At 48.5% G+C, this 115,226-nt stretch overlaps 2 protein-coding genes across 4 annotated transcripts; one reads left to right on the forward strand and one right to left on the reverse strand.

The window, feature by feature from the left end:
* The first annotated feature begins 19,849 nt into the window (after positions 1-19,849).
* IMPDH2 (inosine monophosphate dehydrogenase 2) lies at positions 19,850-84,304 on the forward strand. Of its 2 annotated transcripts, XM_075321482.1 has the most exons (15): positions 19,850-20,011; positions 25,865-25,913; positions 27,462-27,563; positions 27,649-27,723; positions 27,809-28,015; positions 42,083-42,170; positions 42,352-42,551; positions 43,478-43,568; positions 45,063-45,158; positions 48,657-48,728; positions 61,315-61,458; positions 61,555-61,699; positions 61,773-61,916; positions 62,432-62,515; positions 84,083-84,304. In XM_075321482.1, the coding sequence occupies exons 1-15, from the start codon at positions 19,914-19,916 to the stop codon at positions 84,102-84,104; spliced, it is 1,617 nt and encodes a 538-aa protein (XP_075177597.1). In that variant the 5' UTR covers positions 19,850-19,913; the 3' UTR covers positions 84,105-84,304. The 2 variants fall into 2 exon arrangements, with proteins under 2 accessions (XP_075177597.1, XP_075177598.1); XM_075321483.1 differs by lacking the exon at positions 48,657-48,728.
* NDUFAF3 (NADH:ubiquinone oxidoreductase complex assembly factor 3) lies at positions 83,682-96,587 on the reverse strand. Of its 2 annotated transcripts, none has more exons than XM_075321485.1 (6): positions 96,517-96,587; positions 95,548-95,659; positions 93,533-93,725; positions 91,839-91,905; positions 89,830-89,930; positions 83,682-84,563 (listed from the first exon to the last, which is right to left on the reverse strand). In XM_075321485.1, exons 2-6 carry the CDS (start codon positions 95,637-95,639, stop codon positions 84,483-84,485), a joined length of 534 nt encoding a protein of 177 aa, XP_075177600.1. In that variant the 5' UTR covers positions 95,640-95,659; positions 96,517-96,587; the 3' UTR covers positions 83,682-84,482. The 2 variants fall into 2 exon arrangements, with proteins under 2 accessions (XP_075177600.1, XP_075177599.1); XM_075321484.1 differs by having other exon boundaries at positions 96,464-96,576.
* Between the last annotated feature and the right edge of the window lie 18,639 nt (positions 96,588-115,226).

Here is a 115,226-nt window from a genome sequence, read left to right on the forward strand (position 1 = left end):
ACAGGTTCTGGGCATCAGAACTGGCATCAAAGTGGGCACACAGCCAATTTTCACAGATTTGAATAAGTAACCAGTGTTTTTGAGGGGTTAAATGGCTTTGGGCCACTGATCTCACACCACATTTACATACCTAGGGATGCCCCACATAAACTCAGATCACTCCAGCCTGGCCCAAACAGGTTCTGGGCATCAGAACTGGCATCAAAGTGGGCAAATGGCCAGTTTTCACAGATTTGAATAAGTAACCAGTGTTTTTGAGGGGTTAAATGGCTTTGGGCCACTGATCTCACACCACATTTACATACCTAGTGATGCCACACATCAAATTCAGATCACTCCAGCCTGGCCCAAACAGGTTCTGGGCATCAGAACTGGCATCAAAGTGGGCAAAACCCACTTTTCACAGATTTGAATAAGTAACCAGTGTTTTTGAGGGGTTAAATGGCTTTGGGCCACTGATCTGACACCACATTTACATACCTAGTGATGCCACACATCAAATTCAGATCACTCCAGCCTGGCCCAAACAGGTTCTGGGCATCAGAACTGGCATCAAAGTGGGCAAAACCCCAGTTTTCACAGATTTGAATAAGTAACCAGTGTTTTAGAGGGGTTAAATGGCTTTGGGCCACTGATTTCACACCACATTTACATACCTAGGGATGTCCCACATCAAAATCAGATCACTCCAGCCTGGCCCAAACAGGTTCTGGGCATCAGAACTAGCATCAAAGTGGGCAAATGGCCAGTTTTCACAGATTTGAATAAGTAACCAGTGTTTTTGAGGGGTTAAATGGCTTTGGGCCACTGATCTCACACCACATTTACATACCTAGTGATGCCACACATCAAATTCAGATCACTCCAGCCTGGCCCAAACAGGTTCTGGGCATCAGAACTGGCATCAACGTGGTAAAAATCCCAGTTTTCACAGATTTGAATAAGTAACTGGTGTTTTTGAAGGGTTAAATGGCTTTGGGCCACTGATCTGACACCACATTTACATACCTAGTGATGACACACATAAAATTCAGATCACTTTAGCCTGGCCCAAACAGGTTCTGGGCATCAGAACTGGCATCAAAGTGGGCAAAACCCACTTTTCACAGATTTGAATAAGTAACCAGTGTTTTTGAGGGGTTAAATGGCTTTGGGCCACTGATCTCACACCACATTTACATACCTAGTGATGCCACACATCAAATTCAGATCACTCCAGCCTGGCTCAAACAGGTTCTGGGCATCAGAACTGGCATCAAAGTGGGCAAAACCCCAGTTTTCACAGATTTGAAAAAGTAACCAGTGTTTTTGAGGGGTTAAATGGCTTTGGGCCACTGATCTCACACCACATTTACATACCTAGTGATGCCACACATCAAATTCAGATCACTCCAGCCTGGCCCAAACAGGTTCTGGGCAGTAGAACTGGCATCAAAGTGGGCAAAACCCACTTTTCACAGATTTGAATAAGTAACCAGTGTTTTTGAGGGGTTAAATGGCTTTGGGCCACTGATCTCATACCACATTTACATACCTAGTGATGCCACACATCAAATTCAGATCACTCCAGCCTGGCTCAAACAGGTTCTGGGCATCAGAACTGGCATCAAAGTGGGCAAAACCCCAGTTTTCACAGATTTGAAAAAGTAACCAGTGTTTTTGAGGGGTTAAATGGCTTTGGGCCACTGATCTCACACCACATTTACATACCTAGTGATGCCACACATCAAATTCAGATCACTCCAGCCTGGCCCAAACAGGTTCTGGGCAGTAGAACTGGCATCAAAGTGGGCAAAACCCACTTTTCACAGATTTGAATAAGTAACCAGTGTTTTTGAGGGGTTAAATGGCTTTGGGCCACTGATCTGACACCACATTTACATACCTAGTGATGCCACACATCAAATTCAGATCACTCCAGCCTAGCCCAAACAGGTTCTGGGCATCAGAACTGGCATCAAAATGGGCAAAACCCACTTTTCACAGATTTGAATAAGTAACCAGTGTTTTTGAGGGGTTAAATGGCTTTGGGCCACTGACCTCACACCACATTTACATACCTAGTGATGCCACACATCAAATTCAGATCACTTTAGCCTGGCCCAAACAGGCTGGAGTGATCTGAATTTGATGTGTGGCATCACTAGGTATGTAAATGTGGTGTGAGGTCAGTGGCACAAAGCCATTTAACCCCTCAAAAACACTGGTTACTTATTCAAATCTGTGAAAAGTGGGTTTTGCCCATTTTGATGCCAGTTCTGATGCCCAGAACCTGTTTGGGCTAGGCTGGAGTGATCTGAATTTGATGTGTGGCATCACTAGGTATGTAAATGTGGTGTCAGATCAGTGGCCCAAAGCCATTTAACCCCTCAAAAACACTGGTTACTTATTCAAATCTGTGAAAAGTGGGTTTTGCCCACTTTGATGCCAGTTCTGATGCCCAGAACCTGTTTGGGCCAGGCTGGAGTGATCTGAATTTTATGTGTGTCATCACTAGGTATGTAAATGTGGTGTGAGATCAGTGGCCCAAAGCCATTTAACCCTTCAAAAACACCAGTTACTTATTCAAATCTGTGAAAACTGGGATTTTTACCACTTTGATGCCAGTTCTGATGCCCAGAACCTGTTTGGGCCAGGCTAAAGTGATCTGAATTTGATGTGTGGCATCACTAGGTATGTAAATGTGGTGTGAGATCAGTGGCCCAAAGCCATTTAACCCCTCAAAAACACCAGTTACTTATTCAAATCTGTGAAAAGTGGGTTTTGCCCACTTTGATGCCAGTTCTGATGCCCAGAACCTGTTTGGGCCAGGCTAAAGTGATCTGAATTTTATGTGTGTCATCACTAGGTATGTAAATGTGGTGTGAGGTCAGTGGCCCAAAGCCATTTAACCCCTCAAAAACACTGGTTACTTATTCAAATCTGTGAAAAGTGGGTTTTGCCCATTTTGATGCCAGTTCTGATGCCCAGAACCTGTTTGGGCCAGGCTGGAGTGATCTGAATTTGATGTGTGGCATCACTAGGTATGTAAATGTGGTATGAGATCAGTGGCCCAAAGCCATTTAACCCCTCAAAAACACTGGTTACTTATTCAAATCTGTGAAAAGTGGGTTTTGCCCACTTTGATGCCAGTTCTGATGCCCAGAACCTGTTTGGGCCAGGCTGGAGTGATCTGAATTTTATGTGTGTCATCACTAGGTATGTAAATGTGGTGTGAGATCAGTGGCCCAAAGCCATTTAACCCCTCAAAAACACTGGTTACTTATTCAAATCTGTGAAAAGTGGGTTTTGCCCACTTTGATGCCAGTTCTGATGCCCAGAACCTGTTTGGGCCAGGCTGGAGTGATCTGAATTTTATGTGTGTCATCACTAGGTATGTAAATGTGGTGTGAGATCAGTGGCCCAAAGCCATTTAACCCTTCAAAAACACCAGTTACTTATTCAAATCTGTGAAAACTGGGATTTTTACCACTTTGATGCCAGTTCTGATGCCCAGAACCTGTTTGGGCCAGGCTAAAGTGATCTGAATTTGATGTGTGGCATCACTAGGTATGTAAATGTGGTGTGAGATCAGTGGCCCAAAGCCATTTAACCCCTCAAAAACACCAGTTACTTATTCAAATCTGTGAAAAGTGGGTTTTGCCCACTTTGATGCCAGTTCTGATGCCCAGAACCTGTTTGGGCCAGGCTAAAGTGATCTGAATTTTATGTGTGTCATCACTAGGTATGTAAATGTGGTGTGAGGTCAGTGGCCCAAAGCCATTTAACCCCTCAAAAACACTGGTTACTTATTCAAATCTGTGAAAAGTGGGTTTTGCCCACTTTGATGCCAGTTCTGATGCCCAGAACCTGTTTGGGCCAGGCTGGAGTGATCTGAATTTTATGTGTGTCATCACTAGGTATGTAAATGTGGTGTGAGATCAGTGGCCCAAAGCCATTTAACCCTTCAAAAACACCAGTTACTTATTCAAATCTGTGAAAACTGGGATTTTTACCACTTTGATGCCAGTTCTGATGCCCAGAACCTGTTTGGGCCAGGCTAAAGTGATCTGAATTTGATGTGTGGCATCACTAGGTATGTAAATGTGGTGTGAGATCAGTGGCCCAAAGCCATTTAACCCCTCAAAAACACCAGTTACTTATTCAAATCTGTGAAAAGTGGGTTTTGCCCACTTTGATGCCAGTTCTGATGCCCAGAACCTGTTTGGGCCAGGCTAAAGTGATCTGAATTTTATGTGTGTCATCACTAGGTATGTAAATGTGGTGTGAGGTCAGTGGCCCAAAGCCATTTAACCCCTCAAAAACACTGGTTACTTATTCAAATCTGTGAAAAGTGGGTTTTGCCCATTTTGATGCCAGTTCTGATGCCCAGAACCTGTTTGGGCCAGGCTGGAGTGATCTGAATTTGATGTGTGGCATCACTAGGTATGTAAATGTGGTATGAGATCAGTGGCCCAAAGCCATTTAACCCCTCAAAAACACTGGTTACTTATTCAAATCTGTGAAAAGTGGGTTTTGCCCACTTTGATGCCAGTTCTGATGCCCAGAACCTGTTTGGGCCAGGCTGGAGTGATCTGAATTTTATGTGTGTCATCACTAGGTATGTAAATGTGGTGTGAGATCAGTGGCCCAAAGCCATTTAACCCCTCAAAAACACTGGTTACTTATTCAAATCTGTGAAAAGTGGGTTTTGCCCACTTTGATGCCAGTTCTGATGCCCAGAACCTGTTTGGGCCAGGCTGGAGTGATCTGAATTTTATGTGTGTCATCACTAGGTATGTAAATGTGGTGTGAGATCAGTGGCCCAAAGCCATTTAACCCTTCAAAAACACCAGTTACTTATTCAAATCTGTGAAAACTGGGATTTTTACCACTTTGATGCCAGTTCTGATGCCCAGAACCTGTTTGGGCCAGGCTAAAGTGATCTGAATTTGATGTGTGGCATCACTAGGTATGTAAATGTGGTGTGAGATCAGTGGCCCAAAGCCATTTAACCCCTCAAAAACACCAGTTACTTATTCAAATCTGTGAAAAGTGGGTTTTGCCCACTTTGATGCCAGTTCTGATGCCCAGAACCTGTTTGGGCCAGGCTAAAGTGATCTGAATTTTATGTGTGTCATCACTAGGTATGTAAATGTGGTGTGAGGTCAGTGGCCCAAAGCCATTTAACCCCTCAAAAACACTGGTTACTTATTCAAATCTGTGAAAAGTGGGTTTTGCCCATTTTGATGCCAGTTCTGATGCCCAGAACCTGTTTGGGCCAGGCTGGAGTGATCTGAATTTGATGTGTGGCATCACTAGGTATGTAAATGTGGTATGAGATCAGTGGCCCAAAGCCATTTAACCCCTCAAAAACACTGGTTACTTATTCAAATCTGTGAAAAGTGGGTTTTGCCCACTTTGATGCCAGTTCTGATGCCCAGAACCTGTTTGGGCCAGGCTGGAGTGATCTGAATTTTATGTGTGTCATCACTAGGTATGTAAATGTGGTGTGAGATCAGTGGCCCAAAGCCATTTAACCCCTCAAAAACACTGGTTACTTATTCAAATCTGTGAAAAGTGGGTTTTGCCCACTTTGATGCCAGTTCTGATGCCCAGAACCTGTTTGGGCCAGGCTGGAGTGATCTGAATTTTATGTGTGTCATCACTAGGTATGTAAATGTGGTGTGAGATCAGTGGCCCAAAGCCATTTAACCCTTCAAAAACACCAGTTACTTATTCAAATCTGTGAAAACTGGGATTTTTACCACTTTGATGCCAGTTCTGATGCCCAGAACCTGTTTGGGCCAGGCTAAAGTGATCTGAATTTGATGTGTGGCATCACTAGGTATGTAAATGTGGTGTGAGATCAGTGGCCCAAAGCCATTTAACCCCTCAAAAACACCAGTTACTTATTCAAATCTGTGAAAAGTGGGTTTTGCCCACTTTGATGCCAGTTCTGATGCCCAGAACCTGTTTGGGCCAGGCTAAAGTGATCTGAATTTTATGTGTGTCATCACTAGGTATGTAAATGTGGTGTGAGGTCAGTGGCCCAAAGCCATTTAACCCCTCAAAAACACTGGTTACTTATTCAAATCTGTGAAAAGTGGGTTTTGCCCACTTTGATGCCAGTTCTGATGCCCAGAACCTGTTTGGGCCAGGCTGGAGTGATCTGAATTTTATGTGTGTCATCACTAGGTATGTAAATGTGGTGTGAGATCAGTGGCCCAAAGCCATTTAACCCTTCAAAAACACCAGTTACTTATTCAAATCTGTGAAAACTGGGATTTTTACCACTTTGATGCCAGTTCTGATGCCCAGAACCTGTTTGGGCCAGGCTAAAGTGATCTGAATTTGATGTGTGGCATCACTAGGTATGTAAATGTGGTGTGAGATCAGTGGCCCAAAGCCATTTAACCCCTCAAAAACACCAGTTACTTATTCAAATCTGTGAAAAGTGGGTTTTGCCCACTTTGATGCCAGTTCTGATGCCCAGAACCTGTTTGGGCCAGGCTAAAGTGATCTGAATTTTATGTGTGTCATCACTAGGTATGTAAATGTGGTGTGAGGTCAGTGGCCCAAAGCCATTTAACCCCTCAAAAACACTGGTTACTTTTTCAAATCTGTGAAAAGTGGGTTTTGCCCACTTTGATGCCAGTTCTGATGCCCAGAACCTGTTTGGGCCAGGCTGGAGTGATCTGAATTTTATGTGTGTCATCACTAGGTATGTAAATGTGGTGTGAGGTCAGTGGCCCAAAGCCATTTAACCCCTCAAAAACACTGGTTACTTTTTCAAATCTGTGAAAAGTGGGTTTTGCCCACTTTGATGCCAGTTCTGATGCCCAGAACCTGTTTGGGCCAGGCTGGAGTGATCTGAATTTTATGTGTGTCATCACTAGGTATGTAAATGTGGTGTGAGATCAGTGGCCCAAAGCCATTTAACCCTTCAAAAACACCAGTTACTTATTCAAATCTGTGAAAACTGGGATTTTTACCACTTTGATGCCAGTTCTGATGCCCAGAACCTGTTTGGGCCAGGCTAAAGTGATCTGAATTTGATGTGTGGCATCACTAGGTATGTAAATGTGGTGTGAGATCAGTGGCCCAAAGCCATTTAACCCCTCAAAAACACCAGTTACTTATTCAAATCTGTGAAAAGTGGGTTTTGCCCACTTTGATGCCAGTTCTGATGCCCAGAACCTGTTTGGGCCAGGCTAAAGTGATCTGAATTTGATGTGTGGCATCACTAGGTATGTAAATGTGGTGTGAGGTCAGTGGCCCAAAGCCATTTAACCCCTCAAAAACACCGGTTACTTATTCAAATCTGTGAAAAGTGGGTTTTGCCCACTTTGATGCCAGTTCTGATGCCCAGAACCTGTTTGGGCAAGGCTGGAGTGATCTGAATTTGATGTGTGGCATCACTAGGTATGTAAATGTGGTGTGAGGTCAGTGGCCCAAAGCCATTTAACCCCTCAAAAACACTGGTTACTTATTCAAATCTGTGAAAAGTGGGTTTTGCCCACTTTGATGCCAGTTCTGATGCCCAGAACCTGTTTGGGCCAGGATGGAGTGATCTGAATTTGATGTGTGTCATCACTAGGTATGTAAATGTGGTGTGAGATCAGTGGCTTAAAGCCATTTAACCCCTCAAAAACACTGGTTACTTATTCAAATCTGTGAAAAGTGGGTTTTGCCCACTTTGATGCCAGTTCTGATGCCCAGAACCTGTTTGGGCCAGGCTGGAGTGATCTGAATTTTATGTGTGGCATCACTAGGTATGTAAATGTGGTGTGAGATCAGTGGCCCAAAGCCATTTAACCCTTCAAAAACACCAGTTACTTATTCAAATCTGTGAAAACTGGGATTTTTACCACTTTGATGCCAGTTCTGATGCCCAGAACCTGTTTGGGCCAGGCTAAAGTGATCTGAATTTGATGTGTGGCATCACTAGGTATGTAAATGTGGTGTGAGATCAGTGGCCCAAAGCCATTTAACCCCTCAAAAACACCAGTTACTTATTCAAATCTGTGAAAAGTGGGTTTTGCCCACTTTGATGCCAGTTCTGATGCCCAGAACCTGTTTGGGCCAGGCTAAAGTGATCTGAATTTGATGTGTGGCATCACTAGGTATGTAAATGGGGTGTGAGATCAGTGGCCCAAAGCCATTTAACCCTTCAAAAACACCAGTTACTTATTCAAATCTGTGAAAACTGGGATTTTTACCACTTTGATGCCAGTTCTGATGCCCAGAACCTGTTTGGGCCAGGCTAAAGTGATCTGAATTTGATGTGTGGCATCACTAGGTATGTAAATGTGGTGTGAGATCAGTGGCCCAAAGCCATTTAACCCCTCAAAAACACCAGTTACTTATTCAAATCTGTGAAAAGTGGGTTTTGCCCACTTTGATGCCAGTTCTGATGCCCAGAACCTGTTTGGGCCAGGCTAAAGTGATCTGAATTTTATGTGTGTCATCACTAGGTATGTAAATATGGTGTGAGATCAGTGGCCCAAAGCCATTTAACCCCTCAAAAACACCAGTTACTTATTCAAATCTGTGAAAAGTGGGTTTTGCCCACTTTGATGCCAGTTCTGATGCCCAGAACCTGTTTGGGCCAGGCTAAAGTGATCTGAATTTTATGTGTGTCATCACTAGGTATGTAAATGTGGTGTGAGGTCAGTGGCCCAAAGCCATTTAACCCCTCAAAAACACTGGTTACTTATTCAAATCTGTGAAAAGTGGGTTTTGCCCACTTTGATGCCAGTTCTGATGCCCAGAACCTGTTTGGGCCAGGCTGGAGTGATCTGAATTTTATGTGTGTCATCACTAGGTATGTAAATGTGGTGTGAGATCAGTGGCCCAAAGCCATTTAACCCTTCAAAAACACCAGTTACTTATTCAAATCTGTGAAAACTGGGATTTTTACCACTTTGATGCCAGTTCTGATGCCCAGAACCTGTTTGGGCCAGGCTAAAGTGATCTGAATTTGATGTGTGGCATCACTAGGTATGTAAATGTGGTGTGAGATCAGTGGCCCAAAGCCATTTAACCCCTCAAAAACACCAGTTACTTATTCAAATCTGTGAAAAGTGGGTTTTGCCCACTTTGATGCCAGTTCTGATGCCCAGAACCTGTTTGGGCCAGGCTAAAGTGATCTGAATTTGATGTGTGGCATCACTAGGTATGTAAATGTGGTGTGAGGTCAGTGGCCCAAAGCCATTTAACCCCTCAAAAACACTGGTTACTTATTCAAATCTGTGAAAAGTGGGTTTTGCCCACTTTGATGCCAGTTCTGATGCCCAGAACCTGTTTGGGCAAGGCTGGAGTGATCTGAATTTGATGTGTGGCATCACTAGGTATGTAAATGTGGTGTGAGGTCAGTGGCCCAAAGCCATTTAACCCCTCAAAAACACTGGTTACTTATTCAAATCTGTGAAAAGTGGGTTTTGCCCACTTTGATGCCAGTTCTGATGCCCAGAACCTGTTTGAGCCAGGCTAAAGTGATCTGAATTTGATGTGTGGCATCACTAGGTATGTAAATGTGGTGTGAGATCAGTGGCCCAAAGCCATTTAACCCCTCAAAAACACCAGTTACTTATTCAAATCTGTGAAAAGTGGGTTTTGCCCACTTTGATGCCAGTTCTGATGCCCAGAACCTGTTTGGGCCAGGCTGGAGTGATCTGAATTTTATGTGTGTCATCACTAGGTATGTAAATGTGGTGTGAGATCAGTGGCCCAAAGCCATTTAACCCTTCAAAAACACCAGTTACTTATTCAAATCTGTGAAAACTGGGATTTTTACCACTTTGATGCCAGTTCTGATGCCCAGAACCTGTTTGGGCCAGGCTAAAGTGATCTGAATTTGATGTGTGGCATCACTAGGTATGTAAATGTGGTGTGAGATCAGTGGCCCAAAGCCATTTAACCCCTCAAAAACACCAGTTACTTATTCAAATCTGTGAAAAGTGGGTTTTGCCCACTTTGATGCCAGTTCTGATGCCCAGAACCTGTTTGGGCCAGGCTAAAGTGATCTGAATTTTATGTGTGTCATCACTAGGTATGTAAATGTGGTGTGAGGTCAGTGGCCCAAAGCCATTTAACCCCTCAAAAACACTGGTTACTTATTCAAATCTGTGAAAAGTGGGTTTTGCCCACTTTGATGCCAGTTCTGATGCCCAGAACCTGTTTGGGCAAGGCTGGAGTGATCTGAATTTGATGTGTGGCATCACTAGGTATGTAAATGTGGTGTGAGGTCAGTGGCCCAAAGCCATTTAACCCCTCAAAAACACTGGTTACTTATTCAAATCTGTGAAAAGTGGGTTTTGCCCACTTTGATGCCAGTTCTGATGCCCAGAACCTGTTTGGGCCAGGCTGGAGTGATCTGAATTTGATGTGTGGCATCACTAGGTATGTAAATGTGGTGTCAGATCAGTGGCCCAAAGCCATTTAACCCCTCAAAAACACTGGTTACTTTTTCAAATCTGTGAAAACTGGGGTTTTGCCCATCTTGATACCAGTTCTGATGCCCAGAACCTGTTTGGGCCAGGCTGGAGTGATCTGAATTTTATGTGTGTCATCACTAGGTATGTAAATGTGGTATGAGATCAGTGGCCCAAAGCCATTTAACCCTTCAAAAACACCAGTTACTTATTCAAATCTGTGAAAACTGGGATTTTTACCAATTTGATGCCAGTTCTGATGCCCAGAACCTGTTTGGGCCAGGCTAAAGTGATCTGAATTTGATGTGTGGCATCACTAGGTATGTAAATGTGGTGTGAGATCAGTGGCCCAAAGCCATTTAACCCCTCAAAAACACCAGTTACTTATTCAAATCTGTGAAAAGTGGGTTTTGCCCACTTTGATGCCAGTTCTGATGCCCAGAACCTGTTTGGGCCAGGCTGGAGTGATCTGAATTTTATGTGTGTCATCACTAGGTATGTAAATGTGGTGTGAGATCAGTGGCCCAAAGCCATTTAACCCTTCAAAAACACCAGTTACTTATTCAAATCTGTGAAAACTGGGATTTTTACCACTTTGATGCCAGTTCTGATGCCCAGAACCTGTTTGGGCCAGGCTAAAGTGATCTGAATTTGATGTGTGGCATCACTAGGTATGTAAATGTGGTGTGAGATCAGTGGCCCAAAGCCATTTAACCCCTCAAAAACACCAGTTACTTATTCAAATCTGTGAAAAGTGGGTTTTGCCCACTTTGATGCCAGTTCTGATGCCCAGAACCTGTTTGGGCCAGGCTGGAGTGATCTGAATTTTATGTGTGTCATCACTAGGTATGTAAATGTGGTGTGAGATCAGTGGCCCAAAGCCATTTAACCCTTCAAAAACACCAGTTACTTATTCAAATCTGTGAAAACTGGGATTTTTACCACTTTGATGCCAGTTCTGATGCCCAGAACCTGTTTGGGCCAGGCTAAAGTGATCTGAATTTGATGTGTGGCATCACTAGGTATGTAAATGTGGTGTGAGATCAGTGGCCCAAAGCCATTTAACCCCTCAAAAACACTGGTTACTTATTCAAATCTGTGAAAAGTGGGTTTTGCCCACTTTGATGCCAGTTCTGATGCCCAGAACCTGTTTGGGCCAGGATGAAGTGATCTGAATTTTATGTGTGTCATCACTAGGTATGTAAATGTGGTGTGAGGTCAGTGGCCCAAAGCCATTTAACCCCTCAAAAACACTGGTTACTTATTCAAATCTGTGAAAAGTGGGTTTTGCCCACTTTGATGCCAGTTCTGATGCCCAGAACCTGTTTGGGCCAGGCTAAAGTGATCTGAATTTTATGTGTGTCATCACTAGGTATGTAAATGTGGTGTGAGGTCAGTGGCCCAAAGCCATTTAACCCCTCAAAAACACTGGTTACTTATTCAAATCTGTGAAAAGTGGGTTTTGCCCACTTTGATGCCAGTTCTGATGCCCAGAACCTGTTTGGGCCAGGATGGAGTGATCTGAATTTGATGTGTGTCATCACTAGGTATGTAAATGTGGTGTGAGATCAGTGGCTTAAAGCCATTTAACCCCTCAAAAACACTGGTTACTTATTCAAATCTGTGAAAAGTGGGTTTTGCCCACTTTGATGCCAGTTCTGATGCCCAGAACCTGTTTGGGCCAGGCTGGAGTGATCTGAATTTGATGTGTGGCATCACTAGGTATGTAAATGTGGTGTCAGATCAGTGGCCCAAAGCCATTTAACCCCTCAAAAACACTGGTTACTTATTCAAATCTGTGAAAACTGGGGTTTTGCCCATCTTGATACCAGTTCTGATGCCCAGAACCTGTTTGGGCCAGGCTGGAGTGATCTGAATTTTATGTGTGTCATCACTAGGTATGTAAATGTGGTATGAGATCAGTGGCCCAAAGCCATTTAACCCTTCAAAAACACCAGTTACTTATTCAAATCTGTGAAAACTGGGATTTTTACCACTTTGATGCCAGTTCTGATGCCCAGAACCTGTTTGGGCCAGGCTAAAGTGATCTGAATTTGATGTGTGGCATCACTAGGTATGTAAATGTGGTGTGAGATCAGTGGCCCAAAGCCATTTAACCCCTCAAAAACACTGGTTACTTATTCAAATCTGTGAAAATTGGGGTTTTGCCCATTTTGATGCCAGTTCTGATGCCCAGAACCTGTTTGGGCCAGGCTAAAGTGATCTGAATTTTATGTGTGTCATCACTAGGTATGTAAATGTGGTGTGAGGTCAGTGGCCCAAAGCCATTTAACCCCTCAAAAACACTGGTTACTTATTCAAATCTGTGAAAAGTGGGTTTTGCCCACTTTGATGCCAGTTCTGATGCCCAGAACCTGTTTGGGCCAGGATGGAGTGATCTGAATTTGATGTGTGTCATCACTAGGTATGTAAATGTGGTGTGAGATCAGTGGCTTAAAGCCATTTAACCCCTCAAAAACACTGGTTACTTATTCAAATCTGTGAAAAGTGGGTTTTGCCCACTTTGATGCCAGTTCTGATGCCCAGAACCTGTTTGGGCCAGGCTGGAGTGATCTGAATTTGATGTGTGGCATCACTAGGTATGTAAATGTGGTGTCAGATCAGTGGCCCAAAGCCATTTAACCCCTCAAAAACACTGGTTACTTATTCAAATCTGTGAAAACTGGGGTTTTGCCCATCTTGATACCAGTTCTGATGCCCAGAACCTGTTTGGGCCAGGCTGGAGTGATCTGAATTTGATGTGTGGCATCACTAGATATGTAAATGTGGTGTGAGATTAGTGGCCCAAAGCCATTTAACCCTTCAAAAACACCAGTTACTTATTCAAATCTGTGAAAACTGGGATTTTTACCACTTTGATGCCAGTTCTGATGCCCAGAACCTGTTTGGGCCAGGCTAAAGTGATCTGAATTTGATGTGTGGCATCACTAAGTATGTAAATGTGGTGTGAGATCAGTGGCCCAAAGCCATTTAACCCCTCAAAAACACCAGTTACTTATTCAAATCTGTGAAAAGTGGGTTTTGCCCACTTTGATGCCAGTTCTGATGCCCAGAACCTGTTTGGGCCAGGCTAAAGTGATCTGAATTTTATGTGTGTCATCACTAGGTATGTAAATGTGGTGTGAGGTCAGTGGCCCAAAGCCATTTAACCCCTCAAAAACACTGGTTACTTATTCAAATCTGTGAAAAGTGGGTTTTGCCCACTTTGATGCCAGTTCTGATGCCCAGAACCTGTTTGGGCCAGGATGAAGTGATCTGAATTTGATGTGTGGCATCACTAGGTATGTAAATGTGGTGTGAGATCAGTGGCCCAAAGCCATTTAACCCCTCAAAAACACTGGTTACTTATTCAAATCTGTGAAAATTGGGGTTTTGCCCATTTTGATGCCAGTTCTGATGCCCAGAACCTGTTTGGGCCAGGCTAAAGTGATCTGAATTTTATGTGTGTCATCACTAGGTATGTAAATGTGGTGTGAGATCAGTGGTGCAAAGCCATTTAACCCCTCAAAAACACCAGTTACTTATTCAAATCTGTGAAAACTGGGGTTTTGCCCACTTTGATGCCAGTTCTGATGCCCAGAACCTGTTTGGGCCAGGCTAAAGTGATCTGAATTTGATGTGTGGCATCACTAGGTATGTAAATGTGGTGTGAGATTAGTGGCCCAAAGCCATTTAACCCCTCAAAAACACTGGTTACTTCTTCAAATCTGTGAAAATTGGGGTTTTGCCCACTTTGATGCCAGTTCTGATGCCCAGAACCTGTTTGGGCCAGGCTGTAGTGATCTGAATTTTATGTGTGTCATCACTAGGTATGTAAATGTGGTGTCAGATCAGTGGCCCAAAGCCATTTAACCCCTCAAAAACACTGGTTACTTATTCAAATCTGTGAAAACTGGGGTTTTGCCCATCTTGATACCAGTTCTGATGCCCAGAACCTGTTTGGGCCAGGCTGGAGTGATCTGAATTTTATGTGTGTCATCACTAGGTATGTAAATGTGGTGTGAGATCAGTGGCCCAAAGCCATTTAACCCTTCAAAAACACCAGTTACTTATTCAAATCTGTGAAAACTGGGATTTTTACCACTTTGATGCCAGTTCTGATGCCCAGATCCTGTTTGGGCCAGGCTGGAGTGATCTGAATTTTATGTGTGGCATCACTAGGTATGTAAATGTGGTGTGAGGTCAGTGGCCCAAAGCCATTTAACCCCTCAAAAACACTGGTTACTTATTCAAATCTGTGAAAACTGGGGTTTTGCCCATTTTGATGCCAGTTCTGATGCCCAGAACCTGTTTGGGCCAGGCTGGAGTGATCTGAATTTGATGTGTGGCATCACTAGGTATGTAAATGGGGTGTCAGATCAGTGGCCCAAAGCCAAAGCCATTTAACCCCTCAAAAACACTGGTTACTTATTCAAATCTGTGAAAAGTGGGTTTTGCCCACTTTGATGCCAGTTCTGATGCCCAGAACCTGTTTGGGCCAGGCTGGAGTGATCTGAATTTGATGTGTGGCATCACTAGGTATGTAAATGTGGTGTGAGGTCAGTGGCCCAAAGCCTCTTAACCCCTCAAAAACACTGGTTACTTATTCAAATCTGTGAAAACTGGGGTTTTGCCCACTTTGATGCCAGTTCTGATGCCCAGAACCTGTTTGGGCCAGGCTAAAGTGATCTGAATTTGATGTGTGGCATCACTAGGTATGTAAATGTGGTGTGAGATCAGTGGCACAAAGCCATTTAACCCCTCAAAAACACTGGTTACTTATTTAAATCTGTGAAAACTGGGTTTTTGCCCACTTTGATGCCAGTTCTGATGCCCAGAACCTGTTTGGGCCAGGCTAAAGTGATCTGAATGTGATGTGTGGCATCACTAGGTATGTAAATGTGGTGTGAGATTAGTGGCCCAAAGCCATTTAACCCCTCAAAAACACTGGTTACTTCTTCAAATCTGTGAAAATTGGGGTTTTGCCCACTTTGATGCCAGTTCTGATGCCCAGAACCTGTTTGGGCCAGGCTGTAGTGATCTGAATTTTATGTGTGTCATCACTAGGTATGTAAATGTGGTGTCAGATCAGTGGCCCAAAGCCATTTAACCCCTCAAAAACACTGGTTACTTATTCAAATCTGTGAAAACTGGGGTTTTGCCCATCTTGATACCAGTTCTGATGCCCAGAACCTGTTTGGGCCAGGCTGGAGTGATCTGAATTTTATGTGTGTCATCACTAGGTATGTAAATGTGGTGTGAGATCAGTGGCCCAAAGCCATTTAACCCCTCAAAAACACTGGTTACTTATTCAAATCTGTGAAAATTGGGGTTTTCCCACTTTGATGCCAGTTCTGATGCCCAGAACCTGTTTGGGCCAGGCTAAAGTGATCTGAATTTTATGTGTGTCATCACTAGGTATGTAAATGTGGTGTGAGATCAGTGGTGCAAAGCCATTTAACCCCTCAAAAACACCAGTTACTTATTCAAATCTGTGAAAACTGGGGTTTTGCCCACTTTGATGCCAGTTCTGATGCCCAGAACCTGTTTGGGCCAGGCTGGAGTGATCTGAATTTGATGTGTGGCATCACTAGGTATGTAAATGTGGTGTGAGATCAGTGGCCCAAAGCCATTTAACCCCTCAAAAACACCAGTTACTTATTCAAATCTGTGAAAAGTGGGGTTTTGCCCACTTTGATGCCAGTTCTGATGCCCAGAACCTGTTTGGGCCAGGCTGGAGTGATCTGAATTTGATGTGTGGCATCACTAGGTATGTAAATGTGGTGTGAGATCAGTGGCCCAAAGCCATTTAACCCTTCAAAAACACCAGTTACTTATTCAAATCTGTGAAAACTGGGATTTTTACCACTTTGATGCCAGTTCTGATGCCCAGATCCTGTTTGGGCCAGGCTGGAGTGATCTGAATTTGATGTGTGGCATCACTAGGTATGTAAATGTGGTGTGAGGTCAGTGGCCCAAAGCCATTTAACCCCTCAAAAACACTGGTTACTTATTCAAATCTGTGAAAACTGGGGTTTTGCCCATTTTGATGCCAGTTCTGATGCCCAGAACCTGTTTGGGCCAGGCTGGAGTGATCTGAATTTGATGTGTGGCATCACTAGGTATGTAAATGTGGTGTCAGATCAGTGGCCCAAAGCCATTTAACCCCTCAAAAACACTGGTTACTTATTCAAATCTGTGAAAAGTGGGTTTTGCCCACTTTGATGCCAGTTCTGATGCCCAGAACCTGTTTGGGCCAGGCTGGAGTGATCTGAATTTGATGTGTGGCATCACTAGGTATGTAAATGTGGTGTGAGGTCAGTGGCCCAAAGCCATTTAACCCCTCAAAAACACTGGTTACTTATTCAAATCTGTGAAAAGTGGGTTTTGCCCACTTTGATGCCAGTTCTGATGCCCAGAACCTGTTTGGGCAAGGCTGGAGTGATCTGAATTTGATGTGTGGCATCACTAGGTATGTAAATGTGGTGTGAGGTCAGTGGCCCAAAGCCATTTAACTCCTCAAAAACACTGGTTACTTATTCAAATCTGTGAAAACTGGGGTTTTGCCCACTTTGATGCCAGTTCTGATGCCCAGAACCTGTTTGGGCCAGGCTAAAGTGATCTGAATTTGATGTGTGGCATCACTAGGTATGTAAATGTGGTGTGAGATTAGTGGCCCAAAGCCATTTAACCCCTCAAAAACACTGGTTACTTATTCAAATCTGTGAAAACTGGGTTTTTGCCCACTTTGATGCCAGTTCTGTTGCCCAGAACCTGTTTGGGCCAGGCTGAAGTGATCTGAATTTGATGTGTGGCATCACTAGGTATGTAAATGTGGTGTGAGATCAGTGGCCCAAAGCCATTTAACCCCTCAAAAACACTGGTTACTTATTCAAATCTGTGAAAATTGGGGTTTTGCCCACTTTGATGCCAGTTCTGATGCCCAGAACCTGTTTGGGCCAGGCTAAAGTGATCTGAATTTTATGTGTGTCATCACTAGGTATGTAAATGTGGTGTGAGATCAGTGGCCCAAAGCCATTTAACCCCTCAAAAACACCAGTTACTTATTCAAATCTGTGAAAAGTGGGGTTTTGCCCATTTTGATGCCAGTTCTGATGCCCAGATCCTGTTTGGGCCAGGCTGGAGTGATCTGAATTTTATGTGTGTCATCACTAGGTATGTAAATGTGGTGTGAGATCAGTGGTGCAAAGCCATTTAACCCCTCAAAAACACCAGTTACTTATTCAAATCTGTGAAAACTGGGGTTTTGCCCACTTTGATGCCAGTTCTGATGCCCAGAACCTGTTTGGGCCAGGCTGAAGTGATCTGAATTTGATGTGTGGCATCACTAGGTATGTAAATGTGGTGTGAGATCAGTGGCCCAAAGCCATTTAACCCTTCAAAAACACCAGTTACTTATTCAAATCTGTGAAAACTGGGATTTTTACCACTTTGATGCCAGTTCTGATGCCCAGATCCTGTTTGGGCCAGGCTGGAGTGATCTGAATTTGATGTGTGGCATCACTAGGTATGTAAATGTGGTGTCAGATCAGTGGCCCAAAGCCATTTAACCCCTCAAAAACACTGGTTACTTATTCAAATCTGTGAAAAGTGGGTTTTGCCCACTTTGATGCCAGTTCTGATGCCCAGAACCTGTTTGGGCCAGGCTGGAGTGATCTGAATTTGATGTGTGGCATCACTAGGTATGTAAATGTGGTGTGAGGTCAGTGGCCCAAAGCCATTTAACCCCTCAAAAACACTGGTTACTTATTCAAATCTGTGAAAAGTGGGTTTTGCCCACTTTGATGCCAGTTCTGATGCCCAGAACCTGTTTGGGCCAGGCTGGAGAGATCTGAATTTGATGTGTGGCATCACTAGGTATGTAAATGTGGTGTGAGGTCAGTGGCCCAAAGCCATTTAACCCCTCAAAAACACTGGTTACTTATTCAAATCTGTGAAAACTGGGATTTTTACCACTTTGATGCCAGTTCTGATGCCCAGAACCTGTTTGGGCCAGGCTGGAGTGATCTGAATTTGATGTGTGGCATCACTAGGTATGTAAATGTGGTGTGAGATCAGTGGCCCAAAGCCATTTAACCCCTCAAAAACACTGGTTACTTATTCAAATCTGTGAAAACTGGGATTTTTACCACTTTGATGCCAGTTCTGATGCCCAGAACCTGTTTGGGCCAGGCTGGAGTGATCTGAATTTGATGTGTGGCATCACTAGGTATGTAAATGTGGTGTCAGATCAGTGGCCCAAAGCCATTTAACCCCTCAAAAACACTGGTTACTTATTCAAATCTGTGAAAACTGGGGTTTTGCCCACTTTGATGCCAGTTCTGATACCCAGAACCTGTTTGGGCCAGGCTAAAGTGATCTGAATTTGATGTGTGGCATCACTAGGTATGTAAATATGGTGTGAGATTAGTGGCCCAAAGCCATTTAACCCCTCAAAAACACCAGTTACTTATTCAAATCTGTGAAAACTGGGGTTTTGCCCACTTTGATGCCAGTTCTGATGCCCAGAACCTGTTTGGGCCAGGCTAAAGTGATCTGAATTTGATGTGTGGCATCACTAGGTATGTAAATGTGGTGTGAGATCAGTGGCCCAAAGCCATTTAACCCCTCAAAAACACTGGTTACTTATTCAAATCTGTGAAAACTGGGGTTTTGCCCACTTTGATGCCAGTTCTGATGCCCAGAACCTGTTTGGGCCAGGCTGTAGTGATCTGAATTTGATGTGTGGCATCACTAGGTATGTAAATGTGGTGTGAGATCAGTGGCCCAAAGCCATTTAACCCCTCAAAAACACCAGTCACTTATTCAAATCTGTGAAAATTGGCTGTGTGCCCACTTTGATGCCAGTTTTGATGCCCAGAACCCCTTTGGGCCAGGCTGGAGACACTTGAGTTTGATTAGAGGCATCACTAGATATGCAATTTTGGTGTTAGATCAGTGGCCCAAAGCCATTTAACCCTTTCACTAACATACTTCGGTGCCCACTTTGATGCCCATTTTTTTGCCAGTTTTTTAATTTTCACAGCTGGTTTTGAGTGTATGTATATTAGGGCTCATCAGTGCATTGTATTTTATTATTGTCATGTGTCATTTTTGTTGATAAATGCATAAAAAAATGAAAAAATTAAATTGCCGAATAAGAAACTGGACGAATAAGAAACCAACTTCAGCATCGTCCTATAGAGACGTTATAGAGAACAGATACTGAACATTCAGGATTTGTATCCATGGGGATTTTGGGGCCTTTCCTAGCTCCTCTGTGCAGCGGGGCCTGGATGAAGGGAATATGAAGCTGGCCCGGTGCCCTCGCAGGGCAGTGCAGACACCGGTTTGGTACATTGTCCGTGCACACGTGCTGGCGCAGGGAGATGAAGTCACCAGTGGGTGGCGCTCAGGAGCTCGCTATATATTGGCGGCTCCGTTTTCGTTTGGCCTCTCGTGTGGAAGGCGCAGGGCGCGCAGGAGGACGACCGCAGCATGGCGGACTACCTGATCAGCGGGGGCACCTCCTATGTCCCGGACGACGGCCTCACTGCCCAGCAGCTCTTCGGGGCAGGGGACGGGCTCACCTATAAGTGAGTATGGGGGGCAGTGTCCTGGGGTGACCCCGCCAATGTCGGCGGATGATTAGGGCGGGTCTAAGTCCTGCCAGCCTCTGTGGTGGTACTACAAGACCCAGCATGTCCTGTCAGCCTCTGTGGTGGTACTACAAGACCCAGCATGTCCTGTCAGCCTCTGTGGTGCTACTATGAGACCCAGCATGTCCTGTCCGCCTCTGTGGTGGTACTACAAGACCCAGCACGTCCTGCCAGCCTCTGTGGTGCTACTATGAGACCCAGCATGTCCTGTCCGCCTCTGTGGTGGTACTACAAGACCCAGCACGTCCTGCCAGCCTCTGTGGTGGTACTACAAGACCCAGCATGTCCTGTCAGCCTCTGTGGTGGTACTACAAGACCCAGCACGTCCTGTCAGCCTCTGTGGTAGCACTATATGACCCAGCACGTCCTGCCAGCCTCTGTGGTAGCACTATATGACCCAGCACGTCCTGCCAGCCTCTGTGGTAGCACTATATGACCCAGCATGTCCTGCCAGCCTCTGTGGTGGTACTATAAGACCCAGCACGTCCTGCCAGCCTCTGTGGTGGCACTAGAAGACCCAGCACGTCCTGCCAGCCTCTGTGGTGGCACTATAAGACCCAGCACGTCCTGCCAGCCTCTGTGGTAGCACTATATGACCCAGCATGTCCTGCCAGCCTCTGTGGTAGCACTATATGACCCAGCATGTCCTGCCAGCCTCTGTGGTAGCACTATATGACCCAGCATGTCCTGCCAGCCTCTGTGGTGGCACTAGAAGACCCAGCATGTCCTGCCAGCCTCTGTGGTGGCACTATAAGACCCAGCACGTCCTGCCAGCCTCTGTGGTGGCACTATAAGACCCAGCACGTCCTGCCAGCCTCTGTGGTGGCACTATAAGACCCAGCACGTCCTGCCAGCCTCTGTGGTGGCACTATAAGACCCAGCACGGCCTGCCAGCCTCTGTGGTGGTACTATATGACCCAGCGCGTCCTGCCAGCCTCTGTGGTGGTACTATATGACCCAGCACGGCCTGTCAGCCTCTGTGGTGGTACTATAAGACCCAGCACGGCCTGCCAGCCTCTGTGGTGGTACTATAAGACCCAGCACGGCCTGCCAGCCTCTGTGGTGGTACTATAAGACCCAGCGCGGCCTGCCAGCCTCTGTGGTGGTACTATAAGACCCAGCGCGGCCTGCCAGCCTCTGTGGTGGTACTATAAGACCCAGCACGGCCTGCCAGCCTCTGTGGTGGTACTATAAGACCCAGCGCGGCCTGTCAGCCTCTGTGGTGGTACTATAAGACCCAGCGCGGCCTGCCAGCCTCTGTGGTGGTACTATAAGACCCAGCGCGGCCTGCCAGCCTCTGTGGTGGTACTATAAGACCCAGCGCGGCCTGCCAGCCTCTGTGGTGGTACTATAAGACCCAGCGCGGCCTGTCAGCCTCTGTGGTGGTACTATATGACCCAGCACGGCCTGCCAGCCTCTGTGGTGGCACTATATGACCCAGCACGGCCTGCCAGCCTCTGTGGTGGCACTATATGACCCAGCACGGCCTGCCAGCCTCTGTGGTGGCACTATATGACCCAGCACGGCCTGCCAGCCTCTGTGGTAGCACTATATGACCCAGCACGGCCTGCCAGCCTCTGTGGTGGCACTATATGACCCAGCACGGCCTGCCAGCCTCTGTGGTGGCACTATATGACCCAGCACGGCCTGCCAGCCTCTGTGGTGGCACTATATGACCCAGCACGGCCTGCCAGCCTCTGTGGTGGCACTATATGACCCAGCACGGCCTGCCAGCCTCTGTGGTGGTACTATAAGACCCAGCACGGCCTGCCAGCCTCTGTAGTGGTACTATAAGACCCAGCACGTTCTGCCAGCGACTATGGTGGTATTCTAATGCCCAGCACGTCCTGGCAGCCACTATGGTAGTACTACAAAACCCAGCATGTCCTGCCAGACTTGCTGATCTAGTGCCCGCAAAACCTTCTATGTAACACTACTACACCCAGCATGCCCTCTCAGCCTCTGTGGTAATATAATGCTGAGATTACCCTCACAACATCCTGGTAGCACTAAAAGTCCCATCACATGCTGCTATCTGCCCTGATAATGTTTTGGTGCCCAGAATGCCCTTACCTCTTTCCTAGCTGTAGTACAGGTCTCTCCAGGCTCCGTCGGCCTCTGCTAAGGCCCTGTGCGCACTTACCGGATTTTGCCGCGGATTTATACAGAGGTGCCCTCAAAGCCCTCCGCTAGATGTGCACCACTATCACCACCATCCTCGGCCAGGCTCATTCAGAAAGCTGGAGTGCTCTGCATTACCAGTTCAGGTGGCTCTGCAAAAGGTGTGCCAGGTCCTGTGCAAGGTGCCCAGCATGCATGCCATGTGCTGGCACTACTGTAAAGCTCAATATGCCGCAGTAGATGTGGGGGAACTACAAGAGCCAGCATACTTCCTTCTAAACGTATGAGAGACGTTTTTAGAAGCTTCCACAAGTATAGCCATTTCTTGAAAACTGGAAGAGCACCCCAGTGCCAAGGGTAGCCCAGATATGTATGCGCACAGGTTGGAGGGCGCTGTAGGAAAGCTGCATTTTGGAGATTATTTGGGGACAACTGACCATTCAGCCATTTCTCCAGCTTTTCTTCCCCGGTCTTGGATTTCGTGGAGGGGTGTGGGTGAGACCAGTCTCTGACCATGGATGGCTCATTCAGTGTGACCAATACTTCTGCAGACAGTAGAGGACGATGTGAGGACTTGTATCTACTGCAACTCACAAGGGATGGTCAACCAGTTTTCCCTGGGAATTGCTATCTGTTTGAGCAGCACAGAGTATTTCAGAGAGGAGTGTGTGACTCTGTGAGGCAGTAACTTGTCTTCTGATCAGATCAAAGACACATGTGGCCTGATTTATGGAAGAATTGGGGTCCCCAGCAGCACAGAGTATTTCAGGAGTGGTGGCCTGCGATTGTTGTCCGTATGACTCAGAATTGGAACACCATGTATTCACGTGTACACTTGCATTGTTACTTCGGATGTTTTGGCTTTTTCTATGGGGCGGTCCCATGCCCGGGCCCCTCCTGTCTGTCGTCCTCCATCCTGTGTTTATCTCTAGAACGTGAGGCCTCGTGTGTTTCATGTTATCGTCCTCTCACACATTAGTGACTGTTGTCTTCGTCCTTTTGTTTTTTTTTTGTTTGTTTTTTTTCTCTTACTCCTTCTTTTTTTTTTTTTTTTTTTCTCTTACTCCTTTTTTTTTTGTCTTCCTTTTTTTTTTTTTTACTGTCTTCCTCCCTTTTTTTTTTACTGTCTTCCTCCCTTTTTTTTTTACTGTCTTCCTCCCTTTTTTTTTTCCTGTCTTCCTCCCTTTTTTTTTTCCTGTCTTCCTCCCTTTTTTTTTTCCTGTCTTCCTCCCTTTTTTTTTCCTGTCTTCCTCCCTTTTTTTTTTCCTGTCTTCCTCCCTTTTTTTTTTCCTGTCTTCCTCCCTTTTTTTTTCCCTGTCTTCCTCCCTTTTTTTTTCCCTGTCTTCCTCCCTTTTTTTTTCCCTGTCTTCCTCCCTTTTTTTTTCCCTGTCTTCCTCCCTTTTTTTTTCCCTGTCTTCCTCCCTTTTTTTTTCCCTGTCTTCCTCCCTTTTTTTTTCCCTGTCTTCCTCCCTTTTTTTTTCCCTGTCTTCCTCCATAAAAGGGGCAGTAATATATCAGTGACGTGCTACACTTCTAAACGTGTGGCACAGTGTGGTCACCGTGGTGTTGTATTTTCTATACAGGGCTTATATGATATGTCACCAGGATCCTCATTAATAATGGCTGCGATGTTGTATGGTAACACACAAAGATGGAGACTCATACAAGGGCACCCAATCAAATTTAGTGTTCATTTCTTTAAAGTATTCTGGAAAAATATAAGCTGAGCTGTGATTGGTTGTTATGAACATCACAGTGGTAAGGCCCATAGTGACCAATCAGAACGCTGCTTTCATTTTCCATAGCGACCAATCGGAACGTTGGTTTCATTTTTTTTTAATTGCTCTTAAAATATGAAAGCTGCGATTGGTTGCTATAAGCAACAAGAGCCGTAAACAAAAACGCTGATCAGTATAAATAATCATGCACCAATATGGCCACCATTACTTATCCCTAAGAGATTAATCATCACACTAGATTCCAAAAAAGAAAACTTTCTGCATGAAGTTTTGATATGAGAAGCGCTCTGTTGTAGAGTTAAGTGAATTGTTCTGCAGGTCCCTGGTCCAGCGGCCATGTCTGTAATCGGCTGACCCCATACATGAGCCTTGTGAGCTGCCCCCTACCTGCTGAGCCTCTTCTGGTTAATAGGCCCGGCACAATGTCATGGCTCCGCACAAAAGCAACAATGGCGTCATGCCAGGGATTCCAACAAGTAGGTCAAAATTCACAGGGTTCGCGTCAGCTGCTTTTGCACTGGGGGCTGTTTTCTTTCCATTACATTTGCTGCAGTACCACATACATCCTGTACATCCGAGTGGCGCTATTTCTATTAGAAAACAGCCATGTTTTCAATCTTATACATTAATCCGGTCTAACCATTGTATTGGAAGAATCTCAACGTATAGAATGTACAACTCTTGGATGAGCTGCAACAACGGCCGTATTAGGCTAAGTTCACATTTCCGCTAAAATGTATCAGTCACAATCCGCTGCTTGTGACTGATGATGCTGCGTTGCACCCTCCGCCCGACTGATCAGTCGTGGAACGACTGACCGCCGGGCGGGAGGAACGCAGCATGTAACGTTTTTTGAGCAGCGCGATCCGTCGGATTTCGCTGCGCATGCTCTCTGGCTCCCTGCACACGTCACCAGCTTTGGTTGGTTACCCGATATTTACCCTGGTAACGGTGCAAGGAGCCAGCGCTAAGCGGTGTAGGCCCGTAACCAAGGTAAATATCGGGTAACCAAGGTAAACATCGGGTGCTTTGCTGTTACCCGATATTTAGACTGGTTACGTGTGCAGGGAGGCCGACACTTCCCAGTTCGGCCCCACACACACACACACACACACACACACACACACACACACACACACACACACACACACACACCAGTCCCCAGCCATGCAGACCGCAGCACTGCCACTGACATCCCCAGCACCTGGCTCCGCCCCCTGCTCGGCTCCGCCCCCCTCCGCACATGTGTGTGTACACACACACACACACACACACACACACACTCTCTCACCTGTCCCCAGCCATGCAGACCGCAGCACTGCCACTGACATCCTCAGCGCCTGGCCCCGCCCCTCGCTCGGCTCCGCCCCCTCCCGCACTCCGCACATATGTGTACACACTCACACACTCTCACACACACACACACTCACCTGTCCTGCAGTCCCTGCGGCACTGACGTCCTCAGTGCCACGGCCCCGCTCGGCTACCCCCCCCCCCCCCCCCCGAACTCCGCCCCCCGCACACAACGGAATCCGACAAAGAATTCTGTTCTTTGTCATCCGTTGTACAGCGTTGAACAGCGCATCAGTCACATTCGTCAAGCGACGCATGTGACTGATACAAAACAACGGAAATGTGAACTTAGCCTTAATTATCCAGACTGATAGATTTAAAGGGTAGTCCAGGTTTGGGAAATATTGCTCTTTTCCAAAAACAGCACCATTCCTGTCCACAGGTTGTGTCTGGTATTACAGCTCGGTCCAATCCCTTGCATACAACAGAGCTGCAGTATCTGACATGTCCTGTACACAGGCGTGCTGCTGTAATGCTGTTCTAACCCTGTACATCAAGGTCAGGACTAGCTCCTAGGTATTTGGTCGCTGACTAAGGAATAGCAATTTTATATTTATTTATTTATTTTTCTTAACAGTGACTTCCTTATTCTTCCCGGGTACATAGACTTTACATCAGATCAAGTGGTGAGTTATGGTCCTAAAACTTTACTGGACATTTTTACACTTTATTCCCCAGGGCTGCATGCGTTAATTTTTTGGTTAATTTTTTTGGAAAATGGGTGCTAAATCCCACTGCACGTGTAGTGCTCCAAACACCTAATGATTTGGTCCCTAAGTAAATTATATCTTCCTATAGCTGCCACTAGGGGGAGCACAAAGCACACAGGGTTATTACAAGGTTTCATGAAAGCTGTATAAGACTAGGGCTACACGGTGACTTTGGCTGCAACAGTCATTGCGTGACCAAGTTCGCTTGATGGTGCTATATAAGTGAATGGGGTCGCATTGTGACATCTATACTACCAAGAAAGTAGCTAAAATGCAACAGATTTTTTGCAACCTGTTTGTTGCGGTAGTATAGGTGTTGTGATGTGGCTCATGATGTATCAGCAGTATGGAGCGAACTTCACTCATGCATCAGCTTTCACACACTAAGTCGCCATGTAACACTAGCCTAAATCTGTATGTGATGAGCTCTCCCTAGTGGTGGCTGTATAAATCTGTATGTAGTGAGCTCCCTCTAGTGGTGGCTGTATAAATCTGCATGTAGTGAGCTCTCCCTAGTGGTGACTGTATACATCTGTATGTAGTGAGCTCCTTCTAGTGGTGACTGTATAAATCTGCATGTAGTGAGCTCCTTCTAGTGATGGTTGTATAAATCTGTATGTAGTGAGCTCTCCCTAGTGGTGGCTGTATACATCTGTATGTAGTGAGCTCCCCCTAGTGGTGGCTGTATAGATCTAAGCAGTTAGCTCCTCCAAGTGGTAGCTGTATACATCTGTATGTAGTGAGCTCCCCCTAGTGGTAGCTGTATAAATCTGTATGTAGTGAGCTCCCCCTAGTGGTAGCTATATAAATCTGTATGTAGTGAGCTCCCCCTAGTGGTGGCTGTATAAATCTGTATGTAGTGAGCTCTCCCTAGTGGTAGCTGTATAAATCTGTATGTAGTGAGCTCCCCCTAGTGGTAGCTATATAAATCTGTATGTAGTGAGCTCCCCCTAGTGGTGGCTGTATAAATCTGTATGTAGTGAGCTCCCCCTAGTGGTGGCTGTATAAATCTGTATGTAGTGAGCTCCCCCTAGTGGTGGCTGTATAAATCTGTATGTAGTGAGCTCCCCCTAGTGGTGGCTGTATAAATCTGTATGTAGTGAGGTCCCCCTAGTGGTGGCTGTATAAATCTGTATGTAGTGAGCTCCCCCTAGTGGTGGCTGTATAAATCTGTATGTAGTGAGCTCCCCCTAGTGGTGGCTGTATAGATCTAAGCAGTGCGCTCCTCCGAGTGGTGGCTGTATAAATCTGCATGTAGTGAGCTCCCCCTAGTGGTGGCTGTATAGATCTAAGTAGTGCGCTCCTCCGAGTGGTGGCTGTACAAATTTGTATCTATTGAGTTACCCCTTGTGGTGGCTGTAAAAATCCTAATAATTTATCATTGGACTGTATGTAAAGAGAAGCAGGGAATGTGTTATTAAAATATCACTATGTAGTTTTATTTATTTATTTTTTTTTTTCCAGGACCTCACCTCTGCCCTTACGAAGAAAATAACCCTAAAAACCCCACTAGTTTCATCCCCAATGGATACTGTAACAGAAGCAAATATGGCGATTGCTATGGCGGTAAGAAAAATGTCCAGTTTTACTGATTTTAAGATAGATTGTATTCATGATTTACCTTTTGAATGTAATATTTTTCGGTGTTTAGCTGACGGGTGGCATCGGGGTCATACATCACAACTGCACGCCCGAATTCCAAGCTAATGAAGTCCGCAAAGTAAAAGTGAGAGCTCCTTCTTGTATTTACTCCCCCGAGAGATAAGGAATGACTCCATTAGCTGATGATGTGTCGCTTCTCCCTCTGCCAGAAATACGAGCAAGGATTCATCACAGACCCAGTGGTGCTCAGCCCCTCGCACAGGGTCCGAGATGTGTTTGAGGCAAAGGCCCGTCATGGTTTCTGTGGGATTCCCATTACAGACAATGGGAAGATGGGGAGTAAACTGGTGGGAATTATATCATCCAGAGATATCGACTTTCTGAAATCTGAAGAGCATGACGTGCCCCTGAGTGAGGTGAGTGCTGGATGTGGTATGGGGTGTTTTTTGTTTTTTTTTTTTTTGTTTTTTTTTTTGTCTGTTTTTTGTTTTTTTGGGGGGGCATTATACAAGACCCACGCATAAATAAATAAATTAAAAATATTTATATATATTAGTACAGACCAAAAGTTGGTCTCATTGAAAGAGTTTTCCTTATTTTCATGACTCTGAAAATTGTAGATTCACATTGAAGGCATCAAAACTATGAATTAACACATGTGGAATGACTTAATTAACAGAAGTGTGAAACAACTGAAAATATGTCTTGTATTCTAGGTTCTTCAAAGTAGCCACCTTTTGCTTTGATTACACTCTTGGCATTCTCTTGAAAAACGAGTGGCCATCATTACTTTAAAAAATGAAGGTCAGTCAGTCCAAAAAATTGGGAAAACTTTGAAAGTGTCCCCAAGTGCAGTGGCAAAAACCATCAAACGCTACAAAGAAACTGGCTTTCTTTTTCGCTCCTAATTGGGAGACCCAGACAGTGGGTGTATAGCTACTGCCTCTGGAGGCCGCACAAAGAACTACACTTAAAAGTGTAAGGCCCCTCCCCTTCTGGCTATACACCCTCCCGTAGGAGTACGGATTCCTCAGTTTTAGCTTTGTGCGAAGGAGGTCAGACACGCACGCATAGCTCCATTGTTTTTAGTCAGCAGCAGCTGCTGACTATGTCGGATGGAAGAAAAGAGGGCCCATACAGGGCTCCCAGCATGCTCCCTTCTCACCCCACTGTATGTCGGAGGTGTTTGTAAGGTTGAGGTACCCATTGCGGGTACGGTGGCTGGCGCCCACATGCTGATTCCTTCCCCATCCCTTTTTACAGGGCTCTGGGTGAAGTGGGATTTACTGGTCTCCAGGCACTGAGACCGTGCTCCATCTACAGCCCCTGGAGAAGATGCTGGATGGAGCGGAGTACATCAGGGACATGGCCCTGCTTCCTCAAGGTACTCTGTGTCCCCGTGCATTTGGCGCTCACACCGCAGCATGCTGGGTGTTGTAGTGCGCCGGGGACATCAGCGCTGCGGCGCTTGTGCCATGGCCTCATTCAGCTCGCTGAAGCGGGCACACTTTTGGGGAACGGTCGCGCCGGCCGCTGGGACTGCGGCGCGGCTGGCACTTGTGGTGCGCCGGGGACTTCAGCGCGGGCCGCGCTTTTACGGCGGCCGCGCTGATAACTCGAGTCCCCGGCTTTTGCGGCCTGGTTCCGTTCGTTCCCGCCCCCAGACCTGCCAGTCAGGAGAGGGGCGGGACGCTGGTCAGTGCATCAGCGCTGAGGGCTGGAGTCGTTTTTACATACTCCAGCCCTCACAATAGGCACAGAGGGGACACTGTTTCCCGCACTTTTGTTTGGGAACTCCCACGGGCCGCCCCTCTCCACAGACGCCGGCAGCCATTCCTGCTGACACGCTGAACTACAGAGGGGAGCCGGGGAGACCCAGACAAGGAATTCTGCGCCTCTTACCCGCTATTCAGCGGGCGGTAAGCAGCCCTCTGGGCTCACCCCCTCTTGTGCCAGTAGTAATCTTAGTATTTTGTTCCTGCAAATACTTTGTACTGCATAGCGCTGGTCGCCCTTTGGCTATAGACTCTCTCACATTGCAGAGAGCCAACAGCATGTCGTCCACAAAACGCAAGGGTGCCAAGGCACAGACATTATATGCTTCCTGCACCGCATGTGGGACTTTTCTACCGGCAGGCTCCACTGACCCCCATTGTGTGCAGTGCTCGGCCCCTGCGGCACTTGCACAGTCGGGACCTCTGCTGGACGTGACCCAGGGTGTACCACCTGTGAATGCTGTCCAGGTGACAGGAACTGAGTTTACGGCTTTTGCTGACAGAATGTCTCTCACTATGTCACAAATTCTTGACACATTGCGAGCTAGGCCTGTACTTCAGGCCACGGACACTGTGCAATCATTGCCCCCTGGTCCCCCTCAGCTGAATTACTTCCAAGCTCCGGGACGGGCACATACACCTCAGGGTGAAGACTCTGACTCGGACGATGGCCCCAGGCAACCTAAGCGGGCTCGCTATGAGGGGCCTTCACATTCATCTCAATGGTCAGGATCCCAGCGAGATGAATCTATGGGTGATGAGGCGGACGTAACTGATCAGGATTCTGATCCTGGGACCGCTCTCAATCTAGATACACCAGATGGTGACGCCATAGTTAATGATCTTATAGCGTCCATCAATAAGATGTTAAATATTTCCCCACCAGCTCCTCTTGTAGAGGAGTCAGCTTCGCAGCACGAGAGAATCCATTTCAGATATCCTAAGCGTACATTAAGCACTTTTCTGGACCACGCTGACTTTAGAGACGCAATCCAGAAACCCCACGCTTATCCGGAAAGGCGTTTTTCTAAACGGCTTAAAGATACACGCTACCCTTTTCCCCCTGAGGTGGTCAAGGGTTGGACCCAGTGTCCAAAAGTGGATCCTCCAATTTCCAGGCTTGCAGCTAGATCCTTGGTTGCAGTTGAAGATGGAGCGGCACTTAAAGATGCCACTGACAGGCAGATGGAGCTCTGGCTGAAATCCATCTATGAAGCTATTGGAGCGTCGTTAGCGCCATCTTTTGCTGCCGTATGGGCACTCCAAGCTATCTCAGCCGGGCTTGTGCAAGTCGACTCAGTCACACGTGCATTTGCCCCGCAGGTAGCACCATTGACCTCGCAAATGGCGGCATTCGCGTCATACGCGATTAATGCTGTTCTTGACGCTACAAGCCGCACGGCAGTGGCGTCAGCCAACTCCGTTGTTTTGCGTAGGGCCCTGTGGTTGAGACACTGGAAGGCAGATTCTCATTCCAAGAAGTGCTTAACCAATTTGCCTTTTTCTCGTGACCGATTGTTTGGAGAGCGTTTGGATGAAATCATCAAACACTCCAAGGGTAAGGACTCATCCTTACCGCAACACAGACAAAACAAACCCCAACAGAGGAGGGGTCAGTCTGGTTATCGGTCCTTTCGAGGACCGGGCAGGTCCCAATTCTCCTCGTCAAAAAAGACTCAAAAAGATCAGAGACGCTCAGATTCTTGGAGGTCTCAGTCACGCCCAAAAAAGACAGCCGGAGGAACCGTTGCCAAGACGGCGTCCTCATGACTTGCAGTCTCCGATTCCCACACCCTCGGTCGGTGGGAGGCTTTCCCACTTTGGCGACATTTGGCTGTCACGCGTCAAAGACCGTTGGGTGAGGGATATTCTGTCTCACGGGTACAGGATAGAGTTCAGTTCTCGTCCGCCAACTCGTTTCTTCAGAACTTCTCCACCACCAGACCGAGCCGATGCTCTGTTGCAGGCGGTGGCCGCTCTAAAGGCGGAAGGAGTGGTGACCTCCGTCCCTCTTCAGGAACAAGGTCACGGTTTTTACTCCAATCTGTTTGTGGTCCCAAAAAAGGACGGATCGTATCGACCCGTCCTGGATCTAAAGTTGCTCAACAGACACGTAAAAGTCAGGAGGTTCCGGATGGAATCCCTACGCTCCGTCATAGCCTCAATGTCTCAAGGAGATTTTCTAGCATCAATAGATATCAAAGATGCGTATCTCCACGTGCCGATTGCGCCAGAGCATCAGCGTTTCCTACGCTTCGTCATACACGACGAACACCTGCAGTTCGTAGCGTTACCTTTCGGTCTGGCAACAGCCCCCCGGGTCTTCACCAAGGTCATGGCAGCAGTAGTAGCTGTTCTGCACTCGCAAGGTCACTCGGTCATCCCGTATCTAGACGACCTGCTTATAAAGGCACCCTCTCAAGAGGCATGCCAACACAGTCTGAAGGTGGCACTAGACACTCTCCAGAGTTTCGGGTGGATTATCAACTTTCCAAAGTCTCATCTAACCCCGACCCAATCTCTGACTTATCTTGGCATGGAGTTTCATACTCTCTCAGCGATAGTGAAGCTTCCACTGGACAAGCAGTGTTCGCTGCGGACAGGAGTGCAATCTCTCCTTCAGAGTCAGTCGCACTCACTGAGGCGCCTCATGCATTTCCTAGGAAAGATGGTAGCAGCGATGGAGGCGGTCCCGTTCGCGCAGTTTCATCTGCGCCCTCTACAATGGGACATTCTACGCCAATGGGATGGGAAATCGACGTCCCTCGACAGGACTGTCTCCCTCTCTCAGACTGCCAAGGACTCTCTGCGTTGGTGGCTTCTCCCCACCTCATTGTCACAGGGAAAGTCGTTCCTACCCCCATCCTGGGCAGTGGTCACGACGGATGCGAGCCTATCAGGGTGGGGAGCGGTGTTTCTCCACCACAGGGCTCAGGGGACGTGGACTCAGGAAGAGTCCACCCTGCAGATCAATGTTCTGGAAATCAGAGCAGTCTATCTTGCTCTGCGAGCCTTCCAACAATGGCTGGAAGGCAAGCAGATTCGGATTCAGTCGGACAATTCCACGGCGGTGGCGTACATCAACCACCAAGGGGGAACACGCAGTCGCCAAGCCTTTCAAGAAGTCCGGCGGATTTTGACGTGGGTGGAAAGCAAAGCGTCCACCATATCCGCAGTTCACATTCCAGGCGTGGAAAACTGGGAAGCAGACTTTCTCAGTCGCCAGGGCATGGACGCAGGAGAATGGTCCCTTCACCCGGACGTGTTTCAGCAGATCTGTTGCCGCTGGGGGACGCCGGACGTCGATCTGATGGCGTCACGGCACAACAACAAGGTCCCAGTTTTCATGGCACGGTCTCACGATCACCGAGCGCTGGCGGCAGACGCCTTGGTTCAGGATTGGTCGCAATTCCGACTACCCTATGTGTTCCCACCTCTAGCATTGTTACCCAGAGTTCTCAGGAAAATCAGGTCCGACTGCCATCGAGCCATTCTCGTCGCTCCAGACTGGCCAAGAAGGTCGTGGTACCCGGATCTGTGGCATCTCACGGTAGGCCAACCGTGGGCACTGCCAGACCGTCCAGATTTACTGTCTCAAGGGCCGTTTTTCCATCTGAATTCTGCGGCCCTGAACCTGACTGTGTGGCCATTGAGTCCTGGATCCTAGCGGCCTCAGGTTTATCTCATGAAGTTGTTGCCACAATGAGACAGGCTAGGAAACCATCCTCAGCTAAGATCTATCACAGGACGTGGAAGATATTCTTAGCTTGGTGCTTGGCTCAGGGAGTTTCTCCCTGGCCATTTGCATTGCCAATTTTTCTTTCCTTCCTGCAGTCTGGGTTGGAAAAAGGTTTGTCGCTTAGCTCTCTTAAGGGTCAAGTCTCCGCGCTATCCGTATTCTTTCAGAAGCGCTTGGCACGGCTTTCTAAAGTACGCACGTTTCTCCAAGGAGTTTGTCATATCGTTCCTCCTTACAGACGGCCATTGGAACCCTGGGATCTAAACAAGGTTCTCATTGCTCTCCAGAAGCCGCCTTTCGAGCCTTTGAAAGAGGTTTCCCTTTCTCGGCTTTCACAAAAAGTAGTTTTTCTTGTGGCGGTCACGTCTCTTCGAAGAGTGTCCGAGCTAGCGGCGTTATCTTGCAAATCTCCCTTCCTGGTGTTTCACCAAGACAAGGTAGTACTGCGTCCAATTCCAGAGTTTTCTCCCAAGGTGGTTTCTTCCTTTCATCTCAATCAGGATATCACTTTGCCATCTTTGTGTCCGCATCCAGTTCACCAATTTGAAAAAGGTTTACATCTGTTGGACCTGGTGAGAGCACTCAGGATTTACATTTCTCGCACGGCGTCTCTGCGCCGTTCTGATGCGCTCTTTGTCCTAGTCGCTGGTCAGCATAAGGGATCGCAAGCTTCCAAATCCACCCTGGCGCGGTGGATCAAGGAACCAATTCTTCACACATACCGTTCTGCTGGGCTTCCGATTCCATCTGGACTGAAGGCCCATTCTACCAGAGCCGTGGGTGCGTCCTGGGCATTGCGGCATCAGGCTACGGCTCAGCAGGTGTGCCAGGCGGCTACCTGGTCGAGTCTGCACACGTTTACCAAACACTATCAAGTGCATACCTACGCTTCGGCAGATGCCAGCCTAGGTAGACAGGTCCTTCAGGCGGCGGTGGCCCACCTGTAGGAAAGGGCTGTCTGACAGCCCGTTCATGTGGTATCTTTTTACCCACCCAGGGACTGCTTTTGGACGTCCCACTGTCTGGGTCTCCCAATTAGGAGCGAAAAAGAAGAAGGGAATTTTGTTTACTTACCGTAAATTCCTTTTCTTCTAGCTCCAATTGGGAGACCCAGCACCCGCCCTATTTGTTCTTAGGGTTTCGTTTTTCGGGTGCACATGTTGTTCATGTTGTTTCTTAAGTTCTCCGATCTTGTTATCGGATTGAATTTGTTTTTGAAACTGTTATTGGCTTTCCTCCTTCTTGCTTTGGTACTAAAACTGAGGAATCCGTACTCCTACGGGAGGGTGTATAGCCAGAAGGGGAGGGGCCTTACACTTTTAAGTGTAGTTCTTTGTGCGGCCTCCAGAGGCAGTAGCTATACACCCACTGTCTGGGTCTCCCAATTGGAGCTAGAAGAAAAGGAATTTACGGTAAGTAAACAAAATTCCGTTCTTCATGAGGACCGCCCCAGGAAAGGAAGACAAAGAGTCACCTCTGCTGCAGAGGATAAGTTTATCTGAGTTACCAGCCTCAGAAATCGCAGGTTAACAGCAGCTCAGATTAGAGACCAGGTAAATGCCACACAGAGTTCCAGCAGCAGAAACCTCTCTAGAACAACTGTTAAGAGGAGACTTTGTGCAGCAGGCCTTCATGGTAAAATAGCTGCTAGGAAACCACTGCTAAGGACAGGCAACAAGCAGAAGAGACTTGTTTGGGCTAAAGAACACAAGGAATGTACATTAGACCAGTGGAAATTTGTGCTTTGGTCTGATGAGTCCAAATTTGAGATCTTTGGATCCAACCACCGTGTCTTTGTGCGACGCAGAGAAGGTGAATGGATGGACTCTACATGGCTGGTTCCCACCGTGAAGCATGCAGGAGGAGGTGTGATGGTGTGGGGGGGGGCTTTGCTGGTGACACTGTTGGGGATTTATTCAAAATTGAAGAGATACTGAACCAGCATGCCCACCACAGCATCTTGCAGCGGCGTGCTATTCCATCCGGTTGGCGTTTAATTGGACCATCATTTTATTTTTTCAACAGGACAATGACCCCAAACACCTCCAGGCTGTGTAAGGGCTATTTGACCAAGAAGGAGAGTGATGGGGTGCTACGCCAGATGACCTGGCCTCCAGTCACCAGACCTGAACCCAATCGAGATGGTTTGGGGTGAGCTAGACCGCAGAGTGAAGGCAAAAGGGCCAACAAGTGCTAAGCATCTCTGGGAACTCCTTCAAGACTGTTGGAAAACCATTTCCGGTGACTACCTCTTGAAGCTCATCCAGATAATGCCAAGAGTGTGCAAAGCAGTAATCAAAGCAAAAGGTGGCTACTCTGAAGAACCTAGAATATAAGACATATTTTCAGTTGTTTCACACTTTTCTTTTTCGCTCCTAATTGGGAGACCCAGACAGTGGGTGTATAGCTACTGCCCTCTGGAGGCCGCACAAAGAACTACACTTAAAAGTGTAAGGCCCCTCCCCTTCTGGCTATACACCCTCCCGTAGGAGTACAGATTCCTCAGTTTTAGCTTTGTGCGCAAGGAGGTCAGACACGCACGCATAGCTCCATTGTTTTTAGTCAGCAGCAGCTGCTGACTATGTCGGATGGAAGAAAAGAGGACACATATAGTGTCCCCAGCATGCTCCCTTCTCACCCCACTTATGTCGGAGGTGTTTGTAAGGTTGAGGTACCCATTGCGGGTACGGCGGCAGGAGCCCACATGCTGATTCCTTCCCCATCCCTTTTTACAGGGCTCTGGGTGAAGTGGGATTTACCGGTCTCCAGGCACAGAGACCGTGCTCCATCTACAGCCCCTGGAGAAGATGCTGGATGGAGCGGAGTACATCAGGGACATGGCCCTGCATCCTCAAGGTACTCTGTGTCCCCGTGTATCTGGCGCTCACACCGCAGCATGCTGGGTGTTGTAGTGCGCCGGGGGACATCAGCGCTGCGGCGCCTGTGCCATGGCCTCATTCAGCTTTGCTGAAGCAGGCACATTTATGGGAATAGGACGCGCCGGCCGCTGGGACTGCGGCGCGGCTGGCACTTGTAGTGCGCCGGGGACTTCAGCGCGGCCTGCGCTTTTACGGCGGCCGCGCTGATAACTACAGTCCCCGGCTTTTGCGGCCTGCTTCCTTTCGTTCCCGCCCCCACACCTGCCAGTCAGGAGAGGGGCGGGACGCTGCCCACGTCCAGAACTCGGTCGCGCCGGCCGCTCGAACAGCGGCGCGGCTGGCACTTGCGGTGCGCCGGGGACTTCAGCGCGGCCCGCGCTTTTACGGCGGCCGCGCTGATAACTCGAGTCCCCGGCTTTTGCGGCCTGCTTGCGTTCGTTCCCGCCCACAGACCTGCCAGTCAGGAGAGGGGCGGGACGCTGGCCAGGGCATCAGCGCTGAGGGCTGGAGTCGTTTTTACATACTCCAGCCCTCACAGTCAGCACAGAGGGGACACTGTTCCCGCACTTTTGTTTGGGAACTCCCACGGACCGCCCCTCTCCACAGTAGCCGGCAGCCATTCTTGCAGACACGCTGAGCTGCAGAGGGGAGCCGGGGAGACCCAGACAAGGCATTCAGCAGCCTCTTACCCGCTGTTCAGCGGGCGGTAAGCAGCCCTCAGGGCTCACCCCCTCTTGTGCTCGTAGTATTCTTAGTATTTTGTTGCTACAAATACTTGGTATTACATAGCGCTGGTCGCCCTTTGGCTATAGACTCTCTCACATGCAGAGAGCCAGCAGCATGTCGCCCGTAAAACGCAAGGGTGCCAAGGCACAGACATTGTATGCTTCCTGCACCGCATGTGGGACTTTTCTACCGGCAGGCTCCACGGACCCCCATTGTGTGCAGTGCTCGGCCCCTGCGGCGCTTGCACAGTCGGGACCTCTGCTGGACGTGTCCCAGGGTGTACCACCTGTGAATGCTGTCCAGGTGACAGGAACTGAGTTTGCAGCTTTTGCTGACAGAATGTCTCTCACTATGTCACAAATTCTTGACACATTGCGAGCTAGGCCTGTACTTCAGACCACGGACACTGTGCATGTATTGCCCCCTGGTCCCCCTCAGCTCCTAGCTCCGGGACGGGCATCTACACCTCAGGGTGAAGACTCTGACTCGGACGATGGCCCCGGGCAGCCTAAGCGGGCTCGTTATGACGGGCCTTCACATTCATCTCAATGGTCTGGATCCCAGCGGGATGAATCTATGGGTGATGAGGCGGACTTAACTGACCAGGATTCTGATCCTGGGACCGCTCTCAATCTAGATACACCAGATGGTGACGCAATAGTTAATGATCTTATATTTAACATCAATAAGATGTTGAATATTTCCCCACCAGCTCCTCCTGTGGAGGAGTCAGCTTCGCAGCACGAGAGAATCCATTTCAGATACCCTAAGCGTACATTAAGCACTTTTCTGGACCACGCTGACTTCAGAGACGCAATCCAGAAACCCCACTCTTATCCTGAAAGGCGTTTTCCTAAACGACTTAAAGATACACGCTACCCTTTTCCCTCTGAAGTGGTCAAGGGTTGGACCCAGTGTCCAAAAGTGGATCCTCCAATTTCCAGGCTTGCAGCCAGATCCTTGGTTGCTGTTGAAGATGGAGCGGCACTTAAAGATGCCACTGACAGGCAGATGGAGCTCTGGCTGAAATCCATCTATGAAGCGATTGGAGCGTCATTAGCGCCTTCTTTTGCGGCCGTATGGGCACTCCAAGCTATCACGGCCGGGCTTGCGCGAGTCGACTCTGTCACACGTGCATTTGCCCCGCAGGTAGCACCATTGACCTCGCAAATGGCGGCATTCGCGTCGTACGCGATTAATGCTGTTCTTGACGCTACAAGCCGCACGGCAGTGGCGTCAGCCAACTCAGTTGTTTTGCGTAGGGCTCTGTGGTTGAGACATTGGAAAGCAGATTCTCATTCCAAGAAGTGCTTAACCAATTTGCCTTTTTCTCGTGACCGATTGTTTGGAGAGCGTTTGGATGAAATCATCAAACACTCCAAGGGTAAGGACTCTTCCTTACCGCAACACAGACAAAACAAGCCCCAACAGAGGAGGGGTCAGTCTGGTTATCGGTCCTTTCGAGGACAGGGCAGGTCCCAATTCGCCTCGTCAAAAAAGACTCAAAAGGACCAGAGACGTTCAAATTCTTGGAGGTCTCAGTCACGCCCAAAAAGACCAGCCGGAGGAACCGTTGCCAAAACGACGTCCTCCTGACTTGCGGTCTCCGATGCCCACACCCGCGGTCGGTGGGAGGCTGTCCCACTTTGGCGACATTTGGCTAGCAAATGTCAAAGACCGTTGGGTGAGAGATATTCTATCTCACGGGTACAGGATAGAGTTCGGTTCTCGTCCGCCAACTCGTTTCTTCAGAACTTCTCCACCACCAGACCGAGCCGATGCTCTGTTGCAGGCGGTGGCCGCTCTAAAGGCGGAAGGAGTGGTGACCTCCGTCCCTCTTCAGGAACAGGGTCACGGTTTTTACTCCAATCTGTTTGTGGTCCCAAAAAAGGACGGATCGTATCGTCCCGTCCTGGATCTGAAGTTGCTCAACAGACACGTAAAAGTCAGGAGGTTCCGGATGGAATCCCTACGCTCCGTCATAGCCTCAATGTCTCAGGGAGATTTTCTAGCATCAATAGACATCAAAGATGCGTATCTCCACGTGCCGATTGCACCAGAGCATCAGCGTTTCCTACGTTTCGTCATACACGACGAGCACCTACAGTTCGTAGCGTTACCCTTCGGTCTGGCAACAGCCCCCCGGGTCTTCACCAAAGTCATGGCAGCAGTAGTAGCTGTTCTGCACTCGCAGGGTCACTCGGTCATCCCGTACCTAGACGACCTGCTTATAAAGGCATCCTCTCAAGAAGCATGCCAACACAGTCTGAAGGTGGCGCTAGACACTCTCCAGACTTTCGGGTGGATTATCAACTTTCCAAAGTCTCATCTAACCCCGACCCAATCTCTGACTTATCTTGGCATGGAGTTTCATACTCTATCAGCGATAGTGAGGCTTCCACTGGACAAGCAGTGCTCGCTACGGACCGGAGTGCAATCTCTCCTTCAGAGCCAGTCGCACTCACTGAGGCGCCTCATGCATTTCCTAGGAAAGATGGTAGCAGCAATGGAGGCAGTCCCGTTCGCGCAGTTTCATCTGCGCCCTCTACAATGGGACATTCTACGCCAATGGGATGGGAAATCGACGTCCCTCGACAGGACTGTCTCCCTCTCTCAGACTGCCAAGGATTCTCTACGTTGGTGGCTTCTCCCCAACTCATTGTCACAGGGAAAGTCGTTCCTTCCCCCGTCCTGGGCAGTGGTCACGACAGATGCGAGCCTATCAGGGTGGGGAGCGGTGTTTCTCCACCACAGGGCTCAGGGGACGTGGACTCAGGAAGAGTCCACCTTGCAGATCAATGTTCTGGAAATCAGAGCAATCTACCTTGCCCTGCGAGCCTTCCAACAATGGCTGGAAGGCAAGCAGATTCGGATTCAGTCGGACAATTCCACGGCGGTGGCGTACATCAACCACCAAGGGGGAACACGCAGTCGCCAAGCTTTTCAAGAAGTCCAGCGGATTTTGACGTGGGTGGAAAGCAGAGCGTCCACCATATCTGCAGTTCACATCCCAGGCGTGGAAAACTGGGAAGCAGACTTTCTCAGTCGCCAGGGCATGGACGCAGGAGAATGGTCCCTTCACCCGGACGTGTTTCAACAGATCTGTTGCCGCTGGGGGTCGCCGGACGTCGATCTGAGGGCGTCACGGCACAACAACAAGGTCCCAGTTTTCATGGCACGGTCTCACGATCACCGAGCGCTGGCGGCAGACGCCTTGGTTCAGGATTGGTCGCAATTCCGACTCCCCTATGTGTTCCCACCTCTAGCATTGTTACCCAGAGTTCTCCGGAAAATCAAGTCCGACTGCCAGCGAGCCATACTCGTCGCTCCAAATTGGCCAAGAAGGTCGTGGTACCCGGATCTGTGGCATCTCACGGTAGGCCAACCGTGGGCACTACCAGACCGTCCAGATCTGCTGTCTCAAGGGCCGTTTTTCCATCTGAATTCTGCGGCCCTGAACCTGACTGTGTGGCCATTGAGTCCTGGATCCTAGCGGCCTCAGGTTTATCTCAGGGAGTTGTTGCCACAATGAGACAGGCTAGAAAACCATCCTCAGCTAAGATCTATCACAGGACGTGGAAGATATTCTTAGCGTGGTGCTTGGCTCAAGGGTTTTCTCCCTGGCCATTTGCATTGCCAATTTTTCTTTCCTTCCTGCAGTCTGGGTTGGAAAAAGGTTTGTCCCTTAGCTCGCTTAAGGGTCAAGTCTCCGCGTTATCCGTATTCTTTCAGAAGCGCTTGGCACAGCTTTCTAAAGTACGCACGTTTCTCCAAGGAGTTTGTCATATCGTTCCTCCTTACAGACGGCCATTGGAACCCTGGGATCTGAACAAGGTTCTCCTTGCTCTTCAAAAGCCGCCTTTCGAGCCTTTGAAAGAGGTTCCCCTTTCTCGGCTTTCACAAAAGGTAGTTTTTCTTGTAGCGGTCACGTCTCTTCGAAGAGTGTCCGAGCTGGAGGCGTTATCTTGCAAATCTCCCTTCCTGGTATTTCACCAAGACAAGGTGGTACTGCGTCCAATTCCAGAGTTTTCTCCCAAGGTGGTTTCTTCCTTTCATCTCAATCAGGATATCACTTTGCCATCTTTGTGTCCGCATCCAGTTCACCAATTTGAAAAGGGTTTACATCTGTTGGACCTGGTGAGAGCACTCAGGATTTACATTTCTCGCACGGCGCCTCTACGCCGTTCGGATGCGCTCTTTGTCCTAGTCGCTGGTCAGCATAAGGGATCGCAAGCTTCCAAATCCACCCTGGCGCGGTGGATCAAGGAACCAATTCTTCACACATACCGTTCTGCTGGGCTTCAGATTCCATCTGGACTGAAGGCCCATTCTACCAGAGCCGTTGGTGCGTCCTGGGCGTTGAGGCATCAGGCTACGGCTCAGCAAGTGTGCCAGGCGGCTACCTGGTCGAGTCTGCACACGTTTACCAAACACTATCAAGTGCATACCTACGCTTCGGCAGACGCCAGCCTAGGTAGACAGGTCCTTCAGGCGGCGGTGGCCCACCTGTAGGAAGAGGCTGTATGACAGCCCGTTCATGTGGTATCTTTTTACCCACCCAGGGACTGCTTTTGGACGTCCCACTGTCTGGGTCTCCCAATTAGGAGCGAAAAAGAAGAAGGGAATTTTGTTTACTTACCGTAAATTCCTTTTCTTCTAGCTCCAATTGGGAGACCCAGCACCCGCCCTATCTGTTTTTAGGGTTTCGTTTTTTCGGGTGCACATGTTGTTCACGTTGTTTCTTAAGTTCTCCGATCTAGTTATCGGATTGAATTTGTTTTTGAAACTGTTATTGGCTTTCCTCCTTCTTGCTTTGGTACTAAAACTGAGGAATCTGTACTCCTACGGGAGGGTGTATAGCCAGAAGGGGAGGGGCCTTACACTTTTAAGTGTAGTTCTTTGTGCGGCCTCCAGAGGCAGTAGCTATACACCCACTGTCTGGGTCTCCCAATTGGAGCTAGAAGAAAAGGAATTTACGGTAAGTAAACAAAATTCCCTTCTTTTTTAAGTATTTCATTCCACATGTGGTAATTCATAGTTTTGATGCCTTCAATGTGAATCTACAATTTTCAGAGTCATGAAAAGAAAGAAAACCCTTTGAATGAGAAGGTGTGTCCAAAATTTTGGTCTGTACTGTACATACTGTATATATACACATATACATACTGCTCAAAAAAATAAAGAGAACACTAAATTACCATTGTATTGTTCAAGTCTTATATATATATATATATATATATATATATATGTGTATATATATATATGTGTATATATATGTGTGTGTATACAGTATATATTATATTATATTATGTGTATATTATATGAATAAGAAAATATATATCTTTCACTTTATTTTTGTATTAGATCATGACCAGGCGAGAAGATCTCGTCATTGCTCCGGCTGGTGTTACATTAAAAGAAGCAAATGAAATTCTTCAGAGAAGTAAAAAAGGTATGCAGGCTACAAGGGGTTAAATTTTCAGGAAAATCCTGACTGTTTTGTTACATAAACCATTTCTAGATTGTGTGGGTATTTTCTGCACTGAACCTGCATCTACCAGTGATAACCAGCCATGTTTTTTGAATCCTTTTATGTATGAGTCTCCTGTAAAGTCATTGATGCTTCATTTCAGGCAAACTGCCGATTGTTAATCAGGATGACGAGCTGGTGGCCATCATCGCACGGACAGACTTGAAAAAGAATAGGGATTACCCGCTAGCTTCCAAGGATTCCAAAAAACAGCTGCTCTGTGGCGCTGCCATAGGGACCCACGAGGATGATAAATATCGGCTGGATCTTCTTGTGCAATCCGGAGTAGATGCTGTGGTCCTGGTGCGTTAGTTTGTTGTGCGTGGTGTTTTTGTTTTTTTTTTTTTTATGTCTCCTGCTTGCCATTTTGGAGGCCGCATTGGTCACTTAGTCAGTGGTTGAGTAGAAGATGTGGGGCAAAATGTTAAAACCAAACCTATGAGGATACAGAGTAGAATAGCGCGTTTGTAGCTGACACTGTGTCCTAGCCATTGCTGGGGTCTCTCTAATTAAAGGGAACCCGTCACCTTCTCCTCTGCGGGGCGGTCCGATACGGTCCAGTCTGATGGGTGTCGCTGCTCCCGAGTCCGGCGCCTTTTCCATCTTGTGCAATCGCCGTCCTCCTTGCTTCATGTGAATAACTCCTCCTACGTCATTCACACACTGCGCTCCTTCACAAGTGCACTTCGCTGTGCCCTGCTGAGGAAAGAGCAAAGTACTGCAATGTGCGAGCGGTGTTTGACCTTTCCACGCGCCTGCGCATTCTGCGCATCTTTCAGCAGGGCAGAGAAAAGAGCGCAAGAGCACAATGGAGGGCACTGTGGGGATGACATAGGATGTGTCCTCCATACGAAGCAAGGATAGAGGAGGCGCCGGACCCGAGAGCATTGACGTCCATTGGACCGGAAGGAATCGGACCGCCCCGCAGGTGAGTAGATGACAGGTTCCCTTTAAACCTTGCGACATAGACATTGGCGGCTGATGCTACTTTGTACCTCCCCATTTTTATTTATAATATCGATCATGTGACTACAGCAGTCGCGTGGGTTGAGCCATTATGCCAGTCATGTGATACCCGTCCGGTCACATGCTGGTTATATGTAAATAAAGGCTGGAGGGGTCTGCCTGAGAGTCTCCATTAGAAAAAAGATATATTTACATACAGAAATACAAAATATGTTTGTTTGGTTCTTTGTGTTTACTAATAGAATTTTCCTTCTGAATTCTAGGATTCCTCTCAGGGAAATTCCATATTCCAGATCAATATGATCAAATACATAAAAGAAAAGTTTCCAGAAATCCAGGTGATCGCTGGAAATGGTAACTTTATTTTTATTTATTAATTTTTTACTTTTCCTCTATGTAGATATGTGAAGTGTCATCTGATAAATGTAAAGGAACAGGTAACCTTTAAAATGATCCGAGATGCCCAATAAATGAGTGCCCCAGCTTTATACTATATAGCAGAGCCATCAGTATTTGTATATCTGTATGCTGTTTTTGCGCCTATTCCTGGTTCTTGCTGCTTGTTTTGCGCCTATTCCTGGTTCTTGCTGCTTTTTTTGCGCCTATTCCTGGTTCTTGCTGCTTGTTTTGCGCCTATTCCTGGTTCTTGCTGCTTTTTTGCGCATATTCCTGGTTCTTGCTGCTTTTTTTGCGCCTATTCCTGGTTCTTGCTGCTTTTTTGCGCCTATTCCTGGTTCTTGCTGCTTTTCTTGCGCCTATTCCTGGTTCTTGAGGCTTTTTTTGCGCCTATTCCTGGTTCTTGCTGCTTTTTTGCGCCTATTCCTGGTTCTTGCTGCTTTTTTTTGCGCCTATTCCTGGTTCTTGCTGCTTGTTTTGCGCCTATTCCTGGTTCTTGCTGCTTGTTTTGCGCCTATTCCTGGTTCTTGCTGCTTGTTTTGCGCCTATTCCTGGTTCTTGCTGCTTGTTTTGCGCCTATTCCTGGTTCTTGCTGCTTGTTTTGCGCCTATTCCTGGTTCTTGCTGCTTGTTTTGCGCCTATTCCTGGTTCTTGCTGCTTGTTTTGCGCCTATTCCTGGTTCTTGCTGCTTGTTTTGCGCCTATTCCTGGTTCTTGCTGCTTGTTTTGCGCCTATTCCTGGTTCTTGCTGCTTGTTTTGCGCCTATTCCTGGTTCTTGCTGCTTGTTTTGCGCCTATTCCTGGTTCTTGCTGCTTGTTTTGCGCCTATTCCTGGTTCTTGCTGTATAGTTCCCTCACTTGTTGGGTTCCAACCAGTACTTTGAATATGCCAGGCGGTATTTGCCCACAAGGCAACCAATAAATTGTGCTGTAAAATAGGCACATGAGCACTGGTAGAGAAATCGGTGCCCATATCCAGTGCAACAGAGTTGCTGCGTCTCTGCTAAATCCTCCCATGTGATATATTAAACTTTGGAAGTGCCCCTTGAGAAATTCACTACCCCCTTTCCACTCTAAATAAACGTGGACGTTGGACTTTCCTGGGTCACAGGGATGTGTCTGCATCTTATATAAATAGTCAGTGACACGTCCAGTAACCCGACACACGGAATTTGGCTCTAAGGTAGTTTGACAGTCAGTGACAAGTGTGTGCCCCATAGTGCCAGCTCAGAGCTATCTTTATAACCCACTTTCCTAATATTTGCCTTTTAAGTCACATGCCAGGAAGAAAACAAAAAGCCATCACTGCAGTAACTGAAACGCCAACCAGTATTGTGCCATAGATCTCTGCCCCCTTGTGGCAGAACATGGAATGACTGTCCAGTACGGTAGCAATGTTCAGGGCCTAATGGAATGTATATAATTGTACGGTGCCCTCTTTTTCTTTTTCCAGTGGTCACCGCCGCACAGGCCAAGAACTTGATTGATGCTGGTGCTGATGCATTGAGGGTGGGGATGGGAAGTGGATCGATTTGCATTACACAGGAAGGTAAACTTTTTTTTTTTTTTTTTTTATATCACTAAAATGGGTGTCTCTGGTAACTTAAATCCCACTATTAGTGCACTTGTTTTATGCCCTGAGGGGAGAGGGGTCTGATGGGCTTGAAATAAAAAGGTAGCGTTGTAACAGTACAAGTGCAGATCCGTTCCACCCCTCGTGTTTAGATGCACTCATGTAAAGTCTCTTATACGATCCCTAAATGTTCAGGTGGCTTCATACTGCACCTAAGAAAATAAATTATGAATAATGGTGTGTTATTCTTATTTTGTTCCCCCAACCCCTTCGCATGTACGGACATTAAGTGGCAAAGGCGCTTCACAGGAAAAACCTAAATGAGAGCATCTCCATCTCACAAGTAGCCATATAAAATGCAACAGAGTGTAGAGCATAGATGCCGAGTGAGGTGGGCTTGTATGGGGAGGGCTAGTGATGTCAGGGAGGAGGTGGGCTTGTATGGGGAGGGCTAGTGATGTCAGGGAGGAGGTGGGCTTTTATGGGGATGGCTAGTGATGTCAGGGAGGAGGTGGGCTTTTATGGGGAGGGCTAGTGATGTCAGGGAGGAGGTGGGCTTATATGGGGAGGGCTAGTGATGTCAGGGAGGAGGTGGGCTTATATGGAGAGGGCTAGTGGTCAGGGAGGAGGTGGGCTTGTATGGAGAGGGCTAGTGATGTCAGGGAGGAGGTGGGCTTATATGGAGAGGGCTAGTGATGTCAGGGAGGAGGTGGGCTTATATGGAGAGGGCTAGTGATGTCTGTGAGGAGGTGGGCTTATATGGGGACGGCTAGTGATGTCTGGGAGGAGGTGGGATTATATGGAAAGGGCTAGTGATGTCAGGGAGGTGGTGGGCTTATATGGGGACAGCTAGTGATGTCCGGGAGGAGGTGGGCTTATATGGGGAGGGCTTGTGATGTCAGGGAGGAGGTGGGACTATATGGGGAGGGCTAGTGATGTCAGGGAGGTGGTGGGCTTATATGGGGACAGCTAGTGATGTCCGGGAGGAGGTGGGCTTATATGGGGAGGGCTTGTGATGTCAGGGAGGAGGTGGGATTATATGGGGAGGGCTAGTGATGTCCGGGAGGAGGTGGGCTTATATGGGGAGGGCTTGTGATGTCAGGGAGGAGGTGGGATTATATGGGGAGGGCTAGTGATGTCCGGGAGGAGGTGGGCTTATATGGGGAGGGCTAGTGATGTCAGGGAGGAGATGGGCTTATATGGAGAGGGCTAGTGATGTCAGGGAGGAGGTGGGCTTATATGGGCAGGGCTAGTGATGTCAGGGAGGAGGTGGGATTATATGGGGAGGGCTAGTGATGTCCGGGAGGAGGTGGGCTTATATGGGGAGGGCTTGTGATGTCAGGGAGGAGGTGGGATTATATGGGGAGGGCTAGTGATGTCAGGGAGGAGGTGGGCTTTTATGGGGATGGCTAGTGATGTCAGGGAGGAGGTGGGCTTTTATGGGGAGGGCTAGTGATGTCAGGGAGGAGGTGGGCTTATATGGGGAGGGCTAGTGATGTCAGGGAGGAGGTGGGCTTATATGGAGAGGGCTAGTGGTCAGGGAGGAGGTGGGCTTGTATGGAGAGGGCTAGTGATGTCAGGGAGGAGGTGGGCTTATATGGAGAGGGCTAGTGATGTCAGGGAGGAGGTGGGCTTATATGGAGAGGGCTAGTGATGTCTGTGAGGAGGTGGGCTTATATGGGGACGGCTAGTGATGTCTGGGAGGAGGTGGGATTATATGGAAAGGGCTAGTGATGTCAGGGAGGTGGTGGGCTTATATGGGGACAGCTAGTGATGTCCGGGAGGAGGTGGGCTTATATGGGGAGGGCTTGTGATGTCAGGGAGGAGGTGGGACTATATGGGGAGGGCTAGTGATGTCAGGGAGGTGGTGGGCTTATATGGGGAGGGCTAGTGATGTCCGGGAGGAGGTGGGCTTATATGGGGAGGGCTTGTGATGTCAGGGAGAAGGTGGGATTATATGGGGAGGGCTAGTGATGTCCGGGAGGAGGTGGGCTTATATGGGGAGGGCTAGTGATGTCAGGGAGGAGATGGGCTTATATGGAGAGGGCTAGTGATGTCAGGGAGGAGGTGGGCTTATATGGGGAGGGCTAGTGATGTCAGGGAGGAGGTGGGATTATATGGGGAGGGCTAGTGATGTCCGGGAGGAGGTGGGCTTATATGGGGAGGGCTTGTGATGTCAGGGAGGAGGTGGGATTATATGGGGAGGGCTAGTGATGTCATGGAGGAGGTGGGATTATATGGGGAGGGCTAGTGATGTCCGGGAGGAGGTGGGCTTATATGGGGAGGGCTAGTGATGTCCGGGAGGAGGTGGGCTTATATGGGGAGGGCTAGTGATGTCAGGGAGGAGATGGGCTTATATGGAGAGGGCTAGTGATGTCAGGGAGGAGGTGGGCTTATATGGGGAGGGCTAGTGATGTCAGGGAGGAGGTGGGATTATATGGGGAGGGCTAGTGATGTCTGGGAGGAGGTGGGCTTATATGGGGAGGGCTAGTGATGTCAGGGAGGAGGTGGGCTTATATGGGGAGGGCTAGTGATGTCAGGGAGGAGGTGGGCTTATATGGGGAGGGCTAGTGATGTCCGGGAGGAGGTGGGCTTATATGGGGAGGGCTAGTGATGTCAGGGAGGAGATGGGCTTATATGGAGAGGGCTAGTGATGTCAGGGAGGAGGTGGGCTTATATGGGGAGGGCTAGTGATGTCAGGGAGGAGGTGGGATTATATGGGGAGGGCTAGTGATGTCAGGGAGGAGGTGGGCTTATATGGGGAGGGCTAGTGATGTCAGGGAGGAGGTGGGCTTATATGGTCAGGGCTAGTGATGTCAGGGAGGAGGTGGGCTTATATGGAGAGGGCTAGTGATGTCCGGGAGGAGGTGGGATTATATGGGGAGGGCTAGTGATGTCAGGGAGGAGGTGGGCTTATATGGGGAGGGCTAGTGATGTCAGGGAGGAGGTGGGCTTATATGGTCAGGGCTAGTGATGTCAGGGAGGAGGTGGGCTTATATGGAGAGGGCTAGTGATGTCCGGGAGGAGGTGGGCTTATATGGAGAGGGCCAGTGATGTCAGGGAGGCAGAAGTTGTATCTGGGGAGGCTAATGATACCACAGTGAGGAAGTGCATTTATATATGGTGAGGGCTAGTGATGTCAAAGTAGGACGTCACTAGCCCTCCCCAAACATCCCTCCTCCTTATCAATATCTGGGGAGGAATAGTGATGTCACAGTGAAGGAGGAACTATGTAAGTGAGGCAGTGACATCACACCAGCCCATCTCTGCTTTCAGCCTTGGCTGTAATGCTTCCCTGTGACTCGAGGGGCAGGTGGGGTGGGAGGGACTGTATATTGTTTACATCTTGGAAACTCAATAAGAGCATAATACAGAAAAATATATAAAGGATCGATTGGTGAATGGACTCGTGTAATAAATTATGTTGGGCCTCTGCTGCTGAATGAATTCACTTTATTTATCTTCTCTGTTTAGCTGCTCCATCGATTCCTCCAGACATAAAGTCTCACAGCCCCAAATGCCCCTCTAGTGTGACAGGCTCCTATAGTAAGTCACAGCTCGTCTGGCCTGAGCCCCGAGGAGCGCCCTGCTTGACTGATTAGTAGTTGTAGATGCACTTGGGGTTTTGTGGCTTTGGAGGGATTAGATGAATGTTTTGAGGGTGGGCGGCTTTATTTATTTTTTTGTAAAGCAGGGTTCCGAAAACTTTATTGGTGATTTTTATACCTCAATATCTGAAGACGAAAAAATAAATAAATTCTGTTTCCATAAATATTTTATGTTGCTTACTGATCTCTGCCATGAAGGGATTCTCAATATTAATGGTGTGACCACTTCCAAGCTGCTCTTCTGTCATTATGCCCCAAAGTGAAAGAACTTGTTTCCTTAAAGGGACGGTGTCAGCACAGGATGATTGTGCAAACCAAGTACAGGCGCTCGGTGCATCATGGAGCAGCTAATGATTTATATGCACCTTTCCGTCTGATAGAGGGAAATCAATCCTCACCCTCTTCTTCTCTTTGATTGACAGCTCTGGCTTCATGGAGATAGAGAATGGGGGAGATAAAAGGAAAACCAACAGGTAGGAAGGTGAATTTAAACGATTGGCGTCGCCATGATGCTCCGAGCGCCTGTACTTGGGTTGAACAGTCATTCTGTACTGACAAAGGACCTTTTTAGGATGACTTGTCAACTAGGTTACAATGCCTGTCCCTAGTAGCCAATTTCTCACAACTCACAATGCTCAAGTACTTGGTTTCAAGGTGAACATACCTTTTAAGCTATTTGTGTAAACAGATGAGTAACTTTGGAAATGCATAACAGTATTACACTGCAGAGCGGCACTCACAATTCTAGAAATTGTTTACGAAGAACTAAACTGAAAGAGACATATATACATATATATATCTCATTCTGGTAAGTGGCAATTGTACAATGTATGTACACAGTGACTGCATCAGCAGAATAGTGAGTGCAGCTCTGTAGAATAATACAGGATGTAAGTCTGGGTCAGTGTACACAGTGATTGCACCAGCAGAATAGTGAGTGCAGCTCTGTAGAATAATACAGGATGTAAGTCTGGGTCAGTGTACACAGTGACTGCTCCAGCAGAATAGTGAGTGCAGCTCTGGAGAATAATACAGGATGTAAGTCTGGGTCAGTGTACACAGTGACTGCTCCAGCAGAATAGTGAGTGCAGCTCTGGAGAATAATACAGGATGTAAGTCTGGGTCAGTGTACACAGTGACTGCTCCAGCAGAATAGTGAGTGCAGCTCTGGAGAATAATACAGGATGTAAGTCTGGGTCAGTGTACACAGTGACTGCACCAGCAGAATAGTGAGTGCAGCTCTGGAGAATAATACAGGATGTAAGTCTGGGTCAGTGTACACAGTGACTGCACCAGCAGAATAGTGAGTGCAGCTCTGTAGAATAATACAGGATGTAAGTCTGGGTCAGTGTACACAGTGACTGCACCAGCAGAATAGTGAGTGCAGCTCTGGAGAATAATACAGGATGTAAGTCTGGGTCAGTTTACACAGTGACTGTACAAGCAGAATAGTGAGTATAATACAGGGGGGATGCAGAAACTGTGCAAGTGTTTGTATTATACATTTTCACTCCTGATTTTAGCTTACAAATATGAAGGTAAAAAAAAACCTCACCAAATAGCCAACGTGTGCATGCGGTCTAATACAGGATGTAACTCAGGATCAGTACAGTATAAGTAATGTAATGTATGTACACAGTGACTGCACCAGCAGAATAATGAGTGCAGCTCTGGAGCATAATACAGGATGTAACATACGATAAGTAATGTACAGTGGGGAAAAAAGTATTTAGTCAGCCACAAATTGTGCAAGTTCTCCCACTTAAAAAGATGAGAGGCCTGTAATTGACATCATAGGTGACCACAACTATGAGAGACAAAATGAGAAAACAAATCCAGACAATCACCTCTGATTTGGCAAGATTTTTTTTTTTTTGCTAATTATGGTGGAAAATAAGTATTTAGTCACTTAAAAGCATGCAAGATTTCTGGCTCTCACAGACCTGTAACTTCTTTTAAGAGGCTCCTCTGTCCTCCACTCATTACCTGTAGTAATGGCCCCTGTTTGAACTTGTTATCAGTATAAAAGACAGCAGTCCACAATCTCAAACAGTCACACTCCAAGCTCCACTATGGTGAAGACCAAAGAGCTGTTAAAGGACACCAGAAATAAAATTGCAGCCCTGCTCAAGACTGAGAAGACTGAATCTGCAATAGGCAAGCAGCTTGGTGTGATGAAATCAACTGTGGAAGCAATAATAAGAAAATGGAAGACATACAAGATCATTGATGATCTTCCTCGATCTGTGGCTCCATGCAAGATCTCAATCCTTGGGGTAAAAATGATCACAAGAATGGTGATCAGAAATCCCAGAACCACACGGGGGGACCTAGTGATTGACCTGCATAGAGCGGGGACCACCGTAACAAAGGCTACCATCAGTAACACTCTACGCCACCAGTGACTCAGATCCTGCAGTGCCAGACGTGTGCCCCTGCTTAAGCCAGTACATGTCCAGGCCCATCTGAAGATTGCTAGAGAGCATTTGGATTATCCAGAAGAGTATTGGGAGAATGTCATATGGTCTGATGAAACCAAAGTAGAACTGTTTGGTAGAAACACAACTCGTCGTGTTTGGAGGAGACAGAATACGGTGTTGCATCCAAAGAACACCATACCTACTGTGAAGCATGAGGGTGGGAACATCATGCTTTGGGGCTGTTTCTCTGTAAAGGGACCAGGATGACTGATCTGTATACATGAAAGAATGAATGGGGCCATGTATTGTGAGATTTTGAGTGCAAACCTCCTTCCATCAGCAAGGCCATTGAAGATGAAACGTGGCTGGGTATTTCAGAATGATAATGATTCTTAAGCACACCGCCAGGGCAATGAAGGAATGGCTTCATAAGAAGCATATGAAGGTCCTGGAGTGGCCTAGCCAGTCTCCAGATCTCAATCCCATAGAAAACCTTTGGAGCAAGTTGAAAGTCTGTGTTGCCCATCAACAGGTCATAAACATCACTGCTCTAGAGGAGGTCTGCATGCAGGAATGGGCCAACATACCACCAACAGTGTGTCAACCTTGTGAAGACTTACAAAAAATGTCTGACCTCTATCCTTGCCAACAAAAGATATATAACAAAATATTGAGATGAACTTTTGTTATTGACCAAATACTTATTTTCCATCATAATTTGCAAAAAAGAATTTGGGAAAATCAGACTCTGTGATTTTCTGGATTTTTTCTCATTTTGTCTCTTAGTTGTGGTCATCTATGATGTCAATTACAGGCCGACCTCATCTTTATAATGGGAGAACTTGCACAATTGGTGGCTGAATAAATACCACACACACACACACTGTATGTACACAGTGACTCCACAAGCAGAATAGTGAGTGCAGCTCTGGAGTATAATACAGGATGTAACTCAGGATCAGTACAGGATAAGTAATGTATGTACACAGTGACTGCACCAGCAGAATAGTGAGTGCAGCTCTGGAATATAATACAGGATGTAACTCAGGATCAGTACAGGATAAGTAATGTATGTACACAGTGACTGCACCAGCAGAACAGTGAGTGCAGCTCAGGAATATAATACAGGATGTAACTCAGGATTAATAAGTCATTTTGCAAATAAATTAAATTTAACTTTTACATTTATACTGGGTACTGCGCTATCCATACATGTTAATTGGGGCAGTGAGGCTTGGCAGTGATCAATCCATTGCTTTCTTTAATTCAGACCCTTCTCTGCGGTGTTTATATTCCTCCCTTCTTTGATAAAATCAGGAGGAAGTTTCCGTGTATGGAGAAATCTATTCCATTTACCACAACTCTGAACCCTGCTTTTTGGGAAGTTGTTTGCACCCTTTTAATTTCTTGGTACTAGGACACCGGACTTCTTAGATGTGACACATAATACCCACACAGCAGCTGCGGTCAGTGCGATGGGACGGGGGAATATTCCAGCGATGCCCTTAAGACCTCATGGACTTTTACAAAATGAGACCATCCCTAAACCAGCTGCCTAATAGAACATGTATCACTGCCTTGTGTTATGAGGGTTTGCATTTACAGGAGCACGAAAATCCCGGAATATTGACATTTATTTATGTATTTATTTATTTTTCTCCCCAATCGGTGTTTCTGCACCCGGGTTACTAATCCTGCATGTCTTCATGTCTCTTCATTCTAATGCAGCGGTGGCCACACGTTTTGTCCTGGATTACAACCCCGCAAGGATGCCAACAATCCCACTTATTAAAAACACAAGTGGCTGTATTCCCATCTTGTACCACTTTGATTGCTGGGGGGTGAACATAAGGGGCACCATTGTTCGTGAGAATAAGGCTGGATTCAAACATCATAGTCTAATTATGGTTGACTTCACTCCCCACAAGTACGGGCTGGTTAACTTGTCTTATAGGCATACACCAGGCTGTGACGCTTGTAGTGGCCAGTCCTTCGTGGCACTCGAATGCCAATGTCGTGGACTCTTCCTTGGCCCACATGGTGTTGCAGCATGCAATGACAGAGCGTGGGACCGATGGTTGTCGTATTTGAGTACTGTCTCAGGATACCATGCTGGACCAGCGTGGTGTAAATCCTTTTTATCTCCCATATATAACTCCCATTGACCATAGCGGTGGCAAATTCTAGCGATTTATGCTATCTCTTTGAGAATACCTCTGTAATAGACGATTAGCCCAAACTGACAGTATGGACTAAATACAGCCTGGTAGGGGGATATCGCAACTTCATTGTTCACCTTCTGCAACACAGGTAGTTATAAGAAGTGTGAACAGACTTGCTAACTAAGGGGCATGTGCACCCGGGATGTGGCCAAGAGGCTTAAGGGTATGTGCGCACGTTGCTTTTTACCTGCTTTTTACCTGCTTTTTTGCTGCTTTTTCTTCTGCGCTGTTTAATGCCAAAATGGATGTGTTCTTCTATTCAAGCAAAGTCTATGGGAATTTGGGTTTCTTGTTCACACTATGTTGTTCAAAATGCTGCCTTTTTGTGGCAGAACTTTGGTCAAAAACTCAGCTTTGCAGTGCAAAACCCAAATGGCAAAAACAATTGACATGTTGCTTCTTTGAAAAGCTGAGTTTTTGACCAAAGTTCTGCCACAAAAAGGCAGCATTTTGAACAACATAGTGTGAACAAGAAACCCAAATTCCCATAGACTTTGCTTGAATAGAAGAACACATCCATTTTGGCATTAAACAGCGCAGAAGAAAAAGCAGCAAAAAAGCAGGTAAAAAGCAGGTAAAAAGCAACGTGCGCACATACCCTTAGGCTATGTGCAGATTTGCTGCAGAAAATGTGTCTAATATTTCTGCAGTCAATCCCCAGCAACACCTATGGGTATAATTAAAAAAAAATGCTGTGCGCACACTGCGGTTTTTGTTTTTTCTTTTTCGCTCCTAATTGGGAGACCCAGACAATTGGGTGTATAGCTATTGCCTCTGGAGGCCACACAAAGTATTACACTTAAAAGTGTAAGGCCCCTCCCCTTCTGGCTATACACCCCCAGTGGGATCACTGGCTCACCAGTTTTGTGCTTTGTGCGAAGGAGGCAACACATCCACGCATAGCTCCACTTTTTGGTCAGCAGCAGCTGCTGACTATGTCGGATGGAAGAAAAGAGGACACATATAGTGTCCCCAGCATGCTCCCTTCTCACCCCACTGTATGTCGGAGGTGTTTGTAAGGTTGAGGTACCCATTGCGGGTACGGCGGCAGGAGCCCACATGCTGATTCCTTCCCCATCCCTTTTTACAGGGCTCTGGGTGAAGTGGGATTTACCGGTCTCCAGGCACTGAGACCGTGCTCCATCTACAGCCCCTGGAGAAGATGCTGGATGGAGCGGAGTACATCAGGGACATGGCCCTGCTTCCTCAAGGTACTCTGTGTCCCCGTGCATTTGGCGCTCACACCGCAGCATGCTGGGTGTTGTAGTGCGCCGGGGGACATCAGCGCTGCGGCGCCTGTGCCATGGCCTCATTCAGCTTCGCTGAAGCAGGCTCACTTATGGGAATTGGTCGCGCCGGCCGCTGGGACTGCGGCGCGGCTGGCACTTGTAGTGCGCCGGGGACTTCAGCGCGGCCTGCGCTTTTACGGCGGCCGCGCTGATAACTAGAGTCCCCGGCTTTTGCGGCCTGCTTCCGTTCGTTCCCGCCCCCAGACCTGCCAGTCAGGAGAGGGGCGGGACGCTGGCCACTTCTAGGCATCGGTCGCGCCGGCCGCTGGGACTGCGGCGCGGCTGGCACTTGTGGTGCGCCGGGGACTTCAGCGCGGCCCGCGCTTTTACGGCGGCCGCGCTGATAACTAGAGTCCCCGGCTTTTGCGGCCTGCTTCCGTTCGTTCCCGCCCCCAGACCTGCCAGTCAGGAGAGGGGCGGGACGCTGGCCACTTCTAGGCATCGGTCGCGCCGGCCGCTGGGACTGCGGCGCGGCTGGCACTTGTGGTGCGCCGGGGACTTCAGCGCGGCCCGCGCTTTTACGGCGGCCGCGCTGATAACTAGAGTCCCCGGCTTTTGCGGCCTGCTTCCGTTCGTTCCCGCCCCCAGACCTGCCAGTCAGGAGAGGGGCGGGACGCTGGCCACTTCTAGGAATCGGTCGCGCCGGCCGCTGGGACTGCGGCGCGGCTGGCACTTGTGGTGCGCCGGGGACTTCAGCGCGGCCCGCGCTTTTACGGCGGCCGCGCTGTTAACTCGAGTCCCCGGCTTCTGGGCCTAGTCTCCCTTCGTTACCGCCCACAGCCCTGACAGTCAGGGTAGGGGCGTGACGCTGCATAGCACAGCAGCGCTGAGAGCTGGAGTATGTTTTGCATACTCCACCCCTCTCACTGTGTGCACTGTGAATCCGGATTCCCGCACTTTCTCAGGCACGCCCACGGCTTCCTTCTCTACAAGGACGCCGGCAGCCATTAGTGTCAGTTTCTGTACGAACAGAGACAAGTGTGGAAGACCCTGGCATTCTGATAGTCACACAATCGCTGCAACAGGCGTTAAGCAGCACCTGTGGTGCTAACCCCACTAGTGCAGAGTGCACTTATAGATATGCTTCTACTATATACATTGCACTGTTTGGTCGCACGTTGTATATACCCTCCTGGATTATGCGGAGGAGTTATCAGCATATTCTCTGTGTAAAACAAAGGTGCAGAACCACATGTTTTTCTATACAGCTGGTACAGCATGTACGGCTATACGGCCGGCAGGTTACATAGACTCCCATTGTATGCACTAATGGCCAGGGGATGAGGACGGTGTCTGCAGTATTTACTGACAGTTTTTCTGAGACTATGGCTATGATACTAGAAGCCTAGCAGTCCGGACATGTCTCTCACAATATGGGCACTGTTGAATCATTGATCCATGGCCCCCCTCAGTGTGAACAACTAACAGCTCCGGGAATGTCACACGCATCCCAGAGTCACGGCTCTGCACGGACGTCAGTCCCAGACAGCCTAAGCGGGCTCACTATGAGCGGCCTCGGTTTCATCAGGGTCCTAGCAGAAGGACTCGCTGTGTAATGAGGCGGAAGTAGCGGCTCAGGATTCTGATCCTGAGACCGCTCTCAATCTGGATACACCTGATCGTGACGCCATAGTAAATAATCTTATATTGTCCATCTATAGAATGTGGGTTATTTCTCACAGCTCCTCCAGTGGAGGAGTCAGCTTCACGTATTTTTCTGGACCACTCTGCCTTCAGAGAGGCAGTCCAGGAACACCACGCTTATCCAGATATGCGCTTCTCCAAACGGCTTAGGATACACGTTATCCCTGTCCCCTGACTTGGTCAGGGACTGGACCCAGTGTCTCAAGCGGCATCCTCCAATCTCCAGGCTTGTAGCTAGATCCATAGTTGCAGTGGGAGATGGAACTGCTGTTGGCTCCGGCATTCTCTCCCTTGGGGCACTCCAAGCTATTTCAGCTTGTCTTACACAGATTGACACGGTTACACGTACATCTGTGCCGCAGGTGGCATCCTTAACCTCTCAAATGTCTGCATTTGCTTCTTACGCGATTCAGATTGTCCTGGACTCTGCGAACCGTGCGGCGGTAGCCTCCGCTACTCCGTGTTTTTAAGCAGAGCCTGGTCTGCTCGTTAAGTGAATGGAAGGCAGATTCTGCTTCCAAAAAAAGGTTGCCTACCAGTTGCCTTTTTCTGCTAACCGACTGTTTGGTGAATGTAACCATTAAACAGTCCAGGGGTAAGGATTCATCCTTTCCTCAGCCCGGACACAACAAACCCCAACAGAGCAAGAGGCAGTCGGGGTTTTCGGCCTTTTCGAGGCTCGGGCAGGTCCCATTTTTCCTCGTCCAATGTGGACTCAAAAGGATCAGAGGAGCTCAGATTCTTAGCGGGCTCAGTCACGCCCAAAAAATCGACAGTCTGAAAACCCGCTTCCAAGGCGGCTTCCTCATGACTTGCGGCCTCGGTCGGTAGCAGGCTCTCCCGCCTTGGCGATATTTAGCTGCCATAGGTCAATGACCATTGAGTGTGAGACATTCTGTCTCACGGGTACAGGATAGAGCTCACTTCTCGTCCTCCAACTCGATTCTTCAGAATTTCTCACCTCCCGGCCGAGCCGCTGCTCTTCTGCAAACAGGGTGCACTCTATAGGCAGAAAGAGTGATGACCCCCGTTCCTCTTCAGGAACAAGGTCACGGTTTTTACCCCAAATTCTTTGCGGTACCTATAACAACGGGCCGTTCCATCCCGTTCTGGATCTAAAAATGCTCAGCAAGCTCGTGGACACCAGGCGGTTCCGGATGGAATCACTCCGCCTCAAGGTCCCAAGGATATTTCCTAGCATCATTAGGCATCAAGGATGCTTATCCACACGTGCCGATTGATCCAGAGCACTAGCGTGTCTACGCTTCGTTATAGGAGACGAACACCTTCTGTTCGTAGCTCTACCTTCCGGCTAGCGACAGTCCCACTGGTCTTCGCCAAGGTCAGGGCAGCAGTAGTCACAGTCCTGCACTCTCAGAGTCACTCTGTGATCCCGTATTTAGACGATCTACTTGTCAAGGCACTCTCTTAGGAAACATGCCAACACTGCCCGAACGTTGCGCTGGAGACTCTCTAAAGTTTTGGGTGGATCATCAACTTTTCAAAGTCAGATCCGACCCCGACCCTATCGATAACATATCTAGGCATAGAGTTTCTTACTCTCTCAGCGATAGTGAAGCTTCCGCTAGACAAACAGCATTCACTACGGGCTGCAAGCTCTTCTTTAAGAACCAGTCGCACACATTGAGACGCCTCATGCACTTCCTACGTAAGATGGTAGCAATGGAGGCAGTTCCTTTCGCGCAGTTTTACTGCGTCCACTACAATGGGACATTCTCCGCCAATGGGACGAGGAGTCGACGTCCCTCAACAGAGTCGTCGTTCTTTCTCAGGCGGCCAAGGAATCTCTACGGTGGTGGCTTCTTCCCACCGCTTGGTTAAAAAAGAAGGTCCTTCCTATCCCCATCCTGGGCGATAGTTACGACAGACGCGAGTCTATCAGGGTGGGGAGCAGTTTCTCTCCACTACAGCGCTCAGGGTACGTGGACTCAGCAAGAGTCCACCCTTCAGATCAATGTTCTTGAACACAGAGCAGTGTATCTTGCCCTACAAACCTTCCAACAGCGGCTGGAAAGCAAGCATATCCGACTTCAGTCGGACAGCTCCACAGCGGTGGCATACATCAACCACCAAGGAAGAACGCGCAACCGGCAAGCCTTCCATGAAGTCCGGCAGGTTCTGATGTGGGTGGAAGACACGGCATCCACCATATCCACAATTCACATCCCAAGTGTAGAAACTAGGAAGCTGACTTCCTAAGTCGCTGAGGTGTGGCCGAAAGAGGATGGTCTCCTCACCCGGACGGGTTTCAGGAGATCTGGCGCCGCTGACAGAGGCCGGACGTCGATCTAATGGCGTCACGGCACAACAACAATGTGCCAGCTTCATGGCACGGTTTCACAATCATCGAGCTCTGGCGGCAAACGCCTTAGTTCAGCATTGGTCGCAGTTCCAGCTACCTTAGGTGCCACCTCTGGCATTGTTGCCCAGAGTACTGCGCTAGATCAAGACCGACTGCGGCCGCGCCATCCTCGTCGCTACAGATTGGCCGAGGATGTTGTGGTACTCGGTTCTGTGGTGCCTCACGGTAGGCTAACCGGGGGCACTACCAGACCAATCAGACTGGCTGTCTCAAGGGCCATTCTTCCATTTGAACAGGACGTGGAAGATATTCTTATCTCGGTGCTCGGCGCAGGGTGTTTCTCCCTGGCCGGTTGCATCGTCTATGTTTCCTTCCTTCCTGCAATCTAGGTAGGAAAATGGGTTGTCGCTCAGTTCCCTTTAGGGACAAGTCTCAGCGCTATCTGTATTTTTCAGAAACGACGACTTCCTCAGGTACGCACGTTCCTACGGGGAGTTTGTCTTCTCAGCACTCCGTACAAGCGGCCGTTAGAGCCCTGAGATCTGAACAAGGTTCTAATTGCTCTCCAGATGCCGCCTTTCGAGCCTTTGAACGATGTCTCCCTTCCCGCTTTTCACGGGAAGTGGCCTTCTAGTAACGGTCTCGTCTCTTAGGACAGTGTCCGAGCTAGCAACGCTCTCATACAAACTCCCTTCCTGGTCCTTCACCAGGACAGGGTAGTTCTGCGTCCGGTTCCGGAATTTCTCCCTAAGGTGGTATCCCACTTTCATATCAATCAGGATATCACCTCACCTTCTTTGTGTCCTCGTCCAGTCCACCAATTTCAGAAAGATTTGCATCTGTTGGTTCTGGTGAGAGCACTCAGGTTCTACTTCCCGCATGGCGCTCCTGCGCCACCCGGATGCACTCTTTGTCCTTGTCGCTGGTCGGCGTAAACAGTCGCAAGCTTCCAAATCCACCCTTGCTCGGGGGATCGAGGAACCAATTCTTGAAACCTACAGTTCTACTGGGCTTCTGGTTCTCTCAAGGCCGAAGGCCCATTCTATCAGAGCCGTGGGTGCATCCTGGACATTACGGCACCAGGCTACGGCTCAGCAGGTGTGTCAGGCACCTACCTGATTGGGTCTGCATACTTTTACCAAGCATTTTCAGGTGCATACCTACGCTTCGGCAGACGCCAGCCTAGGTAGATAAGTCCTTCAGGCGGCAATTGCCCACCTGTAGGAAAGGGCTGTTTGACGGCCCTATCACGAGGTATTCTTTTACCCACCCAGGGACTGCTTTTGGACGTCCCAATTGTCTGGGTCTCCCAATTAGGAGCGAAAAAGAAGAAGGGAATTTTGTTTACTTACCGTAAATTCCTTTTCTTCTAGCTCCAATTGGGAGACCCAGCACCCGCCCTGTTTTCTCTGGGTTTTTCTGTTTTTTCGGGTACACATGTTGTTCATGTGGTATGGTTCAGTTCTCCGATGTTTCCTCGGATTAAATTGGTCTTTAAACCAGTTATTGGCTTTCCTCCTTCTTGCTTTGGCACTAAAACTGGTGAGCCAGTGATCCCACTGGGGGTGTATAGCCAGAAGGGGAGGGGCCTTACACTTTTAAGTGTAATACTTTGTGTGGCCTCCAGAGGCAATAGCTATACACCCAATTGTCTGGGTCTCCCAATTGGAGCTAGAAGAAAAGGAATTTACGGTAAGTAAACAAAATTCCCTTCTTTTTTTGTTATACCTGAGGATTTACCCGCGGAATTAATGTGCATGTCACTTCTTTTCCACAGGTACCTTTGCCATAGATAATGGTAAAAATCAGCAGGGACCAACTTGTGGAAAAACCGTGGCAAAACCACATGCGGGTTTTGGTGCGTTTTTTTTTTTTTTTTTACCGCGGGTGCGGGTTTCTTTAAGAGAATCCGGATTTTCCTTGAGAAAAAAAAAGTCACTTTCTAGTGCGCACATGGCTTGATACTGTGTTTCCCACTAGTTTAGCATGTCCCTACCTCCCTCGCTAGTGATTTCTTGCACTGTTTTGCTTACAGCCATGACTTTAGAGAAAGCTCAGGCAAGCCAGTGCTGTCAATCACCGAATTGGGAGGTAGGGAAATGCAAAACCAGTGGGAGGAGCGGTGCATTGAGCCTCTTGGTCACACCCTGGAAGCACTCAGCTGCTTAATTAGCATATCTGCTGCTGCAGTGGGAGTGATATTTATGGAGGCTATATCCTCTATACGGGTGCGCTCACACGAGTGTATGACCCGCACGATTATCGGATCACATCACTCGGCACGGTTGCACCCTCTTCGGACAGGAGCATGTCAGCTGCATAGAAATACATGGTGCTTCTGTCTGAAGAGTGTGCGCCCACTCTGGGTGGTATAATCCGATAATCGTGCGGGTCATACGCTTATGTGAGCACACCCTAAGGACATGTGTTTTTAGTTTTTACTGCTAGTGTGGGTTGACAATCAATTTAACCACAAGGATGATCTGTGGTTGGGGGTGTTGCACCAACCCTTCAGTCCTGGAGGATATTCCCCACACAGCAGTTAGATACATGCTTGGATAAGTGTCTGTGACTGTAAAGAATCCTTTCCTGTTCTGCTGCTGATGGTGATGTGTTGTTACTGCAGTTCTGGCATGTGGGAGGCCTCAGGCCACAGCCGTGTACAAAGTTTCAGAATACGCCAGGAGGTTTGGGGTTCCGGTCATTGCCGACGGTGGGATTCAGACGGTTGGACACATTGCAAAGGCTCTTGCCCTTGGGGCCTCCACAGGTAGGTGCCGTATCCTGAGGCTTGCTGGTGAGTGGATCATGTTGGTTGTCAGTGCATTTCCGAGATATTAGCAACTCCTGTTTGAATGTTTTTCAGTGATGATGGGATCGCTCTTAGCAGCAACTACAGAAGCCCCCGGGGAATACTTCTTCTCGGATGGCATACGGCTAAAGAAATACCGTGGTATGGGGTCACTGGACGCCATGGATAAGAACGTGAGCAGCCAGAAGAGATATTTCAGGTGACTTTTGGGTCGGAACACTTTGTGATTGTGTTTATACTGTTCTGGATCTCACTGATTCTTCTTATTTCAGTGAGGCGGATAAGATTAAGGTGGCCCAGGGTGTGTCCGGCGCTGTACAGGACAAAGGATCCATTCACAAGTTTATCCCATATTTGATTGCTGGAATCCAGCACTCCTGCCAGGATATAGGAGCCAAGAGCGTAATGCTAGTCAGGTAGGTGGACATCATATACATATTACAGCTAAGGTTAGTCTCACACATCCGGCTTTTCGCCGGTTTGCTGGATTCGGCGCACACCAGTACAATGGCAGCACCACAAGCGCCGTTCACATGCTGTCCGGACCGGAGCATGTGACCCAGATGTTGCAGAGAGCGCTGCCATTGTACTGTATACACTGTACTGGCGTGCGCCGAATCCGGCAAACCCGCGAAAAGCCGGATGTGTGAAACTAGCCTAAGGGAATGTGCACGCAGCATATTTTTCAAGTGGGAGAACCTACTGAGATTTTGTAGGAGGAAGACTTTTTTTTTTTTTTTTTTTTTTTAGGAAACACTGGCATTTTTTCTAAGCGCTTTCTCTAGGTAAAACATTTTCAAACCTGATGGGTGGGGTGGGAGGAAAATGTGCTGCAAGTACACAACATGTACCAATGGCCTAAACGCCTGGTGAGGACAGGGATGCATTGTGTAGGGTGTCCTATAAATGATCCTCTTCTGCTTTGTTATAGGGCGATGATGTATTCTGGTGAGCTGAAATTTGAGAAGAGAACCATGTCTGCACAGGTGGAGGGAGGCGTCCATGGTCTTCACTCGTAAGTCACGTGTTGTGTGCACTGCTATGGAGCTCCTGTTTTGTATACAGCTCCCCCCGTTACACAATATATACTCATACCTGGTTATGCAGGTTTTAAAATATTCCGGTCTGGTGTATTTGCTAATCAGGAGAGACACTGTGGATGCTCGCCGGTATGAGGCCGTTTCCCAGGTCTTGTCCAACCAAAAACTACGGCTGTGGCTGCTGGATCAGGGTTTTGCAAGGCAATTCACTCATATCTACTGATGACCTATACTAAGGGGTACTTTGCACACTACAACATCACAGCTGCGACGTCGGTGGGATCAAATCGAAAGTGACGCACATCCGGCATCGTTGTCGACATCGGAGTATGTGAATCGTTTTTAATACGATTACTGAGCGCAAAAGTGTCGAAATTGTATGGTCGGTGTAGTGTCGTGCATTTCCATAATGTCGCTGCAGCGACAGGTACGATGTTGTGCCTCGTTCCTGCGGCAGCACACATCGCTGTGTGTGACACCGCAGGAGCGAGGAACATCTCCTTACCTATGTCCATTAAATAAATAAGGAGGACAAGCGCACTATGAGCAGCATCCATGAATAACTTTTGGTATTTGAATATTAAGAACTGCTCACCTTTTGCAGGTTGTGCGCCCCCGCACAACTCCAGTGAAAGCTTATCAGTCTAGATTTACCCTCCGATCTGATTCCAGTGTCCAGGCTTAATGAATCCAGACTTGGGGTATCATTGTCGGCTCCTGAACTCCACCGGTACCTTGGATGTCAGGTTTTCCTCCACGATCCTCCAGCTACCCAGCTGGATTCTATAATGGGTTAGCAGGTCCTTTGCAGCTACTACCGATTCCCAATAGGGAGAGGGTACATGGATAAGATTTCTATCGGTCTAATTGTAGCGCAAAAAGGACACTTGCTGGTATTATTTGTTGTTAAGTTAAAAACCAACTTAACTTATATAAGACGTTTTCTTTATCGTTCCTTTGGGAGACCCAGACCATGGGTGTTTAGCTTCTGCCTCCGGAGGACACACAAAGTACTACACTTAAAAGTGTAGCTCCTCCCTCTGAGCTTATACACCCCCTGGTAGCCAGTCCTAGCCAGTTTATCGCTTTGTGTCAGGAGGCATACATCCACACATGCATTCTCATCTGATTTGTTTGACTTTTGGAAAGAGTTTGAAGAAAAGCGGGTCCATGTCTGGACTCCCGGCATGTCCCTTCTCACCCCACTGTGTCGGCGGTGTTGTTAAGGTTGATTTACAGGGCTGCAGCCTTACATGCCGTGCTCCTTCACCATCCCTTCTGGGCTCTGGCTTGAAGTGGGAGCCAGCACGGTCTCCATGCCTGGCAGGAGTCCGGTCTCCATCCACAGCCCCTTGAGGATTCTGTTGGACCGGAGCACTCATCCCCAGGGACATGGCCCTGCGTCTCAGCAGCTAAGTACCTGAGACGTTTATGTTGGGGGTCCCGGTTCTTTATTGTAAGGGGAGAGTATGCTGTATGTGATTGTTTTAACTTTTCTGGTGGGTTCTCTAGCTTTTGCCTGAGAACCGCGCCGATGGTGCCTGCTTGTCGGCCTCGCCGCTTAAATTTAGGCCCTGGCTTCGCCGGAGGCCTGGTTTCATTTTCCTGCCCTCGCATGTCACTCATGCAGAGGGACAGGTTTGGCTCCTCCCGGCGGCCGTTCTACACAGGGGAGGGACACGCCCCACTGCTGGGGCGTCCCTCCTTCCCTGCAGGTCTCTATAGCCCTCCAGTTCCCGCTCTTTTATAGGAACGCCCTCTTCTCAGGCAGAGTTCACTCTGCTCTGGGACATCCTGCATTCTGCATCTCTGCTGAGGTGCTGCGACTGGGGGACCGGGCTTCGGGATCTGGAGGGCACACAACACAGCGGTCTGGTAAGCCACAGCCGGTCTCCGGTTGTGGACCTCTGTATATTCTCCCTGGGGTTCATTCTCTGCAAAGCCCCCACTCCAGCAGCATGTCTCACACGAGGAGCAAGGCTCCAAAGCTTGATTCTGCATGCACTGCATGTAAGCTCCTGCTGCCTGAGCCGAGCACCTATCCACATTGTGATGTCTGCTCTAACTTGGCGGTGCCACAGCCTGGAGTCTCACCCCCAGTGGTCTCTCAGGCTGTTGCTGCACCTGTGATTGAACCCCCGGCCTGGGTAGAGTCCTTTTCTAGGTCCATATCCCAGTCATTTGCGGAGTCCATGGGGCTTTTGTCCAGGACTTTGAATATGCATCAGCCCCCCTCACAGGGTGCCTCTAATACTCTTGACAGAGGACTCCTATCCTCTGACCTCCGTCCATCGGAGCTCACGGAGGATTAATCATCTGATCCCAGACCCCGTCCTTCTAAGAGAAGGCGCAGGGTTTCCTCCCCCTCCCCATCCCACGGCTCTGCCTCAAGAGCTGACTCTCAAGATGAGGAGGATGCCCTCACCGGGGGCTCGGAGGCTATGTATCCCATCGATTTCTCTGAGGGTGACTCAGATCTTAGTGATTTGATTGCTTCTATTAATTCTGTGCTGGATCTCAATCCGCCAGTATCAGAGGAGCAACCCTCTCTGGCAGAAAAGCACCAGTTTACCTCGCCTAAGAGAGTGAAGAGTGTGTTCTTTAACCACTCCAGTTTTCAGACCGCTGTGACCAAGGCCAAGGCCTGCCCTGACAAACGCTTTCCAAAGCGTGGTTCTGATGACCGGTTTCCATTTCCACCTGAGGTGGTCAAGGAGTGGTCTCACTCCCCAAAAGTAGACCCTCCGGTGTCTAGGCTATCAGCCCGGACCGTTGTGTCGGTGGCTGACGGCACCTCACTTAAGGATTCCACTGACCGTCAGATTGACCTTCTGGCCAAATCTGTGTATGAAGCTGCGGGGGCCGCGTTTTCCCCGACTTTTGCAGCAGTGTGGGCTCTCAAAGCCATCTCTGCTTCTCTAGAGGAGATGCATTCCCTCACCAAGGAATCTATGCCTGAGATGGTTACCTTAACTGCTCAGACTTCAGCTTTTTCATCTTATGCCATGTCTGCCATGCTAGAGGCTTCTCACCGCACTGCGGTGGCTTCAGCTAATTCTCTTGTTATCCGCAGGATTTTGTGGCTTCGAGAGTGGAAGGCAGATGCTTCTTCCAAGAAGTTTCTTGCTGGGCTCCCTTTTGCTGGTTCACGGCTGTTTGGTGAACAGCTGGATGAAATCATTAAAGAAGCTACTGGCGGGAAGAATACTTCCATGCCAAAAACCAAGACCAGGAAACCCGCCCAGGGTAGGAATCAATCGAGGTTTCGTTCCTCCAACTGGTCATCCTCTAAGCCTTCCGCCTCGTCCGCTAACTCAGCCAAGGATCAGAAATCCAACTGGCGCCCAAAAGCGTGTCCGCAGAAGACCACAGGAGGTTCTGCCACTAAGGCATCTTCCTCATGACTCTCGGCCCGCTCCAGCCACGTCCTTAGTCGGTGGCAGGCTCTCCCACTTTTTGCGACGCTTGGTTAAAGCAAGTCTCCGATCAGTGGGTGAGAGATATCATATCTCACGGCTACAGGATAGAATTCTCTTCCAGCCCTCCAAACAGATTTTTTTCTCTCAACTCCCCCCTGCTCCAAGGCCGCCGCCTTCTCGCAGGGCGTGGCTTCCTTGTAAGCAAACGGAGTGATTGTCCCAGTTCCCGCTCAGGAACGGTTCAGAGGTTTTTACTCAAATCTCTTCCTAGTTCCAAAAAAGGACGGTACCTTCCGGCCCATCCTGGATCTCAAGCTTCTCAACAAGCATGTCCGGGTGCGGCATTTTCGCATGGAGTCTCTGCGATCAGTCATTGCCTCTATGACCCAAGGGGAGTTCCTGGCGTCCATCGACATCAGAGATGCCTATCTACATGTGCCAATCGCAGTGTCACATCAGCGTTGGTTACGTTTTGCGATAGGAGAGGATCATTTCCAATTCGTGGCTCTCCCCTTCGGGTTAGCCACGGCCCCTCGGGTATTCACCAAGGTCATGGCGGCAGTGATTGCGGTCCTGCACCTCCAGGGGTTAGCAGTGCTTCCTTATCTGGACGACCTTCTGGTCAAGGGTACATCCAGCGCAGACTGTCAGCGGAGTGTTTCGCTCACTCTCGCCACCCTAGCCCAATTCGGGTGGATTGTCAATCTTCCCAAATCCACTCTGACTCCGACCCAGAGTCTCACGTACCTAGGGATGCAGTTCGAGACTTTGTCTAAGGGCAACTTCACAAGTGCCGGCAAACAGCTGTCACTCCGGTTGGCGGTGCGCTCTCTCCTGAGGCCCCGCCGTTATACCCTCAGGCGTCTGATGCAGGTGCTGGGTCAAATGGTGGCCTCCATGGAGGCGGTTCCCTTTGCCCAGTTCCATCTGCGTCCTCTGCAGCTGGACATTCTATGCTGTTGGGACAAGCGGCCTTCCTCCTTACACAGGTTAGTGGCTCTGTCGCCACGGACCAGGAGCTCTCTTCAGTGGTGGCTTCGACCCCTCTCCCTGTCCCAGGGGCGCTCCTTCCTGGCCCCGTCCTGGGTGATCCTCACCACGGATGCCAGTCTATCCGGCTGGGGAGCGGTACATCTCCACCACAGAGCACAGGGCACTTGGACTCCGTCCGAGTCAGCCCTTTCAATCAATGTGCTGGAAACCAGAGTTGTGCTTCTAGCTCTCCTAGCCTTTCACCACCTGTTGGCGGGCAGGCACATTCGAGTCTAGTCAGACACCGCGACAGCGGTTGCCTACATCAATCACCAAGGCGGGACACGCAGCCGCCTGGCAATGTTGGAGGTCCAACGCATTCTTCAATGGGCGGAGGACTCCAAGTCCACCATATCCGCAGTCCACATCCCTGGCGTAGAAAACTAGGAGGCAGATTCTCAGCCATCAATCCGTGGACGGTGGCGAGTGGTCCCTGCACCCGGCAGTGTTTCAGTCAATTTGCCACAAGTGGGGCACTCCGGACGTGGACCTAATGGCATCCCGTCACAACAACAAGGTTCCGGTTTACGTGGCTCGCTCTCACGATCCTCAGGCCTTCGCCGCGGACGCTCTGGTTCAAGACTGGTCCCAGTTTCGTCTGTCCTACGTGTTTCCCCCTCTAGCTCTCTTGCCCAGAGTCCTGCGCAAGATCAGAATGGAGGGCCGTCGAGTCATCCTCATTGCTCCAGACTGGCCCAGGCGAGCTTGGTATCCGGACCTGCTCCAACTGTCCGTGGAGATGCCGTGGCATCTTTCGGACCGTCCAGACCTGCTCTCGCAAGGTCCGTTTTCCCGCCCGAATTCTGCGGCACTCAAATTGACGGCGTGGCTCTTGAGTCCTGGATTTTGACGGCTTCTGGTATTCCTCCTGAAGTCATCTCCACTATGACTCGGGCCCGTAAGTCTTCCTCCATCAAGATCTATCACAGGACTTAGAAAATTTTCCTGTCCTGGTGTCGCTCTTCCGGCCATTCTCCTTGGCCATTCTCGTTGCCGACCCTTCTGTCCTTTCTACAGTCCGGTCTGCAGCTGGGACTGTCTCTCAAGGGACAAGTCTCAGCTCTATCAGTGCTGTTCCAGCGGCGTCTCGCCCGGCTGGCTCAGGTCCGCACCTTCATGCAAGGTGCGTCTCACATCATTCCGCCTTATCGGCGGCCCTTGGATCCCTGGGACCTTAACTTGGTCCTCACGGTATTGCAGAAACCCCCTTTCGAGCCCCTTAGGGAGCTTTCTTTGGATCGTCTTTCTCAAAAGGTGGCCTTTCTTGTTGCCATAACTTCTCTCAGGAGAGTCTCTGATTTGGCTGCGCTCTCCTCGGAGTCACCTTTTTTGGTTTCTCACCAAGACAAGGTAGTTCTCTGTCCGACCCCGGACTTTCTTCCTAAGGTGGTCTCTCCCTTCCACCTTAACCAGGATATTTCCTTGCCTTCCTTCTGTCCGGCCCCTGTTCATCGCTTTGAGAAAGCGCTGCATACTCTAGATCTGGTGCGTGCTCTCCGGATCTATGTGTCTCGCACCGCTGCGCTTGGGCGGTGCACCTCTCTTTTTGTGCTAACCACAGGTCGGCGCAAGGGTCTCTCTGCTTCTAAGTCGACCTTGGCCCGTTTGATTAGATCGACCATTTCGGACGCCTACCAGAGTACTCAGGTGCCTCCCCCGCCGGGGATCAAGGCACACTCGACCAGAGCTGTCGGTGCCTCTTGGGCTTTTAGGCACCAGGCTACGGCTCAACAAGTCTGTCAGGCTGCCACTTGGACTAGCCTGCATACCTTTTCGAAGCACTACCAAGTGCATGCTCATGCTTCGGCAGATGCGAGCTTGGGCAGACACATCCTTCAGGCGGCTGTCGCCCACTTGTAAAGTTAGGCTCCGCCTACTTCTTAGTTTTTTCTATTTATTCCCACCCAGGGACAGCTTTGGAACGTCCCATGGTCTGGGTCTCCCAAAGGAACGATAAAGAAAAAGAGAATTTTGTTACTTACCGTAAATTCTTTTTCTTATAGTTCCGTATTGGGAGACCCAGCACCCTCCCTGTTGGCAATTTCTTGTTCCGCGTGTTATCACCGGCTGTTGTCGTGGACAGAGTCTCCGGTTGTTCCGGCTCTTGCTCTGTTCTACTTGTGGGTGGCTATTCTCCTTCAGCTTTTGCACTAAACTGGCTAGGACTGGCTACCAGGGGGTGTATAAGCTCAGAGGGTGGAGCTACACTTTTAAGTGTAGTACTTTGTGTGTCCTCCGGAGGCAGATGCTAAACACCCATGGTCTGGGTCTCCCAATACGGAACTATAAGAAAAAGAATTTACGGTAAGTAACAAAAATCTCTTTCTTTGTCGCTCCATTGGGAGACCCAGACAATTGGGTGTATAGCTTCTGCCTCCGGAGGCCACACAAAGTATTACACTTAAAAGTGTAAAGCCCCTCCCCTTCTGCCTATACACCCCCCGTGCATCACGGGCTCCTCAGTTTTTATGCTTTGTGCGAAGGAGGCTGACATCCACGCATAGCTCCACATCTTAGTCAGCAGCAGCTGCTGACTATGTCGGATGGAAGAAAAGAGGGCCCATATAGGGCCCCCAGCATGCTCCCTTCTCATCCCACTCTGGTCGGCGGTGCTGTTAAGGTTGAGGTACCCATTGCGGGTACATAGGCAGGAGCCACATGCTGTTTTCCTTCCCCATCCCTTAATGGGCTCTGGGTGAAGTGGGATCCTATTCGGTCTCCAGGCACTGAGGCCGTGCTCCCTCCGCAGCCCCTGGGGAATCTGCTGGACAGGAGCCGAGTATCGTCAGGGACAAGGCCCTGCTACTGTGAGGTACTCTGTGTCCCCGTGGGGACCGCGCATGGAGCGCTGGTGCCATATACACTGCAGCACTGCTGGGTGTGTTAGTGCGCCGGGGACTACCGCGCAGGCCGCGCTATGAGGTACTTTGTGTCCCCCTGGGGGACCGCGCATGGAGCGCTGATACCCTATACACTGCAGCACTGCTGGGTGTGTTAGTGCGCCGGGGACTACCGCGCCGGCCGCGCTTATAACTTTAGTCCCCGGCTTTTGCGGCCTAGTAGCGCATACTCCCGCCCCCAGGCCTGTCAGTCAGGGGAAGGGCGGGACGCTGCACAGAACGTCAGCGCTGAGGGCTGGAGCATACTCTGTATCCTCCTCCCCCCTCATTCAGCTCAGTGGGGCTCCAGATTCCCGCACTTTCTAGGGCACGCCCTCGGCCCCCTCCTCCCCACAGAACGCCGGCAGCCATTCCTGTCAGCTCTTCTGACGCTGGAGAGGAGAGAAAGCTCTGGGAGGCCCATGCAGGGAAGCTGGTGATCACACAGCCGCTTTCAGCGGTCGGTAAGCAGCACCTGTGGTGCTGGCCCCACTGAGTGCGTAGTGTACATATATATATATATGCTTATATGCTATACATCTACACTGTACGGTCGCACTGTTGATTTTTGGCTATATACCCTCCTGGATTGTACTCAGAGGAGACAACAGCATGTCGTCCGCAAATAGCAAGGGTGCCAAAGCACAGGCTTACTTTGCAACCTGTACCTCATGTGCGGCTATACTACCGGCAGGTTCCACTGACCCTCATTGTGTGCAATGCTCGGCCCCTGTGGCACTTACTCAGCCGGAGCCTCTGCTACTGGTAGCCCAGGTGGAACCACCTGCTACCTCTGTCCAGGTGACAGGGACGGAGTTTGCAGTATTTACTGACAAACTGTCTGAGACTATGGATAAATGGTCTGCTAGGATACTAGAAGCCTTACAGTCCAGACCGGTAACTCAGGCCCCGGGCACTGTTCAATCATTGACCCCAGGCCCCCCTCATTTGGAGCTGCATAGTGCTCCTGGGGTGAACCATGGGTCCCAGGGTGAGGTCTCTGACATGGACCACAGTCCCAGGCCCCCTAAGCGGGGTCGCTGGGAAGTTCCCTCGACTTCATCACATTGTTCAGGGTCTCAGCAGGAGGACTCTCTGGATGATGATGCGGAGGTAGCAGATCAGGATTCTGAACCTGAGACCGCGCTCAACCTGGATACACCTGATGGTGACGCCATAGTGAATGACCTTATAGCAACCATCAATCAGGTGTTGGATATTTCTCCACCAGCTCCTACAATTGAGGAGTCAGCTTCTCAGCAGGAGAAATTCCGTTTCAGATCTCCCAAGCATCCATTGAGTATGTTTCTGGATCACTCTGACTTCAGAGAGGCAGTCCAGAAACACCGGGCTTGTCCAGATAAGCGTTTTTCCAAGCGCCTTAAGGATACACGTTATCCCTTCCCCCCCTGACGTTGTCAAGGGCTGGACTCAGTGTCCCAAGGTGGATCCTCCAGTCTCCAGACTGGCGGCTAGATCCATAGTTGCAGTGGAAGATGGGGCTTCACTCAAAGATGCCACTGACAAACAGATGGAGCTCTGGTTGAAATCCATCTATGAAGCTATCGGCGCGTCTTTTGCTCCAGCATTCGCAGCCGTATGGGCACTCCAAGCTATCTCAGCTTGTCATGCGCAGATTAATGCAGTCACACGTACATCTGCTCCGCAGGTGGTGTCCTTAACCTCTCAGGCGTCGGCGTTTGCGTCCTACGCCATTAATGCTGTCCTGGACTCTACGAGCCGTACGGCGGTAGCATCCGCCAATTCGGTGGCAGTCCGCAGGGCCATGTGGTTACGTGAATGGAAGGCAGACTCCGCTTCCAAAAAGTTCTTAACCGGTTTGCCATTTTCTGGCGACCGCCTGTTTGGTGAACGATTGGACGAAATCATTAAACAATCCAAGGGAAAGGACTCATCCTTACCCCAGTCCAAACCAAACAGACCTCAACCACGGAAGGTACAATCGAGGTTTCGGTCCTTTCGGCCCGCGGGAAGGTCTCAGTTCTCCTCGTCCAAAAGGATCAGAGGAACTCCGATGCATGGCGGTCTAAGTCACGTCCTAAAAAGACCGCCGGAGGAACCGCTCCCAAGGCGGCCTCCTCATGACTCTCGGACTCCTCACACCGCATCCTCGGTCGGTGGCAGGCTTTCCCGCTTTTGCGACACCTGGCTGCCACAGGTCAAAGACCGATGGGTGAGAGACATTCTATCCCACGGTTACAGGATAGAGTTCAGCTCTCGTCCTCCGACTCGGTTCTTCAGAACATCTCCGCCCCCCGAGAGAGCCGATGCTCTTCTTCAGGCGGTGTGCACTCTGAAGGCGGAAGGAGTGGTGATCCCTGTTCCTCTTCAGCAACAGGGTCACGGTTTTTACTCCAACTTGTTTGTGGTACCGAAAAAGGACGGATCCTTCCGTCCTGTTCTGGACCTAAAACTGCTCAACAAACATGTAAAAACCAGGCGGTTCCGGATGGAATCGCTCCGCTCCGTCATCGCCTCAATGTCCCAAGGAGACTTCCTGGCATCAATCGACATCAAAGATGCTTATCTCCACGTACCGATTGCACCAGAGCATCAGCGCTTCCTGCGTTTCGCCATAGGGGACGAACACCTTCAGTTCGTGGCACTGCCTTTCGGCCTGGCGACAGCACCACGGGTCTTCACCAAGGTCATGGCAGCAGTGGTAGCAGTCCTACACTCTCAGGGACATTCGGTGATCCCTTACTTAGACGATCTGCTGGTCAAGGCACCCTCTCAAGTGGCATGCCAACGCAGCCTGGACGTCGCTCTGGAGACTCTCCAGAGTTTCGGGTGGATCATCAATTTTCCAAAGTCAAATCTGACACCGGCCCAATCACTGACATATCTTGGCATGGAGTTTCATACTCTCTCAGCGATAGTGAAGCTTCCGCTGGACAAACAGCGTTCACTACAGACAGGGGTGCAATCTCTCCTTCAAGGCTAGTCACACCCCCTGAGGCGCCTCATGCACTTCCTAGGGAAGATGGTAGCAGCAATGGAGGCAGTTCCTTTTGCGCAGTTTCATCTGCGTCCACTTCAATGGGACATTCTCCGCAAATGGGACAGGAAGTCGACGTCCCTCGACAGGAACGTCTCCCTTTCTCGGGCAGCCAAAGCTTCCCTTCAGTGGTGGCTTCTCCCCACTTCTCTGTCGAAGGGGAAATCCTTCCTTCCCCCATCATGGGCTGTGGTCACGACGGACGCAAGCCTGTCAGGGTGGGGAGCGGTTTTTCTCCACCACAGGGCTCAGGGAACCTGGACTCCGACAGAGTCCTCCCTTCAGATCAATGTTCTGGAAATAAGGGCAGTGTATCTGGCCCTAAAGGCGTTCCAGCCGTGGCTGGAAGGCAAGCAGATCCGAATTCAGTCGGACAACTCCACAGCGGTGGCATACATCAACCACCAAGGGGGAACACGCAGTCGGCAAGCCTTCCAGGAAGTCCGGCGGATTCTGATGTGGGTGGAAGCCACGGCCTCCACCATATCCGCAGTTCACATCCCGGGCGTAGAAAACTGGGAAGCAGACTTTCTCAGTCGCCAGGGCATGGACGCAGGGGAATGGTCCCTTCACCCGGACGTGTTTCAGGAGATCTGTTGCCGCTGGGGGATGCCGGACGTCGACCTAATGGCGTCCCGGCACAACAACAAGGTCCCAACATTCATGGCACGGTCTCAAGATCACAGAGCTCTGGCGGCAGACGCCTTAGTTCAGGATTGGTCGCAGTTTCAACTTCCTTATGTGTTTCCTCCTCTGGCACTGTTGCCCAGAGTGTTACGCAAGATCAGGTCCGACTGCCGCCACGCCATCCTCGTCGCGCCAGACTGGCCGAGGAGGTCGTGGTACCCGGATCTGTGGCATCTCACGGTGGGCCAACCGTGGGCACTACCAGACCGACCAGACTTGCTGTCTCAAGGGCCGTTTTTCCATCTGAATTCTGCGGCCCTCAACCTGACTGTGTGGCCATTGAGTCCTGGATCCTAGCGTCTTCAGGGTTATCTCAAGAGGTCATTGCCACTATGAGACAGGCTAGGAAACCAACGTCTGCCAAGATCTACCACAGGACGTGGAGGATATTCCTATCTTGGTGCTCTGATCAGGGTGTTTCTCCCTGGCCATTTGCCTTGCCCACTTTTCTTTCCTTCCTTCAATCCGGATTGGAAAAAGGGTTGTCGCTCGGCTCTCTTAAGGGACAAGTCTCAGCGCTCTCTGTGTTTTTTCAGAAGCGCCTAGCCAGACGTCCGCAGGTACGCACGTTCCTGCAGGGGGTTTGTCACATAGTCCCTCCTTACAAGCGGCCGTTAGAACCCTGGGATCTGAACAGGGTGCTGATGGCTCTTCAGAAGCCACCTTTCGAGCCAATGAGGGATATTTCTCTCTCACGCCTTGCGCAGAAAGTGGCCTTCCTAGTAGCAGTCACATCACTTCGGAGAGTGTCTGAGCTGGCAGCGCTGTCATGCAAAGCCCCTTTCCTGGTGTTTCACCAGGACAAGGTGGTTCTGCGTCCGGTACCGGAATTTCTCCCTAAGGTGGTATCCCCCTTTCATCTCAATCAGGATATCTCCTTACCCTCTTTTTGTCCTCATCCAGTTCACCAGTGTGAAAAGGATTTGCACTCGTTAGATCTGGTGAGAGCACTCAGACTCTACATTTCTCGTACGGCGCCTCTGCACCGCTCGGATGCACTCTTTGTCCTTGTCGCTGGCCAGCGTAAAGGGTCACAAGCTTCCAAGTCAACCCTGGCTCGGTGGATCAAGGAACCAATTCTTGAAGCTTACCGATCTTCTGGGCTTCCGGTTCCCTCAGGGCTGAAAGCCCATTCTACCAGAGCTGTGGGTGCGTCCTGGGCTTTGCGGCACCAGGCTACGGCTCAGCAGATGTGTCAGGCGGCTACCTGGTCGAGCCTGCACACTTTCACGAAACACTATCAGGTGCATACCTATGCTTCGGCGGATGCCAGCCTAGGTAGGCAAGTCCTTCAGGCGGCAGTTGCCCACCTGTAGGAAAGGGCCGTTTTACGGCTCTATTACGAGGTATTCTTTTACCCACCCAGGGACTGCTTTTGGACGTCCCAATTGTCTGGGTCTCCCAATGGAGCGACAAAGAAGAAGGGAATTTTGTTTACTTACCGTAAATTCCTTTTCTTCTAGCTCCAATTGGGAGACCCAGCACCCGCCCCTGTTCCCTTCGGGCTGTTGTTTTTTGCGTACACATGTTGTTCATGTTGAATGGTTTCAGTTCTCCGAAGTTCCTTCGGATTGAATTTACTTTAAACCAATTTGTAACTTTTCCTCCTTCTTGCTTTTGCACCAAAACTGAGGAGCCCGTGATGCACGGGGGGTGTATAGGCAGAAGGGGAGGGGCTTTACACTTTTAAGTGTAATACTTTGTGTGGCCTCCGGAGGCAGAAGCTATAACACCCAATTGTCTGGGTCTCCCAATTGGAGCTAGAAGAAAAGGAATTTACGGTAAGTAAACAAAATTCCCTTCTTTTTATACTGCTCCTATTATACCTGATGAAAGCAATTCTGCCTGAAACGCGTTGTATCAATAGGAGCTTATACTCATTAAAGTACAACAAATAATACCAGCAAGTGTCCTTTTTGCGCTGACAATTAGACCGATAGAAATCTTATCCTTACCTACGTCCCGGCTGTAATGAGGAAGGAAGGAGGTGGGTGGGATGTTTAAGTCCCGCTCGTCTCCGCCCCTCCACTTCTATTGGCCGCCTGCCGTGTGACGCTGCACGACCCGCCCCCTTAGGAAGGAGGCAGTTCGCCGGCCAGAGCGACGTCGCAGGGCAGGTAAGTGTGTGTGAAGCTGCCGCAGCGATAATGTTCGCTACGGCAGCTATCACAAGAGATCGCAGCTGCGACGGGGGCGGGGACTATCGCGCTCGGCATCGCTACAATCGGCTAGCGATGTCGTAGTGTGCAAAGTACCCCTAAGGATAAATGGTCATCAATAGCGATCCATGGAACTCTGGTGCTCACTGGTATCCGGCAGGAAATATTGAACTGATCTAACAGAACAGCTCCATTTAATATGTACGGATTATCTCCCATTCAAAAGATGATTTTGGTATAAATGTAATGCCATAAATCTTGAACAGATCTCAGACTGATGTTGACTTGCAGCCTTTTCTATTCAGAATTGCACAGTTTGTACAAATATATATTTATTTCTTATAGTAAAGTAATTCACAAGGATGTAAGCAATGGGTTTGCCTTGGCTGTGGTATACAGGTGTAATGTGTGTGACCTGTGGGCAGGGGTAGAGATTATTCTATTATAATGGGCGGCTATAGATGCTTGCTTGGGTGCTTACAGTACCAATCTGCATTTTTAAAAAAAAAAAAAAATAATAATATAGACTTGGACCTGATGGCAATCAATACAAGGCATAGGGCTTTTCCCATACCATAAAGTGATGGCATGTAGTTAGGATATGCCATTATCTTATGTTTGGTGGGCAGTTTATCCTCAGAACGGGATGAGTGTAAAGGGTGCTTTACACGCTGCGACATCGCTAACGATATATCGTCGGGGGTCACGTCGTTAGTGATGCACATCCGGCGCCGGTAGCGATATCGCAGTGCGTGACACCAAGGAGCAGATCGCAAAATCGTTCAAAAACGGTTATAGTTAACACGTCGCTACCTTTCCTTAATATCTTTGTTGCTGCAGGTACGATGTTGTTCGTCGTTCCTGCGGCAGCGCACAATCGCTATGTGTGACACCGCAGGAACGAGGAATATCTCCTTACCTGCCTCCACCGGCAATGCGGAAGGAAGTAGGTGGGCGGGATGTTATGTCCCACTCATCTCTGCCCCTCCGCTTCTATTGGCGGCCGCTTAGTGACGCAGAACGCACCTCCCCCTTGAAGGAGGGGATTGTTCGGCGGTCACAGCGATGTCGCTGACCAGGTATGTGGGCGTGTGACGCTGCCATAGCGATAATGTTCGATGTCAAGCTAGCGCAGCTTGACATCGCAGCATGTAAAGTACCCTTAAGGCTATGTGCACACACTGCGTATTTGTTTCTCCAGCACCAAAACAGCATGCATTTTGGTGTGGATTTACCGCATTTTTGCCTGCGGGTTTTAACATTGAACACAGGGAAAAATGCTAAAAAAGGAAGTGACATGCTACTTCCTTTTACTTCAAGAGGATTTTGCAGCAAAACCTGTAAGGCTACTTTCACACTTTTTTTTTGCCATCATACACAATCTGGTAGAAAAACTGATGCGTCTGATCTGTCAAAAAAACGGATCTGTCGCATCAGTTTTTTGACAGATCTGTTGTGTTACTGAGCATGCTCAGTAGCAAAAAAACAGAATCTGTCGCTGTAATGTGTTGTATTGTTGCATTACACAGATCCGGCGTGCATAGGCTTTCATTGTAAAACACGCCCGATCTGGCGCAATGCCTAGGTTTTTTTTTTGCCGGGGACGATAAAAAAAAATTGTCTCTCTGCGTTCTTTCCATCCGTCGGACAAGCAATTTTGCTGGCAAAAACAGGATAGAACACACAGCCACGCGGCAAAATCCGGCGCTAATGCAAGTCCATGAGGGGAAAAAAAACTGATACGGCTGCAGCAGATGCCGGATCTGGTTTTTGTGCAAAGCGCCTGATTGTGCCTGATGGAGAAAACCGGATGTGTGGTGTGAAACTAGCCTTAGGGAGGGAAAAAAAAAACTGTGTGCACAGCATTTTGGATTTCTCAGACTTTGCTGGGGGAGAACTGCATGAAGCGTCTGAACAAAAACTGCACCAATTCTGCAGCAAAGAAGGGAATTTTGTTACTTACCGTAAATTCCTTTTCTTCTAGCTCCTATTGGGAGACCCAGACGATTGACGATTGGGTGTATAGCACTGCCTCCGGAGGCCACACAAAGCAATTACACTAAAAAGTGTAAGGCCCCTCCCCTTCTGGCCTATACACCCCCAGTGGGATCACTGGCTCACCAGTTTTAGTGCAAAAGCAAGAAGGAGGAAAGCCAATAACTGGTTTAAACAAATTCACTCCGAAGTAACGTCGGAGAACTGAAAACCGTTCAACATGAACAACATGTGTACCCGAAAAACAACCAAAAATCCCGAAGGACAACAGGGGCGGGTGCTGGGTCTCCCAATAGGAGCTAGAAGAAAAGGAATTACGGTAAGTAACAAAATTCCCTTCTTCTTCGGCGCTCCATTGGGAGACCCAGACGATTGGGACGTCCAAAAGCTGTCCCTGGGTGGGTAAAGAATACCTCATGTTAGAGCTGCAAGACAGCCCTCCCCTATAGGAGGCAACTGCCGCCTGCAGGACTCTTCTACCTAGGCTGGCGTCCGCCGAAGCATAGGGTAATGCACCTGATAATGTTTGGTGAAAGTGTGCAGACTCGACCAGGTAGCTGCCTGGCACACCTGTTGAGCCGTAGCCTGGTGTCGCAATGCCCAGGGACGCACCCACGCTCTGGTAGAATGGGCCTTCAGCCCTGATGGAACCGGAAGCCCAGCAGAACGGTAGGCTTCAAGAATTGGTTCTTTGATCCCATCGAGCTAGGGTGGCCTTAGAAGCCTGCGACCCTTTGCGCTTACCAGCGACAAGGACAAGAGTGCACATCCGAACGGCGCAAGGGCGCCGTGCGGGAATGTAGATCTGAGTGCTCTCACCAGATCCAACAAATGTAAATCCTTCTCATACCGATGAACTGCATGAGGACAAAACGAAGGCAAAGAGATATCCTGATTAAGATGAAAAGAGGATACCACCTTCGGGAGAAACTCCTGAATGGGGCGCAGCACTACCTTGTCCTGGTGGAAGACCAGGAAGGGAGCCTTGGATGATAGCGCTGCCAGCTCAGACACTCTCCGAAGAGATGTGATCGCTACTAGAAAAGCCACTTTCTGTGATAGTCTAGAAAGTGAAACCTCCCTCAGAGGCTCGAAGGGCGGCTTCTGGAGGGCAACTAGTACCCTGTTCAGATCCCATGGATCTAACGGCCGCTTGTACGGGGGTACGATATGGCAAACCCCCTGTAGGAACGTGCGCACCTTAGGAAGGCGTGCCAAACGCCTCTGAAAGAAGACGGATAGCGCCGAGACCTGACCTTTAAGGGAGCCGAGCGACAAACCTTTTTCTAACCCAGATTGCAGGAAAGAAAGAAAGGTAGGCAATGCAAATGGCCAGGGGGACACTCCCTGAGCAGAGCACCAGGATAAGAATATCCTCCACGTTCTGTGGTAGATCTTAGCGGACGTGGGCTTCCTGAAGACGCTAGGATCCAGGACTCAATGGCCACACAGTCAGGTTCAGGGCCGCAGAATTCCGATGGAAAACGGCCCTTGGGACAGTAAGTCTGGTCGGTCTGGTAGTGCCCACGGTTGGCCGACCGTGAGCTGCCACAGATCCGGATACCACGCCCTCCTCGGCCAGTGTGGGGCGACGAGTATGACGCGGCTGCAATCGGATCTGATCTTGCGTAGCACTCTGGGCAAGAGTGCCAGAGGTGGAAACACATAAGGGAGCCGGAACTGCGACCAATCTTGCACAAGGGCGTCTGCCGCCAGCGCTCTTTGATCGCGAGACCGTGCCATGAAGGTTGGGACCTTGTTGTTGTGCCGGGACGCCATGAGGTCGACGTCCGGCCTTCCCCATCGGCGACAGATTTCCTGAAACACGTCTGGGTGAAGGGACCATTCCCCTGCGTCCATGCCCTGGCGACTGAGGAAGTCTGCTTCCCAGTTTTCTACGCCGGGGATGTGAACTGCGGATATGGTGGAGGCCATGGCTTCCACCCACATCAGAATCCGCCGGACTTCCTGGAAGGCTTGCCGACTGCGTGTCCCCCCTTGGTGGTTGATGTATGCCACCGCTGTGGAGTTGTCCGACTGAATTCGGATCTGCCTTCCTTCCAGCCACTGCTGGAAGGCTAGTAGGGCAAGATACACTGCTCTGATTTCCAGAACATTGATCTGAAGGGTGGACTCCTGCTGAGTCCACGTACCCTGAGCCCTGTGGTGGAGAAAAACTGCTCCCCACCCTGACAGACTCGCGTCTGTCGTGACCACCGCCCAAGACGGTGGTAGGAAGGATCTTCCCTGTGATAATGAGGTGGGAAGAAGCCACCACTGCAGAGAGTCCTTGGCCGTCTGGGAAAGGGAGACTTTCCTGTCCAGGGATTTTGACTTCCCGTCCCATTGGCGGAGAATGTCCCATTGAAGTGGGCGCAGATGAAACTGCGCAAACGGAACCGCCTCCATTGCCGCCACCATCTTCCCGAGGAAGTGCATGAGGCGTCTTAAGGAGTGCGACTGACTTTGAAGGAGAGCCTGCACCCCAGTCTGTAGAGACCGCTGCTTGTCCAGCGGAAGCTTCACTATCGCTGAGAGAGTATGAAACTCCATGCCAAGATACGTTAGTGATTGGGTCGGTGACAGATTTGACTTTGAGAAGTTGATGATCCACCCGAACGTCTGGAGAGTCTCCAGTGCAACATTCAGGCTGAGTTGGCATGCCTCTTGAGAGGGTGCCTTGACCAGTAGATCGTCCAAGTAAGGGATCACAGAGTGTCCCTGAGAGTGCAAGACTGCTACCACTGCCGCCATGATCTTGGTGAACACCCGTGGGGCTGTCGCCAGACCAAATGGCAGAGCTACGAACTGAAGATGGTCGTCTCCTATCACGAAGCGTAGAAAGCGTTGGTGCTCTGTAGCAATCGGCACGTGGAGATAAGCATCCTTGATGTCTATTGATGCTAGGAAATCTCCTTGAGACATTGAGGCAATGACTGAGCGGAGGGATTCCATCCGGAACCGCCTGGCGTTCACATGCTTGTTGAGCAGTTTTAGGTCCAGAACAGGACGGAATGAGCCGTCCTTTTTTGGCACCACAAAGAGATTGGAGTAAAAACCTTGACCTCGTTCCTGAAGAGGAACAGGGACCACCACTCCTTCTGCTCTTAGAGAATTCACCGCCTGCAGAAGGGCATCTGCTCGGTCGGGATGTGGGGAAGTTCTGAAGAACCGAGGCGGAGGACGAGAACTGAACTCTATCCTGTACCCGTGAGACAAAATGTCTGTTACCCACCGGTCTTTGACCTGTGGCAGCCAAATGTCGCAAAAGCGGGAGAGCCTGCCACCGACCGAGGATGCGGAGGGAGGCGGCCGAAAGTCATGAGGCAGCCGCCTTGGAAGCGGTACCTCCGGTTGCTTTCTTGGGGCGTGAGTGAGCCCGCCAGGAATCAGAGCTCCTTTGCTCTTTCTGAGTCCCTTTGGGCGAGGAGAATTGGGGCTTGCCCGAGCCTCGAAAGGACCGAAACTTTGACTGCCACTTCCTCTGTGGAGGTTTGCTTGATCTGGGCTGGGGTAAGGAGGAGTCCTTACCTTTGGACTGTTTAATGATTTCCGCCAATTGCTCACCAAACAGTCTGTCTCCAGATAATGGCAAGCTGGTTAAACATTTTTTAGAAGCAGAATCTGCTTTCCATTCCTTTAACCACAAGGCTCTGCGCAAAACTACAGAGTTGGCGGATGCCATTGAGGTACGGCTCGTAGAGTCCAGTACCGCATTGATAGCGTAGGTCGCAAACGCAGACATTTGCGTAGTTAGGGACGCCACTTGCGGCACTGCTGGACGTATGAGAGAGTCCACCTGTGCCAGACCAGCTGAAATAGCTTGGAGCGCCCACACGGCCGCGAATGCTGGAGCAAACGACGCGCCAATAGCTTCATAGACAGATTTCAACCAAAGGTCCATCTGTCTGTCATTGGCATCTTTAAGTGAAGCCCCATCCTCCACTGCAACTATGGATCTAGCTGCAAGTCTGGATATTGGAGGGTCCACTTTTGGACACTGGGTCCAGCGTTTGACCACGTCAGGGGGAAAAGGATAACGTGTATCCTTAAGGCGTTTAGAAAAAAACGCTTGCCCGGATAAGTATTGTGTTTCTGGATGGATTCTCTGAAGTCAGAGTGGTCCAGAAAAGTACTCAATTTACGCTTGGGATACAGGAAATGGAATTTCTCCTGCTGTGCAGCTGCCTCCTCTGCAGAAGGGGCTGGGGGAGAAATATCCAACAGCCTATTGATGGCCGCTATAAGGTCATTTACCATGGCGTCACCATCTGGCGTATCCAAATTGAGTGCGGCGTCAGGACAAGACTCCTGATCACCCACCTCTGAGCCATCATATAGAGACCCTTCTCGCTGAGACCCTGATCCGCGTGATGACGTGGAGGGTCTCTCCCAGCGAGCTCGCTTAGGCGGCATGGGACTGTCATCGGAGTCAGAGCCCTCAGCCTGTGATGCCTGGGACCCCCTTGAATTACGGATTAATTCCAGCTGAGGGGGGCCGGGGAACATAGACACAGCGGTGTCCATGGTCTGAGCAACTGGCCTGGACTGCAAGGTCTCCAGGATTTTTGTCATAGTCACAGACATTTTATCAGCAAAGACTGCAAATTCTGTCCCCGTCACCGGGGTAGGGTTCACAGGCGTCTCTGCCTGGGCTACCACCACAATAGGTTCTGGCTGACGAAGTGCCACTGGGACTGAACATTGCACACAATGAGAGTCGTTGGAGCCTGCTGGTAGATTAGCCCCACATGCTGTACAAGCAGTGTATACAGCCCGTGCCTTGGCACCCTTGCGTTTTGCGGATGACATGCTGTTGTCTCCTCAAAGCAATATAGGGTGTACAGCCAAGAAGCGACCTTACAGGGCAGTCACAAATATAACACTGTGGCACTAGTGGGGCCGCACGTATGTGCTGCTTACCGCCCGCTTAGCGCGGGTGTGTGGTCGCCAGAAACCCCTAGCCTGAGTCCCTCAGAGCCTGCGTCCGTTCTCCAGCCAGACTGCATGTGTATAATGGCTGCCGGCGTCCTGGGGAGCTGCAAGCCTGGGGGCGGGCCTAGGGCGTGCACAGAGAAAAAGCGCGAAGCCTGTGTCCTACTGTGCTCAGTGAGAGGGCTGGAGCATGTAAATCGTGCTCCAGCCCTCGGCGCTGCCGATTGAACAACGTCTCTCCCCTACCCTGATTGACAGGGTGGGGGGCGTTAACGAAGCGGAGCTAGGCCGCAGTAAACCGGGGACTAAAGTTAGAAGCGCCGCCGCCGTAAAAGCGCGGTCGGCGCGTCCCCGGCGCACTACAAGTCGCAGCTGCGCCGCCGCTCCAGGGGCGGTCGGCGCGGCGATCCACACACATAAAGTCCCCCAGTAATCTGCGGGGACTATAAGCCCAGCGCACAGCGCTACAGTCCCCGGCGCACTAGCACACCCAGCAAGCCTGGGGTGTGCGTGGCCTGCCATACGGGGACACAGAGTACCTGAAAGTTGCAGGGCCTTGTCCCTGAACGGCACTCCCGCTCCACATCCAGCAGGTTCTATGGGTCTGTGGATGGAGCCCGGCCTCAGGGCTTGGTGGCCGGTAAGATCCCACTTCCTCAGAGCCCCTCAGGGGGATGGGGAAGGAAAACAGCATGTGGGCTCCAGCCTCCGTACCCGCAATGGGTACCTCAACCTTACAAACCACAAGTGGGGTAAGAAGGGAGCATGCTGGGGGCCCCATATGGGCCCTCTTTTCTTCCATCCGATATAGTCAGCAGCTACTGCTGACTAAACAGTGGAGCTATGCGTGGATGTCTGACCTCCTTCGCACAAAGCAGAAAACTGGTGAGCCAGTGATCCCACTGGGGGTGTATAGCCAGAAGGGGAGGGGCCTTACACTTTTTAGTGTAATTGCTTTGTGTGGCCTCCGGAGGCAGTGCTATACACCCAATCGTCAATCGTCTGGGTCTCCCAATGGAGCGCCGAAGAAAAATGCAGTGTGCGCACAAAGCCTTACAGAGCTGCAATGTTCTATTCCCAGATAACTTTTTACATAGCAGCCTGCACCGTATTGTGCAAAAGAAAGGAAAACCCAAGGTGGTAAACAAACATTATATCCCTTCGCAAGAGTGGAAGTGATCCTCCCTCTTCGCCAGTCCTGGCAATATGTCATCCGCTAAAGATAAGTGCTCCAAAACATGCCTATAAACATTTAACTTCCATAAACTGATGGCACAAGCTCTGTTTCTTCTCTATGGCTGACAGCGTATGACCTGGAATAGCCCTGGATCCTGACACTGCAACTTGCTTGAACTGTTTTTCAAATTTATTTATTTATTTTTTTTTTTATTATTTTTTATTTTTATTTTTCTTCCAGATACGAGAAGAGACTCTTCTAACATCGTCCGTCCCCACCGTCCACAGCACTGAATGTAGCCTCTGCCTGCATTGCATGTCGTCAGCGTGGAGAGTCGCACGCCAGCAGCTGCCTTGTTCCCATTCTCCCGTCTCCACAACAAAGGATTCTGGATAGTTGGGAAATACTGTTCATTGTTCTCCTCACTGCCTCTGGAGATTTTGCAATAAAAAATGAAAATCTTCTGCGTTTCACTATTGAACCTGCAGTGAGATTTAGTCTGTGCTAAAACACAGCATTTGGGGTAAAAAAAGACTCAATGATGATAATGAAAGCTCTTTAAATCTTATTGATCAATCCCTATAAATGATCTGCAAGGAGCGTCCTCTGCGGAGTATCCAGATGTAAAGTCAGGTGTGATCTAATCTGATACTGGGATCAAGGCGGCTGCGGTGACTCGTCGCTCACTGGTCAGAAAGTTAAATGTGGCACAAGCATTGGCCTGGTAAAGAAAAAATAACAGGCATGTAAATGGTAGAAGAGCAATATAAGCAGAAAGGTGGGCTGCAGCTCACAACACATTCACATTGTACAGTAGTGCACATCTTTCCATGAAGTCATTTCCATGTAGTTAAGTGGCCCAAGCTAGTACAAGCCAATATTTAGCAGAAAAGCATATTCAAAGAATAATATTTATTCACTTATAGAGTGACATTAATTTAAAAACAGCGCTTTACATGCATCATCACTGTCCCCATTGGGGCTCACAATCTAAGGTCCCTTATCTGTATGTTTTTGGAGTACGGGAGGAAACTGGAGAACCCGGAGGAAACCCACGCAAACACGGGGAGAACATAAAACTCCTTGCAGATGGTGTCCTTGATGAGATTTGAACCCAGGACCCCAGAGCTGCAAGACTGCAGTGCTAACCACTGAGCCACCACAAGACTGCAGTGCTAACCACTGAGCCACCGCACACTGCGGATGGATCCAATAATGTCTGAAAACGTCAGCGATTGTGTGAAGTCTGCCTGTTCACATGTTGTGGCAACGACTATCAAATCAAACACTGCCTTCTGCCGCAATGTTATCACATAGCCTGAGGTCAAGACAAGCGCTGACGTTTGTGTACATGTGACTGTCACAGTGTGCTCCTCTGCATAGTTGACGGGTGCAGGATCTGCCTACGGTTCCCAAGCATTAGGCTGTTTTGTGTACGGGGCCAGATTAGTGAATGGAGCAAATCCCTGCACCCTCCTCACACTCCTGGTCCATGTGGAAAGTCATTATAAAGCACTGATCTACATTGCTTTGGGTGGGGTCTGTTCTCCACCTATATGGTACTTAGGTTAAATTTACAAGAACGTATTTTCAGCCCAAGGGAAAAACAAAAAGGCAGCCATCTCCCCTCCAGCAAAGTGATGTTCGTGCCTCGGGGTACAAAATCCTCCCTGTCCAGGTTAAAGGGAACCTGTTAGCAGAAATTTCGCCCAAAACCTAAAAGATTCCCCCTCTGCAGCTGCTGGGCTGCATTCTAGAAAGGTCCCTGTTATTATTGTGCCCCATGTGAGACCAAAATAAAGGCTTTATAAAGTGGTACCTTTTTGTATTCAGATAGTGTAAATGTGACACAGGGGTGGGCTGTCTGGCGTCCGTTATTCTGCCCCCCTGGTCCTGTATGCCGCCCCCATCGCTCCTTTCCATAGCTGATGCACCGCCCACTGCTCCAGCCATCCCCGCGCATGCCCAGTGCCAGTCTCACGGGACTGAGCAGTGTGACCGCTGGTGACGTGTGCGCAGGCAAGTGATTATGGGCGGAGCTGTGATTGTTATCAGCAAGTACCCGCCTATAATCTCGTGAGCGCGCAAACCTCACCAGCGGTCAGACAGACTGTGCTCAGGGTAGTGCTAGACTGTATGGGCTGCTTCCAGGGATGACGTCCCTTTTGTCACGTGATAGGGGGCGTGTTCAAAATACTATCACGTGACAAAAGGGACGTCATCCCTGGAAGCAGCCCATACAGTCTAGCATCTACCCTGAGCACAGTGTGTCTGACCGCTGGTGAGGTTTGCGCGCTCACGAGATTATGGGCGGGTACTTGCTGATAACAATCACAGCCCCGCCCATAATCACTTGCCTGCGCACACGTCACCAGCGGTCACACTGCTCAGTCCCGTGAGACTGGCACTGGGCATGCGCGGGGATGGCTGGAGCAGTGGGCGGTGCATCAGCTATGGAAAGGAGCGATGGGGGCGGCATACAGGACCAGGGGAGAGAATAACGGACACCAGAAAGCCCGCCCCGTGTCACATTTACACTATCTGAATACAAAAAGGTACCACTTTATAAAGCCTTTATTTTGGTCTCACAGGGGGCACAATAATAACGGACCTTTCTAGAATGCAGCCCAGGAGCTGCAGAGGGGGAATCTTTTAGCTTTTGGGCGAAATTTCTGGTGACAGGTTCCCTTTAATACAAAAATCCCTAAATATTTCAAATGAAGATAAAAATATTCAAAAGCTAATGTAATATTAACTTCATAGTCCAAAAAAGTATTAAAACGAATGTTTCTATCTTCTTTGAACTGAAATATTTTGGTATTTTTTATCCCAATACCCTCATTACCTCTTAATGAGTCATGTTGGAAGAGTAGAGGGATGATCGGCACTGTATGAATAGGATCTTATTAGCCCTAACTCTTTAGGGTATGTTCACACAGAGCGATAGAGTAGCTGCAGCAGAACATGCCCAGCTGCGGATGTGACAGTAAGCTTCACAATTCAATATAAGGGGTGAAATGGATCTGTCGGCACAAAATGTCTGTTCAAACCAAGTACAAGCGCTCGGCGCATCATGGCGGCTAATCATTTTAAATACACCTTTAATAATATTTATTCATTTATATAGCGCTATTAATTCCAAAGCACTTTACATACATTGGCAACACTGTCCCCATTGGGGCTCACAATCTAAATTCCCTATCAGTATGTTTTTTGGAGTGTGGGAGGAAACTGGAGTACCCGGAGGAAACCCACGCAAACACGGGGAGAACATACAAGCTCCTTGCAGATGGTGTCCTTAGTGGGACTAGAACCCAGGACCCCAGCGCTGCAAGGCTGCAGTGCTAACCACTGAGCCACCGTGCCATCTTTCCATCCATCTCCCCCTTTCTCTGGCTCCATGAAGCCAGAGCTGTCAAAGACCATAAGAAGGTGGGGATTGAGGGAAAACAAGCAGAAGTAAAAGGTGTATTTAAATGTTTGACTGTGCCACGATGCACCAAGTGCCTGTACTTGATTTGATCAGTCATTCTGTGCTAAGAAGAAGCCCTTTAAATGCTCTAGCAATGTCCAATATACATTTAGAATTTTCTAAGTCTAAACATTGCATATTTGTTGTAAAGACTTTACCATTTTTCATTGCGAAAGGAGAAATATATGCGGTTGCACAGCTACGCTCCTGGGGGCGTCGTGTCAACCCAGAAAAACCCGGCCCCAAACACTGGGCGACTGAGGTCCTCCCTCTTGACTGTCCTCTCTTGAAATCAAAACAATACTTCCTTCCTAGGCTGGCACAGTGTGCTAAAGAAACAGACAGGTATACACCCCGGGTCATTGCACATGCCCAAGAACACATAAGAAATGCGAGCGCATTCTCAGGTGTTTGGGATCCCTTTAAACAAGCCACAAGTGGCATATTTCAGATCTGTACAACAGATAATTATTCAAAACAGTCACAAGTTGAAAAGTGGACAATGGAACTTTCCTTGTTGCTACATGGACATATCCCTACAGGAGTATTGCAGTGGGGACACTCATTTTTCCTAGGGTACATTAAGTACAAAATTAGAAAATTAAAAGAAACCTGTCAGGTACAATATGCACCCAGAACCACGAGTAGTTCTGGGTGCATATTGCCAACTCCTGCCTAAGTGTACCGTCACACTTTAGCGACGCCCCAGCGATCCCACCAGCGATCTGACCTGGTCAGGTTCGCTAGTGCGTCGCTACATGGTCGCTGGTGAGCTGTCAATCAGGCAGATCTCACCAGTGACCAGCCCCCACGCGTGGAAGCGATGCTGCACTTGGTAACTAAGGTAAATCTCGGGTAACTAAGCGCTTGGTTACCCGATATTTACCTTGGTTACCAGCGCACACCGCTTAGCGCTGGCTCCCTGCACTACTAGCCAGAGTACACATCGGGTTAATAAGCAAACCGCTTTGTTTACCCGATGTGTACTCCGGCTACTTGAGCAGGGAGCCGGCGCTGACAGCATGAGAGCGGCGGACGCTAGTAACCAAGGTAAATATCGGGTAACCAAGTAAAGGGCTTCGCTTGGTTACCCGATATTTACCTTGGTTACAGCTTACCGCAGGCTGCCAGACGCCGGCTCCCTGCACATTCAGATTGTTGCTCTCTCACTGTCACACACAGCGATGTGTGCTTCACAGTGGGAGAACAACGTCCAAAAAATGAACCAGCACTGTGTGTAACGAGCAGCGATCTCACAGCAGGGGCCAGATCGCTGCTCAGTGTCACACACAGCACGATTGCTAATGAGGTCACTGCTGCGTCACAAAAATCGTGACTCAGCAGCGATCTCGCTGTGTAAGAAGTACCCCTAACCGTCCCTGTATACACTAGCATAGATAAAGAGATCTTTAGAAATACTTTTTCTAAATATCTTCTATCTTATTCTAATGAACGCAGGAACTAGTCCCAAGGACGTTATATCCCCCGACTAGTCTGCCCTCTTAGCATGTTAGCACACCCACAGGAGTGTACCTTACATGCTATTCAATTCAGCATCACCAGCGGTGACCGCACTTCTGAATGCCAGAGACTTCTGGTCATGCGCAGTATGAAGCCAGGGCTATGCGTCCCGGCTTCAGAAAGGTCTCCTTGCGTGTGACTGGAAGTCCCTGGCATTCAGAAGCGCAGTCACCGCTGGTGATGAGGAATTATATAGCATGTAAGGTACACTCCTGTGGGTGTGCAAACATGCTAAGAGGGCAGACTATTTGGGGGATATAACGCACTTGGGACTAGTCTCTAGGGCGGACTATTTGGGGGATTTAACGCACTTGGGACTAGTTTCTAGGGCGGACTATTTGGGGGATATAACGCCCTTGGGACTAGTCTCTAGGGCGGACTATTTGGGGGATTTAACGCACTTGGGACTAGTTTCTAGGGCGGACTATTTGGGGGATTTAACGCACTTGGGACTAGTTTCTAGGGCGGACTATTTGGGGGATTTAACGCACTTGGGACTAGTTTCTAGGGCGGACTATTTGGGGGATATAACGCCCTTGGGACTAGTCTCTAGGGCGGACTATTTGGGGGATTTAACGCACTTGGAACTAGTTTCTAGGGCGGACTATTTGGGGGATATAACGCCCTTGGGACTAGTTTCTAGGGCGGACTATTTGGGGGATTTAACGCACTTGGGACTAGTTTCTAGGGCGGACTATTTGGGGGATATAACGCCCTTAGGACTAGTCCCCTCACCCTTTAGCATAAGATAGAGATCTTTAGAAAAAGTGTTTCTAAAGATCTTTTATCTATGCTACTAGATTCTGGGACATTTAGACAGGGATTAGCAATATACACTCAGAACTGCTCGTGGTCCTGGGTGCATATTGCGCCTGACAGGTTCCCTTTAAAAAGGAGCCAAGTTGCAATACCAGATAGAACTCCAGGTCAGGGGTGGCGCTGTTTCTCCAATCCTGGACAACCCCATAATTATCCCCATGCTCTTGTTACTCACCGTGTCTTGAACTTCTACGGCCACTCCTTTCTGTCTCATAAATCTGGCGATGGCGGGATCTAATCTTTGCACACGGTCTCCTGTGCCCAGCACTAGGATTTCTACCACAAAGGATGAAAAGAGTTGGACATCAAAGTATACATAAAAGGTTGACTAGAAAAGTGAAGTTCCTTTAATCCAGCATTGACAGGCAGCTTACACTATTCAGGATTATGAAACGGTCACTGACGAAGTGTATTCCCCGTCAGTGTTTACACAGATTTCAGAGAGTCCAGATTTTTTTTGGCTTTACTGACAGGAACTAAAGGGTGCTTTACACGCTGAGATATCGCTACCGATATATCGTCGAGGTCACGTCATTAGTGACGCACATCCGGCGCCGGTAGCGACATCGCAGCGTGTGACACCAATGAGCGATGATCAACGAGCGCAAAATCGTTCAAAAATGGTGATTGTTGAAACGTCGCTCCTTTCCTTAATATTGCTGCTGCAGGTACGATGTTGTTTGTCGCTCCTGCGGCAGCACACATCGCTGTGTGTGACACCGCAAGAGCGACGAAAATCTCCTTACCTGCGTCCACCGGCAATGCGGAAGGAAGGAGGTGGGCGGGATGTTACGTCCCGCTCATCTCCGCCCCTCCGCTTCTATTAGACGGCCATTTTGTGACGCCGCAGTGATGTCGCTATGACGCCGAACGCACCTCCCCCTCGAAGGAGGGATTGTTCGGCGGTCACAGCGACGTCGCTGCCAGGTATGTTCGTGTGACGCTGCCGTAGTGATAATGTTCGTTACGGCAGCGAGCACCAAATGTCGGACGAACGACGGGGGCGGGTGCTATCGCGCTCGACATCGCTAGCTATGTCGCAGCGTGTAAAGCACCCTTTAGTGTAGAAAACGTTAAATTCTGGACTATTGGATGCCGGATAAAAGAAATGTTACTGCAGATGCCAATGTATGTAAAGCGCTGTGGAATTAATAGCGCTATATAAATGAATAAAATTATTATTAATTATTATTATTTATACACAGAGTAGATGGAAGGTGTGTGTCAAGGTGAGAGAGTTTGTATGGGATTAAAGGGAACCTGTCATCAGATTTTTACCTATTAAACTAAAGGAATCCCCTTCTGCGGCTCCTGGGCTGCATCCTATGAAGGTGCACCTTGGCCCTGACTCCCCTTCCAGACCCCAAAAATAACTTTATAACACTTGGCCCTTAGGTATGCTAATTACCTTGGTTGGCCAGATGGGCGGGCTCATTTTCTGCTCCTGCCCCCCCCTCCTGCCGCCTCCTTCCTTGATTGACGGATGACGCCCTCTGTCATCCTCCTGGTTGCATTTTTAAATTTTGCGCCTGTGCAGTTAGGTCTGCTCGCGCAGGAGCAGTTGGCTCTGCCATATCGCGGGCAGAGCAGCCCTAGCTCGCGACGGTGAGCTAAATGCACAGGCGCGGAATTATGGGCGGGTACGAGCATGGCGCTGGTGAGGTCATGCACAGCGCTGACCTCACCAGCGTCATGCTTGTACCTGCCCATAATCTCGCGCCTGCGCATTTAGCTCACCGGCGCGAGCAAAGACAGCTGTTTTCTGCTCTGCCCGTGATACGGCAGAGCGAACTGCGCCTGCGCGAGCGGATATGACTGCACAGGCGCGAGATTTGAAAATGCGACGAGGAGGATGAAGGAGGACGTCGATCAGCGGCAGGAGGGGGGACAGGAGGAGAAAATTAGCCCGCCCATCTGTCGAACCAAGGTAATTAGCATACCTAAGGGCCAAGTTTTATAAAGTTATTTTTGGGGTCTGGAAGGGGAGTCCGGGAACAAGATGAACCTTCATAGAATGCAGCCCAGGAGCCGCAGAAGGGGATGCTTTTAGTTTAATAGGTAAAAATCTGATGACAGGTTCCCTTTAAGAAAAGAGTATAATTAGCATATACATGAATGGAGCCGAGCTGCAATACATTGTGGAGCCCATGCAGTGGCGCTGTTCAAAATACCAACCGCCCTCACCTATTTTGGGAACCAGGAGATGAAACAAGGATAAGCTCTCCACCGAGATGTCCTTATAGGAAGCCACCTAGACACAGAACAGATTGAGACCATCAACCACAGAATATTGATTCTATTCTGATTTATTTTTTTAATATGAAAAAAGGAAAAACAAAAAAAAAACAAAAAAAACAAACACTAACTTTCTTACGCCTTATATTAAAATTATAAAGTTCTGGAGCAGCCATCTTGACAGCTTCTTTCTGTTATCAGCATTCAGACTTGCTTTATGGCAACCACATGACCACAGACAGCAATAGTGAACGGTGGATGGTGTGTTATTGGGTGTTATCAGTCATTGTACAGGAGGAGAAGGAGGTGAGCTGTGACATCACCTATTGTGAATGGTAGACTCCAAATACATACTGATATGAAATTTAGATTGAGCCCAGAGGGGAACAGTGTTGTTTATGTATATAAAGCTCTGTGGAATTAATGGCACTATATAAGTGAATATTATCCTGTGTTATCTACTGTATATGGAGGTGTTCTCAGTCATTGTACAGGAGGAGGTGAGCTGTGACATCACCTATTGTGAATGGTAGATCCTGTGTTATCTACTGTATATGGAGGTGTTCTCAGTCATTGTACAGGAGGAGGTGAGCTGTAACAGCACCTATTGTAAAAGGTGGATCCTTCGTTATCTACTGTATATAGAAATGTTCTGTCATTGTACAGGAGGAGGTGAGCTGTGACATCACTTATTGTGAATGGTGGATTCTGTGTTATTAGTCATTGTACACGAGAAGGAGGAGGTGAGCTGTAACAGCACCTATTGTAAAAGGTGGATCCTTCGTTATCTACTATATATAGAAATGTTATCAGGAGGAGGTGAGCTGTGACATCACCTATTGTGAATGGTGGCTTCTGTGTTATCTACTGTATATAGAAGAGTCACCGTGCTTCCCCCCAAAATAAGATAGGGTATTATATTATTTCTTGCTCTGAAAGATGGGAGAATACTTTTTGTCTCTCTAAAGCACCTGTCTGCTTGCTGAATTTTTGTTATGGTGAACGAAAAATGGTAAACAGAGTACAGCAGGCAAGATACAGTAGATTCTTCATCAAAGAAAGCAGACCCCCACCCCAAAAAAAAAAAAAAAAAAAAAAAAGAATCACACTCACCAGACGCCCTTAGACCCAAAACAATTGTTGGCAAAATGGTGATAGTGGATGGGCTCTCACATACAGACCAGCATCAATCACAGCCAGAGCCCCTGCCATTCCACTGAAGTGTAGCAGTTGGCTCCCCCTGGTGACCAGGAGTAGCCACATCTCTTTGGCTTGGGAGTAGAGTGCTGCCAGCGGTATTACCAGATCTGTGCTAGAGAGATCGGCACTAGCCAACCATTATTGTGGGGTCATTTGAATGTGATTCTTCTAGGGGTGTCTGCTTTCCTTGATGAAGGGTCTACTGTATCTGTTCTGCTGTATTCTAATTGCATGTATGCTGTAACTAGGGCTTATTTTTGAAGCAAATTTTAAAAATCCTGAAAATTTATGCTGGGCTTATTTTCAGGGAAACAATCATTATAAACCTGTATGTGATGATAATGAGACTGCTGAAAACTGATCAATACCGGACAAAGTGTCAGCCCAATAAGGCCGACACAAAATTGAGTCACACTTCATGTACACATGGTAACATCACTCACGTTCCACTGCAGGATGCTCTTGGGCAGGACAGCGCAGGGCCCCACAACTCGGTCTCCATTGATGATGAAGCCTAGGGAGCTGTAACTCTCAATGAACATCATCTCTGCGGAGTCTCTCTCGATACGCGTCATAGTGGTCTTCTCATAGAGTTCGTCTCCAGTTGGTGATAGGCGGTGGGATCTACTCTGTTGCCTACGAAAAAATATTTTTAATCCATTGGCACTTATTTACAGTGCTGGCCAAAAGTATTGGCACCCCTGCAATTCTGTCAGATAATACTCAGTTTCTTCTTGAAAATGATTGCAATCCCAAACTCTTTGGTATTATCTTCATTTAATTTGTCTTCAATGAAAAAAAATAAAAAAAATTGTCAAAGTCAAATTGGATATAATTCCACACCAAACATAAAAAGCGGTGGACAAAAGTATTGGCACTGTTTGAAAAATCATGTGATGCTTCTCTAATTTGTGTAATAACAGCGCCTGTAACTTACCTGTGGCACCTAACAGGTGTTGGCAATAACTAAGTCACACTTGCAGCAGGTGACATGGATTAAAGTTGACTCAACCTCTGTCCTGTGTCTTTGTGTGCACCACATTGAGCATGGAGAAAAGAAAGAAGACCAAAGAACTGTCTGAGGACTTGAGAATCCAAATTGTGGGGAAGCATGAGCAATCTCAAGGCTACAAGTCCATCTCCAAAGACCTGAAAGTTCCTGTGTCTACGGTGCGCAGTGTCATCAAGAAGTGTAAAGCCCATGGCACTGTGGATAACCTCCCTAGATGTGGAAGGAAAAGAAAAATTGACGAGAGATTTCAACGCAAGATTGTGCGGATGGTGGATAAAGAACCTCGACTAATATCCAACCAATTTCAAGCTGCCCTACAGTCCGAGGGTACAACAGTGTTAACCCGTACTATCAGTCGGCGTCTGAATGAAAAGGGACTGTATGGTAGGATACCCAGGAAGACCCCACTTCTTACCCCGAGACATAAAAAAGCCAGGCTGGAGTTTGCCAAAACGTACCTGAGAAAGCTTAAAATGTTTTGGAAGAATGTTCTCTGGTCAGATGAGACAAAAGTAGAGCTTTTTGGGAAAAGCCATCAACAGAGTTTACAGGGAAAAAAAAAGACATTCAAAGAAAAGAACACGGTCCCTACAGTCAAACATGGCGGAGGTTCCCTGTTTTGGGGTTGCTTTGCTGCCTCTGGCACTGGACTGCTTGACCGTGTGCATGGCATTATGAAGTCTGAAGACTACCAACAAATTTTGCAGCATAATGTAAGGCCCAGTGTGAGAAAGCTGGGTCTCCCTCAGAGCTCATGGGTCTTCAAGCAGGACAATGACCCAAAACACACTTCAAAAAGCACTAGAAAATGGTTTGAGAGAAAGCACTGGAGACTACTAAAGTGGCCAGCAATGAGTCCAGACCTGAACCCCATAGAACACCTGTGGAGAGATCTCAAAATGGCAGTTTGGAGAAGGCACCTTCAAATCTCAGGGACCTGGAGCAGTTTGCCAAAGAAGAATGGTCTAAAATTCCAGAAGAGCATTGTAAGAAACTCATTGATGGTTACCGGAAGCGGTTGTTCACAGTTATTTTGGCTAAAGGTTGTGCAACCAAGTATTAGGCTAAGGGTGCTAATACTTTTGTCTGGCCCATTTTTGGAGTTTTGTGTGAAATGATCAATAATTTGATTTTAATTTCATTCTCTTTTGTGTTTTTTTTCATTGCAAGCAAAATAAATGAAGATAATACCAAAGAATTTGTGATTGCAATCATTCTCAGGAAGAAACTGAGTATTATCTGACAGAATTGCAGGGGTGCCAATACTTTTGGCCAGCACTGTATGTTAGTGTGGGGGACGGATGGGGTGACAGAGGGGGGCATCTCCCATATCAGCAGCTGCAGATGAGTTTTGGATCGTTGTTAAGGACAGCAGAGATGAAGCCCAGCGTGTGTGACCCTCATACAAGTAGTTTGCTGTAACATGAAGGACAGCACAGGCCTTACCATGCGTGCGCAGCAATGGCCGGCCCACACTTCACCAACCGCGGAGCCGTCTGCCGCAGCAGAGGAAGACCTAACGAAACTAACGGTGCCATGGAGTCAACTGGACACAACCCTGGAAAAATAGAATCACAAAAGCATACAATTACCACTGGTGACCACTGGATCCCTCCATGTCACGGGCAGCAACGAGAAGCTGTAGTAGATTTACAGCCCCCCCTACGAATAAAAAGAAACAGCGCCACTCTTGTGCATTGGTCGAGTCTGGTTCTGCAGCTCATTGTGAATAGAGAGGGCAAGCTAAACTGTAATACCAGACAATCTGGAGAGGTGCTGCTTCTGGGACCCTCATTACTAGTCCTGGACTACCCCTGTGATACTATGTGGTGCATCAGGTGCCGACGCATGGACCGAGATCCGGAGACGGCTGCGTTGTACGCCCGACATCTGTAACCAGAGCGTCAATCACTCCAGCTTAACCCCTTAAATGCTACTGTCAAGGTATCCATATGTATAAAGATCCTGGGGGCGCACCACCCCATAACTGCAGAGTGTTGATGGGTTGTCATAGCAATGGGGGCTGCTGAGGCCTCCAGGTTCTTATATCCTCATGCTTTGTGGTCCAGCAGGTGGAATGTGCTGAGGAAACCCCCGACCCATGAGACCCTGAGAAGGTGCCGCACAGAAACGCAGCATCATTACATGCACATACCCCAATGACCAAACATTGCAAAACTATTCAACCCCTGACCGAATAATAGGCACCTACAGCAGCTCATAGTAAGTGTGTGTGTATTTGATCAGCTACATCCCATAATGACATGGTTCAGCTTCTCACAAGTCGCAGAGCTGACAATCTAATGGGAAATGTTAAGTGACCGCCCTGTGGAGAGTCACCCATACTGCAGAATGCACGCACCTCAGAGGAGAGAGCAGAGGAAACTTGTCTGATGGGAGTTGTTGTCCTCTTACCTAGAGGAACATGACCAGAATCCGGCACACTGAGTGTCCTTGTACACACAACATGGCCGCCAAGACAGGACACTGACCATAGAGAGGAGCAGTGAGACGCTCCCTGTTGCCACCCTGTGGTGAGACTAGGACAGGCAGTGCTGAAGACATCCCAACGCTCATTACTGCCACCATGAGGTTAGAAATAGAATAAGTGACGCTGAATACGTGCTGCTGCTCACTACTGCCACACTGTGGTTATATGTAAAACAAGCCGTAAGGAAGACCTCCGGGCTCTCACTGCTGCCACCCTGTGGTGAGATGTACATGTTTTGCTGAAGACGACCTGTCGCTCTCTACTGCCACTCTGTGGTTATATATAAAAAGTTGTGCTGAAGACGTCCTGGGATTACTGCTGCCATCCGGTCAGGCTGTACTGAAGACGTCCGGGCGCTCACTGCTGCCACCATGTGGCGAGAATTAGTACAGGCTGGGCTGAAGAATTCCGACGCTCATTGTCACCACGTGGCGAGAATTAGTACAGACTGGGCTGAATATGTCCAGGCGCTCCCTGCTGCCACCATGTGGTGAGACGAAGTACACTTTGGGCTGAAGACGTCCCGATGCTCATTGCTGTGGTGGTTGTGATTGGTTTTCTTCATGTTTGCCAGTATAATATGCCGTGTCAGACTGGAGTACCCTGGACCCACTAGAGAAAATCATTCTTGGGTCCCACTATGTAGCTACATAGAAATAAATAGACCGTCAACTGCGTGGCAGAACATACTAATATCAAGTTAAAATACAAGGTAGACGTATTAAAGCCCTTCTCCAGGGATTTTTCTTTTACCGCTGGAGTGGAGGGTTCTTATTTTCTCCCCTAAAGGCCCCGTCACACGCAGCGACCTATCTAACGATATATCGCCACAGATTCTGTGACGCACATCCGGCATCGTTAGCGATGTCGTTGCGTGTGACAGCAAGGAACAGCCGTTAACTATGGAAAATACTCACCTTATCATCCATCGTTGACACGTCGTTCCTTTTTAAAAAAATCGTTGATTGTTGAGGACGCAGGTTGTCCATCGTTCTCGAGGCAGCACACATTGCTATGTGTGACACCTCGGGAACGACGAACTGCAGCTTACCTGCGGCCGCCGGGAATGAGGGAGGAAGGAAGGAAGGAGGTGGGCGGGATGTTATGTCCCGCTTATCGCCGCCCCTCCGCTTCTATTGGCCGGCCGCTTAGTGACGCTGCTGTGATGCCGCATGAACCACCCCCTTAGAAAGGAGGCGGTTCGCAGGCCACAGCGACGTCGCTAGACAGGTAAGTACGTGTGACGGCTCCTAACAATGTTGTGCGCCACAGGTAGCGATTTGCCCGTGACGCACAAATGACGGGGGCTGCTTTCACCAGCGATATCGCTGCATGTAACACCCCCTTAAGATCCCTGACCTTACTCTTATACAGGGGCTGGCTGGCAAATGTTAGCCTAGGGGGCAAGCACAATACACCGGTCCATGACTGGCGCAGTTCATTCTTGTAGCACTTGATGCGTATAGCACATGTGCGTCCAAGGTTTCCTTGCTAACAACCCATTTGATAAAAATGACAGCCTTTTTCTGCTATACTGTTAATAAGTAAACCATTTGTGATTAATTTTTGTTAATCAACAGTCATTATCTCCTCTCCCCCTCTCCCCAGCAGTCATTACCTTCTCTCCCCCCAGCAGTCATTATCTCCTCTCCCCCTACCAACCAGCAGTCATTATCTTCTCTACCCCTCCCCCAGCAGTCATTATCTCCTCTCCCTCCAGTACTCGTTATCTCCTCCCCCTCCCCATCAGTCATTATCTCCTCTCCCCCTCCCCTAGCAGTCATTATCTCCTCTCCCCCTCCTCCCAGCAGTCATTACTTTCTTTCCCCCAGCAGTCATTATCTCCTCCCCCCCTCCCCACCAGCAGTCATTATGTCCTCCCCCTCTCCCCACCAGCAGTCATTATGTCCTCCCCCTCTCCCCACCAGCAGTCATTATCTACTCTACCCCTCCACCCAGCAGTCATTATTTCCTCCCCCAGCAGTCATCATCTCCTCTCCTTCCAGCACTCATTATCTACTCCCTCTCCCCATCAGTCATTATCTCCTCTCCCCCTCCCCACCAGCAGTCAATATCTCCTCCCCCCCCTCCCCACCAGCAGTCATTATGTCCTCCTCCTCTCCCCACCAGCAGTCATTATGTCCTCCCCCTCTCCCCACCAGCAGTCATTATCTCCTCTCCCCCTCCCCACCAGCAGTCATTATCTTCTCTACCCCTCCACCCAGCAGTCATTATTTCCTCCCCCAGCAGTCATCATCTCCTCTCCTTCCAGCACTCATTATCTACTCCCTCTCCCCATCAGTCATTATCTCCTCTCCCCCTCCCCCAGCAGTCATTATCACCTCTCCCCCCAGCAGTCATTATATCCTCCCACAGCAGTCATTATCTTCTCTGCCCCTCCCCAGCAGTCATTTCCTCTCCCCAGCAGTCATTATCTCCTCTCCCCCTCTCCCCAGCAGTCATTACCTTCTCTCCCCCCAGCAGTTATTATCTCCTCCCCCTCCCCATCAGTCATTATCTCCTCTCCCCCTCCCCCAGAAGTCATTATCTCCTCTCCCCCTCCTCCCAGCAGTCATTACTTTCTCTCCCCCAGCAGTCATTTTCTCCTCCCCCCCTCCCCACCAGCAGTCATTATGTCCTCCCCCTCTCCCCACCAGCAGTCATTATGTCCTCCCCCTCTCCCCACCAGCAGTCATTATCTCCTCTCCCCCTCCCCACCAGCAGTCATTATCTTCTCTACTCCTCCACCCAGCAGTCATTATTTCCTCCCCCAGCAGTCATCATCTCCTCTCCTTCCAGCACTCATTATCTACTCCCTCTCTCCATCAGTCATTATCTCCTCTCCCCCTCCCCACCAGCAGTCAATATCTCCTCCCCCCCCCTCCCCACCAGCAGTCATTATGTCCTCCCCCTCTCCCCACCAGCAGTCATTATGTCCTCCCCCTCTCCCCACCAGCAGTCATTATCTACTCTACCCCTCCACCCAGCAGTCATTATTTCCTCCCCCAGCAGTCATCATCTCCTCTCCTTCCAGCACTCATTATCTACTCCCTCTCCCCATCAGTCATTATCTCCTCTCCCCCTCCCCCAGCAGTCATTATCACCTCTCCCCCAGCAGTCATTATATCCTCCCACAGCAGTCATTATCTTCTCTGCCCCTCCCCAGCAGTCATTTCCTCTCCCCAGCAGTCATTATCTCCTCTCCCCCTCTCCCCAGCAGTCATTACCTTCTCTCCCCCCAGCAGTCATTATCTCCTCTCCCCCTACCAACCAGCAGTCATTATCTCCTCCCCCTTCCCCACCAGCAGTCATTATCTTCTCTCCCCCTCCCCACCAGCAGTCATTATCTTCTCTACCCCTCCACCCAGCAGTCATTATTTCCTCCCCCAGCAGTCATCATCTCCTCTCCTTCCAGCACTCATTATCTACTCCCTCTCCCCATCAGTCATTATCTCCTCTCCCCCTCCCCCAGCAGTCATTATCACCTCTCCCCCCAGCAGTCATTATATCCTCCCACAGCAGTCATTATCTTCTCTGCCCCTCCCCAGCAGTCATTTCCTCTCCCCAGCAGTCATTATCTCCTCTTCACCCTTCCAACAGTCATTATCTCCTCTCCCCCTCCCCCCAGAAGTAATTATCTCCTTTCCTACTTCCTCCAGCAGTCATTAGCACCTCTCCCACATCCCCCAGCATTCATTATCTTCTCTCCCCCTCTCCCCAGCAGTCATTATCTCCTCTTCCCTTCCCCAGCAGTCATTATCTCCTCTTCCAATCCCCAGCAGTCATTATCTCCTATCCCCCTCCCCCAACGGTCATTATCTCCTCTCCTCCTCCCAGCAGTCATTATCTCCAATCCCCCCAGCAGTCATTATCTCCAATCCCCACAGCATTCATTTCCTCTCCTCCCCCCAGCAGTCATTATCTCCTCTCCACTCCCAGCAGTCATTATCTCCTCTCCCCCTCCCCACCAGCAGTCATTATTTCCTCTCTGTCTCCCACCAGCAGTCATTATCTTCTCTATTCCTCCACCCAGCAGTCATTATTTCCTCCCCACCAGTTATTATCTCCTCTCCTCCCTCAGCAGTCATTATATCCTCACACCAGCAGTTATTATCTTCTCTGACCCTCCCCCAGCAGTCATTATTTCCTCTCCCCTCTCAGCAGTCATTATCTCCTCTTCTCCCTCCCAGCAATCATTATCTCCTCTTCTCCCTCCCAGCAATCATTATTTCTTCTCCCACTCCCCACAACAGTCATTATCTCCTCTCCCCCCTCAGCAGTCATTACTACCTCTCGCCCTACCAACAGTCATTATTTCCTCTTCCCCTCCCAGCAGTCATTATTTCCTCTTCCTTCCTCCACTCCAGCAACATTTATAACATATCCTTAGCTCTGCTGAACCAGATGCTGACTGGCAACAGCAGTGCTCAATAAATGTACTGATATGTAGACTTACTACAGCAGCCACACTGGCGCAACGTAATGGCGACCCGATACCCGCCTACAATGGCTCCTGTCTTCTAAACTCTGCTACGGAGGGTTAGAGAGAGGTGTACACCTTGAGCAAGCCACACTCAAGATTCTGATTAAAATATCAAAATTTTCTCTCTATGTCATTATTAAATCACTTGTGGCCGCATCCCAATCTATAAGACAAGCTGCAGCTGTCGGGGATTTAACTGGGACTGCGTGTATGGCCCTAAACTGTTCTGAAGTGAACGGCCTGTGGGCAAATGCCCCCCTGCCCAGCCCGCCCCTACTCTTATACTCCCATTCTGGCATCTTCACCATCTAGTGCCGACAAGCTTATCGGTCTCCGGCAGTTTGTGACCTGCCAGCTGATCCAGTGTTTCATGGAACCAGTGGTCACACCTCAATATAAGTCTATGAGAGCCTCGTATTGAGCACTTGTGAAGTAACTTATGACTTACGGACAGTCAGAGGATGCGCTCAAAAAAAAGGTGACAATGCCAGAGAGTGAGTATAAGACAGTGGCAGAGACTTTGGGTTAAAAGCAAAAAAAAACCAAAATGCTGGCGTGGTGCATTAATGTTATAGAAAGAGCTGGCGCCCACATTTTTGGTGAAAACTCAATAATAAATGTCCCCTGATGTGTATTAACCACTAAACAAATTGAACGGTGCTGCAGATTTGACATAAACAATATATCACTTTATGCTGCGGATAATCCTTTGCAACACAAGGGAAGAGATCAGTGGTAAAGGTGAATGAACCATTTGTGTACTAATAAACGCAGCAATATCTGCACAATATTTGCGTGGATGTTACTGCTGTTGATTTGCTGTGGATTTCCATTGTAGAAATTCTTCAGCAAACATAGTATGCACATTCACATAATGTATATACTAAAAGTGGTGGGGGCCCGAAATCAGTTATGTGCGACATTGGCGTGAAATCGAAAGAGATCTTTCCCTTACACCCCCATACATAAACTCTCTGTCAGCAATAAGGCCATAACTATTTATGAAAAGCCTCATTTTGTTAGTGGTTGGGGAAGAAAACCAAAGTAGCCAGGGTGACACAGGGGGAGGGGCGGCAGTCAGTCAGGGGTGCTACAGGGGGAGGGGACGCAGTCAGTCATGGGTGACACAGGGGGAGGGGCGGCAGTCAGTCAGGGGTGATACAGGGGGAGGGACGCAGTCAGTCAGGAGTGATACAGAGGTAGTGGAGATATAGTCACTGGTCAGAGGTAATTCAGGGTTCAGTTGAACAGGGGTCATACAGGGGGAGGTGGTCAGTCAGTCATCGTGGGCCCCTCCTGGTGTATATATCCCTCTCCTGGTATATATCTCCCATCCTGTGCCTCTTCTGGTATATATGTCCCACTCTTGGTATATATGTCCCCATCCTAGGCCCCTGCTGGTATGTATATTACCCTTCTGGTATACATGTCACCATACCGATTTATTTAGAACCTTTATTGGTATATATGTCCCCTTCCTGGGCCCCTCCTGGTATTCATGTCCCCCTCCTGGTATATATGTCCTCCTCCTGGCATATATGTCCCCCATTCTGGTATATACGTCTCCCTCCTGGTATACATATCTGCCTTTTGGGCCACTCCTGGAACATATGTCTGCTTCTTGGGACCCTCCTGGTATATATGTCTGCCTCTTGGGCTTCTCCTGGTACATATGTCCATCTCTTGGGCCCCTCCTCGTACATATTTCCGCCTCTTGGGCCCCTCCTGGTATATATCCACAGCAAAAAGAAAAAAAAACATTTTACTTACCCTCGCCGACTCCCACGTCGTGCAACATTATCTCAGCGCCGCAATGCATTTCAGCTGGATGTACGCCCATGGACGCATATCCAGGAGAAGTAAAGAAGGGTCAGGGGTCGGCAGGCCCCCCACCACCACCCCCAGATGTCCCACTCCTGTCTTCAGCTCATGGAGCGCTTTCCTTTCTCTGCCAGCTGCTGCATCCTCTCCACCTCCGTTGCTCTGCGTTGCCTGCGGCAGTGTGAGAAGGTTGCAGCATGAGGAACATACAATGGGCCTCGGGATGAGGCGCCCTACTCTGCCCCACTACCCCTGGTTCTGTAACATGTCTGATTTGCATGCAAGGCTCATGAAGTGCATCACATATGCAAATTAGTCATGTGTAGTGCGGCTGTGACTGGGGCCTTTGTGAAGAGGGGGGCCAGGGCCCCCGTCTTCACCGGCCCCATCAGTAAGGGCAGTAATGCCCTGATGGCGGCCCTGCCAGCAGGTGCCAGTTCTTGGGCCCACTGGATGATCCCCCGGTTCGCCGGTGGGCCAGTCATACCCTGATGATACAAAAGAGGAAGCTCTGCTACACTGGTGTATAGGTGCTCAGGAGGTAAAAATTAGTACATTTAGAGGATAACCCCGGCACACTAAATCTCCCAATAAGAGTAAAAAGTCACACTGGATAGTAATGCAAAATGATTCTTTATTAGTCCTTTTTTTGAAAAAGTTGCATATATGGTTTGTGTCCAATTCAAATACAATTTGACGTTTCGGCCTAAGCCTTCGTCAGATTGGACTTATCTAAATACAATGAAAAAAATAACAATAATCAATATCACACAAGGAGTGAGAGGACAGTAACATACAATGCATTGGTACAATTGGGATGAAACAATGATACAAATTAGAAACAAGCAATGCTGATACCATAATACAGGATAAGATAGATACAATGTCATCATGTATAACGGGTCAGAGAAGGTTGATGAATGGAAATCCGCCAATAATGAAAACTACAGTGCAAATGTGAAATTACACTATAATTGGCAGAGCTGATGGGTAAACCGACCAAAGAAGAAAGGAAAAAAGGGAAAGAGAAGATATAAGGAGGGAGGAGAGAAGAGAGAAAGGGAGAACAACGGCCGTCTTCTCTCCTCTCTACACATATACATGATGACATTGTATCTATCTTATCCTGTATTATGATATCAGCATTGTTTGTTTCTAATTTGTATCATTGTTTCATCCCAATTGTACCAATGCATTGTATGTTACTGTCCTCTCACTCCTTGTGTGATATTGATTATTGTTATTTTTTTCATTGTATTTAGATAAGTCCAATCTGACGAAGGCTTAGGCCGAAACGTCAAATTGTATTTGAATTGGACACAAACCATATATGCAACTTTTTCAAAAAAAGGACTAATAAAGAATCATTTTGCATTACTGTCCAGTGTGACTTTTTACTCTTATTGGGAGATTTAGTGTGCCGGGGTTATCCTCTAAATACCCTGATGATATGTATGTAGTGAGTGACTCTTAGGTAGGGTTGGCAACTTGATTTTCATTTTTTCTGGTCAATTTATAAAAAAAAAAATATCACAGACTGACAATATTTTTTACGTCAAACAGCGCTGTGGAAAAAGAAAAGCGCAGATAGGGTCTTATCTGGTATACAGATGGGTATTAAAAGTAAGACAGGTACTCACTTTTTTGAGTTGTGACAGGCACAACTCCTTTGAAGGCATTCAGCAAAATAATTGCAGAGAGTGGTCAGCCGCAGCCCCGATGATTGCAGTCAGAAACACAGGGTAGATAGAGAAGTCGGGTTAGATGCTGCGCTAGAAACCACAAATTGTGGTTTCTAGCGCAGCATCTAACCCGACTTCTCTATCTACCCTGTGTTTCTGAATATTTTTTACGGACACTAGAAAATTATAATAAATCATTATCAGTGATACTTGGCTACAGCCCGTAATTCTCATCTAAAAACATCTGCATTCACTGTAAATTGTAAAAGTATGTACAGTGAAAATATTAAGCCTCTACAGATTAAAAAAAAAAATCCCAAAAACCTTACAGTTTTTTTGTACGGACAGGGAAAAAAAATAGCCTGATTTTTACGGACAGTCCTGTAATTTTTGGACGGGTGACATCTTTCACTAAGGTTAAACCTGGCTCGACTATTGTGGAAGCGGGTGCTCAGAAGTTAAAAGCAGTCCAAAATAGTAAGAAAAGCTTCGGCATGCAAAAAAAAAAAAAATGGATGACACCTTTGGCTGCAATGTTTCTACAAAAATGTATGCAGCAATAACAAATATGTTGATTTTTTTTAATTTCACTTGGCTGATTATTTTCAGATGCTGGCTGTGAACCATCTCTATATACCGAGTGCGCACTTCTGCACATGAATGGCGAGCGTCAGAAGGTTGGGGTTAATATTATTGTAACACCGGCGTACATGTACTGTCTCACTTCCTCCACCTGGCAGTGATGCTGACACACTCGCCATTCTGGCAACTCTGCGGTATCTTCGGGCGCCGCTGCAGCTTCCTGTTCCTGAATCCTGCGCATGCCGCACAGTTCTCTCAAGAGCATGCTTAGCACACAAGTGCACGCTCCACACTTCTTAAAGGCGGAGTGCGCTTAATCTGGAACTGCCTCTGATACTTAAGGCATCCTCTCCCTTAGGGAGGTGCCTGAAAAACATTTCTTGTTAGTTAGTCTGTACTTTAGCTAGTTGTCATGTCCCTTAAACTTGTTCCAGTCCTATGTTCCTGAACCTTAGTTCCAGAGTCTGTTCCAGTCCTGTGTTCCTGAACCTTAGTTCCAGAGTCTGTTCCAGTCCTGTGTTCCTGAACCTTAGTTCCAGAGTCCGTTCCAGTCCTGTGTTCCTGTACCCGAGTTCCTAAGTCTTTCTGTCCTACATATCCATACCCGTGTACCAGTCGTCATGCCAGTACCTTCTCTCTAGTCTGTACCAGCCATCCTGCTTGTACCTTAGTCCGTACCTGCATTCATGACCCCTAGGATCACCTGCTGCAGTACAGGGGACTGTAGCAATAGCAGGAGCAGATACCCAACGGGTCAAAAGTGTAGATAGCAGGGTAAATTGTTAAAATATAACTTTTAATCATAAATTTAAAAACAGGGGACAATTCACAGTCAAATAAACACATCAAGTGACGTTCCGGTGTATGAGGTGGTACAGCAAATGTCAGCCCACCTCTGCCCGAAAGTCACAAACAGGGGCCTATTCGCAATATAGAATTGCAGAGGCAAAAGTAGACCTTAAACAAAAGGCCAATAAATTAGAGTGGTCTCACCGGTATGTCTTTTGTTCATAACCCTGGTGGTGGATGGACCGCAGAGGGGGAGCTATTTTAGTGAATAGCTACCACCAACCCCTCAGATAGAGATCCATATACGGCGTATTCCAGTCTCCCTACGCGTTTTGCAGCAGCAAACTCATCAGGGGAGCCTTTACTGGATTGTAGAGCCAAGGGTATAACACCTCTTGTGCAGAGGTAGACGCACAGGTAGAGTACAGGGGACTGCCCTAGAGTGGTACCTGGTGGCTACCTTCCAGCACATGCCTAACCTCACCACCAGGGGCTCTAGTGAAGATGAGGTAGTCGCTAAGTCACGCCACTCAAGGGTGAGCCCGGACCGGTGGCGCAGTGGGTCCACACCCAGCAGCAAGACAATTATTGCTTTTTCTGATTTTATAATTATTTCATGTTTGCTTGGTTTTTTTCATTTTTGTTTGTCTGCATAAAGCGGTGTTCACACAATGTGTGTTACCAATATGTGTGTTTGCGGTCTTTCGGTCTTTGAAAATTAAGTGATTATAGGAGATATACAGTATGTGCTTGTGTGAACATATATATATATATATATATATATATATATATATATATATATATATATATATATATATATATTTATTTATTTATTTATATTACACACACACACACACACACACACACACACACACACACACACACATTCACCTAGTGAGGACATACAAATAGTGAACAGCTATCTGGATCTGTGTTGTATCTCTTAACCCTTCAAATGCCCAATATGCCCAGTCCTTCTTTCCCCCAATTTCAGAATAACTAACGTTCATCTAATGTGTATGGGAACTATACTCCAAGACAGTTGTGTTTTGATGTCTTCTTCATGCACATTAGATATAGATGGTGTGAAAGCGTTAATAAGTATGGCCTTCTAAGATCTAGGCTGATGAAGCTGAAGGGAGTTGTGGCAATGACGGCAGGTGGACAGATGTCAGGATCTCACCATGGATGGCTTCATCCATAATTACTCTACACACCAGATTGGTTTCCCAGTATGTACGGAATGGGACCATTAAGGTGTGGAAAGTACCTAAGTCTTGGACATCTTGGGTTTTACGATATTATCATCTCATTTATCAAAAGGAGTCATCCATGCCATGACCACAGGATCATCAATCTTGATTCCTGCTGACAGGATAGACGCTGGTGAGGCAATGTTTAAGGGGCAGATGGTGTGGCGCTGCTGAAATCCATCCTATCATTGCAATTAGCTACGTGGCGGCTTAGCAGGTTGGCACTTCATGGCTGCCTACGTGGCGGCTCAGCAGATTGTCATTTCATGGCTTTTATAAAAAAAAAAAAAAAGATGAAACAAAATGGGAAATCTGTGTTGGACAGATTTTTGGAACCTACAGTCCAAACCCCAATATTTTACCAGGTCTGATGACTGTAAACCTGGGTGATGGCATAATGAAAAGGGAGTAGTGCCCACCTTGCTCTACTGTGAGAGACGTTTTTATACAGTACCCAATCTGTGTTGATTTTTTGTGCCTTTTAAAACCTCTGGAGATCCATTGCTACATCCCCTTCATCCTACCAACCCAGTGGTTAAGTGTCCATTGTGATAAAGTTGCCATCATGGATAATCCAGTGGTCTTCACTAGTGATTGGTTTGGTGGACATCTCAGAAGGTCCATCCTACAAGATGTTCCCCCGATTACTCAGGATTCCATAAAAATAATTTATTTTGATGGTTTATTTACCACAGCTGGAGATCTAGTGGTCATTCCGAGTGATCAACTGGTTTGGTGATCATCCCTCAAAGGACAGTGCCATGGCAGGAGATCTTAAAGTCAGGATCCACTAATTTACTGAAAATCCAGTGATTATGATTTCTGTTTATTCACAATCTCTTGAGATCTGGCCATTCCTGTTTTAGTGATCATCCCTGATGGTCCCTGGCCATGTCAGAAGATGGGGTTTGTAAAAGTGAAAAAAAGCCAGGTCCACATAGATAAATACTCGGGTCTGGGAACCTCACCATAGTCCTGGTGTTACTTCGTAATTAAAAGAAAAATGGTCCAACCCAACAAATGTATATGACTATTTCTTCAATACTTTATTCCAATTTTTTTTTTTAAATAGAAAAACGAAAATCAGAAAAAAATCCATACAACCAACGCGTTTCTGGATTTACCCTGACGGCCTATTAACTCACCATTTTAGAGAACCTGAAAGCTGATACATGCTGCCCAATCTGCGAGCATCATGTATCAGGCACTGGCTGTATGAAGGTATGTTTGCCATACTTTTGATAGCCGTCGAGCCAGCGAGTCCCCGAAGGCTTTTCTCCACCCACTGTCCTGGATTGACAGGTCCTTTCCTATATTCACATGCACGTTATAAATGTACACCTTTATGATTCCCTTTATTGTGGGTTTATTCAGTAGCTGCTTGATTGCGCCATCTCAAATAAGCAGCCAGCCATGGAACAATGGATGCTTACAAGCCATTCTGAGTCAGAACTCAAGGAAATACTCCCTCCTTTGGGGTTCTAGCACCACACTTAACAATTTTATGTCCATCATTACATTTATACGCCTTGGGAAATAAACCAAACATCTTTTTATATACGGTTTATTTATCATTTTTATTCATTTTTATTTTTCAGTTATTTATGGTTTGAAAAAGTTCAGATGCTTGTATATATAAAATTTTTTTAAATGTTAACACAGTTTTTCTGCAGTCTCCACGTGCTCATGAGTCACTCTGTTACCATGAGAGCATTGACGTCATTAGGATTAACGTGTCTTTAATGGACTCCTATATAACCATCTGGTCTGCATACTGTGGATACATTTTCTCTTTTCCCTGAAGAAGGAGACGGTATATGTCTCTGAAACGCGTTGGAACTGAAATAAAAAAAGAGATTTAAAGTAAATTCCTTGGATACAGTGATTCTTGAGCGCGGCATAAACCCGTTTCTCATATATGTATATATGTATATATATATATGAAAAATCTTTGTCACGATCATCTCGGGGCCGCTGCTTGGAACCACGCTGACACTCACAGGCTTTTCAAGGGGTTGTGACTGGCACAACCTCATCAGGTGAGTGTTCTCATTCGTGTTTTTCTAAACGGTTATTGCCGGGTAAGACCCTATTTGCGCCTTTTGTTTCCTCATCTCTAGCAGCCTTATATTCACATGTAGGCAGAGATCTGTCAATCCCGCGCAGTGTGGGGAGAGGCCTCTGGGGACCCGCCAGTACGACTAGATCATGTTAGGTTAGGTCATGGGTTGAACTCGATGGACTTAAGTCTACTTTCAACCTTAAACACTATGGAACTATGACAAGTCTACAGCGCGTCTCGGCAGCTATCAAAGTATATCTTTCTCTTAAAATGCCGCAGCGCAGAAACAAACCTACCTGGCTGAATTCATATAGATGGCATATCTCAGGAATGGAGAGGAGCAGGAACAAAAAGGAAAACAACGCCAAGTTCAGGAGAACAGCAGCATTTACACCAGTAAAAAACAAACAAAAACATAATTTATGACAAGTGATGGGTCTTTTTTAAAGTGGCTAACCATCCCTACTATAAGTGTTATGGTTGACAGACAGTCCTGTGGTGTCTGGCTGTAGAAGATCATAGCATTTGGCTACACAAACTGCTCCCTGATAGTCTATTCTTCTTGCTGTGCCGTAAATGGTATCCTATGTATCTTTTCTGCTTGGGTAATCCCTTTCTTTTTAGGACCCAGCGGATATCCTCACCACTCATCATCATCACTTCCCCTTGTGTCCTTAAATACTCACATTTCCCCTTGGTGTTTGCTGGTGATAGAGTTGTATTCCTATACGGCTCTTGGATTCAAGCAGTCGGCTTGTATTCATCTGAAGAAACGTTGTTTGTTGCTGTTCCTCTCCCTGAGACTTCTTAGAGATAAGTTATTCGTTCAATTCCCCTAGTTTGTTTTACTTTTGTGTTCTTTAGAGCTTAGTGGGGTTGACTAAGCGCTCATTCCATCCGTTCCCTACCTAGGGCACAGTTCATGGTTAGCCAGGGTCACGTATCCTGTTCGGCACATAGGTGCAGAACCTATCTAGGGTGGTGAGGTGAGCCAGAGGAAAGTTTGGTCAGGGGTCACCATCTCCCCCTTCCCTTTCCTGTTGCCGTAGACGTGATACTTCCCCATACTTAGCGTCACAATAAGCCGCAGGTATGGTAAGGAAGTAGTTAACACAATCCTGCTTTGTTTTCTTGGGAACGAGGATAATGAGAGTGTCGGTTACAGGGACCATCTGTGATGTATCCGCCCACCCTGAAAAATACACCAATAATCAGATGTGTCACCTGCTTGGGGACATCTTCTCTCCCAGAGTGCCCACCGCCATCCTGCACAGGCTGCTGTTGTTTTCTTCTATAGAAAAGTTCGGCAGCCCGGGTGTAATTGTAGCCTGCGCCCGCTCACCCCGACCTCATGATTAATAGGCATCGCCTAGGAGGTAATTAGTCACAAAGACTATAGGACAGGTGCGGAGAAGTGGAGGCTTCTGGGAAAATCTCAAACTTACAAGGCAACAGGATAGTTAGAAAATCCGGGAGAGGACCAATATGGCTGCCATTACGGCTCCTACTATATCATAGTACATAAGGTTCCTTCCCCACAGCACCCCTCTCCGCTGTAATTGACACAGTTACCGCCTAGATAACAAAACGGAAATATCTGTGACAGTTTGATGGTATCAGTGCTCGACTCTATGGTCTAAAGTCCAACAGGCGGGCTGCTGTGCAATAGATAGCCTTCATCAGATACAGGGGCGCACACGAATAACTGCACTACAGCAATGGTCTCCATACAGGTAATGAAAGACTACAACACCCAGAAAACATGGGAGTTGTTGATTTGCAATAGCCTGAGGTTGGAGAGCAGTGTCTGAAGTGGCGGATACGCGTCATCTTGTACTTGTAATGACAATATCTTCCACTAGGTGGTGCCATTCACTTACATAACAATCCCTGATTATGATTGGCTGCTTCACAACTCCAGTAATGGAGAAATTGGTGTAAATGCTATAAATGTGTATTCTATCATATTATATAACTGCATGAAAATTAATGTATCAATCATTCGTTTCTCAAAAACTTTACTCCACTTTTTGGGATATACAAACGTTTTGGGTCACCCAGACACTTTTGTCTTTTCCATGAAAAATCCTACTTTTATTTATCAAGAGTTGCATAATGAATAGAAAATATCGTCCAGACATTGACGAGGTTAGAAATAATGATTTTCTCCTTCAGACTTTGCTTTCAGCACAGAATGCTCCTCTGCAGCAATTCCAGCTGTGCAGATCTTTGGCATTCTAGCTGTTAATTTGCGGAGATAATCTGGCGATATGTCACCCCATGCTTCCCACCTCCCACAAATTGGATTGGCTTGATGGGCACTTTTGCACCATACGGTCAAGCTGCTCCCACAACAGCTCTATAGGGTTGAGGTCTGGTGACTGGCTGGCCACTCCATTACAGATAGAATACCAGCTGCCTGTTTCTTCCCTAAATAGTTCATGCATAATTTGGAGGTGTACTTTGGGTCATTGTCCTGTTGTAGGATGAAATTGGGTCCAATCAAGCGCTGTCCACAGGATATGGCATGGCGTTGCAAACTGGAGTGATAGCCTTAATTATTCAAAATCCCTTTTACCTTGTACAAATCTCCCACTTTACCGGCACCAAAGCAACCCCAGACCATCACATTACCTCCACCATGCTTGACAGATGGCGTCAGGCCGTCTTCCAGCATCTTTTCAGTTGTTCTGCGTCTCACAAATGTTTTTCTGTGTGATCCAAACACCTCAAGCCTCGATTCGTCTGTCCATAATATTTTTTTCCAATCTTCCTCTGTCCAATGTCTGTGTTCTTTTGCCCATATTAAATCTTTTCCTTTTATTAGTCAGTCTCAGATATGGCTTTTTCTTTGCCACTCTGCCCTGAAGGCAAGCATCCCGGAGTCGCCTCTTCACTGTAGACATTGACACTGGAGTTTTGCGGGTACTATTTAATGAAGCTGCCAGTTGAGGACCTGTGAGGCATTGAATTCTCAAACTAGAGACTCTAATGCACTTGTCTTGTTGCTTAGTTGTGCAGCGCGGCCTCCCACTTCTCTTTCTACTCTGGTTAGAGCCTGTTTGTGCTCTCCTCTGAAGGGAGTAGTACACACTGTTGTAGGAAATCTTCAGTTTCTTGGCAATTTCCTGCATGGAATATCTTTCATTTCTAAGAACAAGAATAGACTGTCGAGTTTCACATGAAAGTTCTCTTTTTCTGGCCATTTTGAGAGTTTAAAGGAACCAACAAATGTAATGCTCCAGTTTCTCAACTAGCTCAAAGGAAGGTCAATTTTATAGCTTCTCTAATCAGCAAAACTGTTTTCAGCTGTGCTAATATACTTGCACAAGGGTTTTCAAGGAATTTATAAACATCCATTAGCCTTCTAACACAGTTAGCAAACACAATGTACCATTAGAACACTGGAGTGGTGGTTGTTGCAAATGGGCCTCTATATACCTATGTAGATATTACTATCAAAACCAGACATTTGCAGCTAGAATAGTCATTTACCAGATTAACAATGTATAGAGTGTATTTCTGTTTAATTTAATGTTAGCTTCATTGAAAAAAAATGTTCTTTTCTTTCAAAAATAAGAAAATATCTAAGTGACCCTAAACTTTTGAACTGTAGTGTAGATGTACTGTTGTCTTTAATAGGTGTCATTATGGAATCATGGAGGCCAAACCTTTGTAATTCATTTTTTATTGCTCGAATAGACATTTCTAACGGGGTCCGGCGGATATCATTAGGCAATTTCCAATTTGTACAGTTTATGGGACAATACTCTGGCATTAATTATAAGGGCACTATCTAACTGGGTTTGTTTATGGGGACAGGACAGTGGCTGACACTTGTTAAGGGGACACTCGCAGTCTACCACTGTACATGAGGGCACTCTATATTGGCACGGTTTGCGGGGACATTAACTGATCCTGTTTATGGAGACACAGACACTCCAGCCAAAGCAGACCATTATAAGAATACAATCTTTCTGGCACTGCTTGTGGGGGACTCTCTGGCCGAGAGCTTCCAACCCAATGTAAATGAAGCCTTTGGGAGGATTCTTTGTCGCCACCATAATTGGGGGCTCTGTATCCGGCTCGGGTAATAGGAACACTCTTTATGGATGCAATCTCTAGCTAACACTTGTTATGGGAACACTCTAGCTGACACTCTTTATATAGACACTTTGTGGTTGGCACAATTTATGAGAACACTTGTTCTGTGCATGAGGGCACCATGTAACTGGCACTGTTATTGGAGACATTCTCTGCTTGACACTGTTTTTGAGGACACTTTCTACCTAATACTTTTTGCAGACAACCCCTGTTGTCTCCGATTATGGGGGACTCGCTATCTGGCCCAGTTTATGGGGGCATTCTCCATTTGGCACAGTTTGTGCAGGCACTCACCATCTGACACCGTGTATACAAGCGCTCTCCATCTGACACCATTTAGGCAGGCGCTCTCCATCTGACACCCTTTAGGCAGGCGCTCTCCATCTGACACCCTTTAGGCAGGCGCTCTCCATCTGACACCATTTAGGCAGGCGCTCTCCATCTGACACCCTTTAGGCAGGCATTCTCCATCTGACACCCTTTAGGCAGGCGCTCTCCATCTGACACCCTTTAGGCAGGCATTCTCCATCTGACACCCTTTAGGCAGGCGCTCTCCATCTGACACCCTTTAGGCAGGCATTCTCCATCAGACACCCTTTAGGCAGGCACTCTCCATCCGACACCCTTTAGGCAGGCACTCTACATCCGACACCCTTTAGGCAGGCACTCTCCATCTGACAGTTTAGGCAGGCACTCTCCATCTGATACCGTTTATGCACGTGCTCTCTACCTGGCACTGTTTATGCAGGCGCTCTCTATCTGACACTGTTTTTGCAGGCAATCTCTATCTGGCACAGTTTTGCAGGCGCTCTCCATCTGGCACAGTTTTGCAGACGCTCTCCATCTGGCACAGTTTTGCAGGCGCACTCCATCTGGCACAGTTTTGCAGGCGCTCTCCATCTGGCACAGTTTTGCAGGCGCTCTCCATCTGGCACAGTTTTGTAGGCGCTCTCCATCTTGCACAGTTTTGCAGGCGCTCTCCATCTGGCACAGTTTTGCAGGCGCTCTCCATCTGATACCGTTTATGCACGTGCTCTCTACCTGGCACTGTTTTTGCAGGCATTCTCTATCTGACACTGTTTTTGCAGGCACTCTCTGACACTGTTTATGCACGTGCTCTCTACCTGGCACTGTTTTTGCAGGCACTCTCTGACACTGTTTATGCAGGTGCTCTCTATCTGACACTGTTTTTGCAGGCACTCTCTGACACTGTTTATGCACGTGCTCTCTATCTGGCACTGTTTTTGCAGGCACTCTCTGACACTGTTTATGCACGTGCTCTCTATCTGACACTGTTTTTGCAGGCACTCTCTACCTGACACTGTTTATGCACGTGCTCTCTACCTGGCACTGTTTTTGCAGGCGCTCTCCATCTGGCACAGTTTTGCAGGCGCTCTCCATCTGGCACAGTTTTGCAGGCGCTCTCCATCTGGCACAGTTTTGCAGGCGCTCTCCGTCTGGCACAGTTTTGCAGGCGCTCTCCGTCTGGCACAGTTTTGCAGGCGCTCTCCGTCTGGCACAGTTTTGCAGGCGCTCTCCATCTGGCACAGTTTTGCAGGCGCTCTCCATCTGGCACAGTTTTGCAGGCGCTCTCCATCTGGCACAGTTTTGCAGGCGCTCTCCATCTGGCACAGTTTTGCAGGCGCTCTCCATCTGGCACAGTTTTGCAGGCGCTCTCCATCTGGCACAGTTTTGCAGGCACTCTATCTGGCACAGTTTTGCAGGCGCTCTCTGTCTGGCACAGTTTTGCAGGCGCTCTCCGTCTGGCACAGTTTTGCAGGCGCTCTCCATCTGGCACAGTTTTGCAGGTGCTCTCTACCTGGCACTGTTTTTGCAGGCGCTCTCCATCTGGCACAGT

This window comes from Anomaloglossus baeobatrachus, chromosome 8 (assembly GCF_048569485.1).
Source record: "Anomaloglossus baeobatrachus isolate aAnoBae1 chromosome 8, aAnoBae1.hap1, whole genome shotgun sequence".
In the NCBI taxonomy this organism is placed as follows: domain Eukaryota; kingdom Metazoa; phylum Chordata; class Amphibia; order Anura; family Aromobatidae; genus Anomaloglossus; species Anomaloglossus baeobatrachus.

Excerpts from the sequence above, each read along its gene's own strand:
- IMPDH2 (XM_075321482.1), top strand. The coding sequence starts at position 19,914 with ATGGCGGACTACCTGATCAGCGGGGGCACCTCCTATGTCCCGGACGAC. Across the intron at positions 45,159-48,656 it reads GATTTGCATTACACAGGAAG|CTGCTCCATCGATTCCTCCA; the intron begins GTAAACTTTTTT and ends TTCTCTGTTTAG. Across the intron at positions 61,459-61,554 it reads TGCCCTTGGGGCCTCCACAG|TGATGATGGGATCGCTCTTA; the intron begins GTAGGTGCCGTA and ends AATGTTTTTCAG.
- NDUFAF3 (XM_075321485.1), bottom strand. The coding sequence starts at position 95,639 with ATGGCACCGTTAGTTTCGTTAGGTCTTCCTCTGCTGCGGCAGACGGCT. Across the intron at positions 91,906-93,532 it reads AGAGCATCCTGCAGTGGAAC|GTGGCTTCCTATAAGGACAT; the intron begins GTGAGTGATGTT and ends TTCTGTGTCTAG. Across the intron at positions 84,564-89,829 it reads CCGTAGAAGTTCAAGACACG|GCCAATGCTTGTGCCACATT; the intron begins GTGAGTAACAAG and ends TTTCTTTACCAG.